Source organism: Rhineura floridana, chromosome 22 (genome assembly GCF_030035675.1).
Source record: "Rhineura floridana isolate rRhiFlo1 chromosome 22, rRhiFlo1.hap2, whole genome shotgun sequence".
NCBI classification, from domain to species: Eukaryota; Metazoa; Chordata; class Lepidosauria; order Squamata; family Rhineuridae; genus Rhineura; species Rhineura floridana.
The window spans coordinates 15,565,515-15,708,439 of NC_084501.1; the positions used below are offsets into that span (position 1 = coordinate 15,565,515).

The window sequence follows — 142,925 nt, forward strand, 5'->3', positions numbered from 1 at the left end:
GTGATCACACCTTTAGGAAGTGCCCTGAGATTATCTCCAGTGGCCAGCATTTGGGGTATAGCTGAAAATGAACTCAATCTCCTCTCCTTCTGGAAGAGCTTTGTGCCTTTCTGAAAGTCAAAATCCATTGTCTTATTTCATTGGCAACACAAATCCACTTGGATTTCTACATTGGATGGAAGTCCCTCCTACCCTTTCTGTTGGGATCCCCATCTAGGTCAAGGCCCCTGCACCTATTTACTTAAAAGAAAAACACCCACATATACCCAGTTAGTAATGTATTTATTTATTTATTGGATTTATATCCCCCCTTCCTCCCAGTAGGAGCCCAGGGTGGCAAACAGAGTGCTAAAAACAGTCTAAAACATCATAAACCACAGACTTTAAGGTACTGTATATTACAACAAAACATCCTTAAAGACATTTTGAAACAAAACATCTTTAAAAACATCTTGATAAAATTGCACATATATTTGTTTGCTGAGTCCAATGGGGATTTCTCCCTAGGAAGTGCATGTTAGAACTGAACCATCTTTTCGGATGACCATGATAAAAATACACAGAGATTCAAATGTTCATTTTATGTGATGTCTTCAAATATCTAAGCAGTGCACCCATTGGATTAAAGCCAGATCCTATTCTCTGTTGGGAAGGACATCTATAACTAGTATAAGCCCCAGTGGGAGATATGGGTGCATGTTATGATCTGAAATTTAGTAAAGACTTGGAGAACCTGGGGATAAGATCTTTTATAGTAGTAGCGGTGGTGGTGGTGGTGGTGGTGGTAGAAGAAGAAAAAGAAGACAAATAATAATAATAACAATAATAATAATAATAAAATTTTATTTGTTAGTCGCCTATCTGGCCGAATTAACGGCCACTCTAGGCGATGTACATTTCCAATAAAATGCAATATAAAACCAATAAAAACATACTCAACCATTAAAAACACCACTCTTTCCAGTGGTCAGTGTGACGCCCTTCCCTGGCTCTCCCTGTCAGGTTCCTACCTGCTCGTGGCTACTGCCTTTCACTAGGCACCACCAGGGACTCCACCAGTCCGGACTGTCCTTTTTTATGGTTTCTCTCCCTGCTCTAGCACAGATCTCAATAGATCCCCCTGCTAGGCAGCACCACCAGTCACGTCCTATAACCAGTATTCCCAGAGACTCTGCCTGAGTCTCTCTCAATCAGGTTACCTCTGTGACTGCATGCTTAAGCTGTCCCAATCCCTTTGATCTATATAGAATGCATATAATTCTGGGTTGCTCTGGATACTTGTGGTGTTATATTCTTCCCTTCACCGCTGCCACCAATTGTTACAGTTTCCCTTCAGCCTTGGTAAGTACTTTGCCTTCCCCTCTGGTCTGTATATTCCCCAGCCAAGGATCAGGCCTCCGGTAAACCAGAATAGTGTTTATTAAATATTAGAAATAACAAGATTACTTTATAAAGGCACATAAGCATATGGTTTCATCTATTCCTGTGATACTTGTCTTAGTATTAATCCGAACTCCACACTCTCCTCACATCCACCTCCAAACACCCAGCTCCAAACACCTCTCAAACACCTCTAAAACCTACCAACGTCCACCCAGATTCTACTGTCCTCCTTCCATTTATACTCTCAGCCATCCAAACACTCAGCCAATCATCCAGCATTCTATTGCTCATTTACTCCCCCCTCCTCTTTCATTCCACTTACCATGTATCTTCTATACAAACAGCACTTACCATATATACATTAATACAGGAACATCACAGTCAGCAACATAAAAAACCTAACCCTCCCCAGAAGTGCCATAGGCCTGTCTGAACAGCCAGGTTTTTAAGGCTCGGCAAAAGCCTATCAAGGAGGGAGCATGGCGGAGATCGAAAGGAAGGGAGTTCCAGAGGGTGGGAGCCACAATTGAAAATGCCCTCTCTCTGGTTCGCACCAGCCTAGCTTTTTCAGCTGGGGGAATCGAGAGAAGGTCTTGTGTGGCTGATCTAGTTAGGCGGCCTAATTGGTGATGCTGGAGGCGCTCCTTAAGATAAACTGGGCCGAAACCAAAGAATTGTATTAGCCATTGGCCTTGACATTGTTAAAATATAATAACATTTATAATTATAAAAAATAATTATTAAATAAACAAACAAACAAATAAATAATATGTCCCACTGGGTACAACGGAATAAGAATAAATGCTATAATAATAAAATTAAAATCCAGTGTAATTTTATAAAAAAATTTAACACAACAAAATACAACTTAAACTAAAAATGGAAACACTCTGAAAACTCATAACCATAATCTGTCACATTTGCCAACTCTTTCTGCTCAGAGTTTCCTTGCAGCTATAAAGATCCTTTATAGATAGTCAACTTTTTCCTGGAGCTCCTATATAAGGAACTCTCCGATGCTTTTGGACTATAGCTCCCATCATCCATGAACATTTCCCACGCTGGCTGATGCTGATGGGAGTTGGGGTCCAAAACCCGCAAGTTCCCCACCTACATACTGCCACGTATCCAGGATACCTATCCACACACCCAGATGCATCAGAATCTGCAAACCACGGAGAGTCTCAACATTTCTCCTTCTTAGTTTTGACAAAGGCTAAAGCAGATATTCAGAACCTGTGGACCTCCAGATGTTGGTGGACTACAGACCCCATCATCTCCTGCTAATGGCCATGCTGGCTGGGACTAATGGGAGTCACAGAACCATAGAATAGTGGAGTCGGAAGGGGCCTATATAAGGCCATCAAGTCCTGCTCAATACAGGAATCCAAATTAAAACATACCTGACAGGTGTTAGCGTTCAAGAATATCAGGAGGGCCAGAGGTTTCCTGTCTTTGGGCTAAAGCTTTCTTGGTGTGGTCTGGCTTACCTTGTGGATTGACAAGTTTCTGTGAGAAGGTATAAGGGTAGATGCATGAGGGATCAGTGGCTTTATATAGGGCTTGGAGCCCCCCTCTCAGTAATGAGTCTGCCAGAATTGGGCCATTCACTTCTCATCTCAGCCTCATATATTTGGCATTACCTTGGTACAAAACCCAACACATTGACTCAGGAGGCATTTTCCAACAGCTTTCCTTTCCACATAATAACTATTTGAGTACCATAAAAATCAGAGTTTTACAACTGAGGTCACCTAGATTGTATTTTCATCTCTGTTTCGTTCCACAAGGAGGTGGGAGTCAACGATGCTTGCTCAGCACTGGAGGTGACCAAATCTGAAGCACATTGGTTTCAAAACCACCTCCCGTGACTTGGGTGTGATGCTCTGGTGACAAACCACAATGAGCAATCAACCATTCTTGGCCTGCTGCCTTGTGGTAAATCAGCTGTTCTGCCATGTCCCTATCTCATGCCATTTATCTTATTATGAAACCTTAAAAATATAAATAGGAAGATATAATTAATTAAGAAGATGGTATCTTTCTAGAAATGTTTAGAAGACACAGAGACAATATAACCAGGATCATCCAAAGATGAACAAGAAGTGGGATGGAAGAAGAATGACATAACTTCCTGGATTCTCATATAATGCTTGTTGGGCTTGTTGCAAAGTAATGAACTTGCTCTTACTAATAATCAGACACAGGAAGTTGCCTTATTCAGAGTCAGGCCACTGGTCTATCAAGCTCAGTACTGTTGACAGTCAATGGTAGTGACTCTCTATGGTTTCAGACAGATGTGTTTCTCGGCCCTATCTGGTGATTCCAGGGGTTGAACGAGGGACCTTCTCTTAATAGTATATGTGTGTGATGGTTGCAAGAGGAATTATCTGATATAAGTGGGACCTTCAACATAAGAACACAAGAACAGCCTGATGGATCAGGCCAATGGCCTAAACAGTCCAGCATCATGTTCTCACAGTTGCCCCAATGGGAAGCCCACAAGCAGAACCTGAGTGCAAAGTCAGCTCTCTCCCCATTTGTGATTCCCAGCAACTGGTATACAGAGACGCATAGCCTCTAACAATGGGGTAGAACATGTCCATTGTAGGTGGAATCCTTTGATCTAGCCCAGTGTCCTGTTCTCACAATAGCCCACCAGATGCCCTAGTGGGCAACCTCCAAGCACAACCTGAGCACAACTGCAACGGTCCCCACTTGTGATTGGCAGCAACTGGTGTTCAGAGACATACTGCAGATGTTGAAGTATGCAGTGATCCTGTTCAGTCAGCCATGCCTCTTTCTGCTACATTCCATATTCCCACAAGTTTTTGCATCCCCCCCAAAAAAGTAATCAGAATTCCATACCCATTGAAGATATTCACTCTTCTTTCGTGTTTGGAGTTCTCCCTCCTTCCCATCTGAGCCCTCCAGCACCCCCCAAAACAAGTGTATGTGTGTATATTTATGCAAACCATGGGATTTCGCCAAGAAATTGTCTCTTTTAGATGGTGTCATTTCTTCTTCATAAGGGCTGGCACCTGGAGAATTGAGATCTGTTTATAACGAGCAGTTTCATTGCACTTTCAAGTGTCTCCATGCATTATCCAGTCATGATCTTTGCAACAACTCAGAGTAAGTCATCAATTATTTTTATCCCTGTATTACAGATGGAAGGACTGAGGCTGAGACAGAGTGGCTTGTCCAAGCCCATGTAGTGAGTTCATGGCAGAGGTAAGATCTGAACCTGGGTTTCCTTTAGTAGCTCATTCTCTTAGCTACTATGCTACACCAGAATTCTCAGAATACAGTTTGAGAACGTGCACAGGGGATGTGCAACATTAGGAGAGCCCTGCTGGATCAGGCTAGTGACCCATCTAGTCCAGCATCCTGTTCTCACAGTGGCCAACCAGATGCCTCTGGAAAGCAGGACCTGAGCACAACGGTACTCCCCCCTCCTGTGTTTTCCAGCAACTGGTATTCATAACCATGCAGTTTCTAACAGTGGAGGTAGAGTGGAAGGAACCTGTGGCCCTCCAGGTGTTGCTGGACTACAACTCCCATCGTCTCTGACCATTGGCCATGCTGGCTGGGGCTGATGGGAGTTGGAGTCCAACAACATATAAAGGGCTACAGGTTGCCCTACTCTGGTCTATCATGTGAGGTAAAGTTTTTGGCCATGTTGTTTGTTTATATCAGGGGTGGGGAAACTGTGGCCCTCCAGAAGTTGTTGTATGACAACATCCCTGGCCACTGGGCACTGTGGCTGATGGGGGCTGGAACTCAACACCAACTGGAGTGCCCTTGTTTACATCTACACCATCCATTTGAAGCATATTTAAAGGACATGGTTTCCTCCAAAGCATCCTGGGCAGTGTAGATTGTTAAGGATGCTGAGAACCGTAGCTCTGTGCAGGAGGAAACTATCATAGAATAGTAGAGTTAGAAGGGGCCTATAAGGCCATCAAGTCCAACCCCCTGCTCAATGCAGGAATCCAAATCAAAGCATTACTTACAGATGGCTGTCCAGCTGCCTCTTGAATGCCTCCAGTGTCGAAGAGCCCACTGCCTCTCTAGGTAATTGATTCCATTGTCGTATGGCTCTAACAGTTAGGAAGTTTTTCCTGATGTCCAGTCGAAATCTGGCTTCCTGCAACTTGAGCCCATTATTCCATGTCCTGAACTCTGGGATGACTGAGAAGAGATCCCAGCCCTCCTCTATGTGACAACCTTTCATGTACTTGTAGAGTGCAGTTCCCAGAATTCTTTGGGGGTGTCTCTGTGCTTTGAATGGATGGTGTGGATGTGACCATAGGTCCCTTACGTCTGATGGAGAGGGTTCCAAAAAGTGAAACTAAAATTCTAAGATGTTGCTGAATTTTGTACTGGTAGAAATTCCCCAGTGTAGTACACACTTGATGATTACATACATTGAGAGTTAAGCTGTTGTCTTATGCTGCTCTTGTAGATAAATATCTGGCTGTCAAAAAAAACAACTCTGTTCTATTCTGGATTCTGATAGATTAACAAATTATTGCACAGAAGGCCTAAAAAAAGCAGTTTGGAGAGCTTTTCTAATTTTGGAGTGGACAGCTGTCATAAGTATATCAGCCAGTTCCTTTGTTCATAATAAGATCTAAATTGCCATTCCATTTAAAATAATGAGCCAAGGCTCAAAGTTTAGATGAAGGCAATACAGATTGGTGTGGTTTGGGTTAAAGTGCATAATGTCATTCTCATTTTGAGAGGATGCTTCACGTCCTGGAGGAAGGACAGGGTACCATATAAAAAGGATGGGTGTCCTCCTGTCCAAATAATTCACTCAGAGTGCTTTGGTCTTCTGCTCCACAGCTGCTGTAGAGGGTGAGCTTGATTGGATTTCTGTTTTCTTATTTGTGTGTGTGTGTGTGTGTGTCCTTGTGTTGGATGTTCTATTCCTCTAGTATAAGGAGTCTTCCTGTGACTCAAGGTTGGGGAACCTGTAGCTCTCCTGATGCAGCTTGGGGATGTAGCTGGGCTCCATCTCTCATCATCATGAACCTACCCAGACCCTTAGATCTTCTCCTAAGACCCTTCTCCAGGTCTCTCCTCTGAGAGAGCTCGGAGGGTCGTGATAACAGAGAGGGCCTTTTCAGTAGTGGCTCCCAAACTGTGGAATATGCTCCCTAGGTAAGTCTGCCTGGCTCCATCATTGACATCTTGTCAGTGCCAGGTAAAAACTTATACTTCCCCCCACCCCACCCCAGGCATTTGAGGGACTGAGATGCTGTTATTGTGTTATTAGTATGCTGCCAGTTTCCTCTTTGTTGATGTCGTTTCATTGTTTTGTTTATATGGTACAGTTATTTTTGTTTTTAACAAAGCTGTAAGTCACTTGGAGACCTTGGGTAACAAGCACCTAATTATTATTATTATTATTATTATTATTATTGGTTCCCTGACCATTAGCCATGCCAATTAGGATTGATGCATGGCCACAGGTTCCCCACCCCTGTCATAGACACATGTCCCTACCAATCAGGGATCACATATTAAATGCACTTACAGAAGTGTAACACAGGGGTGGGGAGCCCATGGTCCTCCAGATGTTGCTGGACTCCAACTCCCATCAAACCCAGCCAGCACGGCCAATGGTCAACGATGATGGAAGTTGGGAGTCCAGCAACATCTGGAAGGCCACGGGTCTTCCATGTCTGTGGTAATAGAAGGACTCCTTCTGTCAAGCTTATATCAATACGCAAGGTTCCTTGTGAGGTCTAGGCCCTATATGAGGGGCTTGGCTAGGTTCCAAGAGTCCATAACACCAAATGCTTGAAATACTGCGTAGAAAACATGAACTGGGCACACCAGGTTCATTTTTGAAATTGTTTTATTTCCAGTGTGTTATGGTAATAGGAAAGAATGAAGAAAATGTCCCCCCTTCAAAAAAAATGACCTTTATGTATAAGAATGAGTGGCTAAGGCTTTTCAACAACTGAAGTGCAGGTTTTCTCACACAGCCTTCAGCAGCTCAGGGGCTGAGATCCTCTGGGGCAGCTTTAAAAGAGAATTAGATACATTCATGGAGGATAAGGCTATCAGTGGCTACTAACCCTGATGGCTGTATTTTCTCTCCACTGTCAGAGGTGGGATGCCTCTGAATACCAGTTGCTGGGAATCACAAGTGGGGAGAGTTGCTGTTGCGCTTATGTCCTGCTTGTGCACTTCCCCTAATTAGCGTCTAGTTGGCCACCGTGAGAACAGAATGGTGGACTAAGAAGGGTCATTGGCCTGATCCAGCAGGTCCTTATCTTCTCTGTTAAAGGTGTTCCTGCTAGGCCTGTGATTCAAAACCCTATGATCCCAAGCAGGAGATGGCACAAAAAAGACTTTCAGTGGTGTAGCATGTGTGCAATGAGGTTGAGCAAGACTCTCCAACACCGTCAGCAGCACCAGCAGCTCTGTGAGGGTTAGACAATGTCTTTGCAACCTGATGTCAGGGTGATTGAGATGTGTCCTAACTCCTGAGTAGCTCCATGCATCCCACAAGTGGCTAGAAGACTCTCACCTGCATTTTCAGCCTGCTTGTATTTAACTCAGTAGGAGTCAATGCCTTACAGGTGTCATTGTGCTACAACTTTCACCAGCTCTCAGCAATAGCCATGCTGACAGTGGCTGTTGGAAGCTGTAGTCTAAGAACATCTGGAGGTCACTATGTTGGCTACTCTTGATATAGCCTTGGTGGGAGGTGACTAAGGGATGAGGCAGCTCTGTCCTTCAGCTCTGAAGTAACAAGCCAGGGTGCAACAAGAGGAGGAGAAGGAGGTGGATTTAACCTTCCACTCTTAAGGCCTTTAGGTGGACAAGGTTGACCTCCAGTGGTGATCTGTGAGACTACAGGTGGCACATTCACCACCAACAGCCCAAGTGCCACATTCAGAAAGGCACCTACGTGGAATTAGACTAATAGGGTATGAGTTGGAAAGTATGTTAAATTCAGTAGATATGTCTCCACAGCATCTCCGACAGGTGGTCTTCCAGCCTCTGTTTAACAGAAACTTTGCCAGTGTGCATACTCGTTTGCCTAGAACTGATGTCTATTATTTAAATATGATTTCCATTTTAATCTCACGTGTTCTTCCAAGGGGTTTCTTCAGCTGTTGGTGTGTCTAGTCATCCCCTCTTGTCCTCTTAGCAACCCTCCTGACGGATGGAAGGCAGAGAGATGTGCTATACACTTACCCATGGTTGCTCAGTAATTTATACCACACAGTATATTGCTTTATGTATTTATTGCTTATACTTCTTCCAAGGAACTTAGCATGGGCATGCCTTGCATGGGGAAGGTCCCAGATTCCACCCCCAGTATCCCAAAGCAGGGCTAGGGGAGACCTTCTGTCTGAAACTCAGGAGTGAGGCTGTTTCAGTTAGTGTAGAGAGCTAGACAGACCCAATGGTCTGACTCAGTTTAAAGCAACTCCCTACGCTTCTATTTATCTTCTCCCCAAATCATGTCCATTCTTTTTTTCAGCACCACCTCAGCTACAGAAAGATGGGCTGCTGCTGTGCACACTGCAAAAAGCAAAATGATGAACACTCCTGTTATGAAGCCCACAGACATACAGCCTGTGTGCCGAACCCTAGCTGTCCTCAAGGTGGCGCTCCTGGGCCTTATCAGGGAGGGAGGTTCTACCCTGCACCGCACTGCCTTCCACCTCAAGAAGGCTGTAAACAGGATGGTGCATATCCCCTCCAATATGATCCAGTGAAGAGCTGAAGAGGAACTTCCATTCTGGCCTTCAGAAACCCAAGCATTCATCCAGCTCAACCATTCCAGCATCCTGACATTTTAAATTCAAAGGATTCCATTCAAATTCAGAAATGATGAACATTTAACTTTTTGTAAAAAAAAAAATATGGACTTTGCAAATTTTAAATTGTTTGTTGGGCATCCAGTCTCAAATTGGCTGCCAAGGCCTGGACTTTTCTGTCACCGAAAGCATGATTCACGTCTTGAGGCCGTGATTGGTAATTGAGTTCTTTTGCCCCCCTCACTTGCATTTGATATATACAGATGTCGCATTGTCAGCATTCTGAATGAAATCCAGCTTAGTCATATGAGGAAACCCATCAAAATCAATGGATTCAAGTTAGTTAATGGGGTTGCATCCAATGTTAGTCATATTCAAAGTAAATCTATTGAAATTGATTGACCTAAGTCAGTCATAGAGAGCCAGTGTGGCATAGTGGTTAGAGTGTTGGACCAGGGTTCAAATCCCCCCACAGCCATGAAGCTCACTGGGTGCCTTTGGGCCAGTCACTGTCTCTCAGCCTCAGAGGGAGGCAATGGAAAACACCCTCTGAATACCATGAAAAACCCTATTCATGGGGTCACCATAAGTCAGAATCAACTTAAAGGCTTTCAATTTATGTCAGTCATATCCATTCATTTTAAAGGGTCTAGTCTGAGTATGATTCAATAGGATACAACTTATTGATTTCAATGGGTCCACTCTCTGAGTATGACTTAGCTGGATCTCTCTCTTTGAATTCAAGTCTTAGTGTTGACCCTTGAGCATCTGAACTTTCAAATTGAAAAATATGACTATTCATGTTTTGCTTTCCTGAAGCCAACCAGACTACTTTTCCACATCATCGTGATGCTTGTCTCTCCTCAGTTGAACAATACAGATTTCTGATTTCTCTGTGACACTCTTGTTTTTCTTTAATTGAGGGGTAGCCAACATAGTGCCCTCCAGATGTTGTTGGACTAGAGTCCCCATTGCCTCCAAACCATTGGCCATGCTGGCTGCTGGAGCTACTGGGAGTTTGAGTCAACAAGACAATGCTAAGCTAAATGGGTCAATGGTCTGACACAGCAGAGAGCAGCTGCCTACAGTATAGCCCTAATTAGGACAATTTCCACAGTGAGATTGTCATACCGCATTTCACCCCAAATAAAGCCAAATCATAAATTTAGCTGTATTATTATTAATTACATTTATATCCTGCCTTTTTTTAAATGAAAAAAATTCAAGGTGGCTTACATATCAATATATCAATATTTATTTCGGTCACAGACCAGCCAGAAGGTGGCTTACATATGGTTCCCAAGCAGTCTTCCATCCAGGCACTGACCAGACATGACCCTGCTTAGCTTCAGCAGGGTGCTGGCCTTATGTGCCTTCAGACCACAGCTTGGGATTCATTGACAAAACCACAGAATTCCCTTGAGCATGTCCAAAGACCTTTTCCTCACCTTTTCACAACTTCAGCCTGTCCCCACCACACATGGATTTTGATTATTTGTTACACTTCAGTCCCACTATGCTAAGAAGCCCAGGGTGGTTAGACAGAATGAGCAGGATGATGATGATGATGATGATGACTTATTTACTTATTTATTTTCTGTTCCAATCTTCCTCCCAAAGGAACCCAGGGTGACAACACAGGAGTAGCTAATCCTGTGGTTTGTGGGGTTATTGACTTGGGGAGTGGTAAATTATTGGGAGGCCACACACACACTCACACACACACACACAACCATTTTGACATCATAGCATCACAGTACTAGTCATATTCCCCTCATAGATCTACAGTCCCCAGAGTGGTTTAACAGTCAATCCCTCTTCCCAGGGGATTCTGGGAATTGTAGCTCCTTGAGGGGAATAGGGGATATCTTAATCACTCTCAGTGCCTTTCATAAACTGCACTTCCCAGGATTCTTTGGGGGACAGAAGCCATGACTGTTAAAACAGTATCATGGTGCTTTAAATGTATGGTGTCGATGGGGCCAGAGATTCTAAACACTTCTTATGCAGTGACCTGTGTCCAATGAATTGGGCTAATCTAATCTGGACATTGCACAGGCATGCGTTCTCTCCCCATCAGCATTCAGCAGGACAACACAGAAGATTGATGGAACTGAGTGTATGTGTACACCAGGGCAAGACACTATTTGGTTCATGGTTGTCTGTATTTACACTCACCCCAAAGCAGGTGCTCTGTCACTGAGGTCCTTCCCCTAGAAACTAAGTCTGTGATGATGGGAGCTGTAGCCTAGCAACATGAGGAGTACAGGTTCCCCACCCCTCCTTTAGGTCTTCCCTGATTCTTGGTGGGGCATTTTCCCCTCCAAGAAATTCAAGGAACCTCCTGAGCCTGTTAGATCACATTCTTGATTGCTCATCATAAGTTCTCAAGGAAATTAAGAGCCCATGACCCAGCTGGCCTGAGGGGCGTGAACACCACTTGGATAACCAGAAAGTCCAGCTTTTATTCCAAAGAAGGTGCAAATAATCACAAAAGCACTCTAAAGGCTGTGTTGTTCGAATGCCTGATCACCATCTTCCAAAGCAGCTACTTTACTCCCAACTTAAGGATGGAAAACAGAACGTCAATGGACAGCAAAAGAGGTTTAAAGATGTTCTTAAAGCAAATCTAAAAACATGTAACATGAACATCGAGAACTGGGAAGTCTTGGCCCATGAAAGTCCCAAATGGAAGTCAGCTATTATCAAAGGTGCAGTGGACTTTGAAGAAGCACGAGTACAGGGCGAAAGGGACAAACAAGCTAAGCTGAAGGCACATCAAACAAATCCTCAGTGCAACCATTTTCCATCTAGAAACCTATGTCCTCACTGTGGAAGGCTGTGTGGACCCAGAATTGACCTCCACAGTCACATACGGACCAACTGTTAAAGACCTTATCTTGGAAGACAATCTTACTCGGCCATGAGTGATCGCAAATGAAAATGAAAAATGATAAGAAAATGGAAGTTATGAAGAGGCAGCATGCTTCCAATACCACTTGTTGGAAGCCACAGGAGGGGAGAATACTCTTGCGCTCAGGCCCTGCTTGTGGGCTTCCAAAAAGAGGCATCTGGTTGGCCATTGTGAGAACACTATGCTGAACTAGATAGGCCATTGGGTTGATCTAGCAGGCTCTTCTTATGTTCTTACATATGTCAGATAAAAAGCATGTGGAAGGTCTCATGCTCTCTGTCCATGATAATTCCTCCCTATCCGTCAGCTTCCGTTCCATGTTCTTTGACTCGATCCACATCTCATCAGGCAAACATTGATTTACTTGTTTTGTTTTGGTAGCATAGGGTAGGATGCACAATTAAGCTGTCTGTGGATAATAACAGGGTAATTCTTAGGCTAGCCCCAAAGGCAGCTACAGGTCTGTGTTTAGAAGAGGAATATTGGGGTGTTTTGACACTCAGCCTCTTGGTGAATGCACTTCACTTTGCTTGTGATTCTGACTTTTACGACTGGCTTAATGCATCTGACCTTCATTCCCAGATTGCCATGCCTCTTAGTAATGTAACAAAGATTAAATCATGTGGACTGCACGAGGGAAGATCCCCCCATACATTTAAAGCACATCCAGTGTACATTTAAAGCACATGACTTTCCACAAAGAATCATGGGAACTGTAGTTTGTTAAGGGTGCTGGGAGTTGGTAGCTCTGTGAAGGGAAAAACAAGAGTCCCTAGAATGTAAATCTTCCTGGAATCAGAGAGATGGGGGTTGTAGGGTTCCAATGAAGCATTAGACACATTAGACACATCAGGTTATGATGTACTGATAAACAAGGTTGTGATGCTCCAGATGTTATTATTATTATTTATTATTATTGTTTATTTCTACCCCGCCTTTTGGCCAAAAGGCCCTCAAGGCGGCTTACAAAAAAAAAAAATTAACACAAATATAAAAATACATCAATAAAAACAATACAATTTACAAAAAACAGCAGTTACAACATCCAATAAAATACATTAACAAATCACAAAGCAAAACTGTTGTTGGACTCCAACTCCCATCATCCCTAGCTATAGGCCATGCTGGTTGGAGCTGATGGGAATTGGAGCCCAACAACATCTGCCCATAGATCCCCCACAAAGGAACACCAGGACAACCCTACCAGATCAGGCCCATGGCCCACCTAGTCTAGCATTCTGCTAGGAACATAAGAAGCTGCCTTATGCAGAGTCAGACCATTGGTCCATCTCACTTAGTAATGTCTACACTGACTGGCAGCAGTGTATGAACCATTTCCCAGCCCTATCTGGAAATGCTGAGGATTGAACCTGGGACCTTCTGTGTGCTGACCAGATGCTCTACCACTGAGCTATGGCCCTTCATGTGTGTTCTCAAGGTGGCCAGCCAGATACCTCTGGGAAACCCAAATGCAGGACCTGAGCACCACCATGCTCTCCTTACTTATGATTCCCAGCTTCTGGTATTCAAAGGCACACTGCCTCCGATGGTGGAGGTAAAGCACTGGCCCTTGGCCTAAGATGATCAACTCAAATCTTCAGATCACAAGGAGAATATAGGGGACAGAGCTTGGAAAAGTTACTTTGTTGAACTACAACTCCCATCAGCCCAATCTAGTGGCCATGCTGGCTGGGGCTGATGGGAGTTGTAGTTCAACAAAGTAACTTTTTCAAGCTCTGATAGGGGATGTGCAGGCCAGAAAGAAGATTAGAACTGTTTTGGGATGGAAAGATCTGTCAATTCAGTTTCTCTCAGTTTCTCATTTTTCTAATGTTAAATTCAGTTCTCCACATTTCTAAAAAGAATTCATGAAAATTCTCCACCATTTTGGTGCAATTTTCTCCAGACAAGCACATTTTTGTAGACAGTTTTGACAAAGGTACACATTTTTGTAGACAGTTTTGACAAAGGTACACATTTTTGCAAGCCATTTCTCATCACATTGTGCCTTTTTGCATGTTATTTTCATGCACATATTCATTTTTATGCACACTTTCCCCTCATATATGCTTTTTTGTCAATATTGTTTAGTTGGCCAACTGCATCCCAAAATTCTAATAAATGCAAATTTTGAAGGATGGCTGTGTTTCAGAAAGTGTGAATTTGATAAATTCTGCTTGAAATGTGAACTGAATCAAAATTCTCACCCATCCCTACTCAGAGTAGACCCATTGAAATTATTAAACCTGTTACTGATGTCTATTAACTCCATTGTGTTTACTCTGGGTAGGACAAGCATGGAATAGAACCCATAGTCTTGAATCCATTTCCCAGTCCACTAAATGCTGGCCAGGCTTTGGTTCAAAAATGGAGGGTTGTCTCTGTTGAGGCATTCTTACAAATTACTATGCACAGGAATTACTGGGTGTTAGGCTCCCAGTAAATACTGTTTTGAAGCACCCTGAGTTTCCTCCTTCCTCTTTTCTTTTTCCTGAATACAACACCCAAATACATAAGTACTTGGGATCTGAACTGGCACTGCCAAGATTGTTTATACCTTCAATGAGAAACAGGACATGTCCTGGAGGCTAGGTCTGCAGCATAGTCATCCCACACAGAGCAGTGTTCTTCAGCTTCAGGTACCCAGATGCAGCTAGATTACATCTCTCATCATCCCTGACCATTGGGTGAGCTGGCTGGGGACAATGGGAGCTGCAGTCCAACAGTATCTAGGGACTAAGGTTGAAGAACATTGGCACAGATGAAGGCTCTATCCAGGTGGATTTAGATACCAGTAGACAAAAATTTCTGCAGTGCAAAGGAAACAGATTTCCTCCCCAGAGTTTCCCCTTTTCCTTTTGTTCCACTGGATCACGGCCTCTGCCAATTCTTCCTCACCCCTTATTCCTATATACTCCACTCATCAGACTTTTCTGCCTCTGGACTCTGTCTTCTCATCTTTCAAGTATTTTTTCTACCCAAAATTCAGTAGGCCAGAGGTGGGGAACCTCAGGCTTCCCTGGTCTTTGGAACTCTCTCCAGGCTACCCCCTCTCTCCCATCACTTGCCCTGCTTGGCACCTTCCTTAACTGTTTTTCCCTCCTGTCTGGGATGTCTAATTGAACCCTAATGATGCCTCTTGCTTACCTGGATGGAGGATACAGAGAGCTCTCTCTCTTTCTCTGGGCTCATTCAGTAAAAACACAGCTTTTGCCATTGTGATAGATTTTCAAAGTCCACACTTCCTACCTTCAGATCACTGTTTTTCTTTCACACTAGTTGGCATTCCTCTGGAAAGGTTTGGTATCACTGTTTCCTTGTGGCCCCACCCCCAATTTTACATGTTTACTCCCTCCGGTATATAAATTAAATAAAATAAAAAATAAAAAATAAAAATATTGCTAATGGAGAAGGGGAGGTTTTTTTGTCAGTTTCATTGTTTCTTGTCAATTGCACATCTCTGTTTGGGTGCAATTAACATGAAACTATATGAAACTGATTAGAGAGGGGAGTGAGTGAAAGGCAACTTTTTTGGGTGGCAAAGAGAGGGGGAGTGGGTGATGGGGCATAAGAGAGCCTGCCCACTAAAAAAAAAATATTGAGGTAAAGCACACAGAGGAGCACAGCGAACCTGAGATGGTTTTTCCTTTCCTTTTTGCATTAAAATTACATTGGTTTGATACGGAAAAACTGTGTGATAGCTGCTAATTGCCTGCAATGTCATGTGAATCATGCAAATTAAATGGGATGCAAGTAGCACCAATCTCACAGTAAGTAGCTGTGTGAATCAGCCAACTCTCTCTCTCTCTGTGTGTGTGTGTGTGTGTGTGTGTGTGTGTGTGAGAGAGAGAGAGAGAGAGAGAGAGAGAGTACAAACTAGCCTACCATACAAAGGTGAAATTGCATTCATTGTTCACTTTTGCCTTTGGCCCTGCCCACCACTGACATGTGGCCCCCTGGAAGGTTGTCTAGAAGGAAATGTGGCCCTAGGTTTTATAAAACATCCCTGGCCAGAAGGATGTTCATTTTGAACCAAGAGTGGTCTTCTTCTGAAAAAGCTTCTCCACTGCTTCTGTAGGCCTTTCCATTTTCCCCTTATCCAACTCTAGGATCAAAGGCACTTAGCCAACAGTTGGAGTTCCTAGGTGCTCAGTTAATGATAGCCATAAATCCTTTGGACTTATGTCTGTGACCAGGCCCAGAGCCAGAGGATGGTCTGGTTGGGCATGGGCTGGGAGGGTAGAGTTCCTGTTCTACAATCAGTGGCCGCTGCTTTGGTGTGTGTGTCTAGGGGAGTACCACAACCACCCAGGCCCATAGCAGTCTGGTGCCCAAGTGCCCAGTCTCGTGCCTACCCTGTTTGTGACATGGGGCAGTGCAGCCAATGGCTCTCTGAGGCCTCACCATCACACAACCCCATCATTCTACAACAATACACAGATTTCTTCGTTTCAATATTTTATTGTGTTGCGTGTTTCTAATAGCAGACTGAGACAAAACAGAAGCTGATAGGTCGCATAAAGTCTTTTTGTTCCTGTGACTGAAGAGGAGGGAGGGAGGATCTGTAATTTAATATAGAATCAGCTGCAAAGCTTTAAGCATCCAACTTAGCAAAAGGGACACCTGGAAGTGAACTGGCAGGTCTTCTTGTTTCCACGGAAAGATAGCTGTTGGTTATGATTCCAGTGTTTATGGTCTGGCCGGTGGCAGATCTGAATTCTTCCACTCCATGTTACCTTCTGCTGAAACTGGCATGTTGCCTGAAGAAGATTCCTGCGTTTGGAGCTGCAGCACAAGGAGAAGCAGGACTTGGAGAAGTGGGAGCAGGTAGTGCAATGGGACCAACAGGATGGGGAGTAACCAGATTTGGAATGGTGACAGCGGGAAGGACAGCTGTTACAGAAGAGGAGGACAGGAGAGACTGGCTGCAGGAGATGGAGAATAGCTGCCCAGCATCGGGGGGGGAGCTGGCACATTTGGGATGAAAAAGTTGAAGGGGAGTGGCTGTACCCAGGATGGAAATGGGGGAGAGTGAGTATCCACATCTTGGATGGCAATGGGGGAATGGTTACATCTAGGAGGACAAAATGAAGAATGGCAGAAGGGGCATGTGGCCACACCCAGTACCAGTGAAAGTGTCTGCAGCTGGGATTGAAGTAGGGGGAGGGGCTGCACTTGGGACAGAAGCAGGAAGGAGGGGCTGTATCCAGGATGGAAATAGGATGGAGTGGCCATGCATGGGATGGAAATGGGGGGGGGAGTGGCTGCATCCAGGATGGAAGCAGAGGGAGAGGGGCTACACATGGGATGGAAATGGGGGAGTGCCTGCATCTGGGATGGAAAAAGGGGAGAGTGGCTGCTTCCAAGATGGAAAAAGGGGAGAGGGGCTACACATGAGATGGAAACAGGGGAGAGTGTCTGCAATCAGTATGGAAACACGGGGAGGAATAGCCACACCTGGAGTGGCAATGGGGGTGGTGGCGGCTGCACCTGAGAAGGCATCATATAATTTTTTGTCACCACTCAGCAACACAAAATCATCCCTTGGGCCGGGTCAGCCTCACTAGCACTGCTTGCACTGGGTACTGCAGCACTGGGCACTGCACTGGGGAGTACAGCAGGAGTTGCAACATGGTTGGCAGTAGCAACATGGCTGGCAGCAGCAACACGGCGAGCAGCAGCAACACGGTTGGCAGCCGCCACACGGTTGGCAGCCGCCATTGGAACGCGAGTTGGGCACACAAATGATGGTGCTGTCTTCGGCACCGCCACAGCAAGATTCACAACTGCCCATTTCTGTGAAGGAAAAAAAGGGGGGTTACTGAGAGAAAGAACAGCATGGGTTTTCAAAAAACATAAATATGTAGATTAACCAACTCTGAGATTTTGAGATGAGCACTCTTTAAAATTCAGCCTGATTTAAGGAGGTCGCCAGCATTTGAGACACCTCCTTCTGTTCTGAAAACAACAAACTCAGCTAGGGATGGAAAGCAGAGCTTGGAAAAGTTACTTTTTTGAACTACAACTCCCATCAGCCCAATCCAGTGGCCATGCTGGCTGAGGCTGATGGGAGTTGTAGTTTAAAAAAGTAACTTTTCCAAGCTGTGAAAAGATCCCTCCGTTCCGGTTTTCTCAGTTTCTCATTTTTCCAAAGTTAAATTCAGTTCTCTACATTTCTACAGTGATCTATGATTTTTTTAAAAAAAAAATCATAAAATTCTCCACCATTTTAGTGTGAATTTCTCCAAATAAACACACTTTGTAGGCAGTTTTGACAAAGGTATACATTTTTCCAAGCCATTTCTCATCACATCATACCTTTTTGCATGTTATCTTCACCCATGTATTCATTTTTATGTAAACTTTCCCCTAATATATACACTTTTGTAAATATTGTTTAGTTGGCAAACTGCATTCCAAAATTCTAATAAATGAGAATTGCAAAGGATGGTCATGTTTCAGTTCTCAGATTGTTTCAGAAAGTGTGCATTTGATAAATTCTGCTTGAAATATGAACTGAATCAAAATTTTCACCCATCCCTAAACTCAGCATTGTCTAATCTTCAATATAGTCTGCTTGAGGGATGAGGAAACTTTGGCCTTCCCAGATCTTGGACTACATCTCCCATCATCCCTGGCCATTTGCCATGTTGGACAGGAGCTGAAGTTCAAAAACATCTGGAGGGCCACAGGTTCTCCATCCCTGACCCAAAAATAACACTCACTAATGACCCACCACCTACAGCTATACTACCCTGAACATGCCTGATCTCGTCTGATTTCGGAAACTGAGCAGTGTCAGGCCTGGTTAGTACTTGGATGGGAGACTGGCTGGGAATCCCAGGTGCTGTAGGCTTAGAGGAAGGCAAAGTAAGCCACCTCTGAATACTCTTACCATGAAAACCCTATGAATATATATACATATATAAAGATTCATAGGGTCATAAGTCATAATCAACTTGAAGGCACATAACAACAACAATGACCCACCAGATACAACTTACCTTCTGGAGAGGTTGAAGCGAAGAGCAACAAGGAACTCAAGTGGAACAATGATCTTCTGGAGATGTTGAAGCTAAGAGCAACAAGGATCCCAAGTGGAACAATGAATAACTTTGGGAGATGGGGGGCACTATTTATACTGTTTTCTAAACCCTCCCACTAGGAAGTGAGGCAGCACCATGGAACGCCACATTCTTCATTCATCATCAAAGAACATTTCCTCCTTTTCTGCCACTGCTCCAGCTCATGCTCTTTAACTCAATCACCATTTCTCATTAAAAGAGCATTTCCCTATGGCGTGTGATTAAAATGATCGTCAGTTAACAACACTGCAATTCCAAGTCCAGAAGGTGCATGGAGGATTAATGTTGAAAAAATGAATCCTAAGGAAGGATGTGAATGCTCCAGTGTTGTCCTCATGAGGACCCCATGACTAAGGAGCATCATTATTCCTCGCATGCTGTTGACTCTGCATTGGGTTAATACATCATTGTCCTCGACCATTGGAGCTTTGTGGCCAGAGGTCTTCCTACTCCAATAGTAATTGTAAGTATCAATGTCTAAAACAGGTGGGGGGGAAAGTGGTGCCCTTCAGATGTTACTGGACTCCAACTGGACAATCATGGAATCATAGAACTGTAGCATTGGAAGGAGCCTATAAGGCCATCGAGTCCAACCCTCTGCTCAATGCAGGGATCCAAATGGTGGGGTATATTGTTTAGAGCCATAATTCCCAAACTCTTTTCCCACACATACCACTTGAAAATTGCAGAGGGTCTGTGTGGACCACTTAATAAGCTATCTGCCTATTGTAGTCAGGCAGATATAAATTTCAGTAAAATTCAAATTGTACTATGATATCAGGAATAAAGGAAGTAATAAAATTCAATTAAAGTTAATATCAATAGTTAATACAGACATGTCACAGGCCACCGGAATGGAGCTCACAGACCACTAGTGGTCCACAGAGTCTTAGTCACAAGGTCCCAATGAGAAGATCCCACAACATCCACAGTGGAGCCATTGTGGTATCTATCTATCTATCTATCTATCTATCTATCTATCTATCTATCTATCTATCTATCTATCTATCTATCTATCTATCTATCTATCTATCTATCTATCTATCTATCTATCTATCTATCTATCTATCTGTCTGTCTGTCTGTCTGTCTGTCTGTCTGTCTGTCTGTCTGTCTGTCTGTCTATTTATTTATTGTTTCCTACCCTTCCTCCCAGCAGGAGCCCAGTAGTGTAGTGGTTAAAATGTTGGACTAGGACCCGGGAGACTAGGGTTCAAATCCCCACTCGGCTATGGGTGGTCTTGGGCCCATCACTGTCTCTCAGTCTCATCTACTTTACTGGGTTGTTGTGAAGATAAAATTGGTAGCGAGAGACACATGTATGCCACCTTGAGCTCCTTGAAGGAAAGGTGGGATATAAATGTAATAACAATAAAAGACCCCAATGTATTTCCCTTTTTAAAAAAGGAAATAATTCTCTCTATGCCTCCTGGTAAATTCTGAGGATTACAGTGTTATTATCTAAATACAACTTTAATCATCCACAATACAAAGACCTTTTTCTCTGTGTTAACAGAGATGTGTGGATTAAGCACCAGGAGCTGCAAGACAACGAGCGTGTTGATGGTTAAGGAAGGCTTTGTCGTTCCATGATGGTATCTCACTTTCATAGGGAGTGCATAAAAGGTGCCCCCATTGGCAAAGCTCCTCATTTGCTCAACAAGATCCATTCCTCCTCACCGTTTCCCACTGCTTAATAAGGTAAGTTTAGATCAACAGAACTTTGTCAAGGGGTGACAGTAGAATGTGGTAGATCCTACTTTAGCCAATGTCTTCATATAAAGGAGGAACGAGGAACCTCTGGCCTTCCAGATGTTGCTGGATTCCAGCTTCCATGATCCCCAGCCATTGGTCGTGCTGGCTGGGGCTGATGGGAGCTGGAACCCAATAGCATGTGGAATGCCACATATTCCCTGACCCTGATCGAAGACCTGAGAAGAGGTGTTGGAATATAGGGTGCCATAGCTCAGTGGTAGACCCTGTGCTATGCAAGCACAAATCCCCTGATCTCTTGAGGCAGGTTCACAAAAAACATCTCAACTCTTTTTCAGCCCCGCCTTCCCTCCCCATCGCTAAGATGTCGTGCTGCTCCCTCTGCAGCAGGGCTGGGAAAGGCCCTTGCCTGAAATAATATGAGAGATGCTGACAGCTGGTGAAGGCAAGGGGTAAGGAATCTGTGACTTTCCAGATGTTCCTGGGATCTGAGTACCATCAGCGCCAGCAAGCATGGACAATGGTTAGGGATGATGGGAGTTATAGTCCAGCAACATCTGGAGTATTTTTCACCAATCTGGTGCCCTCCAGATATTCACAGGATGCAACTCCCATCAGCCCCAACCTGGTTTTACTAATTGCCACCCTGGGCTCCTACTGGGAGGAAGGGAGGGATATAAATAAAATAATAAATAAATGAAAGAAATAAAATAAATAATTGGTGGATTTCATTTCATCTGCTCTCGTTGCACTTTGTTGCATGACAAAGAGGCACATCTTCTCCTGGTGGGCTGCATGTTCTCCTTCAGTGGTCCATTCTTGCTTCTTTCCCATGAGTTCCAAATGTTAAGATATGGATTAGGAAGAACATATGGCCCTCTAGATATTGCTGGACTACAACTTCCATCATCCCAGGCTATTGTCCAATGCTGGTGGGGCTGATGGCAGTTGGAGTCCAACACCAGAAGGTTCCACCCAGGACAGGTCAGTCCATTAGGGCAAATGAAGCATTGCCCCAACAACTATCTTACATCTTACAACCAGTCCAGGGGGGTGGCACTGCCTGTGGCACCTTCCTCCTCCTTAGTTCCAGTGTTGCCTGTGTACAACTCAGCTGAGAAGAGGATGGGGGCAAAACTAGAATTTGTTGACTCCTCCATCTGTCATTGGCTCTGGCTTCACCTACTGTTGGGCTCCCTGCCTTTCATCCTACCTGTCCCAATGTACACCACTCAACCATGACTGGTGCTACCATTGGATATCCTTGTTCTAGATGTTGTTGGACTCAGCTCCCATTGTCCCTGACCATTGACCATGCTGACTGATGGCTGGAGTCCACCAATATCTGGAAAGCCACAGGTTTGTCCTCCCTGTGCCAAGAAATCAAAGTGCTGGAGAAAAAAATAATCCATGGGAATGTCACCTCCATCTAAATGGCTTTCCAGATCTCCTGGTTTATGACCTGCTTTCATCTTGCTGTCTTCAATGCCTAAAAGTTTTCAACCTGCCTCCTTAAATAATGATCAGGTTCTTTGCCTCAGCCTTTAGTTTAATCCTTTAAAAAGCCTTTCGTAGATTAAGTCAGGTTTCCTTGACCTGGAGCCTTCTAGTTGCTGTTGGACTTCACTTCCCATCAGTCACACCCTCTATAACCAATGGACAAAGATGATGGAAGATGAAGGCCAGCAACATCTGGGATGGTCCACAGCCAGTGGTCAGGAATGATGGCAGCTGTAGTCCAGCAAATTCTAGTGAACATCAAGCTGAGGAAGGATGATTTGGATGATGTCCTCCAATCAGCCCCAAACAACATGTCCAATGGTCAAGGAGGGGGTTGGGTGACATTTACCCTCTTTCTGAGTAGTGTTCTCATTTCTGCTTCAGACAAATTTCACTGCTTCAGTTTTTGGTGGCCTGCATTGGTAGCAATAAGATATATTGCTTGGCAGTGGTTCCGCTCCTACTTGGTGGGCCGTCTCCAGAAGGTAGTGCTTGGGGAACATTGCTCGACACCGTGGGTTCTCCAATGTGGAGTCCCGCAGGGGTCAGTTCTGTCTCCCATGCTTTTTAACATCTACATGAAGCCGTTGGGTGCGGTCATCAGGAGATTTGGAGTGCATTGTCATCAGTACACTGATGACACGCTGCTCTACTTCTCCTTTTCATCTTCTTCAGGTGAGGCTGTCGATGTGCTGAACCGTTGTCTGACCGTGACAATGGACTGGATGGGAGCTAACAAACTGAGACTCAATCCTGACAAGACTGAGATGCTGTTGGTGGATGGTTTCTCTGATCGGATGATGGATATATATCCTATCCTGGATGGGGTTACACTCCCCCTAAAAGAGCAGGTTCGTAGCTTGGGAGTCGTTCTAGACTCTTCCCTTTCGCTTGAGGCTCAAGTAGCCTTGGTGGCTCGGAATGTGTTCTACCAACTCCGGTTGGTAGCCCAGCTATGCCCGTATCTGGGTAAGGAGGACCTTACATCAGTTGTACATGCTCTGGTAACCTCATGTTTGGATTACTGCAATGTGCTCTATGTTGGGCTGCCTCTGAAGACAGTCCGGAAGCTACAGCTAGTGCAAAATGCGGCGGCCAGACTGTTGACAAGGACCAAACGGTCCGAGCATATAACACCTGTTCTGGCCCGCTTGCACTGGCTACCAATATGCTTCCGGGCCAGATTGAAAGTGCTGGTATTGACTTATAAAGCCCTGTACGGCGTGGGCCCACAATACTTGTCGGAACGCCTCTCCCGCTATGAACCGGCCCGTACACTACGTTCTGCTACAAAGGCCCTCCTCTGGGTTCCAACTCACACTGAGGCCCGGAGGGTTGTGACAAGATCTAGGGCCTTCTCAGTGGTGGCCCCCGAATTGTGGAATAGTCTCCCCGAGGAGGTCCGCTTGGCGCCGACATTGTCATCTTTTCAGCGCCAAGTTAAAACCTTCCTCTTTCCCAAAGCATTTTAATTGTACTTTTTAACTTAATATAACTTAATTGGATTTTTGCACTGTATTGTTTTTCTTATTGTATTTATTGTATTTTTCTGCTGTTCACTGCCCAGAGAGCTATTGCTAGTCGGGTGGGATATAAGCCTAATAAATAAATAAATAAATAAATAAATAATAAATAAATAAATAATATAGACTTCTGCTATTGTTAGGGATGGAAGAATGCGACAGTTTAAGTTCTCTCATTTTTAAAATATTTTTTAACCTTAAATTCAGTTCTCCGCATTTCTGCAGCAATTTGCAATCTGTTTATTATTATTTTTTAAAAAAATATCCTCATGAAAACTGCCTACAAAAATGTGTTTATTAGGAGACATTTGCACTAAAATGCTGGAGGATTTCCATGAGGTAAATTGTTGCAGTAATGTGGAGAACTGAATTTAAGGTTAAACCCTTTTTTCAAACCCTGAGTCAATGCTAGATTAGATCAGAGTTCTGGAACTTATCTAAGAAGGTGCTCAGTCTTGAATCATCTTTTCTAATTTGTAAGCAAGCGTCATTAGGATTTGGGATTCCAGCCACTCAGACCTCAGATGAAGTCTTTTGATATCATTGCACCTATATTGTTTCATTTGTATCTAATGGAAGTTGGTCCATTAGGGTAAATGGGGTGCTGCCCCACTAACCTCAATGGGCCCCCCATCTGCCTGCCTTCTTACTTACATCCAGTCCAAAGGGTGGCCATGACTGTCAACTTCCTCTTCCTTAGTCTCAGTGTTGCCATTATAGAGCTTAGTAGGAAGCAGTATGGGGCAAAATTAAGATAAGTTAGCTCTGCCAATCATTGGTTCTGGTTCTGCCCACTGTTGGGCTTCTTGCCTTCTGCCCCACCAGTCCCAATGGGCACCAGCCTCCATGGTTTGTATCTGTCCACCACAAAACAGAGTTCAATGGATGAACCTGACCGTGTTAAGCAGGTAAAGAGGACTAAATTCAGTTGAATGAATCAGAAGCTCTTGCCCCCCCCACACACACACTTATATATAGCTCCATCCACTTTCCCCTTTGGAAATGAGGCACCTCTATGGAATGGAGGAGTCTTCATTAACCATCAGGTCTCATGTCCCTCCACTGTCCATCCGACTTGCACTCATTGACCTACTCCACATCTCTCATTAAAAAACAGCGTCTTCATATTGTGGATGATTCAAGCCATATTCAGGTCAGAGCACAGTAATTCTCACTTGTCACCAGAAGGCAATCAGTGGACTATTTTTTTTAAAAAAAATAAGGACATTGGAAGAACATTGTTGTTAAGAGACCTACAGCATCATCCTATATGTATCTATGCAGAAGTCTGTCCCACTGAGTTCAACAAGGCTTACTCTTGAATAAGGATGTCAGTGAAATACAAAGGAAACAGAGACAGGAGTGGAAATAGCCAGTGTTTGCTTATTCATCCTATATCCAGAAAGGAAAGCAATCCAGTGAATGCAATAGGTATTTGTTGTTGCTTTCAGTGCACAAACGATAATAATTGATTACTGCTCCCTCCTCCGTTTCTGAACAAACTCCAAGGGCAGCCCACCATAGAACACATTACAGTAATCTAGCATGCAAGTCACCCAAGCCTGAGTGATGGTAGCCAGAATACAAGGCCATTGCCTCCGCACCTGCAAAGTAGACTCATGAGACAAAGATTGGTAGAATGGTTATATTTATTAATGGAACACAACTGGAGGAACTGCAAAACAAATTAGCTAGATTCAGAAAGTACGGGAAGGTGAGGATTTATTTAACCTGGTAGGTTAGATGGCCCCTGGGCATATGATTCAGCCACATTCTGTGGCTCTCCAATAAAGGGTGGGGAGTAAATTACTTCCTTTCTGCTAGGTGAGCCTTGGGTACGAACCCAGCATGTGCACCCAGGCCCCCAAGCAGGGCCGGCTCCAGGAATGCTGGGGCCCTTGGGCATCAGCTTGCCCTGGGCCCAGGCGTGTGTGCGTGTTTGCTTTTGCGTTCGCATTTGCTTTCGCACGCAGCCCACTCCCACCCCCACCTACCTATCTGCTGTCTTTTACCGTTGCCCTTAACAAAGATGGCGGCTGCAGTTTCCCTAAGGGGCTGAAGCCTCTGCCACCATCTTAGTTGATGGCATCAACTGCCATCAACTAAGATGGCAGCAGGGGCTTCAGTACCTTAGGGAAACCGCGGCCGCCATCTTTGTTAAGGGCAACAGTAAAAGACAGCAGACAGGTAAGTGAGGAGACATGGGGGATGTGGGGGGGCACGGATCATGGAAGGGGAGCGGAGGGGCTGGGGCCCCCTGTAGCTCCAGGGACCATCAGGCCAGTGCCCAACCTGGCCACCCTTTAGAACCGTCCCTGCCCCCAAGGATGGCTGTATCTCAGTTCTTATATTGTTTCAAAAAGTGCCGGTTTGATAAATTTGGCTTTCAGTGTGAACAGAATCAAATCTACCCCTGCATCCCTAATGTTGAGTGAAACTAATTCACTCATCCCTAATGCTGAGTAAACACACAATTCAAAGCAGCAGAAACACCTATGTTTTACTTAGAGTAGATCCATTGACATGAGTTACTCAGGGTGACTCATTTCAATGGGTCTATTCTGAGTAGAACTAACATTGGATGCAGACCACTAACTACAAGCCAGAATAGACACAGTTTAAAGGCACCACAGTTTAAAACCACACATATGAAATTGGTTGGCATGCCCTATGCTTAGGGATGGGAGAGAAATTCATCTGGTTTGCCTTTTGATGTGACTCTGTCCAATATGCCAGCCAAGACACAACTACCCTTTTAAATTCACACTTCTCCACACATTGTGATGCAGTTTCCCAACCAAACATGGGCAGGCAAGTACTTGTGCTAGTGAAAAGTGCATGCAAAACTGCCTATATTCGTGAAAATGGCCTACAAAGGTTAATTTTATTGAGGGAAATTCATGCAAAAATGTGCACATTGTGCAAAATGGCCTATAAAATGCCAGGGTGGTTTAACAGTCAGCCTCATTCCCAGAGAATTCTGGGAACTGGAGCTCTGTGACATGAATAAAGCTCTTCTAACAACTCTCAGTACCTTTCACAAACTATACTTTCCAAGATTCTTTGGGGGAAGCCATGACTGTGTGAAGTGGAATAAATTTCTGGTCCGGACATGGCCGAAGATTCCAATGTAGTAACATTGATGTTCTTCCAGTGTCTGGCAATGATAGCCCTTGCTGGAAATAACAAGGGGGGGGGGGAATCCACTAACTCATGTGGACATAAGGCAAATGCAGAGCTTGGAAGAGTTACTTTTTTGAACTACAACTCCCATCAGCCCCAGCCAGCATGGCCACTGGATTGGCCTGTTGGGAGCTGTAGTTCAAAAAAGTAACTTTTCCAAGCTCTGGGCAAATGGAACTAAAGATTGAAAAAATGAGAGAGAACCGAAAGTTGACTGTTTTCAGCCACCATTAGTTGCATGTTCTTGTGTCTCATATTTTGGCTTGTCAGGGCTGATGCACCGTATCTCATTATAGTTGATGGCATTGAGAGCCATCCATGGTGTAGTGGTTAGAGTGTCACACTTGGACTTGGGAGATCTGGGTGGTAATCCTGCTCAGCCATAAAGCTCCCTGGGGTGAGCTTGAGCCAATCATTGCCACTCTGACTAAATACTAACAACAACAACAACAACAACAATATCCCTCCCTTCCTCCCAGAAGTAGCCAGGGTGGCAAACAAGTATTAAAACACTAAACACATCTTTAAAGCGTCTTAAAAAAAAACTTTAAAAAATCTGAAAAAATATAATTATAAAAAATTTTTTTGAAACCATCTTTAAAATAAACCCAGCACAGATGTGGACTGCAATAAGGCCTTCACTTAAAGAGGAAGGTCTTCAGTAGGCACCAAAAAGATAACAGAGAATGCACATATTTAAGGGGAGGGAATTCCAAAGTGTAGCTGTCAAAGCACTAAATGTCCGCTAAACTATCTCACAGGGTTGTTGTGAGGATATCATGGAGACGAGGGAAACTATGTACACCAACTTCAGCTCCTTGAGGAAAAAGTGGGATAGACATATCAATAAATAAACAACAGTGTGGTGTAGTGGTTAGAGTGTTGGACTACAACCTGGGAGACCTGAGTTCAAATCCCCACATAGCCATGAAGCTCACTGGGTGACCTTGGGACACTCACTGCCTCTCAGGAAGGCAATGGTAAACCCCCTCTGAATACCGCTTACCATGAAAACCCTCTTCATAGGGTCACCATAAGTCGGAATTGACTTGAAGGCTGTACATTTACATTTACATCGACTTCCATAATTGTTATGTGCCTTCAAGCTGATTCTGACTTATGGCGATCCTATGAATCAGCAACCTCCAAAAGCATCTGTTGTGAACCACCTTGGTCAGATCTTGTAAGTTCAGGTCTGTGGCTTCCTTTATGGAATCAATCCATCTCTTGTTTGGCCTTCCTCTTTTTCTACTCCCTTCTGTTTTCCCCAGCATTATTGTCTTTTCTAGTGAATCAGGTCTTCTCATGTTGTGTCAAGTATGATAACCTCAGTTTCATCATTTTAGCTTCTAATGATAGTTCCAGTTTAATTTGTTCTAACACCCAATTATTTGTCTTTTTCGCAGTCCGTGGTATGCGCAAAGCTCTCCTCCAACACCACATTTCAAATGAGTAGATTTTTCTCTTATCTGCTTTTTTCACTGTCCAACTTTCACATCCGTACATAGAGATCGGGAATACCATGGTCTGAATGATCCTGACTTTGGTGTTCAGTGATACATCTTTGCATTTCGGGACCTTTTCTAGTTCTCTCGTAGTTCTCTCATATATACATATCGTCCTCTGGCAATAGAAGTCAGATGGGCGAAGTAAACAGACACCAGTGGCTCCTTGGGTAATAATTATATAGGATCACTGTGACAGATGCTGTTAATGGTTAAAGAGCCCCAGAGTTTCCCAGTTCAAAATGAATCTTCCATGTGGGCGCTGGTCTGTAGACTGTGTTCCTGTAGGGATGTTGACCTCTTTCATCATATATAAGACTAAAACATTTCATAATGAGAGACGTGATTTGAATTAAACCCAACGACTAGCAGTAGAGGTCAGATGGACTAAGCCAGTAGAAGATGGTGGCCCTTTTGGGAGCTAATTATAGTCATTAGCCAGGGGGGAGGTCACTGTGACGGAAGCACTTAACAATGAACCCTGCAATGATACTTATTTTTAAATGATTCCTTCATGTGTGTCCTGGGCAGAAGAATGACATGGCTTTGCAGAAAGGGATTTAATAAAATGCAAGGGATGCACACTCAACCAAACTGGATGGTGGTGCATCTGGAAAGCATTTAGCTGTCTGGTTAATGAAGGTTTTGCCGTTCCACGGTGGTGCCTCACTTCCTAAGGGGAGGGAGCACAGGGCTGTATAAAAGGTCTCTGAGTCTGGTGACTCCCTCTTTCACTCCTCTGGGTTTATTGCCTAAAACAGTTGACTTCTCTCTGCTTAAGGTAAGACCAATCCCATAGGGACAGAGGAATCTGCCTTATACTGAAGTGGACCATTGGTCCATCTAGCTCAGTACTGTCTACACTGACTGGCAGCAGCTCTCCAGGTCTTCAGGCAAAGAGTTTCTCCCACACTGGGAATTGAACTTGGGACCTTCTGCGTGCAATGCAAATACTCTACCACTGAGCTACAGTCCTCACCGTAGAGTTATTTAATTTGTTCAGTTAATAATGGGGATTTTTTTCCCAAAACCAAGTGTGGTATCAAACGAAGATCTACTTAGAGGAAAGCCATTGAAATGAATGGACATAAGTCAGTCATGTTAATCAATTTCAGTAGGTCTAAGTAAGAGGTTAGACCCTCCGTGGCGCAGAGTGGTAAGCGGTGGTAACACAGCCGAAAGCTCTGTTCATGGCCAGAGTTCGATTCCAACGGAAGGAGGAAGTTAAATCTCCAGTAAAAGGGGTCGAGGTCCACTCAGACTTCCATCCATCCGCAGTCAGTAAAATGAGTACCCGGCATATGCTGGGGAGTAAAGAAAGGTTGGGGAAGGAACTGGCAATCCCACCCCATATATACGGTCTGCCTAGCAAACGTCGCAAGACATCACCCTAAGAGTCGGAAACAACTCGCACTATAAGTGCAGGGACACCTTTACCTTAAGTTAGAGGTTAGGGTCTCAGATTGTTGTATCCAGTGTTAGTTCTATTCAGAGTAGGTCCATTAAAATTAATGGGCATGACTCACTCATCTCTCAAAACTATACTGTTTAGACAGGCCTTTGCAGTCTAAATTTTCTTTTTTTAACCAATCTTATTTATTAATGCTTGATTTTCTTTGTTAATGATCTTTTCGTGGTGTTTTTTCAACTGATTTTATTTGTATATGTTGTGTTCCACCTTGATATAATCTTATGAGAGTGTGGACTAGAAATAAACAAACAAACAGTCTCCTAATTTCAGTGATTCTATGCTGAACTGTTTATTCATTAAAATAATTCTATACTGCAATTTCATAAAAAATGAAAAAGTTGACAACAATTAGAACATGATAAAAAGCCCACAAAAATTAACTATTAGCTGGCCAGCTTCATTGGATGCAATGCTAAATTTCAAATGTTGCAGAACAGCTTAAAATATAAAGGGCAAAGGGTACAACAGACTCTAAGACAAATTATTATTCTGATATGACAAAAATATACTTACAGGCTGTCATATCGAGTTTATAAATCTAACTCAAAAAATCTGTAACATAGTTTTTGTATATGCTGTGTAAAAAATCATAAAGTATTTCCATTTAAAGGTGTTCCATAAGCAAATAGGCTTATTGCAAGCTATGTTTTTGCATCTAAAGCTAATACTTACTCAGAATTAATCCCCTGACCTGGAGTAGACTCTACTCAGAGTAGATGCACTAAGGAATGTAAGTTAATTTCAGTGGGTCTTCTCTGTGTACAGTGGTGGCTGATACCCATTGGAATTGGTAGAGAGGAAGACAGGAGGTAGAGCCAGAGCCCATGGCAGGCAGAGCCAGCTAAGTCTAGTTTTGTTGCTGTCCTTTCCTCTGCTGAGTTTTGCAACATTAAGACCCAGCTGATAGGTAGCACTGCCTTCTGGAGAGTGGTATGACAATGGAACTACTTACCAAGTGAGGTGGTAAGATCTGCAACCCTGGAGGCCTTCAAGAGGCAGCTAGACAGCCACCTGTCGGGTAGGCTTTAATTTGGATTCCTGCATTGAGCAGAGGGTTGGACTAGATGGCCTTATAGGGCCCTTCTAACTCTACTATACTGTGATTCTATGATTGGTTGTAAGTAAGAAGGTAGACAGATGAAGCTTGGCTGACAGCAGATTGAGGTTGGTGGGGCAGTGCCCCATGTGCTCTAATGGACCAACATCCTCTGTCTGTTTATGAGTAGCGTTGGACACGACTCAATGTGTTTTAGAAGAAACAAACACTCCGTCTGAGATAATGCTGTTCTGCTGCCACAAATGGGATACAAGTTGAAACAGTGAGCACATTCCAGATCTACCTTCAGCTATCCATCCTTAAGGGTCAGTTCCATTTTTCCTTTCCGGTACCTGAGAGTAACCTTTGCCCTCTGGGATAAAAATGTCCAAGGAGGGTATTGTGGAAGAATGTGGTGCATTTCAGAAGCTTCCGGCCCACCATCAACATGGAGAAATCACAGTCTAAGCTGTTTTAGACAAGGCTAGCTGAATTAAAATGCTCAGCTAAAATAAGACATGTAACTAAAATAAATTATGCATCTAGCTAGCTCACTAGCTAGCTAGTTAGCTACCTAATTTCTGCAGTCTTTGCCTTCTCTTCAACAAGATGAGTTGTGCTTTTTATGGTTCATCTGATGACTCGATGATCATCTGTTGCATCCCTTCCAGCAACAACAGCAGCTCCTGCTGCCCCCTTGTGGCTGTGCTCCATGCTGCTGCGCCCCCAGCTGCTATGCCCCTTGCTGCAGCCCCAAGGCTTGTTGCTCCCCTGGCTACTGTCAGACCAAGTGCTACAAGGGATGCTGCTAAAGAAACTCCAGAATTACAAGCAAGTCTAGAACCTTCTAGAAGGCAGAAGAACGTCCCCACCAGCACCAGCACCATAGGTTTTCTCTATATCATCTCACTACTGTGAATTAACTACTGGAGGGGGCAGCCCTAAGCACATTTTCCAGTGAGTGAGCTCCTTTGAGCTCAGTGGGAGAAGTTGACATGCCTTGCACCACAAAGCTTCGAAGCACCCTCCTTCACTCCGTTGATGGATTCCTCTCTTCTTTCATCCAACAAAATATAAGTGAAGGTTGGACAGATGGTGTTTCCATATTCTTCTTGGTGCCCAGGGTCCTTCCTTGCATTTTATGTATTCTCCAATAAAGATTTATAATCATGGAAGCTGGTCTTGTTATTTCATTAAGCTTTTATTGTAATCACGAGCATTTCATACAAGTATATTTCTATAGAACGACAGGCTGGAGGAATTAATTTGCCTTGTTTCTTAGTGTGGTGGTGTTGAAGATGCTGGCATCATCAGGCCTACCTCCACTGGCTCCTGGACCTTCTGCTGTTGCCTCTCTGTCCCTCTCTGTCATTCCAACATGGCCAGACCTTAGTTCCTTCTCCATCTCTTTCCAGCCTTCTGGAATGGTGTCGATATGCCGACTCTTGCAGTGTAACACTTTGGACCACCCTTCTTCCCTCCAATGTTATTTTTTTCCCCCTCTTCTTCTTTTCAGCCAACCAAAGTGTCAGTGAAAGTTGGGTAGATGTTGTCCCCATATTCTTCTTGGTGTCCAGGATCCTTTCTAGTGTTCTAAGTATTCTCCAATAAAGATCTATAATCATGGAAGTTGGTCTTTCTGGTTTTTTGTTAAGCTTTTATTACAAAGTTACTACATTCCATACGACTTGTATTTCCATAGAATGACTGGCCAGAGAAACTGACATGCCTTGTTGCTAAATGTTTCAGTGTGGAAGGAAGTTGGCACCATCAGGTCCACCTACACTTGCTCCTGGAGTGTCTGGAGCCGCCTTTCTGAGTCCTGTTGCTCTGTCAGACCATTGTACATATAGCCCAATGTTGTCCACACCAGCAACTCTTCGGGGATTCAGACAGGAGTCTCTCCCAGCCAGGGGTGTAATGATCCAGAGTCTTGGGAGTTCTTAAACCCTTTATTTTTGGGGGACCAGGGTCCCAGCAGGGTCCCTATGTCTCTAGGCTCCTACAAGCCAATCAGCATGAAAAGGGAGTGTGTTAGCCACTGAGAAGAGTCTTCTAACATGCTTCCTTGTCCTTTCCTGCTGATTGGAGCCAAACAGAGTGAAAGAACATGAGTCAGCCACTGAGAACAATCTTTTGAGTAGCTAACATTCTCCCCTTTTGTGCTGATTGGCTCCTAAGGATGTCGGTTGTAGGAGAAGACATGACCTCTTTCCCAACCCAAAAAAGGGGAGGTTGCCTGTGAAGGGACCCTGTACTTTTAAATTTGCCATTACATTACCACTCCCAGCCCTAACTGTAGATGCCCAGGGTTTAACCTGGGCCTTTCAGCATGCAAAGCATCAAGGCAGAAAAAGGCTGCATTCAGACATGGGGAGTTAGTTTTATGGATTATAGTGCTTCTGTCCTGATTTCTATAATCCCCTTCACATCAGGAATCGCGGCTTTTTTGGACAATATACCAGCATTTTGCACAAATGTCTTTCACACTGCTGCAATGAACAACAGCCTAGAACTCACAAATGGAAATGGCCAGTGATAGTAGAGATCTTGGAGCCTTCTGCTTGGAAAATGTGTGGCCACTCCCGAAAAAAGGCATTCTGTCCTATACTTTATTTGAACTTTTTGAGTACGATTCTGTATCCAGCTGTGGATCCACCTGTTAACTGGATGAAAAAATTATCATGTGGATCCCCAGTTGGCTACAGAATCATACTGAAAGAGTGCTTATCTGGTTCCTTCTCAAACTGGGAGGAGGGTTCGGTTCTGGGCCCAGTACACATCAACAGTTTTTATTAATTTTTATTTGATTAATGACTTGGATGTGGAGGTGCAGGGAATGCTTATCAAATTTGCAGATGATACAAAATTAGGAGGGATAGCTAATAGCCTGGAAGACAGAAACAAAACTCAAAGGGATCTTGAGGGGCTGGAGCATTGGGCTGAAAGCAACAGAATGAAATTCAACAGGGATAAGTGCAAAGTTCTAAACCTAGGAAAAAACAACCAAATGCACAGTTATACTACTTGTGAGAAGGATCTTGGGACTGTTGTTGATCATAAGCTGAATATGAGTGAACAGTGCAATGTGGCTGCAAAAAGGGCAAATGCTATGTTAGGCTGCATTAACAGAAGTATAGCTTCCAAATCACGTGAAGTATTGGTTTCCCTCTATTTGGCACTGGTTAGGCCTCATCTTGAGTACTGCATCTAGTTCTGTACACCACACTTTAAGAAGGTTGTCTTTAAGAAGAAGAGGTTCAGAGGAGGGCAGCAAGGATGATCAGGGGACTAGAAACAAAGTGCTATGAGGAGAGATTGAAATAACAGCATGGTTAGCCTCGAGAAGAGAAGAGGGGGGAAATATGATGGCATTCTTCAAGTACTTGAAAGGTTGTCACACAGAGGAGGGCCAGGATCTCTTCTTGATGGTCCCAGAGTGCAGGACATGGAATAATCGGCTCAAGTTGCAGGAAGCCAGATTTTGACTGAACATCAGGAAAAACTTCCTAACTGTTAGAGCTGTACGACAATGGAACCAATGACCTAGGGAGGTGGTGGGCTCTCCAAAACTGGAGGCCTTCAAGAGGCAACTGGACAGCCACCTGTTGGGGATGCTTTAATTTGGATTCCTGCATTGAGCAGGGGGTTGGACTCGATGTCTTTATAGGCCCCTTCCAACTCTTATGATTGTAAGATTCTATGTAAATAGCTCTATGCAGCTGCCATGCAGTGAGTCATACCATTAAGTGACCCATCAAGCTGATTATTGTCTATACCAGGCATAAGGAATCTGTGCCTCTCTAGGCATTGTTGGGTTACCACTCCTATCCTCCCTATTAACCATACTGCCCAGGACTGATGGGAGTTGGAGTCCAACAACATCTGGAGGGCATGAGGCTGGTGAAGGTTGCTGTAGATGTTGCTGGACTCCCCTCCCCATCATCTATGATGTTTGGCTACACTGTCTGAGGCTGATGGGAGTCGGAGTCCTTCAACATTGCATTCCTGCATTGAGCAGAGGGTTGGACTCAACACCCTTATAGACCCCTTCCAACTACTCTGTTCTATGCTTCTATGAACATCTGTAGGGCACAAGGTGGTGAAAGATACTCTGTATTCTAGATGTTACTTGACCAACTCCCATTATCCCTCACCATGTTCCATGCTGGCTGTGGCTGATGGCAAATGGATCCCATGAACATCTGGAAAGCCACAGGTGCCTTACCCTTGGTCTTCACGAACTGACAGCATCTTGTCACTATTTCTAAGGGCCTTCCCCAGCCCCATAATCCTTTAACTGGAAATGCCAGGGATTACATGGGAGTGTTATGTTCTGCATGCAAAGCAGGTGCTCTGCCAGTTGAGCTATGACACTTCCAACCATTGCAAGGAGACGAATAGCCACCAAGACTTTTCATGATGGCTTTGGACCTTTATTATATCTCATGTGCATCGTCAGATTTGAGTCGATGAAGGAGTTACTTGAAGAGATGAAACCAGACTGGGAGAACCCTGTTTCCGTTACAGCCAGGCCTTCTTCATGGATTACAAAGTAAAGAGCAAAGTGACAATTTTAACCAAGACAATTTTTAAACTAAATAGGCCTATGTTGGCCTAAAAAAAAAATGTCTCGATGAGATGCCTAAAAATCAAAAACGAGGATGCCCACCGCATACCCAAATGAATGGATATAATGTAAAGCTTTGGAAACTTTGCACAATCCATTTCCAGGGTTAATATTTAGAGATGCTCCCTGATAAAGCTGAATTCAGAAGGGTGCAGGGCATAGCAAACCATGCATGGCATGTAGAAAAACCCATACCCAATCTCAGTAAAAATATAAAGTTCCTTGTTATTGCTAATTACACATAACAAAGGACATCACTGACCTCCAGCAATAGATGCTAAGCAAGCCCAAAAAACCATGGCTATTTGTGTAATAATTATGGTCTCTTGCTATAGGATCACTGTGATGAATGTATTTTAATGACTGAAGGAACCCTACAATGATACTTATTTTAACATTAAACTTCAGTGTGTGTTCTGGTTCTAGGAATAAACCTGCAATGGCTAGAAGTGAGTTATTTAATCATACACCATCATAAAAAAGGGATTTATTTTTAATGAGGGATGTGAATAGAACCAATCTTGATGATAGTGCATCAGGAGGGCATTTCTGCAGGTGGTTATTGAAGGATTTCCCGTCCCTCAGTGGTGCTTCACTTCCCAAGGGGAAGGATGCACAGGCGTGTATAAAGGTCCTCAAGAATTCAGCCGCTCGCTCATTTGTTCATTGACAACTCCAGTTGACTTCTCTCTCTGCTTAAGAAGGTAAGGAGAATTTCATGAATTGTTGAATAACATGGGGGAAATTCCCCTTGGCAGAGTCTATAGCAATTGTAAGTAAGCTTTGGCCCTCCAGACGTTGCTGAAGGAGAACTCCCATCATCTGTGACTGTTGGCCATGCTTGCTAAGGGTGGTTGTCATTTGGCAACATCTGGAGAGCCAAAGCTTCCCCACACCTGGATTACATAGTGATGGTGCAGAAATTGTGAGATGGTGGTGCTTAATCCCTTGTCCTTTAATCCAGGTGTGGGGGACCTTTAGCTCTCCAGTTGTCAGTGGACTACAACTCCCATCAGCCCCAGCCATGCATGGCCAAGTTCAGGGATGATGGAAGTGGTAGTTCAGCAACATCTAGAGGGCCAAAGATTCACCACACCTGCTTTAATACTTATCTCAGCTTCTTTATCCTTATTTAGGATTCCAGATGGGTGTTTAAATTAATTTCAGGAAGTAGTTATCACCCCTAATGGTAGGTAATCCACAAAACAGTTATATATTGTTGTTGCCGCTGCTGTTTTGTTGTCCTCCATATTGTCAAGGAGCTAATTGGGTCCAGTTGTTTTGTGTGTGTGTGATCTTCAAATAGAGCAGAAATACCCATGAGAAACACTCTAGACCAGCCTTTCTCAGTCTTGTGTTTCCAGATGTTGTTGGATTGCAGCACCCATCATTTTTTATCATTGCCCATGCTAGCTGGGAATGATGAGGGTTGTAGTCCAACAACATCTGGAGGGACACAGATTAGGTACCCTTAAATTACAACTCCCATCATCCTTGGGCATTGGACATGCTGGCTGGGAATGATGGGAGCAGTAGTCCATTTGGGGACCTACTGGTGGGAAAGGATGCTCTAGACCCTCTAGTCCAGGTGTAGAGAATCTTAGGACCCACAGATGTTGCTGTACTACTACTCCCATCATCCCTGGACATTTACTATGCTTGCTGGGGCTGGTGGGAGTTGTAGTTCATCAACATCTGGAGGACCAAAGGTTCCCTACACCTACTCTGGAGTAGTCATGCCAGAGGGGTGGGATCTCTATTTCTAAATTGCATTTTCCAACTCCTGGAGAGGAGCTCTGATATTATTCTGTGTGCCCATTAATGAATTTTGCAATCGTCATTATCTGAGATTATTATAATGGTAATAATGATTATGATATAATTAACATTGGTGTGGCACTTCTATAAAAGTTTGACGTGTGTTACCTGCATGATTTTGTGTCTTACCTTTGGCTCTCCAGATGTCCCTGGACTACAACTCTCCTCCCTAACCACTGGTAATGCTGGTTGGTGCAGATGGGAGTTGGGGTCCCAACAACATCTAGGGAACCACAGTTAACTGCCTGTTCACATCCTTAGAAACAACCCTGTAAGGTCTCAGTGTTATTTTGCAGATTGGGGATGAGGATGGGCTGCTATTGTGGCTTGCTTGAGTTTCATGTAGTGAGTTCATGGCTAAAAATAAATCAAATGGGTGCTTCTTGACCCATAATGCATTGTCTTAGGTGAATTAGCTGTGCTGAATTCTAAATGGAGGCACTGCAAATGAGTTGTATCCAACATTATTCATACTCAAAGGAGACCGATTGTAAAGCAATGACCATGAGTAATTTTTGGTCCACTAATTTCAGCAGATTATATTACAGGAAAAAGTGCCTAAAATGCATATACTTGCAAATAACATTTAAAAAAAAGAATTATGTTAAGGAAAACTGCTTGCAAACAATGTGGATATTCAGCAAAATTGTATGCAAAAACGTGCCTATAAGGAGAAATGCACATTAAAATGCTAATATAATGGGGGGAAATATTGCATTGTATTGTAGGGTGTTTTTTTTTAAGTGTACAGTAGCCAAAATTGCAAACAAAAACGTGTCTGTTAGGAGAAAAATAAACTAAAATGCATTTTTTTAAAAAAAAAAAGTTTAAAAGAAGAAAATAAAGTACATTGATGTAGAAATGTGGAGAACAGAACTTAAGAATAGGAAAAAGAGACAGAGAAATGGAGAGAAAAACAAGATAAGCAGATTTCTCCATCCCTACTTTTGGAAATGATTAACTGAACTATATGTCTCCACCCCTGCAAAAAAAACAAAAAAAACCAAACCCCCCCCACTCTCTCCTTTTATTAGTGTTTGTTTCTTCTCCACCAAGATGGCTTGTGATTGTTGTGGTTCATCCGATGAGTGAACAATCATCTGTTGTGTCCCTTCCAGCAACGGCTGTGGTGGCAGCGGTGGCTCCTGCTGCCCCCCTTGTTGCTGCACTCCCTGCCACTGCACCCCCAGCTGCTGTGCCCCTTGCTGTTCCCTGCTACGGCAGCCCCAAGGCTTGCTGCTCGCCTGCCTGCTGTCAGACTAAGTGCTATAAGAGATGCTGCTAAAACATCTCCAGAATTACGGGCAAGTCTAGAATCTTCTAGAAGTGGAAGAACATCTCCACCACCACCACCACCATGGGTCATTTTACCACTGTGAATTAATGACCTAAGACTGCAGCCCTAAGCACATTTTCCAGGGAGTGAGCTCCCTTGAGCTCAGTGGGACTTACTTCTGAGTCGACATGCCGAGCCTTGCACCACAAAGCTTCAAAGCACCCTCCTTCACTCCGTTGATGGATTCCTCTCTTCTTTCATCCAACAAAATATAAGTGAAAGTTGTATAGATGGTGTTCTTATATTTGTCTTGGTGTCCAGGGTCCTTTCTCCAATAAAGACCTATAATCATGGAAGTTGATATTCTTGTTTTTTTCATTAAGCTTTTACTGCAATCATGAGCATTCCACACAACTGTATTTCTACAGAACGACAGGCTTGTTTCTTAGTGTGGTGGTGTTGAAGACGCTGGCATCACCAGGCCTACCTCCACTGGCTCCTGAAGCTTCTACTGTCACCTTGAGAGTCCTCGTCTCTGTCACCTCCCTCTCCGTCATTCCACCATGGCCAGACATTAGTCCTTCTCCATCTCTTTCCAGCCTTCCTGAATGGTGCTGCATCTTCTTCACCTCCTGCATCCCTTCCTGCACTTTCATCACATTGCATTCAACTCGCTTCCTGTATGCCTGTGAAACTGACCCGCTGTGGAATGAAGGAATGGTAAGGGAAGCCCAGGATATAAATACAGGTGTGCAACCTGAAATATATTAATGACCTTGGCAAAGATGCAGAGATCTGTCACCTGCCCATACCATGTTCACCTTGCTAAATTAAAGACCTAGAGCTTTGCACCTTCCTCCTCTAATTAAACAGCAAGTACTTTTCATCTAATACTTTCTAAGCAATGAAGGGAAGATGCCCTTTCTGTGCTCTCCTGAAGATCTCCCTTACTTGCCTTTGACTTACATTTTCTTGTACCCGTCTCCAGATGTGTGTGTGAGGGCAGTAACACCATTTGGGATTCATGGAATTTCCATAGGGTTTTCTTTTTTTTTTTGGTCCTTCCTTTTCTCCATTCAAATGCCAAGGTCTATGCCTTGTCTTGTCTATGCAATTTCACACCTCTTCTAAGAGAATATGGGCAGTTAATGGTAGCCCAGATGTTGTTGGACTACAACTCCCATCAGCCCTAGCCAGCATGGCCAAAGATCAGGGAGGATGGGAACTGAAGTCCAGCAGAACTGGAGGCCACTGTATTTGCCACCCTTGCTGTGAAGCAAGAGTTGACAAGTCTGTGGGTTCAGTCTTGTTTTCACTGCAGCTTTGAGATCCAGCAAGAGGAGTCAGGTTGGTAAAAATGACATAAAAGTCAGGGTTGTATTCAATGTTAGTCTTGCTCAGAGTACACATATTGAAATGAATCAGTGTGAATAATTTAGGTCCATTATTTTCAACAAGTCTGCTCTAAGTAGAATTTAGTTGGCCAGGAATTTATTTTGAATATCAAAACTGAACTGAGTTCACAGCTAGCTCTTCCATGCAAGAACTTGCTCTTGTTATTCCTACCTATCCCAATCTCCTTCATTTCAGCAATAAAATCCATAGGGGTGTGTGTGTTTCCTTTTATTATTGACGTGGTTAACCAGTTGGGAGCCAGAAATCCTTTCCATTCAACTTACCCAGAAATCTGTCAGAAGGTCCCAATCTATTTTTTGCCCACCTCTGGTCTAAAATCTTCACCCAAAGGAACTCATCAAGCAAATTTTGGAGTTCCTTCTTTCATAAAACATCTGAGGAATGTCGAATGAAGCCCAAAAGTGTTTTGTTGAGATGACTGAAATGTCTCAGGGTTTCTTGCTCGCTTTGTTTCTGTAGGGTGATTTTGTATAAAGCAAGATTGAAAATAAATTTGGACAAAGGTTACTTCTGGAATTGTCATTATCTACATTTCTCCCTATGTTTCAAGGCTTTTGAAGCCTCCATTGTTTTCATTTTTTTTCCTGGTAACAGAGTAGACCCATTACATCCAATGGACATGGCTACTGTAAGTCCATTGATTTTAATGGGTCTACTCTGAGTAGGACTTAATTGGATAACACCCATTGGGTAGTCAACTAAGAGTAGATTCACTGAAATTAATGGCCATAAGTTGGTCATAGGCATTGATTTCAGTGGGTTGACTTTGAGACCACATTGACACCATACATTTATTCCACTATGATTCCACTTTAAACACCAATTCTCCTCACAGAGCTACAATCCCCTGGGAACAGAGACTGACCATTAAACCACTTTGGCAATTGTAGCTCTGTGAAGGAATAAGCGTCTTCTAATAACTCTCAGCACCCATGGCTAACTACATTTCCCAGGATTCTTTGAGAAAAGCCATGATCGTTGAAAGTGGAATAATAGTGGAATAAATATATTGTTTGAATGTGGCTGAGTAGGACTAACATTTGATACAACCCATTGAGCTGTATCCAATGTTAGTCCTACTCAGATTAGACCCACTGAAATTAATCAGTGTGACTATCATTGGCTTCAATGGTTCTGCTCTAAATAGAACTTACTTGGATACCATCCATGGTCCCCTGTCTTACATCTCTGTTATCTTTTTGGTGCCTATTGAAGACCTTCCTCTTTCAACAAGCCTTTTATGTTGAGACCTTATCCCAGTCTGCTTCTGTGTTGGAATTGTGTTTTAATATGTTTTTTAACCTTTTTAAAAAAAAATGTCTCCAAAGCTTTTAAAAAATATATTTTAAAAGTTGTTTTGTTTTAATGTATTTAAAAGTCTGTTTTTATGATGTTTTAAAGTGTATTTAGTGCTTTTGATTGCCCCCCTGGGCTCCTGCTGGGAGGAAGAGTGGGATATAAATCAAGTAAGTAAGTAAGTAAGTAAGTAAGTAAGTAAGTAAGCAAGCAAGCAAGCAAGCAAGCAAGCAAGCAAGCAAGTAAAGTAAAGTAAAGTAAAGTAAAGTAAAGTAAAGTAAAGTAAAGTAAAATTGAGATAAAGTAAAGTAAAATTCCATCATGGAAACAAAGCATGGGCTTAGCTTCAGCAAGTTGGCAGCCTCATCTGCTTTCAGACCATGATAGACACTGTGATGAGACTGCCCAGGTCTCTGCTTGAGACCTTGGAGCGGTGCTATCAGAATAGAGAATGGTAAGGTAAGTTCAGGCAGTAGTTTGACTCAGTCAAAGGCATCTTCTGTGTTTTATAGACATTCCATGAGAAAGTGGGTTGAACTAGATGGTTCAACTGGGCCGTCCCACTTATGTGATTCCTGCGAGCAAAGTGGATTGATCCTTGCTATATTTGCTATGGGAAGGTTGGGAAATCTGGCACTAAAAGGTAAACAGATTCATTCCGATGATGCCAGGATCATAAGTTCCCTTGAACCCAGTCAGCAAATCACTTGATGTTACAGCAACCCAACAATCTTCTTTTAACAACAGGGCTGTAACACACCTTGAGGGATAACATGAGAATTGCATTGTTGTTATTATCCCATGATGGCTTTTTAATTATCTACAGGACAAAAATAATTCTTTTCCCCCTCAATGTTGAGTCAGAGCGTGAACCGGAAGATGACATAAAGGATTGAAATTTCTACTGAGTGATAGAATGAGATTTGGGGGTTTAGTGTTTTCATGCCATTGATACAAAGGACTGTTAAGCAAACATATTGTGTGTGTTTTCTTAACAAAACATTTTTATATTTCATTTTTCATATATAACATGTACAAAAAATAAATACCTGGAAATCATATTTGTTTTGTCGTCTGGTCTACAGCACTACCATTAATGCCATCATTCTTATTTTCATAGTGCCTAGGGAGAATGTACAGCTGGTATAGCACAGTGGGGAGAAAAGCCTGGCTGGGAGTCCAGAGTCTGTGAGTTCAAATCCCTGCTTGTGTCTCCTGGGTGTCAAGGGCCAGCTAAAGATCACCCCCACAGTGAGTGGCTCAGGGGTTACGTGCCCTGCCACCTGTGTAGCCGTGGGCAACCTGCATAGTCCCAAGGAGTCCAGTTGCCCCCCAGGTGGCAGTTGCGGACAAGGAAGGGGCTGGATTGTGCAGCTGTGGCCAGCTGAGCAGGCCCTAGCCAGCTGGGGAGGACTAGCCTCAGAGGGAGGCAATGGGAACCCCCCTCTGACTACCGCTTACCATGAAATCCCTGTTCATAGGTTCTCCATAAGTTGGGACCAACTTAAAGGCAGGCCATTTCCATTTTTCAGGGAAAATGTGAAGAGCAATGCATCATTCCGCCTCCGCCTATTCAGTGCTTTGAGGTCCCACTTTCACCAGTTCTTGGCCATAGAATGAATCTGTACCATCAACTTCCATGTTTATTTGTCTCATTGCTTGGACTTGCGTTGCCAGGCTTTCCATCAAAATCTAGCACCATATGAAAAGGTTCCATTCTTGAAATGTTCCTCCCTCTTCAGTTTTCCCTTTTCTTGCTATTACCTGTCCAGCTGCAGCTAATAGCTTAGGAATAAACATATTGTTGCAGTTCATTAATTAGAGCTGTGCACCGACTCCAGCCAAATCCCGATTCAAATCGGGGCAATTTGGATCAACCTGGGATTCAGCTGGAGCAGGTTACGGCAGTCCTGGATCACCTCAGGTTGGATTGGATCCACTCGGAGCAATCTGGGGCTGTCAAAAGGGGATGGTGGTGGGGCAGTGAGGAAGGGGAGAGAAGGAAACAAATGTTAGGTTAGGTTAGGTTAGGTTAGCGTTTATTTCTAGGCTGCCTTTTGGCCAAAAAGGCCCCCAAGGCGGCTCATACACAAATTGAAAAACATAAATACAAATCAAAACAACACAATCTATAAGAATTCAAACCAACAAAATTATAACATTTCTAAAAAGCAACAACAACTAAAAACAAAAAGCAGTCATCATCTTGGTAAAGGACAATCATCAGAAAAATGTCACATGCACCCATGTTTCTCCTTCCCCACCACCACCATCACTTATTTAATTAGGGTTTAAAAATGAGTGTTAATCTTTATTATTATTATTATTATTATTATTAATTATTCTCTGAACATTTGAGGAATGCCAGTCAAAGGTATTCAACTAAGTTCTCAGAGTAGAGCCACTGAAATCAATCAACATACCTAAGAGGTCCATTCATATCAGGGGGTCTACTCTAAGGAGAATTTAGTTGAATATCATACTTAGGATGCTGGCTTTAGCCATCAGATGTAACAGTCAGATCATAAGCCTTTACCTATACAAATACCCAAGCAATCCTGGGGGCGGGAGGAATGAAACCATAATTAAAATTGAAGACGTACAGTTCACCCCAAACAATATTGCAACATATGCAAAACCATTAGGAAAAAATGTCAAACATGAATAAAAATCCATACACAACCACTACAGACATTTTTTTAAAAAAAAAAAGTTTGCTTGATTGTATGAAAGAAATCTAGGTGTTGAGATTGCCTAAAGCGTCAAGTCAGGGAATCTCTGAGGCACAGCTAGATTCTTTTTGGAACTCAACTGGCAAGAGACAAACCAGCTTCCAAAACCCTCAGGCAATCCTCATGAGGTCCAGCCACTACATTGCCGTGCATCTTGATAAACTCCTTTTTTGGGGCTGGTCTGTTAAATGATGGTGTCATTAAGCCCGAGATTACTACGTTCAGGAAATCCTTTTCTAATAGATGTAAATTGATTCAAGGAACATGAACCGGAAGATGCTGTAGTGGGAACCGAGTAACGTGCCTTGATGGTTCATTGAGAATTTTCCATTCTTGGGTGGAGCCTCACATGTCCTTGGAGAAAAATGTTCTGGATAGTATATATAAGGCTGTTCCTGTCCCAGAGATCTATACTCCTACCCTTGGGTTCATCAGAATCACCAGCTTCCACCTGTGAACAAGGTAAGTAGGCTCTCCCAGAGAGATCTGGTTAGCCACTCTGAGAACAGGACGCTGGACTAGATGGACCATTGGCCTGATCCAGCAGCCAGCCTCTTTCTTATGTTCTTGAGACAGAATAGTCAGATCAGGATAATCATGGAGGATAATGCTATCAGTAGCTACTACCCCCATTGGCTATGGTCTCCCTCCGCTTCTGGAGCCATGAGGCCTCGGAATACCAGTTGCTGGGAACCATAGGTGGGGAGAGTTGCTGTTGCACTCACCTCCTGCTCACGGCCTTCCCAGAAGAGGCATCTGGCTGGTCACTGTGAGAATGGGAAGCTAGATTAGATGGGCCTTTTGTCCTGATCCACCTGCTAGGGCTCTTCTTGTGTTCTTAGAAGCAACTAGATATCCTCTGTGGCAAAAAGTACCCTGGCCTAGATGGACCTTCTGAAGGCTGTAGCTCAGGGGTAGAGCATTTGCTTTGCATGCAAAAGGTCCCAGATCCAATCCCCAGTGGCATCTCTAGGTAGGGCTGGGGAAAAGACTCCTGTCTGAAACCCTGGACAGCCTGAAAGCAGGACCTGAGTGCAACAGCACTCTCTGCACTTCTGATTCCCAGCAACTGGCATTCAGAGGTACACTGCCAGCAACTGTGGTGGCTAGTCCCGTAGCCTTCATCACTAGTAGCCATGATGTTGCCTCATCAATCCACAACCAGATTCCATCTGGGTGAGATTCAGTGGCAAAAAATATATGAAGGCCTCTGTAATGAATTGCGCCAGTCTTCTCAACGTCCGTCGTTTACCACCTGCTACAGTATATCCCCTCGGGGATCTATCTTGTTGGGGAAGGAGTCATAGCTCAGCAGCTGCTTTGCATGTGGAAGGTCACAGATTCAATCCCCAACGGCATCTACAGGCAGCACTTGGAGAGATTCCTTGTCAGAAAAACCCGGAGAGCCACTATCAGTCATCTTAGCCTGTTATGATTTCGATGGGCCAAAGGCCTGATACGATATAAGGCAGCTTCCTATAGATCTAACCTATATCAGTTTGTGTGTGTGTGTGTGTGTGTGTGTGTGTGTGTGTGTGTGTGTGTATAATGCATTTGACAGCCGATATCATAATGCTGTTGTATAAATCTATGGTGCGGCCACATTTGGAATACTGTGTACAGTTCTGGTCGCCTCATCTCAAAAAGGATATCATAGAGTTGGAAAAGGTTCAGAAGAGGGCCACCAGAATGATCAAGGGGATGGAGCGACTCCCTTACGAGGAAAGGTTGCAGCATTTGGGGCTTTTTAGTTTAGAGAAAAGGCGGGTCAGAGGAGACATGATAGAAGTGTATAAAATTATGCATGGCCTTGAGAAAGTGGATAGAGAAAAGTTCTTCTCCCTCTCTCATAATACTAGAACTCGTGGACATTCAAAGAAGCTGAATGTTGGAAGATTCAGGACAGACAAAAGGAAGTACTTCTTTACTCAGCGCATAGTTAAACTATGGAATTTGCTCCCACAAGATGCAGTAATGGCCACCAGCTTGGACGGCTTTAAAAGAAGATTAGACAAATTCATGGAGGACAGGGCTATCAATGGCTACTAGCCATGATGGCTGTGCTCTGCCACCCTAGTCAGAGGCAGCATGCTTCTGAAAACCAGTTGCCGGAAGCCTCAGGAGGGGAGAGTGTTCTTGCACTCGGGTCCTGCTTGCGGGCTTCCCCCAGGCACCTGGTTGGCCACTGTGAGAACAGGATGCTGGACTAGATGGGCCACTGGCCTGATCCAGCAGGCTCTTCTTATGTTCTTATGTTCTTATGATGTATTTTAATTGTATTTTATGCATTTTAATTTACTGCAATGTTAGTGTTTTTATTGTATATTTTACTTATGTGTGCTATTTTATTGTAGCCATCCTGAGTGTCCTATTGTAGTATAGAAGGGCGGGAGAGACATATTTTAAAGAAACAAATTGTCGCCCCAGAATGCTGTTGCCTCTGATTGACCTCTCCCTTTCCTGTCTTCCCCCAGCTTTACATCCACTCCACAAAGATGAGCTGTTCTTGCTGTTCTAACTGTGGCTGCTGTGGGCGTAGCAGTACCAGGATCATATACTGTAGCATGCCATCCCAGCCCTGCTGTTGCCCCTGCTACACCCCCAGGCAATCCTGCTGCTGCTCCCCATGTTGCAGTTCCACGCAGTCCTACTACGCTCCCACGAAGGCAACAGGCTGTGCTCAGATGCAACAGAACTACATGCCAAGCAAGAAATGTTGCTAAGGGAGCCACCAGCCTGCTGGAATCGCCAAAGGAACATCTGCCTGATGGGATCAACGCCATCACTGATCATGCTGAATTCAAGGCCTGCTGCTTGATTTCTCTGCCCATGTGTCTCACCAAGCGAAATGTCCCAACCAGTGGTGGCTGGGGGCTCCATGTCAGTGGCACAGCGGAAGACGTTCCGGGTTTTAGTCCAGACTTTCAAGGGGCTGTCTAAGAGGCTGAACCTATTGGTTTCAGCACCTTGGAGAGCTCCTGGGAAGTTTTGACTAAAGCCCAGAACGGATTTCACTATCCCTCTGATATGGAGCCACTGACTGCCACTGGCCCCAACCTCACCCTAGCTCTTTTACTTTCCTGCAGATTAACTTTCCCTTTGCTTTAAATGATGAGATCCTTCTACAGGGATGGAAGAATGAATCTGAGCAAACTGCATTTCGAGTCCATTGAATGATATCTTTCATTGCTTTCTTGGGTGATGGAGCAAATTGCTGTATTCAGACTTCTTAATGACCCCTTTGCTTGCTTACTCTGTATACACAGAATGCAATAAAAACAAGACTTTCTGCAACCCTCTGTTGTTTTGGTGTGCTTGATCCTGAAGCTTCTTTCCTGCAGTCACCACAATTTAAACCCAAAAGGCTTTCCACTTCTCAGATGAACAGGAATGATGAATGACTCCACTCTGGGAAATTTAGTCCCTCATTATGTAATCATACAATCAACCCTGCATCAACACCTCAGTTTGGATCCAATAATGTATGGGCAGATCCCACAAGACAGGTGTTCTAGGCCAATCTTCTAACAGCAGCATTTTGCACTAGTTGCAATTTCTGGATTGTCCTCAAGGGTTGCCCAAGGCAGTGGAGGCTTGTCTATTTGAGTGAAGGGGGCACTGCCCCACCAACCTCCATCTGCCCTCAGCCATCTCCCACCTCCCTGCCTTCTGACTTACAACCAGGGCATAGGGATGGGAAGATGTGTCAATTTCGGTCCTCTCAGTTTCTCATTTCTCTAATGTTAAATTCAGTCCTCTACATTTCTCCAGCAATCTGCTAATTTTATAAAAAAAATCCTCATGAAAATTCTCCACCGTTTTAGTGTGAATTTCTCCAAATAAACACATCTTTGTAGGCAGTTTTGAAGAAGGCACACATTTTTGCAATCCATCTCTCATCACATCATGCCTTTTTGCATGTTTTCTTCCCCCATGTATTCATTTTTAGGTACACTTTCCCCTAATATATGCATTTTGGTAAACGGCGGTTAGTTGGCAAACTGCATCCCGAAATTCTAATAAATGCAAATTTCAAAGGATAGCCATGTTTCGGTTCTCATGTTGTTTCAGGAAGTGTGCATTTTTATAAATTCTGCCTGAAATACGAACTGAATTGAAACGCTCACCCATCCCTACAAGGGGGTGGCCCTGGCTGTCAGCTCCCTCCTCCTTAATCAGAGTTTTGCCCTTGTGGCACTTACGGGGAAGAGGATTGGCTCTGTTGGCTCTGCCTGTCCTTGGCTCTGGCTCCACCTACTTCTGGGCTCCCTGCCATCCTCCCTCCCTCCCACTCTCAATAGGCACCAGCCACCACTGGTCCTATGTAGATGGGAGGAGAGGAGACCATAGCAGGCAGGACTGTCGCCAGCAGATTTCTGTCTCAGGAACAGTCAGAGCCAGCGAATCAGCAGTATCTGGAAATAGTCACTTGTCACTGAAGTCATCTGAGTCTCTAGCAGTAGTGCAGTGGCAAATTCAGAAATGCAGAGTCCCTTCATGATAGCCACAGCCACACACCCTTCTCCCTTCTTTTAGTGCTGGGTTGAGAATTAGATCCCTTGCTAATGCCTTCTCCCTCAACAACAGACATCCCTAGCAGCCAATAAGCATGAAAGGGGGATAGCGTTAGCTGCTGAGAAGAGTCTTCTCAGTGGCTAACTTGCCTCCTGTCGTTCTGTTTGGCTCCAATCAGCAAAAAATAGGCCAAGGAGGCACGTTTGAAGACTCTTCTCAGAAGCTAACACACTCCCCTTTCATGCTCATTAGCTCATCATATACTGGGACCCTGTTCCCAAAAAAGTAAGGGGACTAAGACCCCCGAGACCCTGGACCACTATACCCCTAGTCTCCAGAGATAAAGATGGATCCAGGAGCACACCCCAACGATGTACTTGCTTGGTCCAGAAATCCTTTTTCATGGAAGATAAGACTATCAGGGGCTACCTCCTACAATGGCTGTGCTCTTCCACCATAGTCAGAGGCAATATACTACTGAAAACCAGATTGTCCGAAGTCACAGGAGGGGAGAGCTGCTGTTGCACTCAGATGCTGCTTGCAGGCTTCCGACGGGCATCTGGTTGGCCACTGAGAGAACAGGATGCTGGACTAGATGGGCCACTGCTCTGATTCAGCAGGCTCTTCATATGTTCTTATGATCTTTTAAATGAGAATGATAGAGTTTGAACCTGGGATCTTCTGCATGCAAAGCAGAAGCTCTGCTACCTTCCAATCCTTTCTCAAAAGAACATGAAGCTGTCTCATCCTGAGTCAGAATACTGCCCTGTCTACCCCCAGTACTGTCTACTCTGATTGGCAGCAGCTCCCCAGAGTCTCAGGCTGAGGTCTTCTGCTGTGCGAACGACATCTCATGACAAGGATTGCAATTGGGACTTCCTGCATGCAAAGTAGGTGCACTATAGGGATGGGATTTGTTGGCCGGTGCTGGTTTGAAACCATTCCCTACCCAACAGGCTGGTATCAAATCGAGTTGGGTTTTTGTCTGTTGGCCACTGCTTGAACTGATAATTTTAAAAGAAACATCACTATTTTGAAATGAAATCTTGATAAATGAAAGGAAATATTGATAAAATTATTTGTTTGTTTACTTATTATTAGATTTAGACCCCACCTTTCCATCAAGGAGCTTAAGGTGACCCACATGGTTCTCTTCCTGCTCCATTTGATCCTTACACAACAACCCTGTTAGGCTGAGAGACTGTGACTGGCCCAAGGTCACCCAGTGAGCTTCATGGCTGAGTCAGGATTTGAACCCTGGCCTCCCAGGTCCTAGTCCAATGCTCTAACCACTACACTACTCAAATTATTGTTCATGATATTGATATGTTAGTTGCAGAAAATCACTACATAAAAACCTGATCTGCAACAATAAAAAACAAGGGAATTAATGGGGAACATTTGACACCAGATCCAAAATGGGTGGAATTCTAGCCCATCTCTAGTGCTCTGCTCCTGAGCAATACCTTTTTCCACATGGAATTGGGGAGGAAGATGAAGTCTTTGCAACCATGTACATTTATGGGATTCTATCTATGGGCACTTCAGAATGCCTCTTTCCATAATCACCTCTTATTAAGCCATTCCAGTTGCCAATCAGCTCTCTATCTCAAGGCCATTCCTGATGCCAGTCTGGCATGTGGAAAACTTGAAGGACCAGACGGTTTACAGAAACAGGCACTAGGAACTGTCAGGAGCCAGAAGGGAATAACTCCAGCAGGGAAAGTTCAACAACAGCTGAAATGTGTGCCAGGGACCTGGAGATTGCAGACTTGGTGCGTTTGTAAAACCAACCAACCAACCCTTGGCATTAGATTATTCCTCTTAGATGTAATATTGTCTCGAGCAGTTGTTTGTTGCCTGTATCTGTATATGATGTCTGCCAGGCTAGGATGGGTCCTTGAAAACTGACTAATGCTTCTTGCTTGCTTCGGTGGAGGACGGTGAGAGAAATTGGCCGACTATAAATGGAAATGGGCTGCCTTCAAGTCGATCCCGACTTCTGGCAATCTTTGAATAGGGTTTTCATGGTAAGCGGTATTCAGAGGGGGGTTACCATTGCCTGAGGCTGAGAGGCAGTGACTGGCCCAAGGTCACCCAGTGAGCTTTATGGCTGTGTGGGGATTCAAACCTTGGTCTCCCAGGTTGTAGTCCAACACTCTAACCACTACACCACACTGGCTCTCTAGCCTACTGTACAGAAGGCAAAGTTGATGTTAATTGCTCCTCCCATGTTGCCTCTGGCCCTACACAACAATGGCATGAGGCCCTCAGTAGGCTCCCCAGAAGGGAATGTGGCCCTCAGGGTGAAAAAAAGCTTTCCTGCTCCTTCATACAACATATGAGAATGTTGGTAACTGAGGATTAAAAGAGGAATGAGGGGGAAAAACACACATTAAGAACATTTCCAATTGCAAGATTTTATTGCCTCCCCTGTAGAAAATCAAAGAATGGAATAGCAGAAAACTAGCTGAATATCTGAAGCAGAAATGATCCCAAACACCAAGAACCTACAGAACAGTCAAGCTTCTAGCATGAATTCAAAAAGCAAGAAGCATTTATCATATCTTTCTTAGGGTTAAATGAATGAATCTGACAAATGAGGATCGACAGAATTACAAATTATTAGGCATGTAATTGGAACATATGAACAAAAGCAGTCAGTCGCTCAGCAGGACTTGAAATGGCCATCCTCCGTTGATGATACATCACGCTGATATTCAGGCAGGTTGCAGGTCGCTATGGATGGGAGAAAGTAACTTCCTTAGAACTTCAATAGATGACAACAGCAAGGGGAGCAGCCACATTTGGAACAGCGGGGAAGGCTTGCAGATGCAAGGACAGCAGCCACACTGGGCACAGTGGGGAGTTTTGCAAATGCAAGGAGAGCAGCCACACTGGGCACACCAGGGAGTCTTGCAGATTCACAGGAAGAAGCCACAGTCAGAACAGTGCGGAATCTTACAGATGCAAGGGGAGCAGCCACAGGACAGCGGGGAGTCTTGCAGATGCAAGGGGAGCAGCCACACTGGGGACAGCTGGGAGTCTTGCAGATGCAAGGGGAGCAGCCACACTGGGGACAGCTGGGAGTCTTGCAGATGCAAGGGGAGCAGCCACACTGGGGACAGCTGGGAGTCTTGCAGATGCAAGGGGAGCAGCCACACTGGGGACAGCGGGGAGTCTTGCAGATGCATGGAGAGCAGCCACACTGGGGACAGCGGGGAGTCTTGCAGATGCATGGAGAGCAGCCACACTGGGCACAGCGGGGAGTCTTGCAGATGCATGGAGAGCAGCCACACTGGGGACAACAGGGAGTCTTGCAGATGCAAGGGGAACAGCCACACTGGGGACAGCGGGGAGTCTTGCAGATGCATGGGGAACAGCCACACTGGGGACAGCGGGGTGTCTTGCAGATGCAAGGGGAGCAGCCACACTGGGGACAGCGGTGAGCCTTACAGATGCATGGAGAGCAGCCACAGTGGGGACAGCGGGGAGTCTTGCAGGTGCATGGGGAGCAGCCACACTGGGGACAGGGGGGAGTCTTGCAGATGCATGGAGAGCAGCCACACTGGGGACACTTGGGAGGCTTGCAGATGCAAGGGGAGCAGCCACACTGGGGACAGCAGGGAGTCTTGCAGATGCACGGGGAACAGCCACACTGGGGACAGCGGGGTGTCTTGCAGATGCAAGGGGAGCAGCCACACTGGGCACAGTGGGGAGACTTGCAGATGCATGGAGAGCAGCCACACTGGGGACAGCGGGGAGTCTTGCAGATGCAAGGGGAACAGCCACACTGGGGACAGCGGGGAGTCTTGCAGATGCACGGGGAGCAACCACATTGGGGACAGCGGGGAGTCTTGCAGATGCACGGGGAACAGCCACACTGGGGACAGGGGGGAGTCTTGCAGATGCATGGAGAGCAGCCACACTGGGGACACTTGGGAGGCTTGCAGATGCAAGGGGAGCAGCCACACTGGGGACAGCAGGGAGTCTTGCAGATGCAAGGGGAGCAGCCACACTGGGGACAGCTGGGAGTCTTGCAGATGCAAGGGGAGCAGCCACACTGGGGACAGCGGGGAGTCTTGTAGATGCAAGGAGTGCAGCCACACTGGGGATAGCGGGGAGTCTTGCAGATGCAAGGGGAGCAGCCACACTGGGGACAGCGGGGAGTCTTGCAGATGCAAGGAGCGCAGCCACACTGGGGACAGCGGGGAGTCTTGCAGATGCATGGAGAGCAGCCACACTGGGGACAGCGGGGAGTCTTGCAGATGCACGGGGAACAGCCACACTGGGGACAGCGGGGTGTCTTGCAGATGCAAGGGGAGCAGCCACACTGGGCACAGCGGGGAGACTTGCAGATGCATGGAGAGCAGCCACACTGGGGACAGCGGGGAGTCTTGCAGATGCAAGGGGAACAGCCACACTGGGGACAGCGGGGAGTCTTGCAGATGCACGGGGAGCAACCACATTGGGGACAGCGGGGAGTCTTGCAGATGCACGGGGAACAGCCACACTGAGGACAGCGGGGTATCTTGCAGATGCAAGGGGAGCAGCCACACTGGGGACAGGGGGGAGTCTTGCAGATGCATGGAGAGCAGCCACACTGGGGACAGCGGGGAGTCTTGCAGATGCAAGGGGAGCAGCCACACTGGGGACACTTGGGAGTCTTGCAGATGCAAGGGGAGCAGCCACAATGGGGACAGCGGGGAGTCTTGCAGATGCATGGAGAGCAGCCACACTGGGGACACCGGGGAGTCTTGCAGATGGAAGGGCAGCAGCCACACTGGGGACAGCGGGGAGTCTTGCAGATGCAAGGGGAGCAGCCACACTGGGGACAGTGGGGAGTCTTGCAGATGCAAGGGGAGCAGCCACACTGGGGACAGCGGGGAGTCTTGCAGATGGAAGGGGAGCAGCCACACTGGGGACAGCGGGGAGTCTTGCAGATGCAAGGGGAGTAGCCACACTGGGGACAGCGGGGAGTCTTGCAGATGCAAGGGGAGTAGCCACACTGGGGACAGCGGGGAGTCTTGCAGATGCATGGGGAGCATCCACACTGGGGACAGCGGGGAGTCTTGCCAATGCTAGGGGAGCAGCCACACTGGGGGCAGCTGGGAGTCTTGCAGATGCAAGGGGAGCAGCCACACTGGGGACAGCGGGAAGTCTTGCAGATGCTAGGGGAGCAGCCACACTGGGGGCAGCTGGGAGTCTTGCAGATGCTAGGGGAGCAGCCACACTGGGGACAGCGGGGACTCTTGCAGATGCATGGGGAGCAGCCACACTGGGGGCAGCTGGGAGTCTTGCAGATGCAAGGGGAGCAGCCACACTGGGGACAGCGGGGAGTCTTGCAGATGCTAGGGGAGCAGCCACACCGGGGGCAGCTGGGAGTCTTGCAGATGCAAGGGGAGCAGCCACACTGGGGACAGCTGGGAGTCTTGCAGATGCAAGGGGAGCAGCCACACTGGGGACAGCGGGGAATCTTGCAGATGCATGGAGAGCAGCCACACTGGGGACAGCAGGGAGTCTTGCAGATGCACGGGGAGCAGCCACACTCAGGACAGCAGGGAGTCTTGCAGATGCATGGAGAGCAGCCACACTGGGGACAGCGGGGAATCTTGCAGATGCATGGAGAGCAGCCACACTGGGGACAGCAGGGAGTCTTGCAGATGCACGGGGAGCAGCCACACTCAGGACAGCAGGGAGTCTTGCAGATGCATGGAGAGCAGCCACACTGGGGACAGCGGGGAGTCTTGCAGATGCACGGGGAGTAGCCACACTGGGGACAGTGGGGAGTCTTGTAGATGCACGGGGAGTAGCCACACTCAGGACAGCGGGGAGTCTTGCAGATGCATGGAGAGCAGCCACACTGGGCACAGAGGGGAGCCTTGCAGATGCATAGGGAGCAGCCACACTCAGGACAGCTGGGAGTCTTGCAGATGCAAGGGGAGCAGCCACACTGGGAACATTTGGAATAGTCCATTTTTTCGTAGTGAAGATAAAGCTGCAAGAAATAGACATTATGTAATTATATCTCCAAAATATCCAAGACCAATATATGTATGCATGTGCTACATTTTTAAAAGCAAAATGCTTTGTATGAATCAGTCCTATCTCCACCTATAAAGAACACTTTTTTCTCATTTTATTTACAATGCTTTCTTACTAACCCTTCCTATTTAAAAATGTCAGCAATTCTGAAGACAGAATCTTTGAAGATCAGAGTTTGCTAATTGCAATCTTTCCAGATATCACACTCGTTAATATCGTGCAGTCAATGCAGTGCAACATTTCAGCTCTTATTAAAAGCACAGCTGATAAGACCTCGGTTGCTCTTAAAGTGAATTAAGATACATATTGCAAAACTGCTTAGTTACTGTTTAGTCAAAGGGAAGCCCAAGTCTTCTGTTCTTCAGGAAGCCAGGAGAAGTCAGCAAAGGTTAACCGTTATTTCTCCCCATAATCACCAAGAAAGGTGCTACTTCTGGGACATTGTAGGGGAAACAAAACAGTTTAAAAGGCAGAAGGAGGTGGATGCTAATGAGCTTCCTGAAAACCTGCTAGATATTCCCTCCTAGAAAAAACTCTCCACTGAAATTGATTTGGAATGTCCCAGATGTCCCCACCCACCCTGAAACATTGCAATGAAAATTCTTAGTAGAGAATTTTTTTTTTCATGCAGCTGTAGGACAAACTACAGTTTAAAGGGTGGAGGGGGGAAGGAGTCGAGATAGCCGGGTCGGTTGCAGCTCACTGTTGTACTCCGGTATTTATCTCCTCAAACTCCTCTAGCAGCTATTTTTTCCTTCTATTTTAACTCTCATTTTAATTTTAACCTTTTCACTTTCATCTGTGAAGCAGCCAGAATGTGGGAGAGATTTCTTTTTGCCTTGGCTTTTAAATGTTTGTTTCTGTTTCCTGCTCGAAGTGAAGATTAGCCCTCACAGTTTACTTTGACTGGGGAGAGGTCTGGCTTTGTCTTTACATCCCCACACTCAAGACTCTTCAGCAAAGGAGGCTCTTGCAGAAGCCTTTATTGGAAAAGGACTGTTGCAGTTTATGGCAAGAGAGATTGTGTAAATTATCCACTTTGCTGCCAGCTTAGAACTCCCCCCGTCTTTAATCTGAAGATCTTGACCCAAAATTTGCCTCGGCCTTCATGGAGAGATTTCAGTGGTCTATTTTAATTTAAAAAGGTAAAGGTGTCCCCGCACTGGTAGTGCAAGTCATTTCCAACTCTTAGGGTGACATCTTGCGACGTTTACTAGGCAGACCATATATATGGGGTGGGATTGCCAGTTCCTTCCCCAGCCTTTCTTTACCCCCAGCATATGCTGGGTACTCTTTTTACTGACCACGGATGGATGGAAGGCTGAGTGGACATCGACCCCTTTTACAGGAGATTCGACTTCCTCCTTCTGTTGGAATCAAACTCCGGCCGCGAGCAGAGCTTCAACTGTGTTACTGCCACTTACCACTCTGTGCCACTTTAATTACATCCCCATTAAGTGGTGGCAGAACATCATGCTCACCAGGAAAAAGTGCAGAGACCTGGGGATTACTCCCAACTTGTAGAACCATCCTCCTGAAACATGGAGGAGGCAATTTAAAATCACTCAGTTCTTCAAGCTAGAGGGGGAGAAGGAAAATCATGCCGAGCTGTGTGAGTCAAAGCAGGATACAGTATCATCTATGCAACCTATGCAAACCACGCTGTACTGGTCAGTACATCTTAAAGGGACAATACAAGAGCCTAGCTTTACTAGTCAATTGATAGACCTGGCCTCAGAGTTGGCCCTAGCAGAACACATGCCAACCACAAAGGACCTACAACAGATGGACATGGCTGAGCCACAAGATAAACCTGAGGTTGATCTGATTGACCATTATATGCAGAGGCAGATCCTCAAGTTCGAGGGTAATGTCCCAAACTTGAGACACAAATCCACCTCCACTCAAACAGAAACAACACCACAAGGTGATCCCCTAATTAAGCTACAGAGTTTCAGGGAGGGGACCCTGGAGGAAAGAATTCAAAACCTGCAGCACTCAGGTTGGGATAACTAAGAAAACTAAACTAAAAAAAAAAAAACCATACTAAGGATGCTAATAAAGAGGTCCTAAAAGGGGAGCGCTTAAAACCAAAGAAAAGTAAGAATATTAAAAATATTAAAAATATTAAAAAGCGGGAGAAAAAAGCCAATTCCTGCCAGAATAAACATTTAGAGAGGCTGGTTAAACTGCTAGACAGCACCACAAACCCAGATCCTAATAAGACCGCCCAGACAGCTCCTAAGGCGAAAAAGAAAAAGAAAATAGGATCAAATAATGTTGCCAGTCGGCAGTTGATAGGTGAGGAAGAAGTCGAGGGTGAACATTAGTCAGAAAATAGAGTAAATAAGTCACCTAAGCCGGAAGAGAAGCAGGACCCATGGGCAGTTGCACTCAGCGCTAATGCGGGAAAGTATGATGCTGATCCCTGCATCCCTAAGTCAGGCCCCATTCACTATTGCACAGAGCCACAGCTAGATAAACAAATGAGAGATAGCTGGAATTTAACGATAATGCCACAGAAGTTGGCACTTGTAGGACAGCTGTAGGACAAAATACAGTTTAAGGCATCAAGCACTAGAACATAAGAAAAGCCTGCTGGATCAGGCTGGTGGCCCATCTGCTCCAGCATCCTCTTTTCAGAGTGGCCAAACAGATGCCGAAGGGCAGTCCGGAAGTGGGACCTGAGTGCAGCAGCAACCCACTCCACCTGCAGTTTCCAGCAGCTGATATTCAGAAACATACAGCCTCCAACCATGGAGGGAGAGCATAGCCTTCATGGCTAGCAGCCATTGGTAACCTCCTCCAGATATTGTCTAGTCCTCTTTTCAAGCCATCCAAGTCTGAAAACAAGCTGAAAGCAGAGTCCAAATTCCACTTTGCTATACAGGGATGCGACCTTACCTTGTTGAGTGATGGAAACTGGTAACAGGAAGATTTAATCCAACAAAGTGAATGGAGACCTCTGGGAAAATGGGATGCCTTTTATACAGACCCATGCACCCTTCCCATAGGAAGTGAGGCAACCAGTATAAGACGACAAATCCTTGATTAACCATCAAAGCATGGAGCCATCCAGCTTGTGCTTTTTTGACTCAGTTCACATCCCTCGTTAATTAAAAGAAAAATGTCTTCAGACTGTGCGCGTGTAAAGCTAATGACAGACTTCACCAAAAGGTTGCTAAGGATTACTCTTCAAATAAGCACACTGGGGTACAATGATGCTGACGGATCAAGCGTGTGATTCATATCTGAAAGAAAAGAAAGTCAATGAGAATTGGTGACTTAGGGCTGATTCTGATACCCAAAGGCTTCTGACTCTTGATGACAAGCACAGGCAATCTGGCCTCTAGGCTTGAGGTCATTCTTTCCCCGCCATTTCATATAATTACCCCTCCCAACACATAGGATTTGTACAAGTCCAAATGAGTCTGAAACAAAACCATGCTTGCTATGGATGGGAAAACAATTTACTGTGTATAACATTTGCTGTTGGAGGTTGCTGATTCATAAGGTTGCCATAAGCCAAAATCGACTTAAAGGCACGTAACAATTTGTCCTCATGACAAAATGCCCACCATGTGGAGTGGCCAGTATCCATTACAAGGAGTAGACCAATTCCCTTTCTCTTTGATTCTTTTTAATGTTTCCAAATTAGGGATAGAAGCATATACTTAAGAATGAAATAATGCTGTACATCTTAGCTTCACAACATTTTATAAAGCATATTAAAAAAATGATCAACCAGCATGGACCATTCAACACAATTTTATTTCTGCAAATATGTCCAGGAATTAATAGTGCTGTGCCAAAAAAATTCTCCTGCATATTTTTCTTTTTAAACCCATTCTCAATCAGTTACTTCCCAGAAGTCCCTGGGAAGAAGAGGGATTGATTGTTAAACCTCTCTGGGAATTGTAGCTCTGTAAAGGGAATAGGGATCTATTTAGCGGCTTGTTACCCTTAAATTGTAGTCCTCATTATTCTTTGGGGGAATCCATGACGGTTAGAATGACATCATTATGCTTTAAAAATCTGGTGTGAATGTAGGGATGTGTGAGGATTTTGAGTCAGTTTGCATTTCAAGCACTTTCTGAAACAATATGAGAACTGAAACCCAGCCATCCTTTGAAATTTGCATTTATTAGAATTTTGGGATGCAGTTCACCAACTAAACAATATTTACAAAAATGCATATATGATGGGAATGTGTACATAAAAATGATTATGAGAGTGAAAATAACATGCAGAAAGGCATGATGTGATGAGAAATGGCTTGCAAAAGTGTGTACCTTTGTCAAAACTGCCTACAAAAGTGTTTATTTGGAGAAATTTGCACTAAAATGGTGGAGAATATTCATGATTATTATTTTTTTTAGAAAAATTGCAGATTGTTGCAGAAAGGTAGAGAACTGAATTTAATATTAGAAAAGTGAAAAACTGAGAGAACTGAAATGGACGGGTTTTTCCATCCCTATGTGAATGTGACCTAAAATAAATTTATTTTATTTTATTTATAATCTTTATTTATACCCCACCCTAAAAGAAAGCCATTCAATTATATAAGAAATCTTTTAAAAGAAACAGGAAGCAATAGCGCAAACTTAGCAGTCTCCAGAAATGAGAAGTTTCTAACTGGTCTTCAAAGGGAGAGGAAGGGAGAGGCCAACGTATCTTCAAAGAAAGTTCCATAAATGGGGACAACCATAAAAAGTATCATTTCTGGTGACCGTTGATTTACCCACTGATCAGGGGTGGGGAACCTGTGGTGCTCAAGATGCTGCTGAACTCCAACTACCATGAGCCTTAGCTAGCATGACCAGTGGCCAGGAATTATGGTAATGATAGTCCAGTAACTTTTGAGGTTCCCCACTAGTAGACCCAGAGATGGTGTTCTGAGCATGTAAACAGATTCATAGGCCTATTGCCCCCACACACCCCAATGAAGAGTCACGAGACAAAATCCTTGTACAAAGGTTATAGTAACAAATGGGAGACCTGCAAATTAAATTAACCAAATCCATCAAGTACAGGCAGGTGAGAATTTTCTCTCATCCTGATAGGGATGCATCCCTCCAGCTCCCTGGGCTTGTTAACAGCCACAGTCTGTGACTCCAAATCCAAGGATTGGGAGAAAATTACTCCCTCTTTGCTAAGAGAGTCTTGGGTATGTGAACCCAATACGCACATCTAGGCTTCACTGTCCAGCATTCACTACAATGTGACTCTCAGGAATTACTCTCCCCCAAACACCCAACATACTGAAGGCAATGACAGGGGCTTAAATGGTGTTGTTAACCTAACAAGGCCTCAGTGTACCTAACATTCATGTTCTTAACTTCCTCGCTTCCCCGCACAAAATGCCAAATCAAACCCAAACCTGTGCAACTCGCAGAAAACCAATCAGAAATCCCCAACACTCCAGAGCAGGTGAAGAAGAAGGATAGTAAAGGCAAATTGAGGGATCTTCCCCCCAAATCCTACCCAGCCCCTCGATCAGGGGATTAGAAAAGTCCACAATGCATTAGGGTAAGAGGCAGGGAACAGCAGAATGTGAAGAAGATTGAGTTGGCGGCAGAGATGGCTCATCCATGGGCTGTTACAGCCCATGTGGCTCCATACTCCACCCCTCCCTTCAGGAGCATATGTCCCAAAAAGGGGAAGGTGGAGGCAAAACACCGCCACATACACCCTACAAGTCGGTGCGACATTTTTTGCTAGAAGAACATGAAATTCTGGGGTCATTTAGAGGGGGGACATGCTGAAAAAATGGCCAGTAAAGATGCCCAGAGAACTCTGAGCTGCTGTTGTCACCATTCCCATTGTGGTTTAAGAATCTGCACACTCTTTTGCCAATTACATCAATTAGGCTAAAAAAGAATGACCTCTAGCAACTCGCAGGGTAACCAAAGAGTAACCAACGATGCACTGTTGAGTAACAATTGTGATGTTCAACCACATGATCCGAATGAGGTGGTCAGCTCCATCCTCCTTGATGTGCGTGTTCATAAAACCATCCTTTACTGTGGTGTGAGTGTGTGTGATGCAAAAATCACAGTGTGATGAGCATCAAATGCCTCTAATTATATACCATAGCGAAGGAAAAACCCTCTCATAATGGAAGATGTGAATACATTCAAAGAACACGGGACAGGGCCATGATTTGTGTAGCGCAGAGACACGTTATTCAAGATGCAATGAAGAATGTCTCCGTTCATTGGTGGTGCCTCATTTCCTAGGGGTAGGGTGTGTATAAAAAGGTCCTCAGTCCCTGAGCTCTTCACTCGTTCACTTGCATTTCCATTGTGCTAACAAGTTCCAAGTGATGTACAAGGTAAGATTAATTTAATTGCTGGGCAATTGCAAAATGAGACTTTAGATATCATTATTTCTCTTCCAGGAACCTAATGCTACCCTTGGAGTTGGTGCGTGGATTTGTTGGACCTTCTTGTAGAACAAGTTGCTTCTGGTTCCCTCCTTTACTGCTTCATTGCTTTCAAGGATGCTCTTAGGAAGGGCACTGATGAATGAGCAACCACATCCCCTCTCAGAATGACCTGCAGATATAATTCAAATATTCATATTTTGGTGGAATATTCAACTAATATTGGAAGGTCTTGTGGATACCCTAGAAGGAAGATGGGGAAACTATGGCCCACCAGATGTGGTTGGACTCCAATCCCCATCAGCCCCAGCCAGCATGGACAATGGTCAGGGATGATGGGAGGTGTAGTTGAACCACAACTGGAGTAGCAAAGGTTGCCCACCACTGAAGTAGAATACTGGATTTCAGTGTTTGTTATAGACTTTTACCTAACGTTTTCTTCCATTGGACTTTCAGGACACTGTACATTAGAACATTGTTAAACACTCTTGTAACAGGCAACAATAATGAGAAATAGGCAGAAGAGGAAAATTAAATTCAGTTTTGATATATAATGGGTTATGTAGCCGATAGCTGGCAAGGATTTAGATTGCACAGAGGGCATGTTGGGCAAACAAAATCAGAATCCAGAGTATACTGTAGAAATGTTTTCATATTGAACAATGCATGGATGTGTATAAGGGATAGTTCAATAAAAGAAATTAACCCTTTGCTCCTTTCAGCTTCATTACATCAAAATGACCTGTTGTGGAAGCAAGACTGTTTGTTGCTGCAACACTCCCAGCTGCCCCAAGTGTGGCTGCTACCCCTGCTGCTGCAAGCCTCCCCACTGTCCTGAGTGTGGCTGCTCCCCATGCATCTGCAAGCCACCCTGCTGTCCTGAGTGTGGCTGCTCCCCATGCATCTGCAAGACTCCCCGCTGTCCTGAGTGTGGCTGCTCCCCATGCATCTGCAAGCCACCCTGCTGTCCTGAGTGTGGCTGCTCCCCATGCATCTGCAAGACTCCCCGCTGTCCTGAGTGTGGCTGCTCCCCATGCATCTGCAAGCCACCCTGCTGTCCTGAGTGTGGCTGCTCCCCTTGCATCTGCAAGCCACCCTGCTGTCCTGAGTGTGGCTGCTCCCCTTGCATCTCCAAGGCTCCCCGCTGTCCTGAGTGCGGCTGCTCCCCATGCATCTGCAAGCCACCCCGCTGTCCAGAGTGTGGCTGCTCCCCATGCATCTGCAAGACTCCCTGCTGTCCTGAGTGTGGCTGCTCACCTTGCTGCTGCAAGCCTCCTCGCTGGTCCAAGTGCCGCTGGTCCCCCAGCTGTTGCAAGCCTCCCACCTGTCCTAGGAGTGGCTGCTCCCCATGCATCTGCAAGACTCCCTGCTGTCCTGAGTGTGGCTGCTCCCCTTGCATCTGCAAGCCTCCCAGCTGTCCTAAGTGTGGCTGCTCCCCTTGCATCTGCAAGCCACCCCGCTGTCCTGAGTGCGGCTGCTCCCCATGCATCTGCAAGACTCCCCGCTGTCCTGAGTGTGGCTGCTCCCCATGCATCTGCAAGACTCCCTGCTGTCCTCAGTGCGGCTGCTCCCCGTGCATCTGCAAGCCACCCCGCTGTCCTGAGTGTGGCTGCTCCCCTTGCATCTGCAAGCCTCCCAGCTGTCCTAAGTGTGGCTGCTCCCCATGCATCTGCAAGCCACCCCGCTGTCCTGAGTGCGGCTGCTCCCCATGCATCTGCAAGCCACCCCACTGTCCTGAGTGTGGCTGCTCCCCATGCATCTGCAAGACTCCCCGCTGTCCTGAGTGTGGCTGCTCCCCATGCATCTGCAAGACTCCCTGCTGTCCTCAGTGTGGCTGCTCCCCGTGCATCTGCAAGCCACCCCGCTGTCCTGAGTGTGGCTGCTCCCCTTGCATCTGCAAGCCTCCCAGCTGTCCTAAGTGTGGTTGCTCCCCATGCATCTGCAAGCCACCCCGCTGTCATGAGTGTGGCTGCTCCCCTTGCATCTGCAAGCCTCCCAGCTGTCCTAAGTGTGGCTGCTCCCCATGCATCTGCAAGCCACCCCACTGTCCTGAGTGTGGCTGCTCCCCATGCATCTGCAAGACTCCCTGCTGTCCTGAGTGTGGCTGCTCCCCTTGCATCTGCAAGCCACCCCGCTGTCCTGAGTGTGGCTGCTTCCCATGCATCTGCAAGACTCCCTGCTGTCCTGAGTGCGGCTGCTCCCCATGCATCTGCAAGACTCCCTGCTGTCCTAAGTGTGGCTGCTCCCCATGCATCTGCAAGACTCCCCGCTGTCCCCAGTGTGGCTGCTCCCCATGTATCTGCAACACCCCTCGCTGTCTCCAGTGTGGCTGCTCCCCATGCATCTGCAAGCCTCCCAGCTGTCCTAAGTGTGGCTGCTCCCCATGCATCTGCAAGCCACCCCGCTGTCCTGAGTGTGGCTGCTCTCCATGCATCTGCAAGACTCCCTGCTGTCCTGAGTGCGGCTGCTCCCCATGCATCTGCAAGACTCCCTGCTGTCCTAAGTGTGGCTGCTCCCCATGCATCTGCAAGACTCCCCGCTGTCCCCAGTGTGGCTGCTCCCCATGTATCTGCAACACCCCTTGCTGTCTCCAGTGTGGCTGCTCCCCATGCATCTGCAAGCCACCCCGCTGTCCTGAGTGCGGCTGCTCCCCATGCATCTGCAAGACTCCCCACTGTTCCAAATGTGGCTGCTCCTCATGCACCTGTAAGTCTCCCTGGTGTCCCAAGTGTGGCTGTTCCCCCTGCTGCTGCAAGCCTCCCCGCTGTCCCAAGTGTGGCTGCTTCCCATGCATCTGCAAGGCTCTCTGGTGTCCCAAGTGTGGCTGCTCCCCCTGCTGCTGTGGTCAGTCCTGCTGTGGTTCCAAGTCCTCTTCGGCTTGCAGTTGCTACCAGTCCAGGTTCTGAGCCTATTAGAAATTGATAACATGTCTCCAATTGTAAAAAAAACAGCGTGCTAGCCCAGCACCCAGAAGCAAAATCTAACTTGCTGGTTGCTGCCTGAACACCTGGAATATTGAGATCAATGTCAACATACACACACATGCAGTTACCCTCCGGCTGGTTGCCTTGCTGGGCTGATCTCTCTGAGTTATACGCATTTTCTTCCATCTCCTTTATGAAACAGAAGATTCTTCTCTTCCAGCATTCTTAAAAATCTCAATGAAAGAGTCTTGGCTTTTTCATGGAAGTTACATCACTTTTATTCTCTCTTTGGTGTTTGGAATGTGATGCTCCTCCGTGCTGTGTAGTAACCCTTCCAATTAAATTCTGGAAACATAGCTGTGTGTTGTGTTCTTGGTTCATACTGTGTTTCAGAAATCTCTTGGGGGGGGCATAGCTCAGTGGCAGAACATCTGCTTTGCGTACAGAAGGCCCAGAATTTCCAAATACATCAGGGAGATCTGTGTCTGAATCCCTAGAGAGCTTGCTGCCAGTCAGTGTGGACAATACTGATCTAGATGGACCAACGGTTTGACGGCGTATCAGGTCGATTCCTATGCTCCTATTTCCCAAAGCCATCTTCATTATCTGAGTGTTTTTCCACAATCAAGGAAACATTAGTTTGAGGTTGTTCTCAGTTCATGCATGTTCCAAAAGTGGTGCTGCACCACGGTTCAAACCAAATATTCGGTGTAGTTCTCCGTTTAGGATTATGCATTAATTAATTTTATCCCACCATTCCTCTAAAGATCTCATGATCTACATGATTCTTCATTGTCCCTTGACAACAGTTCTGCAAGATAAAGTAAGTAAGATCACCCAGTGATCTTTGAACTCAGGTTTCCCCAGCCTATGTTCAACATTCTAACCACTACATCTGACTGCCTCTTGGTATTTCCATGAAGCTGCCACATGACTTAATGAGGTTAGAAGTCTTGAAAAGGTGCTCAGGATTTGTTTATTAGTTTAGTTTGGACTCTTGGTGTAGGTATGTCTTTATATACATAAAAATGTAAAATGTGGGCATGCTGCAGTCACACTGCAGTTCCCTTTGGCACAGACAGGTGGTGCTGTGAACTACAGTGTGGCTGGTGCTGCCTGGCCAATTGCACTAAAGAGAGGGAGAGGCAGTGTGGGAAGGAGAAAGGCAGCCAGAAGCGGTTACTGGCCTTGGGATCGGCGGCTGCAGCAGCAGATTTCCAGGCAGGCTGCCTGCTGCTTTTTGTTGCCGTCTTCTTTCCCATGCTGCTCCTCTTACCAGACCATTTCCTCATCCTTATCTGCCAGGTGGCAGCAAGGCAGGCAGGAGCAACCAAGCTTGGAGCACATGTGGGCACTAGGCATGCCTGCAGCAAATGAGCAAAGTGGCTACTGGTCAATGCCTGGGGCACAGAGGGTGTTGGCAAAGGGAGTCAGAGTATCTGGGATTGCAGGGGTAGCAGTCCTCTCTCTCTCTCTCTCTCTCTCTCTCTCTCTCTGTGTGTGTGTGTGTGTGTGTGTGTGTGTGTGTGTACCAGTTGAGTTGGCCAAGGTAAAATGGCTAAGCCCTGAGGAATTGTGGGGAATCTTGTATGGTTTCCTGGGATTCATCAAGCTGGAAAAAATGAGGATGTCTCCCTCATTCCAGCTTCAGCCTGCTATGGCTGAGGGGAGACAGCTGTCTTATCTGCATTGTCTGGTACTCAAGGACAGGAGGCTTGAGTAGCTGCAGATTAGGAGGCCTGCCTTTGCACTGAACATCTGGACTATTCCATCACCAGGAGGTGTCATGATTGGTTAATTGGCCCTCTTGCTGTTGCTGGGCAAATTCTCCTAAAAGAGGGGTTACCCTTTAGTTAGTTGCCCCATTCCTTCCTGACTTACCTGTGATACATGTGCTGGAATAAGGAACCAAGGGGACAGGCTCTTATACTTTCCTGTTTGTGAGTATGTAGCTTAGGCTAGAAAAGATGTGTCATTTTGTGTCTGTGTGGAGCTTTCTTACTATTTCTTGTATGGGTGTTGCTCATGCCTAACTCCTGTTGGAATGTTGGGCTTAAATGAACTGTATGCTGCCCTTTCATATATGCATTTATTTGTAATCAATAAACTACCTTGTGTTAATGAGTGTGTGTTCCTTGGAATCTTGTGCCTTGACTATGGAATTGCTAACTGCTGAATTGGCCTTGGTTTGAGGATCCAGAGCAGTGAGCGTAAGGTTTGGCTCTTGCTCTGGTGCATCTCTGCCAGTCTATTGACTCTTTGGGTTTCCCCCTGACTCAGGGTGGGGAATTGGCTAAGGGGGTGATAGCAGTCTACCGGGGGGGGGGGGTCCTCCCAAGATTATTCTGGTTTTAGTCAGCCTTGGCAAAGGAGAAGCATTGGAGGTGTTGGTTGGGATACTCGGTTTGGGGGTGAATTTGAGAGGTATTGGTGAAAGATAGTCCAGCTTTACTTTTACAATATATATAACAAGGACCAGTACACAAATGCAATAAGGGGTTCATAAGATGGCATATCTTCTCTTTACTGATATCACATCCTAGAACCTCTAAAGATAATGTGAAGTTCCAGCAGTCTTCATCTCTCTGTTCGGAAAATCCTTTTTCCTGGCTCCCAACCTAAGAAGTAGACTCAGGACTTGGATACTTTTTTTTTCTGCATAAAGCTTTATTCCAGAAATCAGAGCAGGTATCCAGAATCTCATGCTGGGCGTAAACTGGGATTCAAACAGGCATACTAGTCACTGGAAGCAACAGCAGATGAGTTGCTGCAACAGCAAATGCAAGCACTGCTACTTCTTATATACAGAAATGGGGGGTATGTAACACTATTACTTCAGGATCTTTTCAGCATGAGCTACAAGGTGGGGGTTACAACAGGGGTGGATGAAATTGAGCTACTTGTAACCATCTCTTGTCTCTTCTCAGTGACCTTGGAGACATGCCAGTTTCTCACTCTACTGAGTCGCTTTCATTTTTCTCTCCTGAGACATTCCAATGTTTTTGTCAGCACATGTCTTTAGCCATTACACTTGGCCTTGAGAGTCCTCACCAGCCAACTGAGACAAAGAAAGGCTGCTTGAGGCTTCCTCAATAACTCCAGCAGCCAGCTTTGAGGCTTCTGGAAACACATCCTGTGCAACACCCTCATTTCCTTCATCAGAGCTGGCAATGTGCTCCCCAGTGTCGGTGACCCCTTTTCCATCCGTCCAACCTTGCCACAGATTCTCCTTGATCCCCATGACCCCTATTAGAGGATGGTGCCAGTAGATAATAGGAGGCAGTTGCAATCATTGGTTGAAAAAGGGAAAAGGATCAGTTGGGGGTTGTGTAATAATCAAATACTAAACCTATCACATGAGTGAGCAGAAAGTCTATTGCAATCTACCGGTCACTCTCTGAATGATTTCATTAGATGAGCAAGGATTTTTCCTCTTCGTGTCTGCATGGGTTTACAGAAGTTGCTGCCACAAGTCGAGGCAATGGCTTCTGAAATAGATGCCTTTTTGAAAGGAGATCATGGAAATAAGTGGAAGACAAATGTATCAGTTATTTCTAATCACGATGCCCATATGTTCCGTCCAGGTTCAGTGACATTATGCTAGTCAATTCTATCTTAGAGGTGTTCCAAAACTGGAGATTGAATTTTGGCAGAAAGCCAACATCAGGAACTTAATTACTTAATTTCTAGAGGGGTAACCATGTTCATCTGTGGCAGCAAAAAGCAACAACATGCATCTGGCAAGAAATTTATAATGGCATAAAAGTATCCATGGGACTTTATGACATTATAGATCGCAGAAGTGGGGCATCTCTGGCCCTCCAGATGTTCTTGAACTCCAACTCCACCCCACAGCAAGCCTATAGCTAAGGATGATGGGAGTTGTAGTTCAGCCTACATTAGTCATGGCCATTAATTTCATTGCATCTGCTTTGAGCAGGACTAATGTTGAACACAACCCAAAGAATTTTAGTCCATTCCTTCAATATGACAGTCCACTCGTAGTTATCACAAGCCTTCTTCTTCATTTCAGGCACAGGATTTAGGGAGGCACTGCCCCAACAACCCCATTTTGCCCTCAGCCAGCCCCACATACCTGCCTTCATACTTAGTCAGTTGAGGGTGCATCACCATAGCTTTGAAAGTTCATTTTTTGGAAAGAAAAAAAAAGAACTAGTTCACCTTCAAGTTCAACATGGTCAAAAAGGGACTACTTTGTCCATTTACACAACCAATTAGTTTGGTTCACCTTCAGTTCAAGTTCATCCCAAACAATCAGCTTCTGTGCTGAAGTACAAAATATACTTCAGAAAGAATCAAAGCACTCCCACAGTGGAATATGAATTGCTTGAGCTCTTTGCTCTTAATGGCCTAAAGCAGCCTCTCCCAACCAGTGTGCCTCCAGATGTTGTTGGACCACAACTCCCATCAGCCTCAGCCATTGGCAATGCTGGCTGAGGCTGATGGGAGTTGTGGTCCAACAACATCTGGAGGCACACTGGTTGGGAAAGGCTGGCCTGAAGGGTCTACAGAATTTTTTTAAAAATGTAAGAGCGTGAACTTGAAGGTGAGCAGGAAATCATTGAAAGTTCTACCCCAAAATGAACTTAATTTAGGTATGGTTCAACTGGCCATTATGGGAACTGCTTGCAGGTGCAATTCAGAGCTTTTCATCTTTTTCTTTTAAACCAAATTCAGTGAATGCCATTAAACTGAAATAGTTTGTTCCAGGCCCTGGGTGGCCCTGGCTGTCAGCTTCCTCCTAGGTTGCCCCTTGGACCACTCAGCAGGGAGAAGGATGGGAACAAAACCAGAATCCCTGTAGTTGGCTCTCCCTCTAACGGGCTCTGGCTCCACCTACCGTTGGGCTCCCTGCTTTCTGTCCTGTCAGTCTCAGAAAACACCAGCCACCACTGATCATTTATTATTGTTTTGCACTTCCTGATGCTGAGTATGTACATAACCTTATTTTTCTGTGAAAATAATATCCTCCAAGTGCCAAAAGACTCTTTGTTGTGTTGGTCACTAAATGAAAGCCAAGGCAATGTATTAGTATTATTGTTAGTATTTGTATTAGTATACCAGAATTACTTTAAATACAGGAATAAGAAGGGTGAACTTATTACTCTCTGAAAATGAGACGTTTTCATTCTGCCTTCAGAAGCAGATAAGGGGCAACTGAGCTTCCATTGAGAGGAACTTGCATAACCAGGGAATGACCAACAACAAAATAATAATCTTCTGGTGACTGCTCACTTAGTCTTGGGGCACATCCGTACCATACTTAAAATACTCTTGTGCCACTTTAAACAGTCATAGTTTTCCCCAAAGAATCATGGGAATTTTAGCTTGTTAAGGGTTCTGAGAGCTGTTCAGAGACCCCTGCTATAGTCCTATGCATGTAATAAGGGACTCCTAACAATTCTCAGCACTCCTAACAAGCAACACTTCCCAGGATTCTGTGGGGAGAGCCATGACTGTTAAGGTGGAATAATAAAAAAAATAAAAGTTTGGTGCGGTATGTGGCCTCAGAAGATGGTGTATTAGGAAACAGGATAATAGACGATTTGTTGAGCATGTAAACAGCTTTATAGGCCTATTTTTGTGGAGAAACATGGCACTGTGGGGTCATTAGTGGGGGACTCTAAAAAAAATGGCGAGCAAAGATGCCCTGAGAACTCTGAGCTGCTGATCTCACCTTTCCCATTGTGGCATAGGAATGTACACATCGTTTTGCTGATTACAACAATTAGACTAAACAAAAAAGACCTCTAAGCAACCAAAGAGTAACCAAAAAGTGAGCATGAGAAATCATGCTCTGTTGAGTAACCATTATGATGTTCAACCACATGAGTCCTAATGAGACAGTCAACTCCATTCTCCCTGATGCTCGTATTCATAAAACCGCCCTTTCCAAGTGCCCTCTAGTGTGTGTGTGTGTGTGTGATGTAAGAATCATAGTATGATGAGCCTAAAAATACCTCTAATTACACACCATAGGGGAAAACATATCTCATAATGAAAGATATGAATAAAGTCAAAGAACACGGGTCAGGGCGGTGAATTGTGCAGTACAGAGCACCTTATTCGGTAGACAACTAAGAATGTACCAATTTGTTAGTGATGCCTCATTTCCAAGAAATAGAATGCATGGAGCTGTATAAAAAAGGTCCACAGTCCCTGAGCTCTTCACTCATTCACTTGTATCTCCATTGTGCTTACAAGTTTGGATTGCTGTACAAGGTAGGCTGAATTTAATTACAGAGGAATGGCGAAAGGAGAATTTAGAAAACATTATGCCTCTTCCAGAAACCTAATGTCACCCTTGGAGTTTGAGGGTGGATCTGCCAGAACTACTTGCAGAATAAGATCCATCAGGTTCCCCTGTTTACTGCTTGATTACTTTCAGGGATGCTCTTTGTAGGGGAACTGATGAATTTGCAAATAAATCATTTCTCAGTATGTTCTGCAGATGTTATGTCAATATTCATATTTTTGCTGAATATTCAACAAATATTGAAATGCCTTCTGACCATCTAAAAGTAGGATGGAGAGACTCCATAATGGCCAATGGCCAGGGTTGATGGGACTTGTCTTTCAACATCATCTGGAGTACTAAAATTTCCTCATCACCGCTGTAGAATATTGGATTTTAATTATTTTATAGATATTTATGTAATGTTTTTCTTTCCCTCATTATTTTGGTCAGTACTGGACTGTTAGGATATGCTGGATTACAACATGGTTGAACACAATTGTAATGAACAAGAAGCAAAACAAAAGATAAATAAGCACAATTGGATAATGAAATTCAAATTTGATATATGATGGAAAATCAGATTTAATTGTAATATGGGATGTGATGGATTCTGTCAGTGATAGCTGACAAGTATTTATATTGCACTCAGGGCATGTTGGGCAAACAAGAATGTAAGAATACAGAACAGAGAAATATGTTCATCTTGAATAAATGCATAAATGTGCATATGTGTGGTTCGATTAAAGATGTTCACACTTTGCTTCATTCAGCTTCACTACATCAAAATGGCATCCTGTGGAAGCAAGACTCCCTGCGCTGCTCAGATTTCCAGCTATCCCAAGTGTGGCTGCACCCCATGCATCTGCAAGGCTCCCAGCTGTCCCAAGTGCGGCTGCTCCCCATGCATCTGCAAGTCTCCCCACTGTCCTAAGTGTGGCTGCTCCCCATGCATCTGCAAGACTCCCAGCTGTCCCAAGAGTGGCTGCTCCCTGTGCATCTGTAAGGCTCCCAGCTGTCCCAAGTGTGGCTGCTCCCCATGCATCTGCAAGACTCCCCACTGTCCTAAGTGTGGCTGCTCCCCATGCATCTGCAAGACTCCCAGCTGTCCCAAGTGTGGTTGCTCCCCTTGCATCTGTAAGGCTCCCAGCTGTCCCAAGTGTGGCTGCTCCCCTTGCATCTGTACGGCTCCCAGGTGTCCCAAGTGCGGCTGCTCCCTGTGCTGCTGCAAGACTCCCAGCTGTCCCAAGTGCGGCTGCTCCCCATGCATCTGTAAGCCTCCCAGCTGTCCCAAGTGTGGCTGCTCCCCATGCATCTGTAAGACTCCCAGCTGTCCCAAGTGTGGCTGCTCCCCGTGCATCTGTAAGGCTCCCAGCTGTCCCAAGTGTGGCTGCTCCCCATGCATCTGTAAGGCTCCCAGCTGTCCCAAGTGTGGCTGCTCCCCATGCATCTGCAAGGCTCCCAGCTGTCCCACGTGTGGCTGCTCCCCGTGCATCTGTAAGGCTCCCAGCTGTCCCAAGTGTGGCTGCTCCCCATGCATCTGCAAGGCTCCCAGCTGTCCCAAGTGCGGCTGCTCCCCATGCATCTGCAAGGCTCCCAGCTGTCCCACGTGTGGCTGCTCCCCGTGCATCTGTAAGGCTCCCAGCTGTCCCAAGTGTGGCTGCTCCCCATGCATCTGCAAGGCTCCCACCTGTCCCAAGTGCGGCTGCTCCCCATGCATCTGTAAGCCTCCCAGCTGTCCCAAGTGTGGCTGCTCCCCGTGCATCTGCAAGGCTCCCCGCTGTCCCAAGTGTGGCTGCTCCCCATGCATCTGTAAGACTCCCAGCTGTCCCAAGTGTGGCTGCTCCCCATGCATCTGCAAGGCTCCCAGCTGTCCCAAGTGTGGCTGCTCCCCATGCATCTGCAAGGCTCCCAGCTATCCCAAGTGCGGCTGCTCCCCATGCATCTGTAAGGCTCCCAGCTGTCCCAAGTGTGGCTGCTCCCCTTGCATCTGCAAGGCTCCCCGCTGTCCCAAGTGTGGCTGCTCCCCATGCATCTGTAAGGCTCCCAGCTGTCCCAAGTGTGGCTGCTCCCCCTGCTCCTGCAACCCTCCCAGCTGTCCCAAGTGTGGCTGCTCCCCCTGCTGCTGCAAGCCTCCCTGCTGTCCCAAGTGCGGCTGCTCCCCGTGCATCTGTAAGGCTCCCAGCTGTCCCAAGTGCAGCTGCTCCCCGTGCATCTGTAAGGCTCCCAGCTGTCCCAAGTGTGGCTGCTCCCCTTGCATCTGTAAGGCTCCCAGCTGTCCCAAGTGCGGCTGCTCCCCGTGCATCTGTAAGGCTCCCCGCTGTCCCAAGTGTGGCTGCTCCCCCTGCTGCTGCAAGCCTCCCAGCTGTCCCAAGTGTGGCTGCTCCCCTTGCATCTGTAAGGCTCCCTGCTGTCCCAAGTGTGGCTGCTCCCCATGCATCTGTAAGGCTCCCTGCTGTCCCAAGTGCGGCTGCTCCCCATGCATCTGTAAGGCTCCCTGCTGTCCCAAGTGTGGCTGCTCCCCCTGCTGCTGTGGCGAGTGCTGCTGCTACACCCCCTGCTATTGCTATCAGTCTTGCTGCTGTCCCTACTGCTGTCACTTTTGCACCCCCTACCGTGCAAACCAGTGTGTCTGCTCCCCCTGCTTCTTTGGTTGGTCCTGTTGTGGCTCCCAGCCTTGCTGCTCTTGCAGTTGCAGTTGGTACCAGTCCAAGTGGTGAGCTCATCAGAAATTGCTAACAAGGTTCTGGATGTAAATAACAGCATGCCAGCTCAACATCTGGAAGCAAAATCCAGCTTGCTGGTTGCCACCTCAACACCCTGAATCATCCATGTCAACACAGACAGATATATTTAAACACCTGCAGTTTGCCTTCTTGGGCTGATCTTGCTGAATCAGATTCCTCTTTTTCCTGCTTTCTTCATGAACCTTCGGATTGTTCTCTTCAGTCATGTTTGAAAATCCCAATGAAAATCTGGGCTTTTTCATGGGTTTCCCCCCCCCTTTTGGTGTTTGGAATGTATACATCTATTTCTAGTTCTTTTAGGGAACCCTCCCAATTAAATTCTGGAAACTTAGTTGTGCCTTGTGTTGTTGGTGTTGGAAATCAGGCAAGAGCAACTCCTGTTTGGATTCTTTTGTTTGCATTCCGGAAGGAAGACAGAGCTAGGGTCCTCCAGCTGACTAGACTTGCCTACTTTTACTTGTGCTCTTCTCTACCAAACTTCCTTGAGTTGTAAACTCATATGCTCAGGGAAGCTGACCTGCTCCTCCTTCCTTTGTCTTCTTCAATTGTCTGAGGGGAGAGGAGACATCTTTCCTTTGCTCTCTGCTGAGCCATGAGGCCAAGACCCAGTCTGGGCATTGCAACTTCAGCTTAGTTAGTTAATTAGGACTAGCTATGCCTTTCCTATCTACTATGTATTTCATTTCATCTCATATAAATAAAGTAGATTTTCTTATTTTACTAAGTGTTAAGTCTCGGTGATCTAAATGCAGGGTAAAAGCCTGCTTCTAAGGCAAATACACATGCTGGCACACCACTGAGTATCTCTGCATATATATACATACTTCCTTAACAGTTAGTTAATTCTGTGCTTCACAAATGTCTTTGAGAAGGCAGGGATACCAAAGCTCAGTGCCATAGCATCAGCTTTGCATACATTCAAACTCCAGAATTTCCTAGTAGGACAAGAAATCTGTGCCTGAATCCCTGCAGCGCTGGTGCCAGTCAGTCTGGACAGTACTGATGTAGATGGACCAATGGTTTGACCTGGTATAAGGCCGTGCCCTACGATTCTGTTTACCATCTGCCTTATCTCTGTGTTTTCTACAATCAATTAAACATTACTTTTTGTTTGCTCCAATTTCATGCATGTTCAGAGAGTAGGGATCCACTACTCTATGTTTATATACATAAAAATGTGAAAAGTTTTCATGTTGCAGCCACACTGTAGTTTGCTTTGACATAGACAGGTGGTGCTGTGAACTACAATTTGGTTGTTGCTGCCTGGGTAACTACATTAAAGAGAAGCCATGTTTGAAGGAGAAATGGTGGCAGAAATGGTGGCTGTCCTCAGCATTGGTGGCTGCAGCAGTGTGTGTGTGTAACAGAGCTTGGAAAAGTTAGTTTTTTGAACTACAACTCCCATCAGCCCAATCAAGTGGCCATGCTGGCTGGGACTGATGGGAGTTGTAGTTCAAAAAAGTAACTTTTCCAAGCTCTGGTGTGTACACAGTTTACACACAGAGATATATGTAGGGTCAATACACAGACAACACAATAAAGCGTTATTAAGATGGCATATATTCCCCTTACTTTTGTCACATCCTAGAACCTCTCACAACAATGCAAAGTTCCAGCAGAGTCATCTTCAACTCTCTATTCTGAAAACCCATTCGGACAGAGCCTCTAAATAATAGGAGGCAATAACAGTCATTGGTTGAAAAAAGGGAGGGAATCACATACCAGTTGGGGGTTGGGTAAGCATCAACTGCTATGGGCTCATCCACACAGCGATTTAGTGTGTGTCTGATGCTACTTGTCTTCCCTTGTAATTCACATGGTTCACATCATGTTGCAGGCAAGCAGAAACTAGAACACAGTTTTCCCCTTTAAATGCATATTAACCCAATCCAATTATAACGGGAAAAAGAAAGGAAAAACAGTCTCAACTGTGCAGTGCTTCTCCTTCTAGGTGCTTTGCTTCCATTTTTATTAGTGGGTGGGCTCTCTTTTAATGCCCCATTGCCCACTCCATCTCTCTCTGCTGCCCACAAAAGCTGCCACAGTCACTGCCTACTTTGCCTTTTCACTCACCCCCCCCCCCCAATCTGTCTAGGCTGGGACAACGGAGAAGTGTTTTGTTGGTCAGTTTCATTTTTTTGTCAATTTCACACTGAGGCACTCTAGCTGTGAACAGGAGGGAGTAAACATGCAAAATTAGAGGGCGGAGCCACATGGAAACAGCATCACTGATCCTTCATAGAGGAATGCCTACTCATTCATTCATTGGCAATCACTCGTGGCCGAGTAAGATTGTCTTCCAGGGTAAGGTCTTTAATAGTGGGTCCGTAAGTGACTGTGGAGGGCACTTTTGGATCCACACAGCCTCCCACAGTGAGGACATAGGTTTCCAGATGGAAGATGGTCACGATGAGGATTTGCTTGGCATGCCTTCCGCTTAGCTCGTTTGTCCCTTTCGCCCTGTACTCGTGCTTCTTCAAAGTCCATAGCACCTTTGATAATGGAAAACACTAACTTTGAAACTTTCTTCTTCATTTCAAGCGCAGAATTCAGGGAGGCAGAGTTATTTTGTGGCTGCTATTGTTAAATAAGTGGGAGTCAGAGATGCTTGCTGATCTATATTGCATATATGCGAAATACCATCTCCACTCCTAGGGCCCTCTTGGGAATTCTATCACCCTCAAAAGCAAGGAGAATGGTGGGCATTATCTGTGTCAGTCTCTAAATTGTGGGACTCCCTCCCGAGAGAGAGAGGTGCATGCACCTAACATCCTTATTGTACAACTTTTGTTGTATGCTGAAAACTCACCTCTTTACTCCGGCTTTTGACAGGTAAGGTATTGTGTTTTCCGGGACTCATATATCTTCCGCAGTTTATACTGTTCTGTTCCATTTTGAATACTTTCATTTGTTGTACAATCGTATGTCTTAGAAAATAAAATAAAATAAATATAAAATCACCCAGAACTTCCTGTTCATTTAGGGGAGGTTGTCTTGTGTTGCTACAATTGTTAGATAATTGGGAGTCAGAAATCCTTTTCAGTCTACTGCGTATCACTCCGATGTTCTGATCGATTGCTGGCAGCAGAGTGTATGCCATGTGTATTTACGATTACTGTGTTACTGTCATTGCTAGAACTGTCAGATATCTCCTTCATGAAGCCCTTAGGATCCTCAGAATCCAAGATGGCCTCTTAGCCCCAGAGACTGCCTGGTGGGACCCTTACCGCTAGGGCTTGGGAATCCCTTTTACTTCACAGGATCCCTTTATTTATTTTTATTTCCAAGGTGTTGGAATTTCCTCCTTATACACGTGTCTAATTGCCTATAACATTCTGCCCACATTATTCTATCCCCAGAATCAGGTTCTTTCCTTTCTAGCACTAATTGTAGCCGGACCTAATGAGACAGTCAACTCCATTCTCCCTGATGCTCGTATTCATAAAACCGCCCTTTCCAAGGGAGCTCATCATAGCGGGGGCGTGGCGGAGATCGTTTGGGAGGGAATTCCACAGAGTGGGAGCCGCAATAGAAAAAGCTCTCTCCCTAGTCCTCACCAGTCTAGCTGTTTTAACTGGTGGGATAGAGAGGAGGCCTTTTGAGGCTGATCGTATTGTTTTACTGTTTGATTGCATTATTCTTAAATTGGTTTTAGGTATTTTTAGGTGATGTTTAATTGTTTTAATGCTGTAATGAGTTTAATTCTATTTTAAATGTAGATTTTTATATGTCCAAATTATATGTACCCATTTTAAGTTGTAAGCCGCCCTGAGTTCCAGTTTTGGAAAAAGGGTGGGGTATAAATCATCATCATCATCATCATCATCATCATCATCATCATCATCATCATCATCTTATTGCGCAGCATCCTTGATGAAGCTGGAGGCACTCTTTCAGATTCCTGCCTTCCATGTCTTTGTCTTGCTTCCTCTCCAAGCATTTGTTCCCTTCCACTCATAAATTTCCTAGGACCCCTCTCCCAACACTCCCATGCCTTGCCATTTATGTGGCCTCAATGGGCATCTGTTTAATGCTCCACAGCTGATGCCCTCCAGTGGTCCCTCCCCCAGCTCAACTGCCTGTTCATTTGAGTGAGCCAGGAGATAGTTGTCATGGGAGGCAGCTGAAGCCTCAGCACCTGTGTCTTCTTGAGACAGTCATTATCATTGGAGGCTAGCCTATTAGGGCAAATGGGGCACTGCCCCACCAACCCCAGTTTGCCCTTAGTCAGCCCCACCTGTCCGCCTTCTTACCTGCAATCAGTCGAGGGCATTTTGAAAGTTCATTAAAAAAAACAGAAGGAAAAGAACTAGTTCATCTTCAAGTTCAACATGGCCAAAAAGGGACTAATTCATCCCTTTACAAAACTAACTAGTTTGGTTAACATTCAGTTCAAGTTCATCCCAAATGATCCTCGGTGATTTTTTTTTTCAGTGTTCAGAATATTACAAGCTGTTGTGCTGAAGTACAGAATATATGTATTTATTTATTAAAGTTCTATCCCACCCTTACTCCCAGAAGGAGTCCAGAGTGGCCAAGAAAAACACTAAAAACCACTTTAAAACACCTTAAAAACAAAAGATTTTAAAACTTAAAACAGCATTAAACACACACACACTGTGGAGTATGAATTGTTTGATTTATTTTTCCAAAACTTCTACTCTTTGAGCTTAAAGGCATAAAGGGTCTAAATATATATTTTTAAATGCACATGTAAGAAAATGAACTTGAAGATGAATGGGAAATTGTTGGAAGTTCCACCCCAAAATAAACTTAATTCACATTTAGTTCAGCTAGCTATTATAGGAACTACCTTCAGGTGTAGGGAACTACCTTCAGGTGTAGTTCTGAGATGTTTGAACTAATTCAGTGAATGCCATTAAATCAAATTATTATTATTATTTATTATTTATTAAATTTATTAGTCGCCCATCTGGCTGGCTGTCCAGCCACTCTGGGCGATGTACAAAATAAAAACATACAAATACATTAAAACATTAAAAATCTCAACAATAATAATAAAACCTAACCCACCCCAATTAGTCCATTTCAAGCACAGGGTAGCCCTGACTGATAGCTGCCTCCTGTGTATCCCCTTGTATCACTCAGCAGGGAGAAGGATGTGGACAAAACCAGAATTACTGTAGTTGGCTCTCCCTCTTGTGGGCTCTGGCGCCACCTACTGTTGGACTCCCTGCCTTCTGTCCTACCAGTCTCAGAAAATACCAGTTACAACTAATCATTATTCTTTTACATTTTCTGATGCTTCCACTGAGAGGAACTTACATAACCAGGGAATGACCAACAACAAAATAATCCTCTCCTGGTGACTGCTCACTTAGCCTTGGGGCACTTCGCACCATACACTTAAAATACTCTTGTGCCACTTTAAACAGTCATAGTTTCCTGGGAATGTTAGCTTGTTAAGGGTTCTGAGAGTTGTTAGGAGACCCCTGCTGTAGTCCTATGCATGGGGTAAGGGACTCCTAACAGCTCTCAGCACTACTAACAAGCAACAGTTCCAAGAATTCTTTAAGGAAAGCCATGACTGTTAAAGCGACATAATAAAGCTTTAAATGTATGGTGCAGATTTGGCCTCAGAAAGTGGTGGATTAGGAAACAGTACTGTAGACAATACGTTGAGCATTTAAACAGCTTTATAGGCATATTTTTACTGGACAAACATGAAATTCTGGGGTTACTTAGAGAGGGAAAACTCTTTAAAAATTTATTTATGTATTTATTTATTGTATTTATATACTGCGCCATAGCCGAAGCTCTCTGGACAGTTTACAGTAACTATGGCGAGTAAAGATGGCCTGAGAACTCTGAGCTGCTAATCTCATGCTTCCCATTGTGATATACAAATGCACATCTGGTTTTGCTACTTACAACAATCAGACTCAATCCAATCAATCAATCATTTATTATGGCTTATAAAAGCTAGCAGGGATGGAACAGCTGGCTGGGCCAGGGAAGTGATTAATGCCTCTCTGCGAGAGGGGGTGGTTCCTGGCTGCCTGAAAGAGGCAGTAGTGAGACCACTCCTGAAGAGGCCCTCCCTGGACCCAGAAAATCTTAATAACTATAGGCCGGTAGCAAATGTTCCATTCCTGGGCAAGGTCCTGGAACGAGTGGTTGCAGGCTATCTCCAGACACTCTTGGATGAGACCGATTATCTGGTTACATTTCAGTCGGGTTTCAGGCCTGGTTTTGGCACAGAAACAGCCTTGGTCGCCCTGTATGATGACCTTTGTCGGGAGAGAGACAGGGGGAGTGTGACTCTGCTGATTCTCCTTGATCTCTCAGCAGCTTTTGATACCATCGACCATGGTATCCTTCTGGGGAGACTGGCTGAGCTGGGAGTGGGAGGTACTGCATTGCGGTGGTTCCACTCCTACTTGGCAGGTTGCCTCCAGAAGGTGGTGCTTGGGGAACATTGCTCAGCACCCTGGACTCTCCAGTATGGGGTTCCACAGGGGTCAGTTCTGTCCCCCATGCTGTTCAACATCTACATGACACAGTTGGGTGCGGTCATCCGTAGCTTTGGAGTGCGTTGCCATCAGTATGCTGATGACACACAGCTCTATTTCTCCTTTTCATCTTCTTCAGGTGAGGCTGTCAATGTGCTGAACAGGTGCCTGGCTGCGACAATGGACTGGATGAGGGCTAATAAACTGAGGCTCAATCCAGACAAGACTGAGATGCTGCTAGTGGGTGGTTCTTCTGACCGGATGGTGGATGTCCAACCTGTCCTGGATGGGGTTGCACTCCCCCTGAAGGAGCAGGTTTGTAGCTTGGGGGTTCTCCTAGAATCATCTCTGTCACTTGAGGCTCAGGTAGCCTCGGTGGCACGGAGTGCCTTCTACCAACTTTGGTTGGTGGCCCAACTATGTCCCTATCTGGACAGGGATAACCTGGCTTCAGTTGTCCATGCTCTGGTAACCTTCAAATTAGATTACTGCAATGCACTCTACGTGGGGCTGCCTTTGAAGACGGTTCGGAAACTGCAGCTTGTGCAAAATGCAGCAGCCAGATTGGTAACAGGGACCAGATGGTCCGAACATATAAAACCGATTCTGGCCCACTTGCATTGGCTGCCTGTATGTTTCAGAGCTAAATTCAAGGTGCTGGCTTTGACCTATAAAGCCTTACATGGCTTGGGACTACAATACCTGATGGAACACCTCTCCCGATATGAACCCACCCTTACACTACGTTCAAGATCAAAGGCCCTCCTCCAGGTGCCTACTCCAAGGGAAGCTCAGAGGGTGGCAACAAGGGAGAGGGCCTTCTCAGTGGTGGCCCCCAAATTATGGAATGATGTTTCTGACGAGGTGCGCCTGGCGCCAACACTGTTATCTTTTCGGTGCCAGGTCAAGACTTTCCCCTTCTCCCAGGCATTTTAGCATGCATTTTAAATTGTTTTTATATTGTTTTAAATTTTAAAATGTGTTTTAAATTGTTTTTAAAATATGTCTTTTAAATTGTGTATTTGTTTTAATGTTTCTGATTGCTGTAAACCACCCAGAGAGCTTTGGCTATGGGGTGGTATACAAGTGCAATAAATAAAATAAATAAATAAAGACCAGCACTATAAAATATTAAAACAATAAAACATATCAATATTATAAAGAGACAATCAGACTAAAAAAGAATGACCTCTGGCAACTAAAAAGTGACCAAAGAGAGAGCAATCATGCACTGTTGAGTAACGATTATGATGTTCAACCACCTGAATCCCACTAAGACAGTCAGTTTCATTCTCCCTGAAATTCGTATTCATAAAACTGCACTTGCAAAGTGCCCTCTGGTGTGTGTGTGTGATGTGAGAATCACAGTGTGATGAGCATCAAATACCTTTAATTATACACCAAAGGGGGAAAATCTCTCATAATGAAAGAGGTGAATGAATTCAAAGAACACGGGATAGGGCGATGAATTGCCCAGCACATGCATATGTTATTCAGTAGGCAATGAAGAATGTCTCCGTTCATTGGTGGTGCCTCATTTCCTAAGATAGGGTATGTGGAGCTATATAAAAAGGTCCTCAATCCCTGAGCTCTCCTCTCATTCACTTGCATCTCCATTGTGCTTACAGGTTCCGACTGCTGTATAAGGTAAGTTGCATTTAATTGCTGGGCAATGGCAAAATATGACTGTAGACAGCATTATTCCTCTTCCAGAAAACTATTCTACCCCTTGGAGTAAGTTGGGTGGTTCTGCTGTTCTAAAAAAAATAAAAAGTAAATCTAATTTGTAATAATGGTTTGAATAAAATGGACTTTTAATATATCAAATGTGATAATTTTATGCCAAACCAACTTCTGCATAATTACATTTGATGTTTCTGAAGTAACAAAGTGTATTTCAATCTGTAAAAAGTGCTAATATTGCATTTTATCATTTTTTTCCAAAAAAAGTCCATTCTTTTCTGGAAAAAAATGGGGGGAAAACTGTTTTTTCCCCCATGGCTCCAAAATCTCTGGAAATATTACATCACTAGGCCCACCAGACTACAACCCCCATCAGCTCCAGCCAGTATGGCCAATGGTCAGGGATGATGGGAGTTGTAGTCAAACCACGTCTGGAGGACCAAAGGTTCCCCATCACTGATGCAGAATACTGGATTGCAATGTTTGTTACAGACTTTTACCTAACCTTATTATTTCTTCTGTTAGTATGGTCAGGACTGGACTCTCAGGACACTGTACATTAGAAAGATGTTGAACAGTCTTATAGTAAGGAACAAGCAAAACAAATGAGAAATAAGCAAGATTGGAAAATAACATTGAGTTATAATATGGAATATTACGGGTTCTGCAGGTGATAGCTGGCAAAAGATTTAGATTGCACTAAGGGCATGTTGGGCAAACAAAATCAGAATCCAGAGTATACTCTCAAAATGTTTTCATATTGAACAATGCATGGATGTGTATAAGGGATAGTTCAATAAAAGAAATTAACCCTTTGCTTTCTTCAGCTTCATTACAACAAAATGGCCTGCTGTGGAAGCAAGACTGTTTGCTCCTGCAACCCTCCCAGCTGTCCCAAGTGTGGCTGCTCCTCGTGCATCTGTAAGGCTCCCAGCTGTCCCGAGTGTGGCTGCACCCCCTGCTCCTGCAAACCTCCCTGTTGTCCCAAGTGCGGCTGCTCCCCATGCATCTGTAAGCCTCCCAGCTGTCCCAGGTGTAGCTGCACCCCCTGCTCCTGCAAGCCTCCCTGCTGTCCCAAGTGTGGCTGCTCCCCATGCATCTGTAAGCCTCCCAGCTGTCCCAAGTGTGGCTGCTCCCCATGCATCTGTAAGCCTCCCAGCTGTCCCAAGTGTGGCTGCTCCCCGTGCATCTGTAAGCCTCCCTGCTGTCCCAAGTGTGGCTGCACCCCGTGCATCTGTAAGCCTCCCAGCTGTCCCAAGTGTGGTTGCTCCCCATGCATCTGTAAGCCTCCCAGCTGTCCCAAGTGTGGCTGCTCCCCATGCATCTGTAAGCCTCCCAGCTGTCCCAAGTGTGGCTGCTCCCCATGCATCTGTAAGCCTCCCAGCTGTCCCAAGTGTGGCTGCTCCCCATGCATCTGTAAGCCTCCCTGCTGTCCCAAGTGTGGCTGCTCCCCGTGCATCTGTAAGCCTCCCTGCTGTCCCAAGTGCGGCTGCTCCCCATGCATCTGTAAGCCTCCCTGCTGTCCCAAGTGTGGCTGCTCCCCATGCATCTGTAAGGCTCCCAGCTGTCCCAAGTGCGGCTGCTCCCCGTGCATCTGTAAGCCTCCCTGCTGTCCCAAGTGCGGCTGCTCCCCATGCATCTGTAAGCCTCCCTGCTGTCCCAAGTGTGGCTGCTCCCCATGCATCTGTAAGGCTCCCAGCTGTCCCAAGTGCGGCTGCTCCCCATGCATCTGTAAGGCTCCCAGCTGTCCCAAGTGTGGCTGCTCCCCGTGCATCTGTAAGCCTCCCAGCTGTCCCAAGTGCGGCTGCTCCCCATGCATCTGTAAGCCTCCCTGCTGTCCCGAGTGTGGCTGCTCCCCGTGCATCTGTAAGCCTCCCTGCTGTCCCAAGTGCGGCTGCTCCCCATGCATCTGTAAGGCTCCCAGCTGTCCCAAGTGTGGCTGCTCCCCTTGCATCTGTAAGGCTCCCAGCTGTCCCAAGTGCGGCTGCTCCCCATGCATCTGTAAGCCTCCCTGCTGTCCCAAGTGCGGCTGCTCCCCATGCATCTGTAAGCCTCCCTGCTGTCCCGAGTGTGGCTGCTCCCCGTGCATCTGTAAGCCTCCCTGCTGTCCCAAGTGCGGCTGCTCCCCATGCATCTGTAAGCCTCCCTGCTGTCCCAAGTGCGGCTGCTCCCCATGCATCTGTAAGCCTCCCTGCTGTCCCGAGTGTGGCTGCTCCCCGTGCATCTGTAAGCCTCCCTGCTGTCCCAAGTGTGGCTGCTCCCCATGCATCTGTAAGCCTCCCTGCTGTCCCGAGTGTGGCTGCTCCCCGTGCATCTGTAAGCCTCCCTGCTGTCCCAAGTGCGGCTGCTCCCCATGCATCTGTAAGGCTCCCAGCTGTCCCAACTGCGGCTGCTCCCCTTGCATCTGTAAGGCTCCCAGCTGTCCCAAGTGTGGCTGCTCCCCATGCATCTGTAAGGCTCCCTGCTGTCCCAAGTGTGGCTGCTCCCCCTGCTGCTGCAAGCCTCCCTGCTGTCCCAAGTGTGGCTGCTCCCCATGCATCTGTAAGGCTCCCTGCTGTCCCAAGTGTGGCTGCTCCCCATGCATCTGTAAGCCTCCCAGCTGTCCCAAGTGTGGCTGCTCCCCCTGGTGCTGCAAGCCTCCCAGCTGTCCCAAGTGTGGCTGCTCCCCCTGCTGCTGCAAGCCTCCCAGCTGTCCCAAGTGCGGCTGCTCCCCCTGCTGCTGCAAGCCTCCCAGCTGTCCCAAGTGCGGCTGCTCCCCATGCATCTGTAAGCCTCCCAGCTGTCCCAAGTGTGGCTGCTCCCCTTGCATCTGTAAGCCTCCCTGCTGTCCCAAGTGTGGCTGCTCCCCATGCATCTGTAAGCCTCCCTGCTGTCCCAAGTGTGGCTGCTCCCCCTGCTGCTGCAAGCCTCCCAGCTGTCCCAGGTGTAGCTGCACCCCCTGCTCCTGCAAGCCTTCCAGCTGTCCCAAGTGTGGCTGCTCCCCATGCATCTGTAAGCCTCCCAGCTGTCCCAAGTGTGGCTGCTCCCCATGCATCTGTAAGCCTCCCTGCTGTCCCAAGTGTGGCTGCTCCCACTGCTGCTGCAAGCCTCCCAGCTGTCCCAGGTGTAGCTGCACCCCCTGCTCCTGCAAGCCTTCCAGCTGTCCCAAGTGTGGCTGCTCCCCATGCATCTGTAAGCCTCCCAGCTGTCCCAAGTGTGGCTGCTACCCATGCATCTGTAAGCCTCCCTGCTGTCCCAAGTGTGGCTGCTCCCACTGCTGCTGCAAGCCTCCCTACTGTCCCAAGTGTGGCTGCTCCCACTGCTGCTGCAAGCCTCCCTACTGTCCCAAGTGTGGCTGCTCCCATTGCTGCTGCAAGCCTCCCTACTGTCCCAAGTGTGGCTGCTCCCACTGCTGCTGCAAGCCTCCCAGCTGTCCCAAGTGTGGCTGCTCCCCATGCATCTGTAAGCCTCCCTGCTGTCCCAAGTGTGGCTGCTCCCACTGCTGCTGCAAGCCTCCCTACTGTCCCAAGTGTGGCTGCTCCCACTGCTGCTGCAAGCCTCCCTGCTGTCCCAAGTGTGGCTGCTCCCACTGCTGCTGCAAGCCTCCCTGCTGTCCCAAGTGTGGCTGCTCCCACTGCTGCTGCAAGCCTTCCTGCTGTCCCAAGTGTGGCTGCTCCCCCTGCTGCTGCAAGCCTCCCTACTGTCCCAAGTGTGGCTGCTCCCACTGCTGCTGCAAGCCTCCCTGCTGTCCCAAGTGTGGCTGCTCCCCCTGCAGCTGTGGTCAGTCCTTCTGTGGCTCCAAGCCCTACTGCTCTTCTACTTGCAGTTTTTACCAGTCCAAGTCCTAAACTCATTAGAAATTGCTAAAGGGGCTCCAGATGTAAATATTGATATGCCAATCCAGCCCCCAAAGCAAAATCCAGTTTGCTGGTTGCCACCTCAACACCCGGAATATCAATATTGACGTGGCCACACACACATATATTTAAACACCTTCTCTTTGCTTTCTTGGGCTGATCTTGTTGCATTAGATGCCACTTCTTCCTGCCTCCTTCATGAAATTGAAGTTTCTTCTTTCATCATTCTTGACAATCCCACTGAAGGAATCCTGCCTTTTTCATGGGATTAATTGTACTCGTTTTCCTTTTGGTGTTCCTGCTTCCTAGCTGTTTAATAACCCTCCCAATTAAATTCTGGAAATATGGCTTTGCATTGTGTTGTTTCTTCATTCTGTTTCACTAATGTGTTTTTTGGGGGCAGGGACACTGTATCTCAGTGGCAGAGTGCCTGCTTCACCTACAGAAGATCCCACGTTCAAGCCCCAGATTTCCTAGTAGGAGAGAGAAATCTCTTAATCCCTGGTCAGTACTGATCTAGATGGACCAATGGTTTGCCATGATATCAGAGCGCTTCCTATGCTTCTATTTACCAAAGTCATCTGCCTGATCAGAGAATTTTAGACAATTAAGGAAACATTACTTTGTGGTTGCTCTCAGGTCATGCATATTCAAACAGTAGAGATCCACCAAGGTTCAAATCCAAATGTCCTATGTGCCTCTCAGTTTAGGGTTATGCACTTATTATTTCCACCTCATTCCTCTAAATGATCTCATGATATAAATGATTCTTCATTGTCTCTTGACAACAACCCTGCAAGGTAAAATAAGTAAGATTGCCAAGTGAATTTGGAACTCGGGTTTCCCCAGCCTACTTCCAAGATTCTAACCACTACATCTGACTGCCTCTTGGTATTTCCACTAAGCCTCAAAATGACTTCAAAAGATTAGAAGTCTTGCAAAGGATGCTCAGTATTAGGGTAGTTGGGACGCTTGGTGTAGGTATGGCTTTATATACATAAAAAAATGTAAAACCTGGACATGCTGCAGTCACACTGCAGTTCATTGGGCCACAGACAGGTGGTGCTGTAAATTAGTGGCTGCTGTTGCCACCGCCTAGACAATTACAGTAAACAGATGGAGAGGTAGTGTGAGAAGGAGGAACTTGGCCAGAAGCAGTGGCTGGCCTTGGAATTAGCAGCTGCAACAGAAGACTGTCTTCTTCCTTCCTGCACTGCTCCTCTTACCAGACAATGTCCTGTTCCTAATCAGCCAGGCACCAAGGCAGCCAGGAGGTCATGTAAGTGACCAACCGTGGAGTACGAGTGGGCACGAGGCTGGCCAGCATCAGATGAGTGAGGTGGCAGTGGCAGCCCATCAACATCTGGGGCACTGGGGGTTGGCAAAGGGAGTGGGGTACTAAGAGCTGCTCTTCCTGGAGTTAGGTGGTGGGGTTGGAATGCTGAGGATGCAGGGGAGGCATGATAATGTAAAGTTCCAGCAGAGTCTTCTTCAACTGTCTGTTCTGAAAACCCATTAGGAGAGGGCCGGTAAATAATAGGAGGCAGTAACAGTCATTGGTTGAAAAAAAGGGAGAGAGTGACATACCAGTTTGAGGTTGTGTAATCATCAGATGCTATCACAGGAGTGATTTTAAACTTCTCAGTGAACGAGCTGCTCCATCACACTCATCACACTCAAATCAATGTCTCATTCTGAAGCTGTAGCTGACCAGCTGGCTCCAGGTATTGGCCACATCACCCTACTGCGGGGTCTGGATTATATGCTGACCATGTGACCAATATGACCCTATAATAGCATCAGGGTAATGTGCTGGCAACATCACCAAAGGGTTGGCCTCATAACATTGGAGAAGGTTCTGGGATGTGTTGCCCACATAACCAAAGAGTTGTCCATTTTACTCCACAATAGTGTCTGAGTTATGGTTTGTAGAGAGACAGTGTGGTGTAGTGGTGAAGGTGCTGGACTACGACCTGGGAGACCAGAGTTCGAATCCTCACACAGCCATGAAGCTCACTGGGTGACCTTGGGCCAGTCACTGCCTCTCAGCCTCAGAGGAAGGCAATGGTAAACCACCTCTGAATACCTCTTACCATGAAAACCCTATTCATAGGGTCACCATAAGTCAGGATCGACTTGAAGGCAGTCCCATTATGGTTTGTATCCAAGGTGACTCCTACTCAATGAAATTAATGAACCCCATGAACTTTCCATTCATCTCAGTGGGTCTACTCTAAGGAGACCTTAGCTGGATGCAATCTGTGTCTTTGTTGTGTAAACATATGGATATCAAACTCTTACAGTGGCTTCTTGAACCAGCATTTGACTTGCCGTCCACTCTGATGCTGAGGGAAGACACTGTGGTGGAACAAGAAAAACTATGATTCCAAAATAGTTGTGATGATTTATTTAGCTCAGCTATAGCAAAGGAGAGAACTCTACAAAAGAGACAGAGAACAAAAAACTGGAGATCTCTGCCATCAGAGCAGGTTGATCGACACTTATAACAAAAACTTATTCTAAGCAGACATCACGTGATATCATAAGGGAAAACTTTTACAGGTGGCTCTTATCACAAGTTTTGCAACAACAGCTAATAATAACATGCCTTTGAGCCACCCCTTAGCAACCACCCATCACGCACAGAGCAATGACAGTTATGGGGAGTTTCAGACCTCTGACAACCTTCTTCTCTTGGCTTAACCACAGACTGTTCCACTTCCCTTCACCTGCTATTTTGGTGGCCTGTCAGTTTTTTCCTTTGCAGAGACAGGTAAGTTTTGCTTTTACAGTGATGGGTGAGCACCCAACATGGATGCTGAGCCCAAGGTGGCTGCAGAGACCAAAATGACCTCTCAGTTGTCCAGTTTTTCAGCATCATATCAAAAAGATGTTGTGCTGGATAATGAAGGCAGGTCACATGCTGCTTTTGGTGACAGCTGACATGACACAACCCTCAGATAATGCACTGAACATGTAAGCATGTGCATAAGCCTACATATTCTGGATGAACATGACGTTCTGGTATCATGTAGGAGGAAACCTAAAAATGAAGGTAGAAAAGATATCCTAAAGCCTTTGAGATGTTGATATAATCTTTTCCTATTGTCATATAAAAATGATGTTAATTGTAACAATTAGATGAAAATGAACAGATGGAACAACCAATTTACTTGCTTGCTTGCTTGCCTACTTATTTATATCTTGCCCTTCCTCCCACTAGGAACACTTTATAAGCAATCATATGCTATTGAGCAACTATTGAGATGTTCAGCTACATTGAACTCAATGAGAAACTCACCTCCATTCTCTGTGATACTCATATTCATAAAAAGATCGTTTCCAAGTGCCATCTGGTGCATGTGTGTGGTGTAGGAATTTCAGAGTGATGAGCATCAAATGCCACTAATTACATACCTTAGGAAATTCCCTCCCAGTGTGAATAAAGGCAAGAGACATGGGATGGAGAGATGGATGGTGCAGCACATAGACATGTGCTTTGGCAGGCAACGAAGAATGTGTCCGTTCATTTGTGGTTCCTCATTTCCCAGGGGAGGGTGCTTGGAGCTCTATAAAAAGGCCCTGTGTCTCTGAGCTCTTCACTCATTGACTTGCATCTCCGCCGAGCTTACAAGTTCTGACTGCTGCACAAGGTAAGTTAAATGGAACTGCTGGGAAATGGGAATTTAGCTCTGCCAGAAACCCAATTCTGCCACTGCAGTTAGCAGCTGGAACTACCGGAAATACTTGCAGAACGACATCCCTCAGGTTCTCCTTTCTATGGCTTGATAGTGCTTTATTCCTTTTAACAAATATCAACAGAGAAAGCTGCCTTGAACTGATTCAGACCACTTGCTGTCTGCCTCAGTATTGCCAACACTGACTAGCAGCAGCTGTCCAGGATCATAGACTCAGGGGTCTCTCCGAGCTCTAACTGGACATATAGGGGAATGTACCTGTGACCTGTTCAATGTAAAGGAACTTCTCTTCCTCTGAGATACGGTCATTCCCCTAGATACAAAGGAAGACCCCAGTCCTTATGGTTCTGAATAATGGGCTGATTTAAGCAGGGGCATCAGAGGCTGCTTTGAACCAAGCCAGACCATTGGTTGATCTACCTCCATCTTGTCTATGTTGACCAGCAGTGGCTCTCCTGGATTGGAGACAGGGGTCACTCCTAGCCCTACCTGGAGATGCTGGGGATGGAACTTTGGGCCTCCTGCATGCCAAGCAGATGCTCTACCACTGAGATGTGGCCCTTTACCTAACCAGAGATGCTTTCGGCTGTATATTTACAACCAAATCCCTCCCAAAATGTTCTTCCGATGTTATGGGAATACTGAAATACCTTTTGTTCTGAATGTCTTCCTAATACCGGATATCTCTAATTGGCACTCAGGGCTGGGATGGGGAACCTGTGGCCCTCCAGATGTGGCTGGACACACTTCCCATCAGCCTCAGCCAACATGCTGATTGGTGAGGGATGGTGATGGAGTTGTAATCTAGCAACTTCTGCAGGGCCACAGGCTCCCCATCACGGCTTTATACAGAGCATATAAGGCCTCCTGTGGGATCAGATCAAACATTTATCTAATCCATCATCTCAGTTCCCGGAATCACCATCTGCAAAGTCTACAACAATATAAGAAACCAGCACGGCCAATGGTTAGGAATAGGGATGGATATTTGGTTGTCTCAATTTCTCATTTTTTCCATTTTTATATTGAGTGCTCCACATTCACGCAGGAATCAGTGATATTCCCCATCCCCTTCTGGAGTTCTCATGGGATCACCCGGGATTATGGGCGGTCCAGAGAAATCTAGACAGCTCCAAATATCCAGAGAGCTGGGAATGCACTCAACCCTACAAATGGCGTCCTCCGCTGGGGGTCCAAGGCTCACTTAAAAAAAAAAAAACTAAAATGTGTTTAATTACTAATTCATCACAAAATATGTTTAAGTATCTGTTTTATTCCAATCTGCCCATTTCTGAATACATATTATGTATGTACACACACATTTTTATGCAATTTGGTATGGTATTGTAGGGCATTTTGTACAATGCATAGATGTGAATATTGTGCGGTTCGATTACAATAACTAATGGTTTGCTTTCTTCAGCTTCATTACATCAAAATGTCCTGTTGTGGAAGCCACCGCTGCTCCCGATGTGGCTGCTCCCCCTGCTGCTGCTGCAGGACCACCTGCTGTTCCCGCTGTGGCTGCTCCCCCTGCTGCTGCCGCAGAGTTACCTGCTGTTCCCGCTGTGGCTGCTCCCCCTGCTGCTGCCGCAGGGTCACCTGCTGTTCCCGCTGTGGGCGCTCCCCCTGCTGCTGTGGCCAGTCATACTCCTCTTCCCAGCAGTACAAGCGCTGAACACATTAGAAATTGCTAACGAGGCTCTGGATGCAAATAACAGCATGCCAGTCCAGCACCTGGAAACAAAATCCTTCATGCTGGTTGCCACCTCAACACCCAGAATATTGAGATTAATGTCAACACACACACATATATTTAAACACCCACTGATTGCCTTCTTGGACTGATATCACTGAGTTAGATGCCACTTCTTGCCTCCTTCATGAAATTGGAGATTCTTCCATCCTATTTGAAAATCCTAGTAATGGAGTCTTGGCTTTTTCATAGCATTTATGGTGCTCCTATCTTCCCTTCGGTGTTTGGGATGTGATTGTCTCTTCCTAGTTCTGTATTAACTTTCCCAATTAAATTCTGGAATCATGGCTGTGCCTTGTGTTGTTTGGTTCATTCTGTGCTTCATAAATCTCTTTCCTTGGGGGGAAAAGGCCATAGCTCACTGGCAGAGCAGTTGCTCTGCATGCAGAGTTCAATCCCTGGCAATGCTCAATAGGCCAGGGAGTGTCTCCATGCTGAAACCCTGGAGAGCAGCTGTCACTCACGGTGGATAATACTGAGCTAGATGGACCAGTGGTTTGACTCTGTATAAGGCAGCTTCTTACGTTCATATTTTAAAAAGTATTAAACAAATTCATGGAGGATAAAGCTGTCAGTGGCTACTAACTCTGATGGCTGTGTTGTCCCTTCACTGTTGGAGGTGGTACACTTCTGAAGAGCAGTTGCTGGAAGCCTGAGGATGGGAGAATTGAAGCAATGTTCCACACTTGAATGTTTCCAAGAGGCATGTGGCTTGCTAAAGTGAGGACATGATGCTGGGCTAGATGGGCCATGGGTCTGATCCAGCAGGTTCTTCTTATGTTCTTACCAATGATCTGTGAGTTTTCCATATTCAAGGAAAGGTGACTTGTGGCTATTTCAAACCATGCCCTTAAAGACAGTATAGACACAACCAGGTTCAAACTCCCGGTGCCTCCCTCTGAGGTGCCTCCCTTGGTTTTAGGATGATTTATGTCTCTAATAATCTTATGATAGTGTACATGATTCCTCATTTTGTCTTCACAGCATCCCAGTGAGGTAGAGAAAACAAGGTGAATAGACTTGGGTGTCTCCAGTCTATGTTAATTTTTTTAGCCATGTAGATAGCTAGATAAGAGTGCCAGTGTGGTGTAGTGGTTAAGTTGTTGGACTACGACCTGGGAGACCAGGGTTCGAATCCCCACATATCCATGAAGCGTACTGGGTGACCTTGGGCGAGTCACTGCCTCTCAGCCTCATGAAAACCCTATTCATAGGGTTACCATAAGTCAGAATCGACTTGAAGACAGTACATTTACATTTAGATAGCTAGATATTTATTGTTATACAGTATATTGATATATTGATATATCTGATGAAAGTATCCTAATCTAGAAGTTGGGGTTGTTTGCAACTAACTACCAGAGCCAAGATAACCATTAATTTTAGTGGGTCTACTTTGAGTAGGATTAACCTTCAATTACAACCCTAAGTCTCAACGCTCTTTTCAGGGAACTGAATGTAGCCAAGATGGACAACCTTAGACCAGGTGTACAATTGCAGTCCTCAAGGCCTCCCTGTGTGGCCCTCAAGATTTTCTTCAGTTCAGAAACAGAGAGAACCAAATTTAAGATTGTGGAAGTGAGAGAATCAAAACGAACAATCCTTCCATTCTTAATCTTCAGGTTCTACTAAAAAAAAAACATGCATACAGAGAGAGAGAGAGAGAGAGAGAGAGAGAGAGAGAGCTTGTTTACACAGCAAGAAATTCTGCATCTGGTCCAAAATGATCGTTTAAATTTGGACCGTTTACTTGACGTTTTAAGAGAGAGGTTCAGTTTGCATTTCAAGCACTTTCCAAAACAATATGAGAACTGAAACACAGCCATCCTTCGATATTTGCACTTTTATTTTTAATTATTTTAATTTTGCAATACAGTTTGCCAGCCAACCAGTGTTTACCAAAATGCATGTATTGGGGAAAGTGTGCATACAATTTATTTATTTATTTGATTTATTTATTTGATGCTCAACAGATTCGAATGAAGATTCCCCCCCCTCTTAGCCTATCTGTTTTATTGTAAATATATTTTATATCCATGGTTTTATCATTTGTAAAGTCAACTGTATACTGTATTTTGGGTCTTTGACCACAAATAAAACTTGATTGATTGATAAAATATATTCCATCTTTTCTGCCAGTAGGAGCCCAAATAAATGAATATGTGACCTGCAAAAATGTATTATATGATGAGAAATAGCTTGCAAAAATGTGTACATGTTTTTGTTAGGAGAAATATGCACCACACCACTGGAAAATTGTCATGAGGATATTGTTAAAAAAATGGAAATTGCTGCAGAAAAGAGGAGAACTGAATCTAAGACTGGACAAAGCAGAAACTGAGAGAACTGAAGTTGACAGATCTTTCTATCCCAACCCTCTCAACCTAACACACTTCACAGGGTTGTTGTGAGGATAAAATCAAAAACCATGTTTGTCTGTCACCTTGAGTTCTTTGGATGAAAGGTTGAATGGAAATGCAATAATGAATAAATAAATTTGACATGAGTGAAGTCTGTGCACTGCCTGCTCTGCCCCACAAACGTTTGTGCTATGCTCAGTCTTCAAAGTGCCACAAGACTCATAAAGCTTCGGTTGTACAGTATGGAGATGTCCTACCTCTGCAAATGTGAAGAAGGTGTCTCTGTGCAAAGATGGATGATAGTATGTGGCAGGTGGCTTATTCATCCCACATCCAGAGCACGTTCAGAGCGAAAGAAGGTGGGCAAGCGGTTTGCTCTCCCAAAAAGATTTTAGCTTGTCTCTGAAAGGAGAGGATAAGGTTAACCATCCTTTCATTTTGGAAAGTGTTCCATAACCAGGGCCTTCTCTGACATGCTCTGTGGGTAGGGGCTAGTGAGGGAAAGATCTGTCGCTTTCAGTTCTGTCCATTCCTCATTTTTCCAACCTTAAATTTAGTTCTGAACTTTTGTGCAGTAATTTGCAGATTTTTATGTTTTAAAAAAATCCTCATGAAAATTTTCCAGCATTTTAGTGCAAATCTCTTCCATAAACCTACATTTGTATAGGCCGTTTTGACCGACTCTCTCCCTTGCTAGCTACAAGTCTATATTTTTGCACTTCTCAGTAAATAAGTGCTTCACACCACTCTGTGATGGCAATCACAGCCATGTCTCATTCTCAGGTTCTAGCTGACCAGCAGGCTCCAGGGATTAGCCACATCACTCTACTGTAGGTTCTGGATTATGTGCTGACTATGTGACCAATATAACCCTACAATAGCATTGGGGTAATGTGCTGGCAACATGAAGAAAGGTTTGGCCTCATAACCCTGTAGTAGGTTTTGGGTTGTGTTGCCCACGTAACTAAAGAGTTGTCCATGTTACCCTATAAAAGTGTCTGAGTTATGGTTTGAATCCAAGGTGACTCCTACTCAGAAGAGATCCAATGAAATTAATGAACACAATAGATGTTTCATTCATTTCAATTGGTCTACTCTAAGGAGAACATAGCTGGATACAATGTATATATATATATATATATATATATATATAAAGGAAAAATGAATGATCATCAATTAAAATTAATTACATTTTCTTCCACATAATTAAATTATTCTTTAAATAGAGATGTGTACGAGATTGCAGCCATAAAGAGATGCAGTGTGTGTGTGTCAGGGACAAACAGCTTAGGCTGCAATCCAATGAGTCTACTCAGAAGTAAGCTCCACTAGGTTCAATGGGACTTACTCCCGGGTAAGCATGTATTGGGTTGCAGCCTTTGTGAGCTGCAAGATGGAGGAGGCAGGGCGGTTTCCATCTTGGATACCAGGCCAGTTGTTGATGAAGTGAAAATGGGAGGGGTGTTGGTCCAGTGGCTGTGCATCATGTTCCTCACACCCAGGATCTGTCCTGCCTGGCCCTGACCTGGTACCAGACATGGAGTCCTCAGAGGATGAACCAGACACTCCACAGATTGAGGACCTTGGGGAGCAGGCAGCCCCACCCTGAATCCAATGCTGATGGCCCCCTTGAGGGCCCCTTTGGGTTGATACCTGATGATGAACCCATGGAACTGTCAGAGGAGGGGGTGGGTGGCTACGCTCTGCCTCCATGGCCAGAGGCGGTATGCTTCCAAATACCAGTTGCTGGAAACTACAGGAGAGTGCTCTTGCACTCACGTCCTGCTTGCAGGCTTCCCATTGGGACATCTGGTTGGCCACTGTGAGAACATGAGGCTGGACTAGATGGGTCCTTTTGGCCTGATCCGGCAGGCTCTTCTTACATTCTTATGGAATTGCCTCCCGCATCCTCTAGAGCAGCCTTTCCCAACCTTTGGGTCCCCAGATGTTGCTGAACTACAGTTCCCATAATTCCTGACCATTGGCCATGCTGGATGGGGCTGATGGGAGTTGTAGTCCAGCAACATCTGGGGGCCCAAAGGTTGGGAAAGGCTGCTCTAGAGTGATGGTGCAAGAACCTTCGGGTCCAGGCTGAAGAGTGATGGCAAGGTATGTGTCCATGCAACCTGACTCATTGGTCTACTCATGAGTAAGGAGTAAGTAAAAATTGATACTCCTCCACTATCTGCAGCTGTGGTTAGGGTGTGGTTTAGAATGCCAGAGGATATAAGGCCTCCCCTTTAAACATTCCACTGTTTGGATCTAAACTGTTTCTCTGGGCTGTGCTTGAGCTTGGTTTGTTTGGCCTGTGCTGCATCTGCAACCCTGCTGTCCTTGGGTGAGTACTTTGGTGAAACTTTATATCTTCTGTAACTGGGACCCCAACCCCTGAAGGCATCTCTTGGAGTTTTACTGGCAACCCAAATGTCACTGCTGAAAGAATGTTTTTTGGTGTTTTTTTAGGAACAGTGTTTTAGAATCTTTTTGACTGTAATGGCATTTTAGAATGTTTTTAGTGTGCTTTTATTTTTTCTGATGAATTGTTTTGTTCATGTTTGCAGCCCTGGGCTCCTTCAGGTGGAAGGCTGGGATATAAATTATATTATGATTGTGATTATTATAATAAATATAGAAAGCTGTTTTCTACAGAGCCAGGCCATTACTCCATCTAGTTTCATCTTGCCTATGCCAAGGGTACTGGGGGACCCTTTGGGTGTTGTTTGATTCCAGTGTCCCTCAGCCCCAGCAGCTAGCATGGCCAGCAGGTAGAGGTGATGATGATGGAGGACTGACAGTGTCCAACAAGGATCAATCAACATAGGCCCCCAGAATCCTAGAAGCTCAGAACAGGGTAGGTTGCTTTTCTCAAGTGTGTGACTAAGCTTTTACCTGGCAAAATCTATATCAGCTGAAGAACAGACTCTTAATTCTGCTGTGGTTGCCCTGTGTTCAACTTGGTCTTAACTGGTTGCCCTGTATCATCTTCTGGCTAATGCCTGTTCTTCCCAGACCAAAGCTACCTTATTCGTTCAACCCTAAGGCCCTGTTCACACGTTACAGTCAATGAGTGTACAGTCTGTGTACCTGGGTACAGAAGTAGTGTGGCTGTACACTCGTACAGTTATTCACATGTAATAGTCAACGAGTGTACAGTCTGTGTACCTGGGTACACAAGTAGCTGGGTTGTACACTTGTACAGTTATTCACATGTAACATTCAACGAGTGTACAGTCTATTATATACACATTTGCTGCCAGGGAAAGAAAATGGCTTCAATGACACTTATTAAATGCGCCATTGAAGCAATTCCCTTTTACTCTCAACAAGGCAAGGCATGCTGGGTTTGTTATACTTCCTGAAACTTTCCTGTCAAGGGGTGCATTGAATAGAAAGAGTGTTGGCAGAAACAGGAATGTAGTTTTACTCTTTTCATTTTTCCTGCAGATTCTTAAGTTTTTAAAATCAAAACACCAACTTTTAAAAAGAAAATACTAACCTGTAACTATCATAATTATAGTTATTAAAATATTGCATTTTTCATTGCCTGTTATTAGAGTATGCATGGGTTTTGATGTAGGCTTTCATGGAACAATCCTATACATGTCTATACAGTCCTATAGAGATCAATAGGACTTACTCATAGATAAATGTGTGAAAGTGCAGACCTAAATATTTTGAATATTTATATATGGAAATATTTTGAGGGGGCTGCAACAAAAACAAGCTGCTTAAAAGATTATGAACTGAAACTATTCTTCTAATATGGTACACCTGATTCTTTCTTGAGGATATCATGCGTTTTAATACACAAAATACACTCATAAATGTGGGTAATCTGAGTGGATGTTTGTGTGGAAATACTGTGAGCTCAGTTCAATTTTGGAACTCCAAACAAATTCCTGGGCTAAGGATTATTTAACTCTTAAGTGCATATATTTTGTGGCTTGCTCTGGTTGGTGGATCTTGGGTTTTTGTAATAATAATAATAAAAAATCAATACCAAAAACCTAAAGTCTAACCATCCTGATCTAGAGTATTAGATCCTGATCTAGTCTAGCCATCCGAACCATAGATTATCTGCCACCCTGGGCTCCTGCTGGAAGGGCACGATATAAATCAAATAATAAGTAAATAAATAATCAAAACATTACAAGCCTACAAGGCAGGTTTGTGTTACCATAAAACCATGTGATGCAGATACCTCTGACAGCAGCTTCTAATGGAGGCAGCCATTAACATGTGTTTGACCATCAGGTGTGTCTAAGTTTGATGCATGACACTTGACATAGAAAAGAGCTGCAGAGAGATGAGCAAATCCACAATTTTTTTCTTAATTTCTGGATACACAGTAGAAAGGTGACATTGCTTTTTTGAGAATGCCTTCTTTGGCAATGTTTTGAAGAGTCTTACCTCTGCTATAGTAGTTTCATTCTTGCAAGCACTCCTTTGAACCATGCTACAACAACCCTGCAGGGTAGGTCTGTGCCCATACAAATGATTTAGTGCAGGGATGGCCAGAAGATAGACTATAATCTATTGGTAGATCCCTGGGAGATTTGTAGTTAATTGGCAAGCCCTTATGGCTTCCAGTTGTTTAACAATACCAACAAAAGGACACACATCCGTTTGGAAATTTGACAACTGAAATTAAGCATACTTGTGGAAAGTAGGAATAGATCTATGTGTGGAAAGACTGTGAGCTCATCTCAGTTCTGATAACCCTGTGCTCAGCAGCTTCTCAGACGCCATGTTCTTTCATACTAGACGTATGTCTTTTGCAGCTGGCTGCAGTTGGTGGCTCTTGAGGTTCTAGTAAAATGCAGGGTGGATCCCTGATTCTGCAATACCAGTGCTCTCTCAGTAATGGCAACATGGCCACTCACTGAATGAGACAAGGTGCCTGCAAGTTCAGGGCTGGTGGCACCACCGTCCTGCAGCAAGTGGGCACACACCTGCAAGCTTGCGCTGCATTCCACCAAAGTACCCCCAACCTTGCCATCTCTGTGCCACTGCCATTCTCCCACACACCCCATGTATCACTGCTGACCTATGTCATCAAATTATTGGAAGAGTCTTGGCTACATTTCTCTTTCTTGACCTTTAGGAGGAAATAGAAAGCACACAACAGAATTTACGTTACCACTGATATCAATAGGTTTTAAAAGACCAAGGAAGAGAACTATAGTGGGCAATTCATATTGGATTTATAGATGTACTATAGCGTACAAGTTCTGCAAAAGCCAGTGTGGTGTAGTGGTAAGAGTACTGGGCTAGGGCCTGGGAGACCTGGAGTCAAACCCTCATTCAGCCATGAAACCCACTGGGTGACTTCTGGGCTAGTCACCTTCTCAGCCTAAACTACCTCACAGGGCTATTCTGAGGATATATTTGAGAGGTGCAGGACTACGTATTCCAGACTGAGCGCTTTGCAAGAAAGTTGAGACGTAAAGGAAATAAGGCATTAAATAAGATTAAGGCTACAATCCTTTGCACAATTACTTGAGAAATTATAATTTCTGAGCAATGTGTTGCCTAGCCATTAAGTTATTTTATTATTGCAGTTGTGATAGCAGCTATGATTCATTACCTGAACAGGGGAGTTGGAATCTATTTGAGGCACTATCCTGAAAAGCAGGTGTACTAGTAACAAGCAACAGTAAGAGCCACATAGTGACACATTGAACATTTAACAGACATTACACATTTTATAATATTTATTGATAAACCACCTAGTATTTAAAGGAAAGGGTTGAATTTAGAAGTTAAAGGCTGTAATTCTATATTCACCTTCACTTCAGGAGTAAGCCCCATTAAACTCAGTGGGACTTACTTCTGAGTAAACATGGCTAGGACTGGACTGTGAGCAGCCACAGAGGCAAACTCCCCTCCCTTTCTCCAGCTGTTATTTTAAGGGGCTGGAATGCTAATGCTTCTTACCTGGGAGTAAGCCCCACTGAACTCAGTGGGACTTACTTCTGAGTAAACATGGCTAGGACTGGACTGTGAGCAGCCACAGAGGCAAACTCCCCTCCCTTTCTCCAGCTGTTATTTTAAGGGGCTGGAATGCTAATGCTTCTTACCTGGGAGTAAGCCCCACTGAACTCAGTGGGACTTACTTCTGAGTAAACATGGCTAGGACTGGACTGTGAGCAGCCACAGAGGCAAACTCCCCTCCCTTTCTCCAGCTGTTATTTTAAGGGGCTGGAATGCTAATGCTTCTTACCTGGGAGTAAGCCCCACTGAACTCAGTGGGACTTACTTCTGAGTAAACATGGCTAGGACTGGACTGTGAGCAGCCACAGAGGCAAACTCCCCTCCCTTTCTCCAGCTGTTATTTTAAGGGGCTGGAATGCTAATGCTTCCTACCTGGGAGTAAGTCCCACCGAACTGAATGGAATTCTTTTCAGGGTAACTGTACATGTGGTGATTTTTGAAATCGCCACGTGTAGACACTTTCTCGAGAGCAGCTGCACCCAGGCACAGGAGGCTTCTACCTGGGTACAGAGTAACGTGTGAATACCCCCAAGACGTCTTCTGCTCACCTGGTGATTCTCCCTGCAAGCCGTCCCTGTGGAGCTCATCGTGAGCGATTAGTTTTTCTCCCCCGGGACAGGCCTGAGCCTTCCTCCCAGCAGCAGCAGCAGCAGCCAATCAGAAGTGGGCTCAAGGAAGGCGGGAAAGGAGAATGAAGCTGAAATGGAGGGAAGGGAAGGGAGACCAGCCTGAAGCAACGACGGAGCTTGAGGGAAGGAAAGAGGCAGAAAACGGGGGGCGGCGGGGCGGCTGAAAGAGCTTTGAAGGACTCTCTGCCGTTTTTAAAAGGTCTACTCAGAAGTAAGTCCCATTGAGTGCAGTGCTTCTGTGTGCTGGCAATGAGTGAGTTTGAGGGAAATGACAGAGGGGGAAAAATGGAGAGGAGAGAGCTTTGCAGGTTTCACATTTGAATTTGAAAAATGTCTACTCAGAAGTAAATCCCACTGAGTTCGGTGGGACTTACTCCCAGGTAAGAAGCATTAGCATTCCAGCCCCTTAAAACAACAGCTGGAGAAAGGGAGGGGAGTTTGTGTCTGCTCACAGTCCAGTCCTAGCCATGTTTACTCAGAAGTAAGTCCCACTGAGTTCAGTGGGGCTTACTCCCAGGTAAGAAGCATTAGCATTCCAGCCCCTTAAAATAACAGCTGGAGAAAGGGAGGGGAGTTTGCCTCTGTGGCTGCTCACAGTCCAGTCCTAGCCATGTTTACTCAGAAGTAAGTCCCACTGAGTTTAATGGGGCTTACTCCTGAAGTGAATGCGAATATAGAATTACAGCCTTTAACTTCTAAATTCAACCCTTTCCTTTAAATACTAGGTGGTTTATCAATAAATATTATAAAATGTGTAATGTCTGTTAAATGTTCAATGTGTCACTATGTGGCTCTTACTGTTGCTTGTTACTAGTACACCTGCTTTTCAGGATAGTGCCTCAAATAGATTCCAACTCCCCTGTTCAGGTAATGAATCATAGCTGCTATCACAACTGCAATAATAAAATAACTTAATGGCTAGGCAACACATTGCTCAGAAATTATAACTTCTCAAGTAATTGTGCAAAGGATTGTAGCCTTAATCTTATTTAATGCCTTATTTCCTTTACGTCTCAACTTTCTTGCAAAGCGCTCAGTCTGGAATACGTAGTCCTGCACCTCTCAAATATATCCTCAGAATAGCCCTGTGAGGTAGTTTAGGCTGAGAAGGTGACTAGCCCAGAAGTCACCCAGTGCGTTTCATGGCTGAATGAGGGTTTGACTCCAGGTCTCCCAGGCCCTAGCCCAGTACTCTTACCACTACACCACACTGGCTTTTGCAGAACTTGTACGCTATAGTACATCTATAAATCCAATATGAATTGCCCACTATAGTTCTCTTCCTTGGTCTTTTAAAACCTATTGATATCAGTGGTAACGTAAATTCTGTTGTGTGCTTTCTATTTCCTCCTAAAGGTCAAGAAAGAGAAATGTAGCCAAGACTCTTCCAATAATTTGATGACATAGGTCAGCAGTGATACATGGGGTGTGTGGGAGAATGGCAGTGGCACAGAGATGGCAAGGTTGGGGGTACTTTGGTGGAATGCAGCGCAAGCTTGCAGGTGTGTGCCCATGTGCTGCAGTACGGTGGTGCCACCAGCCCTGAACTTGCAGGCACCTTGTCTCATTCAGTGAGTGGCCATGTTGCCATTACTGAGAGAGCACTGCTATTGCAGAGTCAGGGATCCACCCTGCATTTTACTAGAACCTCAAGAGCCACCAACTGCAGCCAGCTGCAAAAGACATACGTCTAGTATGAAAGAACATGGTGTCTGAGAAGCTGCTGAGCCCAGGGTTATCAGAACTGAGATGAGCTCACAGTCTTTCCACACATAGATCTATTCCTACTTTCCACAAGTATGCTTAATTTCAGTTGTCAAATTTCCAAACGGATGTGTGTCCTTTTGTTGGTATTGTTAAACAACTGGAAGCCATAAGGGCTTGCCAATTAACTACAAATCTCCCAGGGATCTACCAATAGATTATAGTCTATCTTCTGGCCATCCCTGCACTAAATCATTTGTATGGGCACAGACCTACCCTGCAGGTTTGTTGTAGCATGGTTCAAAGGAGTGCTTGCAAGAATGAAACTACAATAGCAGAGGTAAGACTCTTCAAAACATTGCCAAAGAAGGCATTCTCAAAAAAGCAATGCCACCTTTCTACCGTGTATCCAGAAATTGAGAAGAAAAAAATTGGTGGATTTGCTCATCTCTCTGCAGCTCTTTTCTATGTCAAGTGTCATGCATCAAACTTAGACACACCTGATGGTCAAACACATGTTAATGGCTGCCTCCATTAGAAGCTGCTGTCAGAAGTATCTGCATCACATGGTTTTATGGAAACACAAACCTGCCTTGTAGGCTTGTAATGTTTCGATTATTTATTTATTTATTATTTGATTTATATCCTGCCCTTCCAGCAGGAGCCCAGGGTGGCATATAATCTATGGTTCGGATGCTTAGACTTCATGGTTAGACTAGATCAGTATCTAATACTCTAGATCAGGATGGTTAGACTTCAGGTTTTTGGTATTGATTTTTTTATTATTATTACAAAAACCCAAGATCCACCAACCAGAGCAAGCCACAAAATATATGCACTTAAGAGTTAAATAATTCTTAGCCCAGGAATTTGTTTGGAGTTCCAAAATTGAACTGAGCTCACAGTATTTCCACACAAAAATCCACTCAGATTACCCCCCACTTTCTTCATTTCAGCAGTATAATGGTGGGGTGGTCATTTTCTTGTTTTCATTGTGAAACAGGAGTCTGAAATCCTCACTGATCTTCTGTGAGTCATCCTGAGATACACCAATACATTTTGATCTACGTTCTGCCCACCCTGCATTGAAAGTGCTATCCAAAAGCTAAATATTATGACATAGATCAGTGGTTCCCAACCTGGGGTGTGTGAAGTAATCCAGAAGGGGCTGCGAACAGTAAACAAATTAATTATTATTATTTTTAAAAAGTCTTCACTCCCTGGACAGTGTCTGCTCCCCACTGCCGCTGCAGGTGACACCTCCTCCTTGCTCCAAATGAGAAGGGAGGACTCTTGCTCAAGTGCTGGAGCATCTTTCAGGCACATCAAAGGCAGGCATCTGCCTCTAAAATACATGGCAGACACCAAAGAGGCTGAGGTGGAGCTACCAGTAAGAAGGGGGAATTACTACCACTGACTGCCGTCTCCTCACACTACCGATGACGTCCTTACTCAGAACGAGAGGGCTTTTTGTGAAGCAAAAAGAAGCAAGGCTGCAAGGAAAGGCCGCTTTCCTCCTTCCCTCCTGGCAGCCAAGCTGCCTTCCTGGAGGGAGGAGGTCACAAAAAAATTTGAGCTTATAAAGGGGGTCCAGTAGTCATAAAGGTTGGGAACCACTGACATAGATCATAAAAAGAGATACTGATGATCACTTTTTGATACTGAGCTACAAACATTTCTACTGAAAAACCACAGCCCAGAGCTTTCCTGTTTCCCAAATACCAGGAAAGGCTTTCCAGGGGACAGAGTATGTTATAGTGGGAGCAGTAGGCTGGAAAGCCCAACTGATAAATAATTTCCCCCACATTTATATTTTGAGTGTAGTTTTGTGTATTAAAATGCATAATATCCTCAAGAAAGAATCAGGTGTACCATGTTGGAAGAATAGTTTCAGTTCATAATCTTTTAAGCAGCTTGTTTTTGTTGCAGCCCCCTCAAAATATTTTCATATATAAATATTCAATATATTTATTTATTTATTTATTTTTAAAACTTATATACCGCCCGACTAGCAATAGCTCTCTGGGCGGTGAACATAGATACAATAAAATACAATATAATACAAAAACATCAGTCTAAAATCAAATTTCACAATCTAAAAACAGCAAAGGCTAAAATCAAATTACAAACATTACAATCATCAACAAAAAATTAAAATGCCTCGGAGTAGAGAAAGGTTTTAACTTGGCGCCGAAAGGATGATAGTGTCGGCGCCAGGCGAACCTCCTCGGGGAGACTATTCCATAGTTCGGGGGCCACCACTGAGAAGGCCCTTGATCTTGTCACTGCCCTCCGGGCCTCCCTATGAGTCGGGACCCGGAGGAGGGCCTTCGTAGCAGACCGTAGTGTACGAGCCGGTTCATAGCGGGAGAGGCGTTCCGACGGATATTGAGGTCCCACGCCGTATAAGGCTTTATAGGTCTGCACTTTCACACATTTATCTATGAGTAAGTCCTATTGATGTCTATAGGACTATATAGACATGTATAGGATTGTTCCATGAAAGCCTACATCAAAACCCATGCATACTCTAATAACAGGCAATGAAAAATGCAATATTTTAATAACCATAATTATGATAGTTACAGGTTAGTATTCTCTTTTTAAAAGTTGGTGTTTTGATTTTAAAAACTTAAGAATCTGCAGGAAAAATGAAAAGAGTAAAACTACATTCCTGTTTCTGCCAACACTCTTTCTATTGAATGCACCCCTTGACAGGAAACAATTTCAGGAAGTATAACAAACCCAGCATGCCTTGCCTTGTTGCCAGTAAAAGGGAATTGCTTCAATGGCGGATTTAATAAGTGTCATTGAAGCCATTTTCTTTCCCTGGCAGCAAATGTGTATATAATAGACTGTACACTCGTTTAATGTTACATGTGAATAACTGTACGAGTGTACAGCCCGGCTACTTGTGTACCCAGGTACACAGACTGTACACTTGTTGACTATTACATGTGAATAACTGTACGAGTGTACAGCCAGACTACTTCTGTACCCAGGTACACAGACTGTACACTCGTTGACTGTAATGTGTGAACAGGGCCCTTTTTTCAGGGTACCTGTGCACGTAGTGATTTTTGAAATCACCACATGTAGACAGTTTCTCAAGAGCAGCTGTACCCAGGTACAGGAGGCTTCTACCTGGGTACAGAGTAACGTGTGAATACCCCCATACTCCCTGACTCCCATGGAAATTTGGATTTGTCACCCAGTAAGAATAGGCACTCCCTTCAAACAAAGGAAATGTTTATGATAATCTAGGCCTTCAGGAAGAAACAGAATAGTTCTTTTTAAATTAGGTATTGTGCATTTCTAAGCCTTTGAGACAGAATGTATCTTCTCAAACTGGGAGGTGTTATGTATTTCTAAGCCTTTGGAGGAGACAGGATTGCAGTCGTTATCTGGGAATCCCTCAGGGAATGGTTTCTGGAAAAACAACACATTCCCTGACAGAATTATCCTAAATTCTTTCATTGTTCTTATTTATCACGTCCACATTCTCCTGGAGACATTTACATTGGGTTTACTTTGGGGTCAGTTCAGTTAGGAAAAGGTATAAAACATGAGGAGTGAGAAGAGGGGAGGGCAGTTCCTCTTCTGGGGGGGCTCCAACAACTGCTTTACTTATCAACGCATGCTAGCATCTTTGGGACAATTTCAGAGCTATGGATTTGGGTGAGAACTTTCAAATCTGGTGCTGGTTACAAAAGGCGGAGCTTTTGCTCATTGGGCTAGATACGAAAGTCTCTGTCTCTCAACCTTAGTCTTGCAGCAACTCTCCAGGAAAGGTATATGCAACTATCTGGGCCTTTTTATTTCCTTTTTATTTATTTCTGTATGGGTGAGCTTAAGGTGAAGGTGTTCATAGGGTCAGTCTCTTTGCTTTAGTCTATCCTGTGTTGCTGAATCAATGAATCATAGTTAGAAACTACAATTGTAAACTGCAATAGTTTTTCTTGTTTCTTCTCTTAATAAAACCACTCTTTATTTTACTTTCAGTGTATGTTATTGGGTTAAGGGTAAAATTATACATGCTCTGGGGGTGACGTGCGGCTAACTCCAGCAAAAGATCCTGCTGCTCTTTTTAGGGGACTTGGATTTCTAGTGAGCTATGCTCATGAGGAAGGTCAAGGTCCTGTCGCAACACTATCATGAAGGGACCCTGCACTTCTGGATTTGCCACTATACTATGATGTTGATGTTGTTGATGTTGATGCAGGCATGTAGATCTTCTTGGAGAAGCTGCACCCGCCACCCTGCTGGATGAGTGCGATCCACGGCATACCTGCAACGGTGCTGGCGGCCAGGATGCTGAAGCTGGTGAGTGGGTTGATGTTGTTCATGATGTTGATGATGTTGATGTTGGCCAGGGCCGTGGACCCAATTGCTCCTGAGCGTCCCCTCTTACGGAGTGGAGCTGGCGGTGGTGAAACGTATAAGATGGGGGGGGGACTAGAGCGACATTGGCGGAAGACTTAGAGCAAGTCTGACCAAACACGGGCTAGAGCCTATTTGAAGGCCTACTCCGTGGTAATGTGGGCAGCAAAGAAGTTCAAGGTCCTGTCGTAACAGCTGGTGGAGAATGGCAGGCAGCGAGGGTGTGCTGGGACTTTAAAATAATGTGTGAAAAGTCCAGCTACCTGGGGTACCATGTAGTCAGTCCTGAGTGCATGTAAATGTTCTTGTGTGCATGTGTCTATGTTTTCACTCTTTCCTCAAAGGTTAAGGTGGGAGGTAAAGTGTGGTAATGCAAGGGTCTGAGTATTAAAAAGGTAAAAAGTTTTCCCTGAACAAACACTGTTTTCCCTGAACAAACACTGTTTTCCCTGAACAAACACTGTTTTCCCTGAACAAACAAACACTGTTTTCCTTTTGTTCCCTGTTCCCTTCCTTGACCCACAGAAGTGTTCGATTTGTGAATGATTGAGGGCAAACATTCACACTGAAATTGAGCACTTGGGTAAGGATAAATTAATCCATGAGACGCTGGTTCGTTCAGGATTAAATTTCTTTGGAAACTGGAGTTGTAGTTTCCAAAGACAGTGTTTTGTTCTTCCCTCCACTTCTGCAAGATCGGGGGTCTTTACAATTGGGATCAGAGCTCCTTAGAAATAGGACCTGATTATGGCCAGTTTGTGAAGACTAGACTTGCCTGGGGAAGATTAAATATCCTGAGAACAAGGATCCATCCTGCAGGATTCCCTATTTTTTGTACCTGTCCCTCTAATTTGGCTAAAGGTCCTTTAGCTTGCTGGCTTTTTGGCAGAGATGGTGGCCAACAGAGCTGCTAAGAATCAATCAAGCTGGGGAAACTAGGGAAAAACTTCGCATTACCTAGGAGTGGGTTTTTATCTGGTGTGTTTTCTAAAGGAAAAAAGGAATTGCATAAAGAGTCAGAAAACATGGCAGAAGGTGTAGGATCACCTATGCGTGGGATTAAAAGGTTTTTGAAAAAGCAAGGTGATATTTCTGCCCTTGAGCGATGGATTTCAAAGCAAGGAAATTGTATTTGGGGGGATGACTGCTTTCAGTCTGAGGATCCTTTTCAGGAATTCTCAGGGGCGTTTGATCTGTACTGTCAGGAGTGCAAGCCTTCTAAGTCACGGAAAGAAGAATCTTGGCTCCATCCAAACAATGCATCCTACCATGTGTGCTCCTATATCTTTAATTTTGGCTGCAATTCCAGTAATAGCTTGATTTTCATGCTTTACCTGTAAAGTAGCTTGTTCCCCCATCTTTTTAACTGTTCCCACTTGTGTCTGAAATGTAGTGTGTGAAAACAACCCCTGTAAATCTTTAAGGCCATATTCTGGAGATACTGGAATGATTCTATTAAGAAACTCTGGGCATAATTTGATCTTTTGAAGTGTCCAAAGAGGGACTTGAAAAGAAAAGTCACTTCCTAATTAAACTATTGCAAATACATACATTAAAGAAAATTTGATGTACAAATACCATTGCTCATTATTACACACATTCTCATACATCCATTGGCTTGACACACACATTAACTGGTCAACCGGTTGTCTCTCTGCCTCTCTGCCTCTCTGCCTCTCTGCCTCTCTGCGCCTCTGCGCCTCTGCGCCTCTGCGCCTCTGCGCCTCTGCGCCTCTGCGCCTCTGCGCCTCTGCGCCTCTGCGCCTCTGCGCCTCTGCGCCTCTGCGCCTCTGCGCCTCTGCGCCTCTGCGCCTCTGCGCCTCTGCGCCTCTGCGCCTCTGCGCCTCTGCGCCTCTGCGCCTCTGCGCCTCTGCGCCTCTGCGCCTCTGCGCCTCTGCGCCTCTGCGCCTCTGCGCCTCTGCGCCTCTGCGCCTCTGCGCCTCTGCGCCTCTGCGCCTCTGCGCCTCTGCGCCTCTGCGCCTCTGCGCCTCTGCGCCTCTGCGCCTCTGCGCCTCTGCGCCTCTGCGCCTCTGCGCCTCTGCGCCTCTGCGCCTCTGCGCCTCTGCGCCTCTGCGCCTCTGCGCCTCTGCGCCTCTGCGCCTCTGCGCCTCTGCGCCTCTGCGCCTCTGCGCCTCTGCGCCTCTGCGCCTCTGCGCCTCTGCGCCTCTGCGCCTCTGCGCCTCTGCGCCTCTGTCTCTCACACACACACACACACTCTCACTCTCACACTCTTTCTCCACACAGAGCAGAGCCAACCATTCCTTGACATTTAAGAGAAAGCAGTAGAGATAAACAGTAAATTACCCTTCATCATAGCATTCACAATTAATAGGAAAGTAAAGGTTGAATAGTCAGAACATTAAATATTATAAGACCCCACACAACTTATACAAATCTGCTTTCTTCAATGTTTACATTATACATTGATTATGACAAGAGCAGTTCTTTCAAGCTTGGAATGAAGTTGCCTTTTAACACAAAGTTCATCCTCAGAAAGTTGAATGCTTCTGTTAGGCGAATGCTGACTTAAGTCTGTAGGTTGTTTAGTAGCTGAGAATGTTGGAAATGCAACAACAACAAAAAGTCAGCCCCCGTGTGACATTGAAGCACTGCAAGCTTCATCTTGCCTCATATTTACAGCTGTTAAACACATCAAGCAGGAAGTTGAATCAGGACCACAGGAGATCATGGTAGCAAGTAGACAGGAACATAACAAAAATGCAGGTTGTTCTGTTGATCCAAGAACACAGTAGTTTGATTTCTTTGGTTTGGATGGCAATTTAGGAATTGGAAAACGTTCTACTTCGCTGCTGGCCATATGTAGAGTTCTGCATCTTACAAAAGCCCCCAATTTAGAACTGCCACCAGGCATCTGAATCCACTCTGACTTCCCAACAGTTGGGCAGTTTAATGCTGAGACACTAGAATTCCAGCATCCTCATCTGATTCATTTTCATTTAAAAAGAAAAGTAATCCTGCACTGCTTTTGCACTTTTACACCACCATTGAACTTCAACCTTATTGTTTCCCTCCAAACCTGAACAGACTTCCAACCCATCTTGAGGAAGCAAAGCAGGGTGTCTTACATTATGGGCACCCCCCCCTTCCTAATAAGATGACCCATCAACCTATCACAGAAAGAAACCCGCCCAATTGCAACGTACTTGCAATTTGGTTGGATTGCTTTCAGGTGGGGGGCATATGTGCTCTTAAATCAAACCACAGAGACCTTTGAAGCTTTCCGCTTTCTTTTCCAGGGCTAAAGTTCTGCCACCCTAGTCAGAGGCAGCATGCTTCTGGAAGCCTCAGGAGGGGAGAGTGTTCTTGCACTCGGGTCCTGCTTGCGGGCTGCCCCCAGGCACCTGGTTGGCCACTGTGAGAACAGGATGCTGGACTAGATGGGCCACTGGCCTGATCCAGCAGGCTCTTCTTATGTTCTTAAAGTTCACTATGCTATCCTAAGAGTGCTGATTTGCTGTTCCTGAATCTTCCTGAGACAACTTCAAAAGAGGAGGGTTGTTTTAGCCTTTTCCTTTTCTCTGTGCACTCTATGAATGCATGTTTTCTGAGTCTTTACCACTGGTCCAATGCCTATAACCATTGGGATCTCCTGTCTTAACAAAGACTTTTGTTAGTGCTGTGCTTGGAGAAAAAGGATTTATATCTCTTGCTATGAATGCAAAACAAAGAAATGTTAGTGGCACAAATAGATTAAGTTCTGTTCCAAATCAGCAGGGAGTTCCAATGGTGCTCATCCTGTATGTAGAGCAGTTGCTCTAAGCGCCTGTCAAGGAATAAATGCACTAACATGTGTTAGAATTATGAACATCATTTTAAAAGGAAAGAGTTCATTAGTAATAGAGTGATTTATATGCACAAGGTATGACAATGAGGAAAGCATTTCCCTGTTGAAAGTCCTGGTCCATTCTCATTCAAAGAACATTTGGGGATGAGTTTCTGTTTTGGAAGCAAAGTAACATCAATTCCCAATGTAAATTCTAATATGAGGTAGACAATTGCTGTGGCTGGATGCTCTGTATTTTGGTCCCCTTTTTGATAAAAAAAAATGGTTTGTACGCAAAAAACTTTTTTGAGAGGGAAATAGTCATTAATGGAAAACTACTCCTTGGTGGATCTAAAGAAAACAACTGAATCAAGCTTTCAAACTCAATAATATAAATTTTAAAATCCCGCCAGCTATTTTGTTTACAGGGTAAAGTCTTATCTGTAATGACTTTACCTAGTCACAAGAGGGCATCACATTAGGTTTAAACAGCAAGGTGGCCTCACTTATACCTATCTAGAAAATGGGCAAATCATACATTTCACAGACAAATTTAAAACAATTACCTGGGATCGAGCACCTTAAGAAGAGGTTTTATTTTTTTCTTATGAGAGAACCTTCACAAAGATTTGCTGTTGACTTCCAAATATTTTTCCCTCTCTTACCCAAATTCAAAAGTTTAAACAGGTATAGGTTCTAATCCAATCTGGCAACAATAATGAAAAAAGGAACCACACATACTATTTTGTTCTTTCCTGTCATTTTCCCCCTTTCTTATTACCATCAATCAATATTTCTCAAACTATCCTTTCTCTACCATCAAAATAACTTATTTCCTAGATTCCTTCATATTGCATTCCTACCTTTTCTTCCCTACAGCTTTTCAGTCCTTCATTTTACTTGCAACCTTTCTATGCTAATTCATGGGTATCTTTTCTCTATCAAAAAGTGTGTGTGGGGGGGAGGAAAACATCTCTACCCACAAGGCACTAAATACAAATTTAGTTGGCACTTACAATTGCCTCCCTTTATATACAGGTAAATGGGTAGAGTAGTTCCAAAAGTAATTTTATTGTTTCTTTATTTTGTCCCTTTAGCCACTGATAGAAAAACTAACTGTGCCAGGCTTTTATGTACAAGCAACAGCCAAAGGTTCAGGTCTAATCTAAACAAAAGGAACTCTAGCATCTTCTCCTGATTTCAAGATGTATGCTTAATACATTTGTGCTAGATCTAGAGAACAAGGGGGGAACCAATCTCTTTCCCTTTTCTGCAGTTCTGGCTCAATATGCAGTAACAAAAACCAGAACCACATCAAAAAAGTTTAACATTTACAATATAAATAAATTTTAAAAAATGACTGACAAATAATGAAAAGCAAAACTTATTCTAGACAAATATCCCCCTCTGTGAACATCTGCTATTGCACCTTCAACTTTCCTATTAGCATAGCCAAAAGGGCTAATGTAGGTTGGAGGTGGAGCACATTCATATCTTCTCCCATATCTCTAAGTGCTTGCCAAATCTGAATCCTTACTGAGTCCATAAAATCTATTCTGTCCTCCCTAGGATTAGCTGTATTTAGATTAAAAGCAGCCCGTGGGGCACCAATTCTTCCACTTCTATTCCCAAAGTGGCCAGGTGCTCCTCTGGCATTTCCCATTGGTGTGAAATTACCCCAGTTGGGACCACTATTCCCAAATGGCCGGTAATTTCTTCTGCTGGGCACTCCCTGATTAGCAGTAGGTACCATGGAAGAAGGTGCTCCTTGATTGGTGTATGTTACAGTCTGAATAGGTTCCAGTTGAGCTTTCTTAGAAGTGGGGGCACTTTTACACAAGGCTCCCGTCTCCCTAAGCAAGCCACTAACTTGTGTTATTCCTTCCCTTAATTCCTGCCATGTAACTGCCTCTGGGTTTACTCTGCCTAATGCAAGCCTAGTTTGTGCATTTAATCCTGAATATGCAGATTCTATAAACTCTCTAGTCCCATAATTCCACTGACCCTGAGCATTACGCTGTACCCCATCTGATAAACGTGCCAGCAATTTCTTTCGGTTCAAATACACTTCTGGGCTTTCCCCAACTCCTTGAGTTTCCAACAAATAAATTTTCTGTATATTTAAACTTGGAGAAAATATTTTTAACACTGTTCTTCTCCACTCATCCGCTGTGGGTCCATTAATTAAACCCATACCCCCTCAATGTTTGCTATACCATTGTCAGCTGTACAAAATCTAGCAACTAGAATCTAGAGTTGGAAAAGGTTCAGAAGAGGGCAACCAGAATGATCAAGGGGATGGAGCGACTCCCTTACGAGGAAAGGTTGCAGCATTTGGGGCTTTTTAGTTTAGAGAAAAGGCGGGTCAGAGGAGACATGATAGAAGTGTATAAAATTATGCATGGCATGGAGAAAGTGGGTAGAGAAAAGTTCTTCTCCCTCTCTCATAATACTAGAACTCGTGGACATTCAAAGAAGCTGAATGTTGGAAGATTCAGGACAGACAAAAGGAAGTACTTCTTTACTCAGCGCATAGTTAAACTATGGAATTTGCTCCCACAAGATGCAGTAATGGCCACCAGCTTGGACGGCTTTAAAAGAAGATTAGACAAATTCATGGAGGACAGGGCTATCAATGGCTACTAGCCATGATGGCTGTGCTCTGCCACCCTAGTCAGAGGCATCATGCTTCTGAAAACCAGTTGCCGGAAGCCTCAGGAGGGGAGAGTGTTCTTGCACTCGGGTCCTGCTTGCGGGCTTCCCCCAGGCACCTGGTTGGCCACTGTGAGAACAGGATGTTGGACTAGATGGGCCACTAGCCTGATCAAGCAGGCTCTTATGTTCTTAACTTGGGATAAATCCTAAGAATCAGCGGTGTGGTGCATGGATTCCATTCGAGTAATCCAGTTTAAAGCAGTATCTTTATTTAAAGGACCCATGCACTCTGCCACTGCCTTTGTCTGGGAAGGGGTCCATCTCACAACAACCTGTACCTCTTCTGTAGTGATCTGTCCCCTTGCGTTAGTTTTCCTTACTTCCCTAAGTGATATAGGGGCAAGAGGCTCCATTTTCCACTCAGGGTTTTCCAGAGCAAGCCTCCGCAGCTCCCTGAGTACAAAATCTGGCTTATTTTCTCCTGGGGGGGGGGGATGAGGCTCAGGGAAGGAGGGGCAGGAGGGACTGTAGGAACAATGGGCAAAGGGGATGGGGATTCTACTTGAAAAGGTGATTCAGAGGCACCCATAAGAGGAGTAGAAGCCAATTTTGGGTCTAGCCACAAATCAGGCTCTCCCAATACCCCACTGTAAATAGAAAAAACTCCTTTTTGTGCTTCTAATTCTGCTTCTAGTACCCTTATTCTTTTCTCACACTCTACATGACTAACTACTTTGCTTTGTGTTTGTACCCTCTGCCCATTGTTCCTACAGCCCCTCCTGCTCCTCCTTCCTCTTGCTCCTTCCCTGAGCCTCCTCCCCCCCCACAGGAGAAATGGAATCCATGCACCACACTGCTGATTCTTAGGATTTATCCCAAGTTGCTAGATTTTGTACAGCTGACAATGGTATAGCAAGCATTGAGGGGGCTATGGGTTTAATTAATGGACCCACAGTGGATGAGTGGAGAAGAACAGTGTTAAAAATATTTTCTCCAAGTTTAAATATACAGAAAATTTATTTGTTGCAAATAAAAAAAGTTGAGGAAAGCCCAGAAGTGTATTTGAACCGAAATAAATTGCTGGCACGTTTATCAGATGGGGTACAGCGTAATGCTCAGGGTCAATGGAATTATGGGACTAGAGAGTTTATAGAATCTGCATATTCAGGATTAGATGCAGAGACTAGTCTTGCATTAGGCAGAGTAAATCCAGAGGCAGTTACATGGCAGGAATTAAGGGAATGAATAACACAAGTCAGCAGCTTATTTAGGGAGACGGGAGCCTTGTGTGAAAGTGCCCCCACTTCTAAGAAAGCTCAACTGGAACCTATTCAGACTGTAACATACACCAGTCAAGGAGCACCTTCTTCCATGGTACCTACTGCTAATCAGGGAGTGCCCAGCAGAAGAAATTACCGGCCATTTGGGAATAGTGGTCCCAACTGGGGTAATTTCACACCAGTGGGAAATGCCAGAGGAGCACCTGGCCACTTCGGGAACAGAAGTGGAAGAACTGGTGCCCCACGGGCTGCTTTTAACCAAGCATGTGTTTTATATTGTTTTAAATTTTAAATTGTATTTTAAATTGTTTTTAAAATATGTGTTTGAATTGTATCTGTTTTAATGTTTTTTAGTTACTGTAAACCGACCAGAGAGCTTCAGCTATGGGGTGGTATACAAGTATGATAGATAAATAAATAAATAAAGAAATACAGCTAATCCTAGGGAGGACAGAATAGATTTTAGGGACCCAGTAATGATTCAGATTTGGCAAGCACTTAGAGATATGGGAGAAGATATGAATGTACTCCACCTCCAGCCTACGTTAGCCCTTTTGGCTATACTAATAGGAAAGGTGAATAGCAGATGTTCACAGAGGGGGATATTTGTCTAGAATAAGTTTTGCTTTTCATTATTTGTCAGTCATTTATTTAAACTTCTTTTTGAAGTGGTTCTGGTTTTCGTTACTGCATATTGAGCCAGAATTGCAGAAAAGGAAACAATAGAATTACTTTGGAACTACTCCACCCATTTACCTGTGTATAAAGGGAGGCAATTGTAAGTGCCAACTAAATTTGTATTTAGTGCCTTGTGGGTAGAGATGTTTTCCTCCCCCCCACACACACTTTTTGATAGAGAAAAGATACCCATGAATTAGCATAGAAAGGTTGCAAGTAAAGTGAAGGACTGAAAAGTGGTAGGAAAGAAAAGGTAGGAATGCAATATGAAGGAATCTAGGAAATAAGTTATTTTGATGGTAGAGAAAGGATAGTTTGAGAAATATTGATTGATGGTAATAAGAAAGGGGGAAAATGACAGGAAAGAACAAAATAGTATGTGTGGTTCCTTTTTTCATCATTGTTGCCAGATTGTGGATTAGAACCTATACCTGTTTAAACTTTTGAACTTGGGTAAGAGAGGGGAAAATATTTGGAAGTCAACAACAAAACTTCTTGAAGGTTCTTTCTTTCATAAGGAAAATAGAATCTCTTCTTAAGGTGCTCAATCCCAGGTAATTGTTTTAAATTTGTCTGTGAAATGTATGATTTGCCCATTTTCTAGATAGGCAAAACTGAGGCCACCTTGCTGTTTAAACCTAATGTGATGCCCTCTTGTTGCTAGGTAAAGTCATTACAGATAAGACTTTACCCTTTTATATGATTGAGTTTGAAAGCTTGATTCAGTTGTTTTCTTCAGATCCACCAAGGCGTAGTTTTCCATTAATGACTATTTCCCCTCCCCCAAAAAAGTTTTTTGCCTACAAACCATTTTTTATCAAAAAGGGGACCAAAATGCAGAGCTTCCAGCCACAGCAATTGCCTACCTCATATTAGAATTCACATTGGGAATTAATATTACTTTGCTTCCAAAACAGAAACTCATCCCCAGATGATGTTTAAATGAAAATGGACCAGGACTTTCAACAGGGAAATGCTTTCCTCATTGTCATACCTTGTGCATATAAATCACACTATTACTGTGCTGCCTCTGCAGGGTTAGAATTGTATATCGAGATACTCCTTCTGTTGTGTTAAATAAGGCATTCATTAGGTTAGAGTGATGGGATTCTAGTGGGCTGTCTATGCTCCCTTAGCCTCATAGTAACTTCCTGTCAGGTGACATTCACCACTCTCTTTAATTGGTTAGTTATTTTTTCCTCCAAAAACCTGCCTCAGTTTGTTTCAGTCATCAGTGAATCTAGCAGTAGGCCTAGTAGCCCCAGAGGACAACACTCTTTCTTTTACCTATCTCTCTCTCAGAAGACATTTCTCTACCAGAATTGCCTCTTCCAGAAGCTTTTTTCTCAGAAGGTAACCCTTCTCCATTTAATCTACCTCATCAACAATCCTACAATATAATTTACCTGCTACCAATCTTCTTCGTCATCACCCTCCTCAGTTCATCGTCCCCAGAGACTGTATGCTTTCTTTGAAGTTTTTGTATACCTTTGTGTTTCCTGGTTTAATAGAATAGTTCTGATTAAAAGAGAGAGATTGAGTTGACTGTCTGGCAAAGTGAGTTTCAGAACCACAGGCTCAGAACAATTACTAATGAACTCTTTCCTTTTAAAATGATGTTCATAATTCTAACACATGTTAGTGCATTTATTCCTTGATAGGCGCTTAGAGCAACTGCTCTACATACAGGATGAGCACCATTGGAACTCGCTGCTGATTTGGAACAGAACTTAATCTATTTGTGCCACTAACATTTCTTTGTTTTGCATTCATAGCAAGAGATATAAATCCTTTTTCTCCAAGCACAGCACTAACAAAACTCTTTGTTAAGACAGGAGATCCCAATGGTTATAGGCATTGGACCAGTGGTAAAGACTCAGAAAACATGCATTCATAGAGTGCACAGAGAAAAGGAAAAGGCTAAAACAACCCTCCTCTTTTGAAGTTTGTTGTCTCAGGAAGATTCAGGAACAAATCAGCACTCTTAGGATAGCATAGTGAACTTTAGCCCTGGAAAACAAAGAGGAAAGCTTCAAAGGTCTCTGTAGTTTGATTTAAGAGCACATATGCCCCCCACCTGAAAGCAATCCAACCAAATTGCAAGTATGTTGCAATTGGGCGGGTTTCTTTTTGTGATAGGTTGATGGGTCATCTTATTAGGAAGGGGGGTGCCCATAATGTAAGACACCCTGCTTTGCTTCCTCAGGATGGGTTGGAAATCTGATCAGGTTTGGAGGCAAACAATGCCTAAGCAGATTAATCCAACTAATAAAAGGTTGAAGTTCAATGGTGGTGTAAAAGTGCAAAAGCAGCACAGGGTTATTTTTCTTTTCAAATAAAAATGAAGTGAATGAGGATACTGGGCTTCTGGTGTCTCAGCATTAAACTCCCCAACTGTTGGGAAGTCAGAGTGGATTCAGATGCCTGGTGGCAGCTCTAAATTTGGGCTTTTTGGAGGCATTTGTAAGATGTAGAACTCTACATATGTCCAGCAACGAAGAAGTAGAAAGTTTTCCAATTCCTTAATTGCCATCCAAAACAAAGAATAGATTCACTATAGGCAAAATACCTTGCGGTTTAAGAACATACCTATAGCCCACAGCTATTCTATCAAACTTTAAAAAGCAGGGAAATTGGGCAGCTATAGTGAATGCACCAGGGGTGCAGGAGACCTGAACTCCTCTCTGAGATATTGTACTGCCCAACAAATTGGTCAAAATGCAAACACCATTTGGGTTGGTCTTTCACAGTCCAATCTACTTCCTGTGTAGCTTGGAAGAATTTGGTAACATGTGCCTCTGAGCTATTAACTTTGACAAGTTGGGCTCTAATATGCTTCGCTGCCAAGGCAAAGTTGGCCATCGCAAAGGTGACCTCTTTATAATTGTCTGCCAGAAGATCCGTAATTATAGTTTCTGGGCCGAGGCCCATCCTGGGCTTGATAAAAGGGTCTAAAAATTTATGTCGTGGGCTATTATAAAGAGGGCAATAAAGTATATAGTGGGCAAGGTCCTCAATCGCCTTGTTCCCACAAATACAAAAACGTTCATTTTTTGGGAGTTCCTTGTATCTACCCTCAAGAAAAGCTGTGGGCATTGACTGAAACCTTAACTCTGTGAAGGCTCTGCGTTTTTGAGGGCAGCGAAGGGTAGTTAAATAAGAGGTGACAGAGTGGTTTGTTTTAAAAAAGGGGAACCAAATCGAGAACAGAGCCCTCATAATAAGAGATCTGTCTTGCACCTCATCAAAGTTAAAGACCCAGTTGCGAAGTTCCCTTGGCGAGAATAATTTGAAGTCATAAGTTGACAGATTGTAGTGGTCAATTAACAGTTTTGTGGATTGAGCCCAGCCCCCTTTAAGTAATTGTTCGTGCCAGCAGCATTTGACTAATGAGGAATCCTCCATCAGTAAGATTTTCCTCCAAAATCTTAAAACTGCCAGGTCAATTTTTGTGGTTAATGAATGTATACCCAACTCGGCTCTGATGTGTGCCGAGGGGGTGCCCCGCGGAAGACCCAAAAGCTGTTTTAGGAAGGAATTTTGGAGTGGCTCTACGATGCGTTTAAGGGAGTGTCCCCAAATTTCTGCCCCATAAAGAGTTTTGGAGATTACTATGGCTCTATAGATTTTTAACATAGGGGTGATTAGTTGGCCACCTCTGGTATAATAGAACTTTTTTATTTGACCTAGGGATCTGGCGGTAGCTAATTTCATGGCTTCCGCCTGTGTTTTCCACGTAAGTGTGTTAGTAAAGGAAATTCCAAGGTACTTAAAGGACTGGACTTGTTCCACTCTGGCTCCATTCAGTATCCAAATATTTTTGGTCTGCCTTCAAGTCAATCCCCACCTATTGCGACCCTTTGAATAGGGTTTTCATGGTAAACAGTATTCAGAGGTGATTTCACCATTGCCTTCCTCTGAGGCTAAGAGGCAGTGACTGGCCCAAGGTCACCCAGTCAGCTTCATGCGTGTGTGGGGATTCGAACTGTGGTCTCCCAGGTCGTAGTCCAACACTGACCCAGGGAAGGGGCAGGGAGTGGGAGGGGAGAAGATTGGGTGGGTGGGCAGTGGGCAGAAGGGAAGCCCCTTTCCAAAAGGAAAATATTGTAAACAGAATCATTCTTTTTCAAGCTTTCCCCCACCTTTTTATTCTACAGCAGACACATGTAGCCTTCCACCCAAATTTAAACCAAAGCTTTCCCTGGCCACATCCACACCAGGCCTTTATTTCACTTTGGACAGTCATGGCTTCTCTCAAAGAATCCTGGGAAGTGTAGTTAGTGAAGGGTGCTGAAAGTTGCTAGGAGACGCCCTGTTCCCCTCACAGACCTTCAATTAGAGTGGCTGACTGTTAAACCATTCTCTCAGGGGAATAGGAGTCTCTTAGCACCCTTCACAAACTACACTTCCCAGGATTCTTTGAGGGAAGCCATGACTGTCTCACATGAAATCAAAGTCTGGTGTGGGTGTGGCCCCCTGATTAGCCAAGCCCAGCAGCTGTGAGGCTTTTAGAACTCTGACAGTTGATTCTTACTGAGCATGCTCCGCGTTATCATTGGGTCCTAGCCAAAATTTATTAAATTAATTAAACATCAGCCCGGCATTTTTTAAACTGCAGCAGATGAAGGTCAGAGTATGGGGCAACGTCAGTATTAGGATTACAGGTACTTTGTGAACATGGCTGATTTTTAATGAATTTCAACAGATTATGAGAACTCTCAGAGAAAAAAGTCCAAAAGGGCTCTGAGGTTTTTCTCTCTTTTTACACTTTGAACTGTCTATTCTCTGACTATTTTGTGTATTGCCATGAAAACTGACAGGGTTGTTAAGCAAGCGTTTCTGAGTTCAGGACTATAAGTTATGTAAGGTTTTGTTTTGAAATGAGCTTATGGAAAGCATCAGAATGGCATGGGGGTATTTTCAATTTAACATTGCGGAATGTGAAAAATCCCCGCTGGCTATAGTATACAGCCACTCTTGTGGCTGTATAATGACAGCAAAACCAAAATACTGTGTTCTTGGATCAACAGAACAACCTGCATTTTTGTTATGTTCCTGTCCATTTGGTACCATGGTCTCCTGTGCTCCTGATTCAACTTCCTGCTTGATGTGTTTAACAGCTTTAAATATGAGGCAAGATGAAGCTTGCAGTGCTTCAATGTCACACAGGGGTTGATTTTTTGTTGTTGTTGCATTTCCAACATTCTCAACTACTAAACAACCTACAGACTTAAGTCAGCATTCGCCTAACAGAAGCATTCAACTTTCTGAGGATGAACTTTGTGTTAAAAGGCAACTTCATTCCAAGCTTGAAAGGACTGCTCTTGTCATAATCAATGTATAATGTAAACATTGAAGAAAGCAGATTTGTATAAGTTGTGTGGGGTCTTATAATATTTAATGTTCTGACTATTCAACCTTTACTTTCCTATTAATTGTGAATGCTACTGCTTTCTCTAAAATATCAAGGAATGGTTTGCTCTGGTCTGTGTTGGGAAAGAATGTGTGTGTGTGTGTGTGTGAGACAACCGGTTGTCCAGTTAATGTGTGTCAATGGATGTATGAGAATGTATGTAATAATGAGCAATAGTATTTGTGCATCTTCATCAGTTCTTCTTTAATGTATGTATTTGCAATATTTTAATTAGGAAGTGACTTCTTTTCAAGTCCCTCTTTGGACACTTCAAAAGATCCAATTATGCCCAGAGTTTCTTAATAGAATCATTCCAATATCTCCAGGATATGGCCTTAAAGATTTACAGGGGTTGTTTTCACACACTACATTTCAGACACAAGTGGGAACAGTTAAAAAGATGGGGGAACAAGCTACTTTACAGGTAAAGCATGAAAATCAAGCTATTACTGGAATTGCAGCCAAAATTAAAGATATAGGAGCACACATGGTAGGATGCATTGTTTGGATGGAGCCAAGATTCTTCTGCGGCTTTTGACTATTATGATGCATCCAATTGGGGTCATATTAATTCGACAGTGTGTGGCAATAATTGGAATGCAAGTTTTGATTGAATGGATGATATCCCAGGCTTGAAATCTGAGGAAGTTGAAGGAATGCATCAAGTTCCGGAACAAGTTAAGGAAGCGTTAATTATGTGTGATTGAACACGCTCATTAACGAGGGGGGGGACTGTTACGAGGAATTCAAATATTGGGAATTCTTAATCTTTGATTCATTTCAGTGAACCGGAGTTTGAAAGGCCTGCAACAGCAAAGATTCCTGGGAAACAGCCCCTCTGTGACTTCTGAGTACATATCTTGCAATGCCTGAAGGTATAGACTTCCCGACTCCCATGGAAATTTGGATTTGTCACCCAGTAAGAATAGGCACTCCTTTCAAACACAGGAAATTTTATGATAATCTAGGCCTTCAGGAGGAAACAGAATAGCTCTTTTTAAACTAGGTGTTGTGCATTACTCAGCCTTTGAGACAGAATAGCTCCTCTCAAAGTGGCATTTCTAAGCCTTTGGAGGAGACAGGATTGCAGTCATTATCTGGGAATCCCTCAGGGAATGGTTTCTGGAAAAACAACATGTTCCCTGACAGAATTATCCTAAATTCTTTCATTGTTCTTATTTATCACGTCCACATTCTCCTGGAGACATTTTCATTGGGTTTACTTTGGGGTCAGTTCAGTTAGGAAAAGGTATAAAACATGAGAAGGGGAGGGCAGTTCCTCTTCTGGGGGGGTCTCCAACAACTCCTTTACTTATCAATGCACTCTAGCATCTTTGGGACAATATCAGAGCTATGCATTTGGGTGAGAACTTTCAAACCTGGTGCTGGTTACAAAGGGCAGAAGTTTTGCTCATTGGGCTAGATACGAAAGTCTCTGTCTCTCAACCTTAGTCTTGCAGCAACTCTCCAGGAAAGGTATATGCAACTATCTGGGCCTTTTTATTTCCTTTTTTTTCTTTCTGTATGGGTGAGCTTAAGGTGAAGGTGTTCATAGGGTCAGTCTCTTTGCTTTAGTCTATCTAGTGTTGCTGAATGAATGGATCATAGTTAGAAACTGCAAGTGTAAACTGCAATATTTTTTCTTGTTTCTTCTCTTAATAAAACCACTCTTTATTTTACTTTCAGTGTGTGTTATTGGGTTAAGAAGCTGCACCCGCCACTCTGCTGGATGAGGGCGAGCCTGCAAAGGTGAGTTGATGATGTTATTTTTATTATTGTTATAGTTTATCTTGACGATATTGATGCTAATGTTCTTGATGATGATGATGATGTCAATGTCGATGATGTTGATTCTATTATAGTTTATAGCCCACCTTGATGTTAATGGTGTTGTTGGTGCTGCTGCTGCTGCTGCTGCTATTGATATTATTATTGTTATAGTTTATTTATCTTGATGTCGATGTTGATGTCGATGACGGTGATGCTGTTGTTTTTGTTGATGATGATGTTTTTGTTGAGGACATTGTTTCAGATGTTGATGTTGCCGATGACGTTTTACTGTTATGTTGATGTTGATGGCAATATTGACGACTATGATGATGATGTCGTGTTGTTGCTGATGTTGATGTTGTTGATACTCTTGTTGATACTCATGTTGATGTTGATGACTATGATGTGTTGTTGATGTCGCCCCGCCTTGATGTTGATGCTTATGTTGATGTTGATGCTTATGTTGATGTTGATGAGAATGACGGTGATGCATTGATGTTGATGTTCTTGATGATGATGATTTTGTTGAGGATGTTATTTTTTCAGATGTTGACATTGACAATGACAGTGATGTGTTGTTATTCTGTTGATGTTGTTGATTCTCATGTTGATGTCAATGATGTGGTGTTGTTGTTGCCCCGCCTTGATGTTGTGGATGTTGGTGCTTACAATGATGTCGATGACAATGACGGTGATGCATTGATGTTGTTGATGATGATGTTTTTGTTGAGGATGTTATTGTTTCAGATGTTGACAGTGACGATGAGGATGAGTTGTTTATGTTGATGGCGATGTTGATGCTCATGTTAATGTTCTTGTTGATGCTGTTATTGAAAATGACAAACTTCTCAGAGAAGCTGCACCCGCCGCCCTGCTGGACGAGGGTGAGCCTGCAAAGGTAAGTTGATGATGTTATTTTTATCACTGTTACAGTTTATCTTGACAATATTGATGCTAATGTTATTGTTCTTGATTATGATGATGATGTTAATGATGATGTAGATGATGTTGATGCTGCTATTATCATTATAGTTTATTGATACCCCACCTTAATGTTGATGGTGTTGGTGATGCTGCTGCTGTTGATAATGTTATTATTATTGTTAGTTTATTTATCTTAATGATGTTGATGCTGATGACACGTTGCTGATAATGTTTTTGTTCAGAACATTGTTTCAGATGTTGATGTTGACATTGAAAATGACGTGTTGTTGCTGTTGCTGTTGTTGAGGCTCATGTTGATGTTGATGATGATTTGGTTGAGGATGTTATTTCAGACGTTGACAATGACGATGATGATGAGTTGTTTATGTTGATGGCGATGTTGATGCACATGTTAATGTTCGTGTTGATGCTGTTATTGAAAATGACTAACTTCTCAGAGAAGCTGCACCCACCGCCCTGCTGGACGAGGGTGAGCCTGCAAAGGTAAGTTGATGATGTTATTTTTATCATTGTTTCAGTTTATCTTGACAATATTGATGCTAATGTTATTGTTCTTGATGATGATGATGATGTCAATGATGATGTAGATGATGTTGATGCTGCTATTATCATTATAGTTTATTGATACCCCACCTTGATGTTGATGGTGTTGGTGATGCTGCTGCTGTTGATAATGTTATTATTATTGTTAGTTTATTTATCTTAATGATGTTGATGCTCATGTTGATGTTGATGTCGACGATGATGACACGTTGCTTGATAATGTTTTTGTTCACAACGTTGTTTCAGCTGTTGATGTTGACATTGAATATGACATGTTGTTGCTGTTGCTGTTGAGGCTCATGTTGATGTTGATGATGTTTTTGTTGAGGATGTTATTGTTTCAGATGTTGACGATGATGATGAGTTGTTGTTTATGTTGATGGCAATGTTGATGCTCATGTTAATGTTCTTGTTGATGCTGTTATTGAAAATGACTAACTTCTCAGAGAAGCTGCACCCGCCGCCCTGCTGGTCGAGGGTGAGCCTGCAAAGGTAAGTTGATGATGTTATTTTTATCATTGTTACAGTTTATCTTGACAATATTGATGCTTTTATTGTTCTTGATGATGATGATGTCAATGATGATGTAGATGATGTTGATGCTGCTATTATCATTATTATAGTTTATTGATACCCCGCCTTGATGTTGATGGTGTTGTTGGTGATGCTGCTGCTGTTGATAATATTATTATTGTTATAGTTTATTTATCTTGATGATGTTGATGCTGATGTTGATTTTGATGTCGATGACATGTTAATGTTTTTGTTGAGGATGTTATTGTTTCAGATGTTGATGTTGACATTCACGATGACAATAATCTGTTGCTGTTGCTGTTGATGATATGTTGCTGTTGCCCCGCCTTGATGTTGTTGATGTTGATGCTTACATTGATGTTGATGTTCATGACGATAACGATGATGCATTGTTGTTTTTGTTGTTGATGAATTTGTTGAGGACGTTATTGTTTCAGATGTTGATGTTGATGTTGACGTGTTGATGATGATGGCAATATTGACGACTATGACAATGACGATGATAATGATGATGACGTGTTGATGGCTATATCAATGTTGATGCTCATGTTGATGTTCTCATTGATGCTGTTATTGATGCTGTTATTGAAAACGACTATCTTCTTGGAGAAGCTGCACCCGCTGCACTGCTGAATGAGGGCAAGCCTGCAAAGGTCAGTTGATGATGTTATTTTTATTGTTATAGTTTATTTATCTTGACAATATTGATGCTAATGTTGATGATGTTGTCAATGCTGGATGAGGGTGAGCCTGCAAAGGTGAGTTGATGATATTTTTATTATTGTTATAGTTTATTTATCTTGTTCATGATGATGATGATGTCGATGTTGATTATGTTGATAATGATGCTATTATTATTATTATTATTATTATTATTATTATTATTATTATTATTATTATTATTATTATTATTATTATTATTATTATTATTATTATTATTATTATTATAGCTCATACCCCACCTTGATGTTAATGGTGTTATTGGTCATGCTGCTGCTGCTGCTGATATTATTGTTATAGTTTATTTATCTTGATGATCTTGATGTCAATGTTGATGTCGATGATGGTGATCAATTGTTATTATCAATGTTGATCATGTTTTTGTTGAGGATGTTTCAGATGTAGATGTTGATGTTGAAATTGCCAATGACATGTTGTTGTTGTTCTGTTGATGTTGATGTTGTTGATGCTCAAGTTGATGTCGATGATGTGTTGTTGTTGTTGCCCCGTCTTGATGTTGTTGATGCTTACGTTGATGTCGATGACAATGACGCATTGCTGTTGATGTTGTTGATGATGATGATTTAGTTGAGGATGTTATTGTTTCAGATGTTGACAATCACGATGATTTGTTGTTGTTTATGTTGATGCTCATGTTAATATTCTTGTTGATGCTGTTATTGAAAATGACGATCTTCTCGGAGAAGCTGCACCCACCGCCCTGCTGGATGAGAGTGAGCCTGCAAAGGTGAGTTGATGATATTTTTATTATTGTTAGGGTTAATCTTGACAATATTGATGCTAATGTTATTGTTCTTGATTATGATGATGATGTCGATGATGATGTCAATGCTATTATTGTTATAGTTCGATACCCTGCCTTGATGTTGATGGTGTTGGTGATGCTGCTGCTGCTGCTGCTGTTGATATTATCATTATTGTTAGTTTATTTATCTTGATGATGTTGATGCTCATGTTGATGTTGATGTCAATGATGATGACACGTTGTTGCTGATAATGTTTTTGTTCAGAACGTTGTTTCAGATGTTGATGTTGACATTGAAAATGACATGTTGTTGCTGTTGCTGTTGATGATGTTGTTGAAGCTCATGTTGATGTTGATGATGATGTGTTTGTTGAGGATGTTATTGTTTCAGAAGTTGACAATCACAATGATTTGTTGTTGTTTATGTTGATGCTCATGTTAATATTCTGGTTGATGCTGTTATTGAAAACGATGATCTTCTCGGGGAAGCTGCACCCACCGCCCTGCTGGATGAGAGTGAGCCTGCAAAGGTGAGTTGATGATATTTTTATTATTGTTAGGGTTAATCTTGACAATATTGATGCTAATGTTATTGTTTTTGATTATGATGATGATGTCGATGATGATGTCAATGCTATTATTGTTATAGTTTGATACCCTGCCTTGATGTTGATGGTGTTGTTGGTGATGCTGCTGCTGCTGTTGATATTATCATTATTGTTAGTTTATCTTGATGATGTTGATGCTCATGTTGATGTTGATGTCAATGATGATGATGACACGTTGTTGCTGATAATGTTTTTGTTCAGAATGTTGTTTCAGATGTTGATGTTGACATTGAAAATGACATGTTGTTGCTGTTGCTGTTGATGATGTTGTTGAAGCTCATGTTGATGTTGATGATGATGTGTTTGTTGAGGATGTTATTGTTTCAGAAGTTGACAATGATGATGAGTTGTTTATGTTGATTGCGATGTTGATGCTCATGTTAATGTTCTTGTTGCTGTTATTGAAAATGACGAACTTCTCAGAGAAGCTGCACCCGCCGCCCTGCTGGACGAGGGTGAGCCTGCAAAGGTAAGTTGATGATGTTATTTTTATCATTGTTACAGTTTATCTTGACAATATTGATGCTAATGTTATCGTTCTTGATTATGATGATGTCAATGATGATGTGGATGATGTAGATGATGTGGATGATGCTATTATCATTATTATAGTTTGATACCCACCTTGATGTTTATGCTGATGTTGACGATGGACCAGAAGTGGGGTCCTTCATGGGCCAGACATGTGGTCCTTCATGGGCCAGACATGGGGTCCTTCATGGGCCAGACATGGAGTCCTTCAGGGGCCAGGAATGGGGTCCCTCAGGGGCCAGGAATGGGGTCCCTCAGGGGCCAGGAATGGGGTCCCTCAGGGGCCAGGAAGAGGGTCCCTCAGGGGCCAGGAAGAGGGTCCCTCAGGGGCCAGGAAGAGGGTCCCTCAGGGGCCAGGAAGAGGGTCCCTCAGGGGCCAGGAAGAGGGTCCCTCAGGGGCCAGGAAGAGGGTCCCTCAGGGGCCAGGAAGAGGGTCCCTCAGGGGCCAGGAAGAGGGTCCTTTCTCTCCTTGCTGGTCCTTCTGGCTTCTACTATCCTGTACTGTGTTGTGCTTCTGTCCGATATCTTGTCCTATCTTCTCCTCCTCTGATCTTGTCCTGTCTTCTCCTTCTACCTTCTATCTCTTATCATTTTATTTACTTTATTTTATTACATTTTTAGACCGCCCTATAGCAATAAGCTCCCAGGGCGGTGTACAGCATAGTAAAACAGATTAAAATACAAGCGGATGCAAATATAGTACAGTACACAAAAAAACATAATTAAAAATTTCCAAATTTAGGTTCAATTTTAAATTTGTTAAAAAAATTTAAAATGCCTGGGCAAATAGGTAGGTCTTTACCTGGTGCCGGAAAGATAACAGAGAAGGCGCCAGGCGTATCTCGTCAGGAAGGGTGTTCCATAGTTCGGGGGCCACCACCGAGAAGGCCCTAGCTCTAGTTGTCGTTCTCCGTGCCTCCTTATGCATTGGGACACGGAGAAGGGCCTTCGACGTCGAGCGCAGCGACCAGGTAGGTACATAGCGGGAGAGGCGTTCCGCCAGGTATTGCGGTCCGATGCCGTTAAGGGCTTTATAGGTAAGAACCAACACTTTGAATCTGGCCTGGAAACATATTGGTAGCCAGTGCAGCTGGGCCAGAACAGGTGTTATATGATCAAATTTTTTAGTCCCAGTAAGGACTCTGGCCGCAGCATTCTGCATCAGCTGAAGTTTCCAAACCGTCTTCAGAGGTAACCCTATGTAGAGTGCATTACAGTAGTCCAATCTAGAGGTTACCAGAGCATGGATAACTGTGGCGAGGTTCTCTCTCTCCAGATAGGGTCGTAGTTGGGCTACCAACTGAAGCTGGTAGAAAGCATTCCGTGCCACCAAGGCTACTTGAGCCTCCAGTGACAGGAGCGGATCTAATAAGACCCCCAAACTACGGACTTGCTCCTTTAGGGGGAGTGTAACCCCATCTAGGGCAGGTCGGACATCATCCATCTGGGCAGAGAGCCCCCCCACCAACAGCATCTCAGTCTTGTCAGGATTGAGTCTCAGTTTGTTAGCTTTCATCCAGTCCATTATCGCGGCCAGGCAGCAGTTTAGTACATTAACAGCCTCACCTGAAGAAGATGAAAAGGAGAAGTAGAGCTGTGTATCATCAGCATATTGCTGGAAATGCACTCCAAATCTCCTAATGACCTCACCCAGCGGCTTCATATAGATATTAAAGAGCATGGGGGACAGAACTGAACCCTGTGGGACCCCATATTGGAGTATCCAGGGGTTCGAGTAATGCTCCCCAAGCACCAACTTCTGGAGATGATTCCTGAGGTAGGAGCACAGCCACCGCCAAGCAGTGCCTCCAACTCCTAAGTCCGCAAGACGTCCCAGAAGGATACCATGGTCGGTAGTATCAAAAGCCGCTGAGAGATCAAGGAGAACCAACAGAGTTACACTCCCTCTGTCTTTCTCCCGACAGAGGTCATCATACAGGGCGACCAAGGCTGTTTCTGTACCAAACCCCGGCCGAAAGCCCGATTGACATGGATCCAGATAATCAGTTTCATCCAAGAGAGCCTGGAGCTGGCGAGCGACCACACGCTCTAAGACCTTGCCCAAGAACGGAACATTTGCTACCGGTATATAGTTGTCAAAATTTTCAGGGTCCAAGGAGGGTTTCTTTAGGAGCGGTCTCACCACTGCCTGTTTCAGGCAGGGTGGTACCACTCCCTTTCGTAAGGAGGCATTGATCACCTCCTTGGCCCATCCGGCTGTTCCGTTCCTGCTAGCTTTTATTAGCCATGAGGGGCAAGGATCCAGAGCAGAAGTGGTCACCCACACCTGTCCAAGCACCTTGTCCACATCCTTGAGCTGTACCAACTGAAACTCATCCAATAAAACAGGACAAGACTGTGCTCCGGACACCTCATTAGGCTCAACTGCTACAATGTTGGAGTCAAGGTCCCGGCGGATGTTCGTGATCTTATCTTGGAAGTGTCTCGCAAACTCATTACAGCGGGCTATTGATGGTATTATTGTGTTCTGAGGCCCAGAGTGTAAAAGGCCCCGAACAACTTTATAAAGTTCCGCTGGGCGGTTAGAAGATGACTGAATGGAGGCAGCAAAGTACTGCTTCTTCACTGCCCTCACCACCTTCACATAGAGCTTGGTAAAGACCTTCACAAGTGCAAGACCACAGCCGTCGGGAGTTCGTCTCCATTTGCACTCAAGCCTTCTCCTTTCTTGCTTCATCACTCTTAGCTCTGGGGTAAACCATGGAGCCAATTGAGCTTTGCAGAGGAGTGGGCGCACCGGGGCGATCGTGTCAACTGCCCGGGTCATTTCCATATTCCACAGTTTGACCAGGGTTTCGACAGGAGCGTCAGTTTTATCAGCCGGAAAACTCCCCAGAGCCTTCTGAAAGCCTTCAGGATTCATTAGTCTCCGGGGACGGACCATCTTAATTGGTCCTCCACCCTTGCAGAGGGGAGAAAACATTGTGAGCCTACACCTCAATAGGCAATGATCTGTCCATGACAGAGGAATAGATGTAAAATCCCTCACTCCCAGATCACCATCCCCTGTTCCAGTAGCAAAAATTAAGTCTAGAGTGTCTCCCGAAATATGCGTAGGGCCAGTAACAAATTGAGACAGCCCCATGGCTGTCATGGAGGCCATGAAGTCCTGAGCCGCCCCAGACAAAGTGGTCTCGGCATGAATGTTGAGATCCCCCAATACCAAAAATTTGGGGGATCGCAACACCAGACTCGAGACCACTTCCGTCAGCTCAGTTAGGGAGGCTGTTGGGCCGTAACTTCTCCTGTCTTCTACTTTCTCGTACCTTGTCCTATCTTCTCCTTTTATCTCCTATCTTCTCCGATCTTTTTATAGTATTATTATTGTTGTTGTTGTTGTTGTTATAGTTTGTTTCTACCCTGCCTTTTGGCCAAAAGGCCCTCAAGGCGGCTTACAAAAGAATAGACACGTATATAGATACATCAATGAAAGCAGTACAATTTATATAGTACAAAATCATTGAAGTTGTCAGGAGCTGCTGGCAGATTTAGTTGGATTATGAAAAGTTGCAACTGCACGGCTTGTTCCTGAAATCTTCTCTGTAAGACCAGCATGTATTGCTTTCCTGCCGGGAGTCTTCTGAGAGTGATTGAGATCCGGGGATTGACTGCGCCAGCCATATGTCTCTCGCAAGGGAATTTCACCAGGTAGGAGCCCTTTTTCCTTTGGTTCCCCTGTCTTTTCCATCTATCTCCTGTCTTCTTCTATCTCCTTCTTTCTCTGATGTCCTATCTTCTTCTATCTCCTGTCTTCTTCTATCTTCTGCTATCTTGTCCTATCAGCTTGTTCTATCTCTGATCTCATATCCTGTCCTATCTTCTCCTTCTATCTCCGATCTTGTCCTATCTTCTTTCTCTTGCTTCTAGCTGGTCCTTCTGGCTTTTTGCTTCTAGCTGGTCCTTCTGGCTTTTAGCTTCTAGCTGGCCCGTCTGGCTTTTAGCTTCTAGCTGGCCCGTCTGGCTTTTGGCTCCTAGCTGGCCCGTCTGGCTTTTGGCTCCTAGCTGGCCCGTCTGGCTTTTGGCTCCTAGCTGGCCCGTCTGGCTTTTGGCTCCTAGCTGGCCCGTCTGGCTTTTGGCTCCTAGCTGGCCCGTCTGGCTTTTGGCTCCTAGCTGGCCCGTCTGGCTTTTGGCTCCTAGCTGGCCCGTCTGGCTTTTGGCTCCTAGCTGGCCCGTCTGGCTTTTGGCTCCTAGCTGGCCCGTCTGGCTTTTGGCTCCTAGCTGGCCCGTCTGGCTTTTGGCTCCTAGCTGGCCCGTCTGGCTTTTGGCTCCTAGCTGGCCCGTCTGGCTTTTGGCTCCTAGCTGGCCCGTCTGGCTTTTGGCTCCTAGCTGGCCCGTCTGGCTTTTGGCTCCTAGCTGGCCCGTCTGGCTTTTGGCTCCTAGCTGGCCCGTCTGGCTTTTGGCTCCTAGCTGGCCCGTCTGGCTTTTGGCTCCTAGCTGGCCCGTCTGGCTTTTGGCTCCTAGCTGGCCCGTCTGGCTTTTGGCTCCTAGCTGGCCCGTCTGGCTTTTGGCTCCTAGCTGGCCCGTCTGGCTTTTGGCTCCTAGCTGGCCCGTCTGGCTTTTGGCTCCTAGCTGGCCCGTCTGGCTTTTGGCTCCTAGCTGGCCCGTCTGGCTTTTGGCTCCTAGCTGGCCCGTCTGGCTTTTGGCTCCTAGCTGGCCCGTCTGGCTTTTGGCTCCTAGCTGGCCCGTCTGGCTTTTGGCTCCTAGCTGGCCCGTCTGGCTTTTGGCTCCTAGCTGGCCCGTCTGGCTTTTGGCTCCTAGCTGGCCCGTCTGGCTTTTGGCTCCTAGCTGGCCCGTCTGGCTTTTGGCTCCTAGCTGGCCCGTCTGGCTTTTGGCTCCTAGCTGGCCCGTCTGGCTTTTGGCTCCTAGCTGGCCCGTCTGGCTTCTGGCTCCTAGCTGGCCCGTCTGGCTTCTGGCTCCTAGCTGGCCCGTCTGGCTTCTGGCTCCTAGCTGGCCCGTCTGGCTTCTGGCTCCTAGCTGGCCCGTCTGGCTTCTGGCTCCTAGCTGGCCCGTCTGGCTTCTGGCTTCTCTATCTTGTACTGCATTGTTCTTCTGTCTGCTATATTGTCCTATCTTCTTTTTCTATCTCCTATCTTCTCCCTTCCCTCTCATCCTACCATCTCCTATCTTGTCCTGTCTTCTCCTCCTCTCATCTCCTGTTTTCTCCTACCTTGTACTGTCTTCTCCTTCTACCTTCTCCTTCTACCTTTTCCTTCTATCTCCTATGTTCTCCTCATTATTATTATTATAGTCTGTTTCTACCCTGCCTTTTGGCCAAAAGGCACGCAAGGCGGCTTTCAAAAGAATAGACACGTATAGAGATACATCAGTGAAAGCAATACAATTTAGATAGTACAAAATCATTGAAGTTGTCAGGAGCTGCTGGCAGATTTAGTTGGACCAGCATGTATTGCTTTCCTGCCGGGAGTCTTCTGAGAGTGATTGAGATCTGGGGATTGATTGCGCCAGCCATATGTCTCTCGCAAGGCAATTTCAACAGGTAGGAGCCCTTTTTCCTTTGGTTCCCCTGTCTTATCCATCTATCTCCATCTCCTATCTTGTCTTATCTTCTTGTTCTATCCCCTTCTTTCTCCAATCTTGTCCTATCTTCATGGGCCGGAGAGGGGGTCCTTCATGGGCCGGAGAGGGGGTCCTTCATGGGCCGGAGAGGGGGTCCTTCATGGGCCGGAGAGGGGGTCCTTCATGGGCCGGAGAGGGGGTCCTTCATGGGCCGGAGAGGGGGTCCTTCATGGGCCGGAGAGGGGGTCCTTCATGGGCCGGAGAGGGGGTCCTTCATGGGCCGGAGAGGGGGTCCTTCATGGGCCGGAGAGGGGGTCCTTCATGGGCCGGAGAGGGGGTCCTTCATGGGCCGCAGAGGGGGTCCTTCATGGGCCGCAGAGGGGGCCCTTCATGGGCCGCAGAGGGGGCCCTTCATGGGCCGCAGAGGGGGCCCTTCATGGGCCGCAGAGGGGGCCCTTCATGGGCCGCAGAGGGGGCCCTTCATGGGCCGCAGAGGGGGCCCTTCATGGGCCGCAGAGGGGGCCCTTCATGGGCCGCAGAGGGGGCCCTTCATGGGCCGCAGAGGGGGCCCTTCATGGGCCGCAGAGGGGGCCCTTCATGGGCCGCAGAGGGGGCCCTTCATGGGCCGCAGAGGGGGCCCTTCATGGGCCGCAGAGGGGGCCCTTCATGGGCCGCAGAGGGGGCCCTTCATGGGCCGCAGAGGGGGCCCTTCATGGGCCGCAGAGGGGGCCCTTCATGGGCCGCAGAGGGGGCCCTTCATGGGCCGCAGAGGGGGCCCTTCATGGGCCGCAGAGGGGGCCCTTCATGGGCCGCAGAGGGGGCCCTTCATGGGCCGCAGAGGGGGCCCTTCATGGGCCGCAGAGGGGGCCCTTCATGGGCCGCAGAGGGGGCCCTTCATGGGCCGCAGAGGGGGCCCTTCATGGGCCGCAGAGGGGGCCCTTCATGGGCCGCAGAGGGGGCCCTTCATGGGCCGCAGAGGGGGCCCTTCATGGGCCGCAGAGGGGGCCCTTCATGGGCCGCAGAGGGGGCCCTTCATGGGCCGCAGAGGGGGCCCTTCATGGGCCGCAGAGGGGGCCCTTCATGGGCCGCAGAGGGGGCCCTTCATGGGCCGCAGAGGGGGCCCTTCATGGGCCGCAGAGGGGGCCCTTCATGGGCCGCAGAGGGGGCCCTTTACGGGCCGCGGAGGGGGCCCTTTACGGGCCGCAGAGGGGGCCCTTTACGGGCCGCAGAGGGGGTCCTTTATGGACCACAAACACGGTCCTTTATGGGCCGCAGAGGGGGTCCTTTATGGGCCGCAGAGGGGGTCCTTTATGGACCACAAACACGGTCCTTTATGGGCCGGAGAGGGGGTCCTTTATGGACCACAAACACGGTCCTTTATGGGCCGGAGAGGGGGTCCTTTATGGACCACAAACACGGTCCTTTATGGGCCGGAGAGAGGGTCCTTTATGGACCACAAACACGGTCCTTTATGGGCCGGAGAGAGGGTCCTTTATGGACCACAAACACGGTCCTTTATGGGCCGGAGAGAGGGTCCTTTATGGACCACAAACACGGTCCTTTATGGGCCGGAGAGAGGGTCCTTCATGGGCCGGAGAGAGGGTCCTTCATGGGCCGGAGAGAGGGTCCTTCATGGGCCGGAGAGAGGGTCCTTCATGGGCCGGAGAGAGGGTCCTTCATGGGCCGGAGAGAGGGTCCTTCATGGGCCGGAGCGAGGGTCCTTCATGGGCCGGAGCGAGGGTCCTTCATGGGCCGGAGCGAGGGTCCTTCATGGGCCGGAGCGAGGGTCCTTCATGGGCCGGAGCGAGGGTCCTTCATGGGCCGGAGCGAGGGTCCTTCATGGGCCGGAGCGAGGGTCCTTCATGGGCCGGAGCGAGGGTCCTTCATGGGCCGGAGCGAGGGTCCTTCATGGGCCGGAGCGAGGGTCCTTCATGGGCCGGAGCGAGGGTCCTTCATGGGCCGGAGCGAGGGTCCTTCATGGGCCGGAGCGAGGGTCCTTCATGGGCCGGAGCGAGGGTCCTTCATGGGCCGGAGCGAGGGTCCTTCATGGGCCGGAGCGAGGGTCCTTCATGGGCCGGAGCGAGGGTCCTTCATGGGCCGGAGCGAGGGTCCTTCATGGGCCGGAGCGAGGGTCCTTCATGGGCCGGAGCGAGGGTCCTTCATGGGCCGGAGCGAGGGTCCTTCATGGGCCGGAGCGAGGGTCCTTCATGGGCCGGAGCGAGGGTCCTTCATGGGCCACAAACACGGTCCTTTATGGGCCGGAGAGAGGGTCCTTTATGGGCCGGAGAGAGGGTCCTTTATGGGCCACAAACACGGTCCTTTATGGGCCGGAGAGAGGGTCCTTTATGGACCACAAACACGGTCCTTTATGGGCCGGAGAGAGGGTCCTTTATGGGCCGGAGAGAGGGCCCTTTATGGGCCGGAGAGAGGGTCCTTTATGGGCCGGAGAGAGGGCCCTTTATGGGCCGGAGAGAGGGTCCTTTATGGGCCGGAGAGAGGGCCCTTTATGGGCCGGAGAGAGGGTCCTTTATGGGCCGGAGAGAGGGTCCTTTATGGACCACAAACACGGTCCTTTATGGGCCGGAGAGAGGGTCCTTTATGGACCACAAACACGGTCCTTTATGGGCCGGAGAGAGGGTCCTTTATGGACCACAAACACGGTCCTTTATGGGCCGGAGAGAGGGTCCTTTATGGACCACAAACACGGTCCTTTATGGGCCGGAGAGAGGGTCCTTTATGGACCACAAACACGGTCCTTTATGGGCCGGAGAGAGGGTCCTTTATGGACCACAAACACGGTCCTTTATGGGCCGGAGAGAGGGTCCTTCATGGGCCGGAGAGAGGGTCCTTCATGGGCCGGAGAGAGGGTCCTTCATGGGCCGGAGCGAGGGTCCTTCATGGGCCGGAGCGAGGGTCCTTCATGGGCCGGAGCGAGGGTCCTTCATGGGCCGGAGCGAGGGTCCTTCATGGGCCGGAGCGAGGGTCCTTCATGGGCCGGAGCGAGGGTCCTTCATGGGCCGGAGCGAGGGTCCTTCATGGGCCGGAGCGAGGGTCCTTCATGGGCCGGAGCGAGGGTCCTTCATGGGCCGGAGCGAGGGTCCTTCATGGGCCGGAGCGAGGGTCCTTCATGGGCCGGAGCGAGGGTCCTTCATGGGCCGGAGCGAGGGTCCTTTATGGGCCACAAACACGGTCCTTCATGGGCCGGAGAGAGGGTCCTTTATGGGCCACAAACACGGTCCTTTATGGGCCGGAGAGAGGGTCCTTTATGGGCCGGAGAGAGGGTCCTTTATGGGCCACAAACACGGTCCTTTATGGGCCGGAGAGAGGGTCCTTTATGGACCACAAACACGGTCCTTTATGGGCCGGAGAGAGGGTCCTTTATGGGCCGGAGAGAGGGTCCTTTATGGGCCGGAGAGAGGGTCCTTTATGGGCCGGAGAGAGGGCCCTTTATGGGCCGGAGAGAGGGTCCTTTATGGGCCGGAGAGAGGGCCCTTTATGGGCCGGAGAGAGGGTCCTTTATGGGCCGGAGAGAGGGCCCTTTATGGACCACAAACACGGTCCTTTATGGGCCGGAGAGAGGGTCCTTTATGGACCACAAACACGGTCCTTTATGGGCCGGAGAGAGGGTCCTTTATGGACCACAAACACGGTCCTTTATGGGCCGGAGAGAGGGTCCTTTATGGACCACAAACACGGTCCTTTATGGGCCGGAGAGAGGGTCCTTTATGGACCACAAACACGGTCCTTTATGGGCCGGAGAGAGGGTCCTTTATGGACCACAAACACGGTCCTTTATGGGCCGGAGAGAGGGTCCTTTATGGACCACAAACACGGTCCTTTATGGGCCGGAGAGAGGGTCCTTCATGGGCCGGAGAGAGGGTCCTTCATGGGCCGGAGAGAGGGTCCTTCATGGGCCGGAGAGAGGGTCCTTCATGGGCCGGAGAGAGGGTCCTTCATGGGCCGGAGAGAGGGTCCTTCATGGGCCGGAGAGAGGGTCCTTCATGGGCCGGAGAGAGGGTCCTTCATGGGCCGGAGAGAGGGTCCTTCATGGGCCGGAGAGAGGGTCCTTCATGGGCCGGAGAGAGGGTCCTTCATGGGCCGGAGAGAGGGTCCTTCATGGGCCGGAGAGAGGGTCCTTCATGGGCCGGAGAGAGGGTCCTTCATGGGCCGGAGAGAGGGTCCTTCATGGGCCGGAGAGAGGGTCCTTCATGGGCCGGAGAGAGGGTCCTTCATGGGCCGGAGAGAGGGTCCTTTATGGACCACAAACACGGTCCTTTATGGGCCGGAGAGAGGGTCCTTCATGGGCCGGAGAGAGGGTCCTTCATGGGCCGGAGAGAGGGTCCTTCATGGGCCGGAGAGAGGGTCCTTCATGGGCCGGAGAGAGGGTCCTTTATGGACCACAAACACGGTCCTTTATGGGCCGGAGAGAGGGTCCTTTATGGACCACAAACACGGTCCTTTATGGGCCGGAGAGAGGGTCCTTTATGGACCACAAACACGGTCCTTTATGGGCCGGAGAGAGGGTCCTTTATGGGCCACAAACACGGTCCTTTATGGGCCGGAGAGAGGGTCCTTTATGGACCACAAACACGGTCCTTTATGGGCCGGAGAGAGGGTCCTTCATGGGCCGGAGAGAGGGTCCTTCATGGGCCGGAGAGAGGGTCCTTCATGGGCCGGAGAGAGGGTCCTTCATGGGCCGGAGAGAGGGTCCTTCATGGGCCGGAGAGAGGGTCCTTTATGGGCCGGAGAGAGGGTCCTTTATGGACCACAAACATGGTCCTTTATGGGCCGGAGAGAGGGTCCTTTATGGACCACAAACACGGTCCTTTATGGGCCGGAGAGAGGGTCCTTTATGGACCACAAACACGGTCCTTTATGGGCCGGAGAGAGGGTCCTTTATGGACCACAAACACGGTCCTTTATGGGCCGGAGAGAGGGTCCTTTATGGACCACAAACACGGTCCTTTATGGGCCGGAGAGAGGGTCCTTCATGGGCCGGAGAGAGGGTCCTTCATGGGCCGGAGAGAGGGTCCTTCATGGGCCGGAGAGAGGGTCCTTCATGGGCCGGAGAGAGGGTCCTTCATGGGCCGGAGAGAGGGTCCTTCATGGGCCGGAGAGAGGGTCCTTCATGGGCCGGAGAGAGGGTCCTTCATGGGCCGGAGAGAGGGTCCTTCATGGGCCGGAGAGAGGGTCCTTCATGGGCCGGAGAGAGGGTCCTTTATGGACCACAAACACGGTCCTTTATGGGCCGGAGAGAGGGTCCTTTATGGACCACAAACACGGTCCTTTATGGGCCGGAGAGAGGGTCCTTTATGGACCACAAACACGGTCCTTTATGGGCCGGAGAGAGGGTCCTTTATGGACCACAAACACGGTCCTTTATGGGCCGGAGAGAGGGTCCTTTATGGACCACAAACACGGTCCTTTATGGGCCGGAGAGAGGGTCCTTCATGGGCCGGAGAGAGGGTCCTTCATGGGCCGGAGAGAGGGTCCTTCATGGGCCGGAGAGAGGGTCCTTCATGGGCCGGAGAGAGGGTCCTTTATGGGCCGGAGAGAGGGTCCTTTATGGACCACAAACACGGTCCTTTATGGGCCAGAGAGAGGGTCCTTTATGGACCACAAACACGGTCCTTTATGGGCCAGAGAGAGGGTCCTTTATGGACCACAAACACGGTCCTTTATGGGCCAGAGAGAGGGTCCTTTATGGACCACAAACACGGTCCTTTATGGGCCAGAGAGAGGGTCCTTCATGGGCCGGAGAGAGGGTCCTTCATGGGCCGGAGAGAGGGTCCTTCATGGGCCGGAGAGAGGGTCCTTCATGGGCCGGAGAGAGGGTCCTTCATGGGCCGGAGAGAGGGTCCTTCATGGGCCGGAGAGAGGGTCCTTCATGGGCCGGAGAGAGGGTCCTTCATGGGCCGGAGAGAGGGTCCTTCATGGGCCGGAGAGAGGGTCCTTTATGGGCCGGAGAGAGGGTCCTTTATGGGCCGGAGAGAGGGTCCTTTATGGGCCGGAGAGAGGGTCCTTTATGGGCCGGAGAGAGGGTCCTTTATGGGCCGGAGAGAGGGTCCTTTATGGGCCGGAGAGAGGGTCCTTCATGGGCCGGAGAGAGGGTCCTTTATGGACCACAAACACGGTCCTTTATGGGCCGGAGAGAGGGTCCTTCATGGGCCGGAGAGAGGGTCCTTCATGGGCCGGAGAGAGGGTCCTTCATGGGCCGGAGAGAGGGTCCTTCATGGGCCGGAGAGAGGGTCCTTTATGGGCCGGAGAGAGGGTCCTTTATGGACCACAAACACGGTCCTTTATGGGCCAGAGAGAGGGTCCTTTATGGACCACAAACACGGTCCTTTATGGGCCAGAGAGAGGGTCCTTTATGGACCACAAACACGGTCCTTTATGGGCCAGAGAGAGGGTCCTTTATGGACCACAAACACGGTCCTTTATGGGCCAGAGAGAGGGTCCTTCATGGGCCGGAGAGAGGGTCCTTCATGGGCCGGAGAGAGGGTCCTTCATGGGCCGGAGAGAGGGTCCTTCATGGGCCGGAGAGAGGGTCCTTCATGGGCCGGAGAGAGGGTCCTTCATGGGCCGGAGAGAGGGTCCTTCATGGGCCGGAGAGAGGGTCCTTCATGGGCCGGAGAGAGGGTCCTTTATGGGCCGGAGAGAGGGTCCTTTATGGGCCGGAGAGAGGGTCCTTTATGGGCCGGAGAGAGGGTCCTTTATGGGCCGGAGAGAGGGTCCTTTATGGGCCGGAGAGAGGGTCCTTTATGGGCCGGAGAGAGGGTCCTTTATGGGCCGGAGAGAGGGTCCTTTATGGGCCGGAGAGAGGGTCCTTTATGGGCCGGAGAGAGGGTCCTTTATGGGCCGGAGAGAGGGTCCTTTATGGGCCGGAGAGAGGGTCCTTTATGGGCCGGAGAGAGGGTCCTTTATGGGCCGGAGAGAGGGTCCTTTATGGGCCGGAGAGAGGGTCCTTTATGGGCCGGAGAGAGGGTCCTTTATGGGCCGGAGAGAGGGTCCTTTATGGGCCGGAGAGAGGGTCCTTTATGGGCCGGAGAGAGGGTCCTTTATGGGCCGGAGAGAGGGTCCTTTATGGGCCGGAGAGAGGGTCCTTTATGGGCCACAAACACGGTCCTTTATGGGCCAGAGAGAGGGTCCTTTATGGGCCACAAACACGGTCCTTTATGGGCCAGAGAGAGGGTCCTTTATGGGCCACAAACACGGTCCTTTATGGGCCAGAGAGAGGGTCCTTTATGGGCCACAAACACGGTCCTTTATGGGCCGGAGAGAGGGTCCTTCATGGGCCGGAGAGAGGGTCCTTCATGGGCCGGAGAGAGGGTCCTTCATGGGCCGGAGAGAGGGTCCTTCATGGGCCGGAGAGAGGGTCCTTCATGGGCCGGAGAGAGGGTCCTTCATGGGCCGGAGAGAGGGTCCTTTATGGACTACAAACACGGTCCTTTATGGACTACAAACACGGTCCTTTATGGACTACAAACACGGTCCTTTATGGGCCAGAGAGAGGGTCCTTTATGGACCAGAGAGAGGGTCCTTTATGGACCACAAACACGGTCCTTTATGGGCCAGAGAGAGGGTCCTTTATGGACCACAAACACGGTCCTTTATGGGCCAGAGAGAGGGTCCTTTATGGGCCGGAGAGAGGGTCCTTTATGGGCCGGAGAGAGGGTCCTTTATGGGCCGGAGAGAGGGTCCTTCATGGGCCGGAGAGAGGGTCCTTCATGGGCCGGAGAGAGGGTCCTTCATGGGCCGGAGAGAGGGTCCTTCATGGGCCGGAGAGAGGGTCCTTTATGGACCACAAACACGGTCCTTTATGGGCCGGAGAGAGGGTCCTTCATGGGCCGGAGAGAGGGTCCTTCATGGGCCGGAGAGAGGGTCCTTCATGGGCCGGAGAGAGGGTCCTTCATGGGCCGGAGAGAGGGTCCTTCATGGGCCGGAGAGAGGGTCCTTCATGGGCCGGAGAGAGGGTCCTTCATGGGCCGGAGAGAGGGTCCTTCATGGGCCGGAGAGAGGGTCCTTCATGGGCCGGAGAGAGGGTCCTTTATGGGCCGGAGAGAGGGTCCTTTATGGACTACAAACACGGTCCTTTATGGGCCAGAGAGAGGGTCCTTTATGGGCCAGAGAGAGGGTCCTTTATGGACCAGAGAGAGGGTCCTTTATGGACCACAAACACGGTCCTTTATGGGCCAGAGAGAGGGTCCTTTATGGACCACAAACACGGTCCTTTATGGGCCAGAGAGAGGGTCCTTTATGGGCCAGAGAGAGGGTCCTTTATGGGCCAGAGAGAGGGTCCTTCATGGGCCAGAGAGAGGGTCCTTCATGGGCCGGAACGGGGTCCTTCATGGGCCGGAACGGGGTCCTTCATGGGCCGGAACGGGGTCCTTCATGGGCCAGAAACGGGGTCCTTCATGGGCCGGAGAGAGGGTCCTTCATGGGCCGGAGAGAGGGTCCTTCATGGGCCGGAGAGAGGGTCCTTCATGGGCCGGAGAGAGGGTCCTTCATGGGCCGGAGAGAGGGTCCTTCATGGGCCGGAGAGAGGGTCCTTCATGGGCCGGAGAGAGGGTCCTTTATGGGCCAGAGAGAGGGTCCTTTATGGGCCACAAACACGGTCCTTTATGGGCCAGAGAGAGGGTCCTTTATGGACCACAAACACGGTCCTTTATGGGCCAGAGAGAGGGTCCTTTATGGGCCGGAGAGAGGGTCCTTTATGGGCCGGAGAGAGGGTCCTTTATGGGCCGGAGAGAGGGTCCTTTATGGGCCGGAGAGAGGGTCCTTTATGGGCCGGAGAGAGGGTCCTTTATGGGCCACAAACACGGTCCTTTATGGGCCAGAGAGAGGGTCCTTTATGGGCCACAAACACGGTCCTTTATGGGCCAGAGAGAGGGTCCTTTATGGACCACAAACACGGTCCTTTATGGGCCAGAGAGAGGGTCCTTTATGGACCACAAACACGGTCCTTTATGGGCCAGAGAGAGGGTCCTTTATGGACCACAAACACGGTCCTTTATGGGCCAGAGAGAGGGTCCTTCATGGGCCAGAGAGACGGTCCTTTATGGGCCAGAGAGAGGGTCCTTCATGGGCCAGAGAGAGGGTCCTTCATGGGCCAGAGAGAGGGTCCTTTATTGGCCAGAGAGAGGGTCCTTCATGGGCCAGAGAGAGGGTCCTTCATGGGCCGGAGAGAGGGTCCTTCATGGGCCGGAGAGAGGGTCCTTCATGGGCCGGAGAGAGGGTCCTTCATGGGCCGGAGAGAGGGTCCTTCATGGGCCGGAGAGAGGGTCCTTCATGGGCCGGAGAGAGGGTCCTTCATGGGCCGGAGAGAGGGTCCTTCATGGGCCGGAGAGAGGGTCCTTCATGGGCCGGAGAGAGGGTCCTTTATGGGCCGGAGAGAGGGTCCTTTATGGGCCGGAGAGAGGGTTCTTTATGGGCCGGAGAGAGGGTCCTTTATGGGCCGGAGAGAGGGTCCTTTATGGGCCACAAACACGGTCCTTTATGGGCCAGAGAGAGGGTCCTTTATGGGCCACAAACACGGTCCTTTATGGGCCAGAGAGAGGGTCCTTTATGGGCCAGAGAGAGGGTCCTTTATGGACCACAAACACGGTCCTTTATGGGCCAGAGAGAGGGTCCTTTATGGACCACAAACACGGTCCTTTATGGGCCAGAGAGAGGGTCCTTTATGGACCACAAACACGGTCCTTTATGGGCCAGAGAGAGGGTCCTTCATGGGCCAGAGAGACGGTCCTTTATGGGCCAGAGAGAGGGTCCTTCATGGGCCAGAGAGAGGGTCCTTCATGGGCCAGAGAGAGGGTCCTTCATGGGCCAGAGAGAGGGTCCTTTATTGGCCAGAGAGAGGGTCCTTAATGGGCCAGAGAGAGGGTCCTTCATGGGCCAGAGAGAGGGTCCTTCATGGGCCAGAGAGAGGGTCCTTCATGGGCCAGAGAGAGGGTCCTTCATGGGCCGGAGAGAGGGTCCTTCATGGGCCGGAGAGAGGGTCCTTCATGGGCCGGAGAGAGGGTCCTTCATGGGCCGGAGAGAGGGTCCTTTATGGGCCGGAGAGAGGGTCCTTTATGGGCCGGAGAGAGGGTCCTTTATGGGCCAGAGAGAGGGTCCTTTATGGGCCACAAACACGGTCCTTTATGGGCCAGAGAGAGGGTCCTTTATGGACCACAAACACGGTCCTTTATGGGCCAGAGAGAGGGTCCTTTATGGGCCAGAGAGAGGGTCCTTTATGGGCCAGAGAGAGGGTCCTTTATGGGCCGGAGAGAGGGTCCTTTATGGGCCGGAGAGAGGGTCCTTTATGGGCCGGAGAGAGGGTCCTTTATGGGCCGGAGAGAGGGTCCTTTATGGGCCGGAGAGAGGGTCCTTTATGGGCCGGAGAGAGGGTCCTTTATGGGCCGGAGAGAGGGTCCTTTATGGGCCGGAGAGAGGGTCCTTTATGGGCCGGAGAGAGGGTCCTTTATGGGCCGGAGAGAGGGTCCTTTATGGGCCAGAGAGAGGGTCCTTTATGGGCCACAAACACGGTCCTTTATGGGCCAGAGAGAGGGTCCTTTATGGACCACAAACACGGTCCTTTATGGGCCAGAGAGAGGGTCCTTTATGGACCACAAACACGGTCCTTTATGGGCCAGAGAGAGGGTCCTTTATGGACCACAAACACGGTCCTTTATGGGCCAGAGAGAGGGTCCTTCATGGGCCAGAGAGACGGTCCTTTATGGGCCAGAGAGAGGGTCCTTCATGGGCCAGAGAGAGGGTCCTTTATGGGCCAGAGAGAGGGTCCTTCATGGGCCAGAGAGAGGGTCCTTCATGGGCCAGAGAGAGGGTCCTTCATGGGCCGGAGAGAGGGTCCTTCATGGGCCGGAGAGAGGGTCCTTCATGGGCCGGAGAGAGGGTCCTTCATGGGCCGGAGAGAGGGTCCTTCATGGGCCGGAGAGAGGGTCCTTCATGGGCCGGAGAGAGGGTCCTTCATGGGCCGGAGAGAGGGTCCTTCATGGGCCGGAGAGAGGGTCCTTCATGGGCCGGAGAGAGGGTCCTTCATGGGCCGGAGAGAGGGTCCTTTATGGGCCGGAGAGAGGGTCCTTTATGGGCCGGAGAGAGGGTCCTTTATGGGCCGGAGAGAGGGGCCTTTATGGGCCGGAGAGAGGGTCCTTTATGGGCCGGAGAGAGGGTCCTTTATGGGCCGGAGAGAGGGTCCTTTATGGGCCACAAACACGGTCCTTTATGGGCCAGAGAGAGGGTCCTTTATGGGCCACAAACACGGTCCTTTATGGGCCAGAGAGAGGGTCCTTTATGGGCCAGAGAGAGGGTCCTTTATGGACCACAAACACGGTCCTTTATGGGCCAGAGAGAGGGTCCTTTATGGACCACAAACACGGTCCTTTATGGGCCAGAGAGAGGGTCCTTTATGGACCACAAACACGGTCCTTTATGGGCCAGAGAGAGGGTCCTTCATGGGCCAGAGAGACGGTCCTTTATGGGCCAGAGAGAGGGTCCTTCATGGGCCAG

The 142,925-nt window shown here is 46.0% G+C and overlaps 4 protein-coding genes, 5 long non-coding RNA genes and 1 pseudogene across 21 annotated transcripts; 8 read left to right on the forward strand and 2 right to left on the reverse strand.

The window, feature by feature from the left end:
* The first annotated feature begins 6,156 nt into the window (after positions 1 to 6,156).
* LOC133374882 (uncharacterized) lies at positions 6,157 to 10,072 on the forward strand. The gene is made up of 2 exons (XR_009760008.1): positions 6,157 to 6,246; positions 8,894 to 10,072. It is a non-coding gene; the product is annotated as an uncharacterized LOC133374882 (long non-coding RNA).
* A 6,456-nt stretch (positions 10,073 to 16,528) lies between these two features.
* Positions 16,529 to 19,242, reverse strand: LOC133374881 (uncharacterized). Its single transcript, XR_009760007.1, has 2 exons — positions 19,092 to 19,242; positions 16,529 to 17,883 (listed from the first exon to the last, which is right to left on the reverse strand). It is a non-coding gene; the product is annotated as an uncharacterized LOC133374881 (long non-coding RNA).
* Positions 18,825 to 18,943, forward strand: LOC133375277 (5S ribosomal RNA; annotated as a pseudogene).
* Positions 19,243 to 29,204: 9,962 nt separating the features above from the next.
* On the forward strand, positions 29,205 to 32,277 carry LOC133375082 (uncharacterized). The gene is made up of 2 exons (XR_009760067.1): positions 29,205 to 29,376; positions 31,293 to 32,277. It is a non-coding gene; the product is annotated as an uncharacterized LOC133375082 (long non-coding RNA).
* A 4,050-nt stretch (positions 32,278 to 36,327) lies between these two features.
* LOC133374976 (uncharacterized) lies at positions 36,328 to 47,564 on the forward strand. Of its 13 annotated transcripts, none has more exons than XR_009760037.1 (6): positions 36,328 to 36,436; positions 36,869 to 36,921; positions 38,585 to 39,546; positions 41,644 to 41,708; positions 44,531 to 44,732; positions 46,745 to 47,564. It is a non-coding gene; the product is annotated as an uncharacterized LOC133374976 (long non-coding RNA). The 13 variants fall into 13 exon arrangements; XR_009760033.1 differs by lacking the exon at positions 41,644 to 41,708 and adding an exon at positions 42,659 to 42,726; XR_009760038.1 differs by lacking the exon at positions 41,644 to 41,708 and having other exon boundaries at positions 36,329 to 36,436; positions 38,585 to 39,574.
* Positions 47,565 to 51,189: 3,625 nt separating this feature from the next.
* On the reverse strand, positions 51,190 to 57,777 carry LOC133374837 (kielin/chordin-like protein). Its single transcript, XM_061606085.1, has 2 exons — positions 57,735 to 57,777; positions 51,190 to 54,783 (listed from the first exon to the last, which is right to left on the reverse strand). Exon 2 carries the CDS (start codon positions 54,760 to 54,762, stop codon positions 51,550 to 51,552), a length of 3,213 nt encoding a protein of 1,070 aa, XP_061462069.1. The 5' UTR covers positions 54,763 to 54,783; positions 57,735 to 57,777; the 3' UTR covers positions 51,190 to 51,549.
* A 3,349-nt stretch (positions 57,778 to 61,126) lies between these two features.
* LOC133374838 (keratin-associated protein 10-4-like) lies at positions 61,127 to 66,260 on the forward strand. Its single transcript, XM_061606086.1, has 2 exons — positions 61,127 to 61,164; positions 61,938 to 66,260. Exons 1-2 carry the CDS (start codon positions 61,156 to 61,158, stop codon positions 64,119 to 64,121), a joined length of 2,193 nt encoding a protein of 730 aa, XP_061462070.1. The 5' UTR covers positions 61,127 to 61,155; the 3' UTR covers positions 64,122 to 66,260.
* A 3,897-nt stretch (positions 66,261 to 70,157) lies between these two features.
* On the forward strand, positions 70,158 to 73,862 carry LOC133375176 (calphotin-like). The gene is made up of 2 exons (XM_061606745.1): positions 70,158 to 70,189; positions 71,169 to 73,862. Exons 1-2 carry the CDS (start codon positions 70,158 to 70,160, stop codon positions 73,132 to 73,134), a joined length of 1,998 nt encoding a protein of 665 aa, XP_061462729.1. The 3' UTR covers positions 73,135 to 73,862.
* A 5,081-nt stretch (positions 73,863 to 78,943) lies between these two features.
* On the forward strand, positions 78,944 to 85,483 carry LOC133375177 (calphotin-like). The gene is made up of 3 exons (XM_061606746.1): positions 78,944 to 78,950; positions 81,205 to 81,262; positions 82,126 to 85,483. Exons 1-3 carry the CDS (start codon positions 78,944 to 78,946, stop codon positions 85,142 to 85,144), a joined length of 3,084 nt encoding a protein of 1,027 aa, XP_061462730.1. The 3' UTR covers positions 85,145 to 85,483.
* A 3,011-nt stretch (positions 85,484 to 88,494) lies between these two features.
* LOC133374714 (uncharacterized) lies at positions 88,495 to 90,875 on the forward strand. Its single transcript, XR_009759946.1, has 2 exons — positions 88,495 to 88,787; positions 90,256 to 90,875. It is a non-coding gene; the product is annotated as an uncharacterized LOC133374714 (long non-coding RNA).
* The last annotated feature ends 52,050 nt before the right edge of the window (positions 90,876 to 142,925 follow it).

Bases quoted from the DNA above. Each gene is read 5' to 3' on its own strand.
- LOC133375177 (XM_061606746.1), top strand. The intron at 81,263-82,125 runs GTAAGTTGCATT...TGCTTTCTTCAG, and splicing joins GGTTCCGACTGCTGTATAAG to CTTCATTACAACAAAATGGC.
- LOC133374837 (XM_061606085.1), bottom strand. From the start codon at position 54,762: ATGGACTATTCCAAATGTTCCCAGTGTGGCTGCTCCCCTTGCATCTGC.
- LOC133375176 (XM_061606745.1), top strand. From the start codon at position 70,158: ATGAAAGATATGAATAAAGTCAAAGAACACGG. The intron at 70,190-71,168 runs GTCAGGGCGGTG...TGCTTCATTCAG, and splicing joins AATAAAGTCAAAGAACACGG to CTTCACTACATCAAAATGGC.